Source organism: Chelmon rostratus, chromosome 12, assembly GCF_017976325.1.
Source record: "Chelmon rostratus isolate fCheRos1 chromosome 12, fCheRos1.pri, whole genome shotgun sequence".
Lineage (NCBI taxonomy): Eukaryota > Metazoa > Chordata > Actinopteri > Chaetodontiformes > Chaetodontidae > Chelmon > Chelmon rostratus.
The window spans coordinates 12002692-12142108 of record NC_055669.1 but is presented as its reverse complement, the minus strand read 5'-3'; the positions used below and the strand labels follow the sequence as shown (position 1 = coordinate 12142108).

At 43.8% G+C, this 139417-nt stretch overlaps 7 protein-coding genes across 13 annotated transcripts in view; 6 read left to right on the top strand and 1 right to left on the bottom strand.

Annotated features, from left to right (window-relative positions):
• The first annotated feature begins 1234 nt into the window (after positions 1 to 1234).
• Positions 1235 to 2185, top strand: ccl20a.3 (chemokine (C-C motif) ligand 20a, duplicate 3). Its single transcript, XM_041949807.1, has 4 exons — positions 1235 to 1375; positions 1519 to 1627; positions 1743 to 1817; positions 1932 to 2185. Exons 1-4 carry the CDS (start codon positions 1300 to 1302, stop codon positions 1978 to 1980), a joined length of 309 nt encoding a protein of 102 aa, XP_041805741.1. The 5' UTR covers positions 1235 to 1299; the 3' UTR covers positions 1981 to 2185.
• A 23216-nt stretch (positions 2186 to 25401) lies between these two features.
• On the top strand, positions 25402 to 28549 carry ticam1 (toll-like receptor adaptor molecule 1). Of its 2 annotated transcripts, none has more exons than XM_041949226.1 (2): positions 25402 to 25462; positions 25895 to 28549. In XM_041949226.1, the coding sequence occupies exon 2, from the start codon at positions 26026 to 26028 to the stop codon at positions 27823 to 27825; it is 1800 nt and encodes a 599-aa protein (XP_041805160.1). In that variant the 5' UTR covers positions 25402 to 25462; positions 25895 to 26025; the 3' UTR covers positions 27826 to 28549. The 2 variants fall into 2 exon arrangements, with proteins under 2 accessions (XP_041805160.1, XP_041805159.1); XM_041949225.1 differs by having other exon boundaries at positions 25427 to 25679.
• A 2119-nt stretch (positions 28550 to 30668) lies between these two features.
• camsap2b (calmodulin regulated spectrin-associated protein family, member 2b) lies at positions 30669 to 65446 on the top strand. Of its 2 annotated transcripts, XM_041948676.1 has the most exons (22): positions 30669 to 30863; positions 36588 to 36847; positions 43677 to 43856; positions 44918 to 45004; positions 49909 to 49941; positions 51257 to 51398; positions 52609 to 52748; positions 54349 to 54439; positions 54585 to 54689; positions 55395 to 55464; positions 55580 to 55861; positions 56879 to 57608; positions 57710 to 57856; positions 57945 to 58176; positions 58344 to 58527; positions 58618 to 59335; positions 60619 to 60755; positions 60886 to 61100; positions 61204 to 61303; positions 63023 to 63138; positions 63224 to 63342; positions 63430 to 65446. In XM_041948676.1, the coding sequence occupies exons 1-22, from the start codon at positions 30725 to 30727 to the stop codon at positions 63727 to 63729; spliced, it is 4527 nt and encodes a 1508-aa protein (XP_041804610.1). In that variant the 5' UTR covers positions 30669 to 30724; the 3' UTR covers positions 63730 to 65446. The 2 variants fall into 2 exon arrangements, with proteins under 2 accessions (XP_041804610.1, XP_041804611.1); XM_041948677.1 differs by lacking the exon at positions 49909 to 49941.
• Positions 65447 to 66910: 1464 nt separating this feature from the next.
• On the top strand, positions 66911 to 81071 carry wdr47a (WD repeat domain 47a). 4 transcript variants are annotated; one of them, XM_041948765.1, is made up of 18 exons: positions 66928 to 67044; positions 67152 to 67210; positions 68665 to 68834; positions 69222 to 69305; positions 69424 to 69508; positions 71425 to 71556; positions 71840 to 72016; positions 72143 to 72654; positions 72750 to 72867; positions 74166 to 74347; positions 75178 to 75420; positions 75512 to 75578; positions 75931 to 76088; positions 77452 to 77621; positions 77747 to 77917; positions 78022 to 78153; positions 78337 to 78555; positions 79510 to 81071. In XM_041948765.1, exons 3-18 carry the CDS (start codon positions 68677 to 68679, stop codon positions 79650 to 79652), a joined length of 2751 nt encoding a protein of 916 aa, XP_041804699.1. In that variant the 5' UTR covers positions 66928 to 67044; positions 67152 to 67210; positions 68665 to 68676; the 3' UTR covers positions 79653 to 81071. The 4 variants fall into 4 exon arrangements, with proteins under 4 accessions (XP_041804701.1, XP_041804698.1, XP_041804699.1 ...); XM_041948767.1 differs by lacking the exon at positions 67152 to 67210 and having other exon boundaries at positions 66911 to 67044; positions 75515 to 75578; XM_041948764.1 differs by lacking the exon at positions 67152 to 67210 and having other exon boundaries at positions 66911 to 67044.
• gpsm2 (G protein signaling modulator 2) lies at positions 80723 to 92026 on the bottom strand. Of its 2 annotated transcripts, XM_041948769.1 has the most exons (16): positions 91808 to 91907; positions 90948 to 90986; positions 88465 to 88841; positions 85841 to 86062; positions 85622 to 85757; positions 85360 to 85499; positions 85122 to 85245; positions 84870 to 84985; positions 84243 to 84398; positions 84045 to 84153; positions 83750 to 83879; positions 83595 to 83671; positions 83272 to 83460; positions 82987 to 83146; positions 82259 to 82452; positions 80723 to 81974 (listed from the first exon to the last, which is right to left on the bottom strand). In XM_041948769.1, exons 3-16 carry the CDS (start codon positions 88527 to 88529, stop codon positions 81792 to 81794), a joined length of 2001 nt encoding a protein of 666 aa, XP_041804703.1. In that variant the 5' UTR covers positions 88530 to 88841; positions 90948 to 90986; positions 91808 to 91907; the 3' UTR covers positions 80723 to 81791. The 2 variants fall into 2 exon arrangements, with proteins under 2 accessions (XP_041804703.1, XP_041804702.1); XM_041948768.1 differs by lacking the exon at positions 88465 to 88841 and having other exon boundaries at positions 91808 to 92026.
• A 1136-nt stretch (positions 92027 to 93162) lies between these two features.
• On the top strand, positions 93163 to 102386 carry LOC121614873. Its single transcript, XM_041948962.1, has 21 exons — positions 93163 to 93367; positions 94132 to 95309; positions 95411 to 95485; positions 95567 to 95684; positions 96075 to 96223; positions 96299 to 96358; positions 96510 to 96643; positions 96737 to 96929; positions 98452 to 98558; positions 98907 to 99059; positions 99366 to 99525; positions 99626 to 99714; positions 99823 to 100022; positions 100120 to 100234; positions 100348 to 100530; positions 100778 to 100884; positions 101033 to 101155; positions 101276 to 101353; positions 101671 to 101785; positions 101900 to 102068; positions 102216 to 102386. The coding sequence occupies exons 1-21, from the start codon at positions 93163 to 93165 to the stop codon at positions 102384 to 102386; spliced, it is 3882 nt and encodes a 1293-aa protein (XP_041804896.1).
• A 35857-nt stretch (positions 102387 to 138243) lies between these two features.
• LOC121614871 (fibronectin type III domain-containing protein 7-like) overlaps positions 138244 to 139417 on the top strand; it is a 3481-nt gene continuing 2307 nt past the window's right edge. The window contains exons 1-3 of the mRNA XM_041948961.1: positions 138244 to 138454; positions 138537 to 138800; positions 138943 to 139212. Of these exons, the coding sequence (XP_041804895.1) occupies positions 138244 to 138454; positions 138537 to 138800; positions 138943 to 139212 (745 nt within the window). The remainder of the gene's footprint in view (positions 138455 to 138536; positions 138801 to 138942; positions 139213 to 139417) is intronic.

The following is a 139417-nucleotide window of genomic DNA, read 5'->3' as shown; positions in this document are numbered from 1 at the left end:
TGTATGTTCTCAGCTCCGCTCGCTGGTTTGGAGTGGGCTGTGAAAAAGTTCTACTGAAACAGAGTCTAAACCCCCTTCTTCTGTCTGTGATCTTTGAGGAGGCATCATTTGATGTCTCGTTCTCACACCCACCTGATTCCCTAATACATCCCTCCCATTAAAGGATGGAAGTTATTCTGCTGATATTAATCACATCGTATAAACTTAAGCAGCTAAAAGAGGAAGTGGAGAGTGTTGTCTCGCTGTTGAGGCACAACAGAGTGAATGAAGTAACATTGATTACAATAAAGCTCTGAAGTTGCGATCTAATATGAAAATGCATTTTGCAGAGAATCAGTGAAGAGTGATACAGTTTAAAGAAGTGTGGTTTTGGTCGAAAGTTCATGAAGTGCGCAGACATTAATTGTATCATGACCTATTTCAGTGCTTGCATGTACTTTTTTCCTTTGATGCATGGTTCTTGAGTGTTAAATAAGTGTTCCTCTGACCTAGAAAATTACCTCTGTACAACCTCAAAGCCACCTGCTTGTTGCAGCCCACGGAAAGTCAGCAAAACTTCATCCTCTCTACACTCTTTCAAATAGTTTGTTATGTTTATGTGGCGTGAACAGTGTTATGTGCATGGTGAGAGTCCAGAATAAAGGAGCCGCACCTTTGTAACTTCCCATGTTGCACTGGCTTTACTGGACTCTTTGTTAAATCGAGGCGTGGTGATACAAAGATCTAACGTATGTGACCCAACACACTACTGGATTAGTTCGTAATTAGATGTTCAACTCCTCTTTTTTATGTCCTATTTTTAGATTTGGTCACCATGCCAAATGACACACTGAGTTCCTGTTTTATTCTATTTTGTTCTGTTCATATTCGTTATGCTACTGTGCTGAACTTTGATTCAGAGATATAATCTCATTGATTCTGAGAGTAAATCCTCTGATGTGACAGTGTGATCTCTAAAAGCATTCCCACATACTTGGGTTTTTTCAAATCAACACCGTCTGTTTAATAATAAGGACATGCACACACGAATAATCAGCATTTCATCTTATTCACAACACGACTATTGTGCGCCACATGTCTTCCCCCTCACCTCCCCCTTTTGGGGGAAAGTGAGGGGGGTTTTCTGTGCTGGTGTAATACTTCCATCTCACACTTCCTGAGTGGAAATTTCCTGTTTCTCTGAGGAATATAAAAGGTTGCAGTCATCAGCAGCTTGTCACCACAAGTCTCTAACTCCACCTGAGGACAGGCGAGACGACAGCTCAGCTCAGAGTCACTGCTGCCAACACCGAGCAAGACATGGTGTCAATCAAAGCAACAGCGATGGCGATCTCGCTCCTCACCTTCTGCCTGCTGGCTGCAAACACATCTGCAGGTACGTGCCGAGCTGGTTCTCCCCTCTTGAGTAAATAATTTTTTTTTTTTGTTTGTTTGTTTCATTTCATGCATTCACACAAATCTAGATTTATTCTCTGTCTTTACTTTTCTTTTCTAATCATCTTTCCTCTTGTTTTACAGCCTTTCATGGATGCTGTCGAAGTTACATGAAAACCCAATTACGATTTTCGGCAATCAGGGGGTACTCAGTCCAGACTATCACACAGTTGTGTCCCATCAATGCTATCATGTGAGTATCAATAACATGACGCTAATGTCCTCCTTCTCAAGCAGAGAATAGATGACACATAACAGTGTTTATCATGAGTCTATAAATGATTTGTCCCTTTCTGTTTAATCTATAGTTTCCACACAAAGAAGGGCAAAGCATGCAGCAATCCTGCTCTGGACTGGGTGATGGACTACGTCAACCGGTTGAGGTGAGACTTTCAGAGAAGACTTCTTCTGTTAAACAGAACTAACAAACAGAGTAAATTTGTGGGTTGTGAAATGTATTTTCACGAGATTGATGACTCGATTGCTTCTGATTGCAGGAATAAAGCACAAATTGTTCACATCAAATCCTCGCAAGCACAGAAGTAGAGTTGTTCGGCTTTCTGGAAAGAGACGGACGTTGGAGCTCGGCTGCAGCCGACAAACTGTGTTTTATCTCAGCTTCGCCACTTATGCAACCAACAATGTTTCACAGAGCACTGCAGAATGTTGCTTTTTATATTTTGTGTCCTTTGTTTATGTATATATTTGTACATGCTCTATACTCTATATAGAAGAATTAAAGTTTTGCTAAAAAAAGAACATATTGTCCAATGAATTATTCTTCTCATAGTAAAAGTCTCTTGATAAAAGCCACAAACTGAACTGAATTACTACACACATGCATTCTCTGACAGCATGCCTGTAGTTGTTGTTTTTTTTTAATCTTATCTATTAACTTCCTTGTTTATGCTCTCACGGTGAAAACTTCCAGCCCTGGAAGTTTTGTGTCCTGTGATCAAAACCTGGTAAATAATTACAGAACAAATAGTGCGAATCCTGTGACATCAGCAGGAGGAAGTCACAGGTGAGCTGTTTATTCGAGGCACGCAGCACGACAGGTATTTCCCTGTCCACACACAGCTGACATCAGCTGTAATGAAGTTTGTTTACTTTTGAGGTCATGGTGTGATGATGTTATACAGGAACTACAGGACTAGAACAATAATAGGGTTTAAAGTAACCCCCAAACACTCAACTACAACTTCACATTCAAAATATATCATTTATCTGCTTGTTACAATACATCACTGAAGGTACCAAATATGATACTCACTGATTTAAAAATTCTAATTCTAGGTGTCATGTTATTGGTTGCATCATTAGATCAAATGGATTTTTTAAAAGATGTTTTGTGCATTATTTAAGCACATTTCCCATCGTCCCACGTGACGTATTTGATCAATGACGACTTGTTCTTTAAGCTTGATGTTGGGCCGCTGTAGCCACATGTGAGGGGATTCTGGTAAATAATACAACAATGACAATAACAGAAAATAAAAGAGGAACGAGCAGAGAAGAGCCCTAAAGTCAGCAGACTCACTCTCAAGTGTCGCACAGTAATATCTGTTTAAAGTTAGCTAATGTTAGCTGCTGTAGCTATACCAGAACAAATGAGTCAGGAGCATCAAAGCCTGTGAGTGGATGACACACAGAAGCAGATAGAAGAAGCTGAGCAGCCGAGTCTTTCACTCCTCTCGTCTCTGCACTGAAAGCTTTCTATTTGCAGATGAGACGGGAAGCAGTCGCATCAATCGTCTCTGTCTGTCCGAGTGCTATTGATTACAAGTAAAATGTTTATATTGACGAGTTATGCAGCTTGTCAGTAGAAGTTCAGCTTCTTAAATGTAAATTGTGGAAAAAAAAACAAAACACAAAAATGTCATGCTTTGTAGCCTTGTTAGAGACTTTAATGAGCACTTCGAATAAAAACAAAGATCAATGGCAGGCAGGATGTAACGATAAATTGTTTTTATGAAATCTGTCCTGTTTTTCTGGCCTTTTGTCTATTAATGATCACATTCTGTCTCTATCCACCTTTTGTTCTCCACTAACTTTGTCATGACAAATTGATAGTACATCTTTAAATAAGTAAAACTTAATCTATCCAAAACCAGGGAAAGAATGAAAGCAAGCTAAATAAAATAAGTAATAAAATAAATCAGGCTGCTTACTGTGACTTGCTCGATGTGAACTGTTTTATTTCATTTCGAGAACAGCCACAGAATGAATGATCCTCTTTGCGCACGAGGGCTGTGAACAACTGTGAACACTAGGTGGCGGTAGATCGCTTCAAGGAGGTGTTGGGAAATAACGCTTCAGCAACACTCTGAGTTTTGCTGTTTCAGTGTTACTTGTAAGTGAAAAGGAGTCATCACACAGCATATTAATGCTGAAAGATGGCGCTGACGTGGGCTTTTAGCTGCGTCTCCACAATATTTCTTTCTATCTTCTTTGAACAGCTTCCGCACATGGTGAAAAAAATTGACTTTCTGAATTTAAGCTGCTGAAAATGATACTTTCATCATGGATGTGCCTCATCGGCAATCCCCGGTCATCAGCTGTGGCTGTGGGCAACACCAACAAAGCTGAACAAATGAACAAATGAGTGTTTTTCTCCTGTCGCATGAATCTATCCCAAATGACAGTCTGGAGCCACGCTCGCAGCCACTGTTACATCACCTCCACTGTTCTGCACCACCGTACAGAGTGCTTTTCTATGAATAATACAGAGAGACTGGGGAGAGAGGGACATGGACATGGGGCTTGGTTACTAAATGACAGAGGGAGTACATGCTGTTGGAGAGGAGCGAGAGACTGGAGAGACGGGAGCTGGGAGGATGTCCTGGGGTGAAACAGTGAATGAGAGTTATACGTGGAAGACGCAGAGTAAATAAGCACATCAGACACTAACGCACAGATTTTGATTTAACTTTATTGAATCAATGAATCAGCTGTAAAAAAAAGTTCACGAAAGCATGAAACACATTCCTGCATGTAGATCGCGGTGCGAGCTGTGTGTGTTCACAGATACAGGACACAGTGTCACAGTGTCACAGAGACGCTACATGCGGGTGCAATGAGAAATTGCAGCAGGCTGGCCGGTCCCAGACTGTCTGAAGGAAGACAAGGTTATAGACTGTGTTTTCCCACGAGGGAGCTGGCTGCTTTAGTATAGGAAGAAAATAACATATTGCTCTCTGACATCAGCAGACAGGTCCTCTGTCATAGCACACACACACACACACACACACAAACACACACAGAGGCAGGCAGGAAACCAGACAGTCTCTCATGAAACTCAAACACAGATAATGAGACACGCTCAGCCTGAAAGGTGAAAACAATCGTCTCTCTGCATTTGAAAATTGCTCATATCCCGGCCCACTCGCCACACCACCAGGAGGAATACTGAGCTATACTAAAAACTAGATAATAATTTTGCCGGTGCTGTAATCTTTCCACCTTTTTTTATCGTCTCCCCTGTCCTCCCTCTCTTTGTCGCTCCTTCATTCTCACCAGCGCAGTTAACACGGAGTTAACTGGGCTCGGTATATAATTAGACAAACAAAAAAGAGAGGGATGAAACATCTAAAGGAGAAGAGACTCCAAATGATTACACATTCACTCCGCTTCCTTCCCCCTTGCTGCACACATAACCACCAATTAGAGGAGAAAAGAGGAGGATGAGGACAAGCAAGCAGCCAGAAGTCTATTTGTGTCTCTCTCTCTCTCTCTCTCTTCCCCCTGAAGACTCCCAGTGCCAGGGAGGGAGGAAGAGAGGAGAAAATAGAAGTGAAAAACAAGAAGTATATAAATAAAGAAATCAGAGTGTTTCGCATCCGGTCGGCTGATTGGCTGAGACACGAGTCAGGCAGATCTGGGCCACAGTTGCACTCATTGTTCAGTGAGCTTTTCTACACAGTCCAACCCAGCGACAGCAATGAATGTTGATTGTGACCTTTGGTCTTTGGGTACAGTGGAAACAGAGTGTCACTTTTGTGTGTGTGTGTGTGTGTGTGTCTTCGTCTCGGAGATTTGCATGCGCCCACTTGCCCTTTTGTTCGTTTTTGCTCATTCCTGACGTCGCCGGAGCAAGCCGCGGGGCACAGTCAACGGTCGATGGTTTTTATGTGATCCATACCAAACTCACCGACAGCGTTGAATGTTCACCGAGGCGAGCGGGACAGGGGCTGTGAGCGTGAGCCGAGCTGACAGACGAGGCGGGAGGAGGAGGAGGGGAGGAGGAGGGGGACAGACAAGCTGGGGGGGGGGGACGGGGACAGAGCCGAGGACGTCGCTCAAACCACGGAGGTCAGGTCGAATGGGAACCGGACAGTGGCAGAATGAGCCCACCGTGGTCATGCTACACAGGATCATGTGGTGCGTTTAGGTTGGAACATAAACGGGGAGGGTCTGCTCTACTGTGTTACCACCACCTGGTTCATCAGAGGAACTCCAGCTCTATCATCCTCAGCTCAGTTTGGCCGCAACAGCATCTGAAACACAGACGAAGAGGAAGTTGTTAGCAGCGATATTGTCTTTTCAGGATCAGTTCACCTAGAATTAACACACTTCTCCATTTCTCTTTGGAGAATCGGACCGTGCAGCCTCTGAGTTTAACAGAGGTGAAGGGAACGTGTTGTGGTCACAGCATCCAGACACTTTTAAAATATTCAGCAGCCAGAAAGCCCCACTCTAAATAATCCACAGCGCAGTTTTCATGGGGGAAAAGTAGCTGCACAGATGAAATTCCAATCACTTCCATTGTTTTAGGGTGAAGGGAGACAAATGAAAACAAAAATACTTGCACGCGCACACAACACTAGAATTTAGAGGGAGGATGTTTTTGCAATTTGAGCAAACTGACCCTTCAATCAGATTACAAGACAAATGCTTTAAATAAATAAAATACACTGCTGCTCAGGACGATATTAGAGGACTATCATGAAGCCTGCCACGGCTCTTATGGACATCCAGTCCAGAGAACAATGCTGCGATGTCCCGCTGTGCAGCCAAGCTTTTTATACCCCAGCCATTGGCCGGCCACAGGCTGAGAGCTCCCATTGTCAGAAGCAGGCCATAGCCAGGGAACAACCGCTGACAGTGTTGCTGCGCGGACCGGGGGCTGACGTCAGGACGGCGAACGCTGATCTCTGGTCATCCATCGCCCCGTTTCGTCGGCTTAGGACGCTGACGTCATCGGGCAGGCTAGACCCGCATCCATTACCCTGCTGTGGGAGGCCGACGTCAGGCTAGCATGATAACACACTGGCTACAATGGATGAGTAATGCGTCACGTTATTGCAGCTATAATTCAGAAGGTCATAAAACAGACAATTTGGTTTTTGTCTCGCGAGTATGCTGGGTATTTGAATTATAGCCTCCGCATTCATTCATGGCATGCTTTCTTTTATGAATATGCAAAAACGTACAAATTAATTCGCATAATCACAGGGCAAGAAATATGGTAGCCAGGTTGGTAGTCAAATAACGTAGTATAATATTTACAGCCACTTAGTAAATAAGATAAAACACTATAAACTGCCTGCATCATAAAATAAGGAGCTTTTAGAGCTTTTTCTGCTTGCTTTTTTTTCTGGTGTCTGAAGTCTCTCTTTTCTGAAGCAAACCAGTTCAGATAAGAGACGAAACTCATGAGCCATATTACATCTTCCCAACTCCATCACACACACTTACAACTCACCCCACAAAGAGACCGAAAATGAAAAATAGTCGGAGGGTCGAGGGAGAGGAGAAAAAGGGGGCTTTGTCATGGCAACCCCTGTGTCAGCCAGCCATTTCTCCTTAATCCCCCCCAGTTCAATGTCGCGCCCTCTCAGGGACCCCCTCTCTACAGCTGAATATTTCTTTTGTGTTGAGAGACTCTGTGTGTGTGTGTGTGTGTGTGTGTGTGTGTGTGTGTGTGTGTGTGTGTGTGAGAGCGAGAGAGAGAGGGAGGGATCACGGAAGGGGGAGGGACTGGGGTTAGAGGGGGGAGATCATAGCTAACCCAGCTTAAATGGGGGGCCAACCTGCAGGCCACAGAGTCTCAACATTACACCGGGGGTACAAACCAGAGATCAAATCACTCACAGACACACACACACACACACACACACACATACACATATACACATTTAAACGCTATATTGATGGAGGGAGATAATCTTTTGAAATAGCAGATAATTACATCATATGGCAAACAGCCGGGCCTTTCCCCCCCTCTGAGCCTATCAACTACAGGCCCCACACTTTATTTTTTCTTCTTTTATGAAACTCTCATGGTCGCTCGCGCTCTTGCCTGAGCAGGCCTCCCTACATTACTGACAAAAGCGGTTTTGGAGGAGTGGGTGGAGAGAGGCGTCAGCTGCTAGACAAAATTAAAAGGCTTCTATTTGTTCCCGACAATAAACGTCCCCATCTTTGGAGCTCCTCCACAGCTGCAGCCAGATAGGCTTTCGTTTTCTCGCTGTGGACTAATAGAGAGCAATGTCTCCTTCCTCTACTGTAAGCCGATTTAGTGCGCAGGATCAAATTCAGGAGGTTTACAGTCATCTCTCTGTGATGCTACTCCACCAAGAAAGGGGACAAAAGAATGTGGCACATGGTAAATATTCAGTAATAGAAGAGCTATGGATTTTATGAGGATGCTTTAATGATGATGTGTAGTATACCTGATGGAAACAATCTCCGTGGAGTCACAGCGTCAGGGGGAACAGTGGGAACACCTACAGACAGGAGACAAAAGCAGACATAAACGCAAAACAGTTAGAGGCACAGAGCGATTTTTACAGAAAGCACCACTTTTCTGGGAACCTGACCATCTATCATATACATTCACAATTCATGTGATTTTCACTGGAAAGGTTCCTAATCAACAGATGATTAATGTCCAGTGCATTCTCCGGAAATCCCAAAACGCGCTTCCCCCAAGGCTGAGCGACGGAGGCGGGTGGAGGAAGTGCCAGTGGTGTGTCTCTGGGGTGGTCTGATGTGGCCGTGGGCGAGGCTTTAATGTAGCTGCATGTCCACTCCAGTGTATACTGTACATTGCACTAATGACTAACAGACCTGCAGTTTGCCTGCGAGGGCCTCACACGCCACTCCATGCCTACACATGCATATGCTCCACTTTAATGGCAGCCTTCAGACTTCATTTGAAGTGTGCTGTGGTGTTCACTAAAAAAACTGAACCCAGATTTTTCATAAGGGAAGAAAAATATGGATTTGAGGACCTGCAGTGCCCTCAGACTAATATTTGACCCTTGTGGGTTGGTTATATAAAGTGGCCATTTAAATCAAAATACAGATAATTGCATCTTGGCTGCTTTGTGGTGGTTCTTTGTCTAACATATATAGATCTGGGCTTGCCAAACATCTGGCTGGGACATTATATGTGATATAGGCTGCAGATGTAATTTTAAAAAAGTATATCGTCAGGAAAATAATCTGACTGAACTTGCATGTCTTTGCAGCTTTTAGAAAATCTATTTTCATCTCCTGTGTTGCACAAGTTTCTCTTAAAATGATACAATTAAAGAATAAAAATATAATCTCCCATCCCCACTGTGCAACCTGGCTTACACTGTGTAAAACATAAAGAAAAGCAAAATGCAATCATTTGCAAAGGAGCAGTTTTACAAAGTGTTCCTGAGCCCATGTAGTAAAATCCTTTATACAATCATGTGTTCACAAAGAGGTGAACCTCGCTCCAGCCTCGCTTGAGCCTTTCCAGGATGCTCCTTTCATACCCAATCATGATACTATCACCTGTCACCAATCAACCTGTTGACCTGTGGAATGATCCAAACAGGTGTTTTTGGAACGTTCCACAACTTTCTCAGTTTTTTGTTGCTCCTGTCCCGACTTGTTTGAAACATGTTGCTGCATCAAATTCAGAATAAGCAGATATTTACAAAGAGCAATGAAGCTGATGAGGTCAAACATTAAATGTGTTGTCTTTGTACTGTTTTCAGTCAACTTTATGTCAAAAAGAATCAGCAAATGATCACATTCTGTTTCATTTATGTGTTTTCTGGAATCAGGGTTGTAGATTTAAGCTATGGATACCCGAGCCAAAACAAGCATTATGAAGCAGTGAAAGTGCTCCGTGCCAATGTAGTCTATTAGAGAGCAAAGGGCAGATTGTAACACAAGGTGCAGAGTCTGCTCAACAAGTGCGTCGACATAAACCAAAAACAAAAGGCACAGAGTTAGTGCCTCAGGACTGATTGGCAGGGTGGGGTCGCTGGGTGACCCTTGACCTTTCTAACCCCAAGGAATGTTGTCGTGCTGGTGCCTGTATTGTTCCAGCCTCCCTGAGGAGCCCCAGCCAAGCATCAGATGAATGCTGAGCGCTGAATGTTCCTGAGGGCTTCTCCTTTCCCCTCGAAAAAAAACCTCCTCTTTCTCGCCTTAATCCATTTCTTTTCATCCTCAGACTTCAACAAACAAAAGGTATCAACAGGTCTGAGAGCCAGCCGCCGCTGTCGGTCTGAAGTGCAGCTGCATGCGGAAAGGCCGCCGACGAGGGTGCCAGGATAACTCTCCTCGCCGACCTAAATGACCAACAAGGATGCAGTGAAAGGAACCACATGCCACACTCAAGGAAAACCTTCTTTGCCCTATCACTCAGAAATAAACTACTGTTTTTTATTGGTCCATCGTCCAGATCTAAGGGATCTGAGAGTCTTCAGGCAGTCTGGTCAGTCTGGCTCTGGAGGAAGTCAACAGCAGTGGAAGGAGACTGACGGATGAGAGGGCCAGACAGACAATTACTGGCCAGGTATGTCCTTTATACCCACCTAGGGCTGGTCAGAGGAAATGGAGGAATTTATGATGTCATAAAAAAGTGCCAGAAGAGAAGTGCCTGAGAACAGGTTGTCTCTGGAGCTGCAGCCATAAAAGACTCCTGTGGCTTCCGCTCCCTCCCCCTGACTGCCACCCGAGATGATAACAGCAGAGCGAGCGCCAGTGGCTGAGAGCAGACAGAGCTATGCAGCACAGACACACAACATGCAAGTGCATGCGTATAACCCACCTCATCTGTAAACATGGAATCATGTTTGAATGAACAATGGGACTGAAAAATGCTTCAGAAAACTCGAGGCGGAGGTATTTGGATTTTTGAGATACCGAGAACTTTAATGTAAAAATTTCTTCTTGTCCTCCACAACATTACAGCAGAAAGCATTTGACTTTTCAGATTTTTTAAGAGTAATTCTCGCTCTTACTCAAGAATTGTAACGCTTAAAACCGTAGCATTGCCACTAATACACAGCGCTTGAACGCTTTATAATCAATAACTTCATCACTAACGCTGTCCAATAAAATTACTTTTGGCCCGCTTGATGAGACTGGACCGCTCCAGAGTCATTTCCATCTTTAAAAGCTTTCTTTTATCCTTCCCTCCCTCGATTTATAACCATCTCTACAGTTAAAAAAAAAACCTTAATACAGGAAGCATCTTTAACAAGAGAAGCACCATCTGTCAGCTCAAACTGAGCAGGTGTAAGGAGGAGAAAGCTGAAAAACGCTGTATGCAGACATAAAGGATGCCAATTCCTCTTTGCACGCACACGCAAACTCACATCTGTATGTATACACACAGCGCTACCACAACAAGATAGAGACACACTGTCACAGTCTCAGCGCTTGTTAAAAAAAGGAAGAGAGAAGATGGTTATTTGCTCTACAACCTAACTAAGGAGGTTTCCCATTGTAAAAAGGAGTGGCTGCACAGCCCCGTTTCCTTTCATCCCTCTCCTTGTGGCACGCTGCCTTTGTCTCACAGAGGACAGAACAGCCAGCCTCCCGGCTACACTACACTGGTCAAATACCTGGGAACTACCACCGGCCTGGTGGGAAAAACAACAAGAGGAGGAGGAGGAGGAAGAGAGACAGAAAGAGAGAGGAGTGGGGGGGTAAGGTGTGAGTGTTAATCTGAGGCCCGGCGAGACTGACCAGCTAAGACACAAGAGCCTGTTAAATAAAACCTGTTATTAAATCTCAAAGGGAAGGGTGGGGGAAGTTGTACAAAGCAGTAGAGAACTATGAACACCTGGTACCAAACTACACTTAAAAAAGATGTCAGGGCCGTCGACGCTGAAAAAAATGTTCCACATGATTTTAGAGACTCAAGTCATGACCACCTGTTTTTACTTTTCTTCCAGTTTTCAGTCGGCGCTCCTCTTTCTTCCTTATTCCTTAAAGCAACTGTACGTGTGCAATTAAGAACTCTGAGGTGAAGGAAGGCAGGTTATTTTTTTTTCTTTCCTTTTTTCCCCCCTCCTTCCAAATTCTGCACTTTCATGCCAGCTCAGCAGAACGAAGGCAGTTCCTGTATGCAAGGTACTGTACGGGGGTGAAGTGAGTTTAAGTCCTCCCTAAACCCGGCCGCAGCCGGCTGAATGCAGAAGCTTTACGTTCCAGTCTGCGCGGCCTGCGTCGGCAACCAGACTCCGCTGTCACACCTCATAAAGCAGAGCTCGAGCAGCAGGGCTGTGTTTAAAAGCCAGGGGGAGAGATAAGGCAAAATAAGGACAAATGCGGAGGAAAATAAGAATGCGCCCATTCAGGGAACTGTGGAGAAAAGAGTGAAAAGCCCCACACAAAAGCTCTTTAGCTGAAACTCTGATGGCATGTCTCCAGTACACTGAATAAGAAAATATACTTTCGGGACAAATTGCAGCAGGAAAGGTGAGAAAGTGAAAATGCCATTCAGGGATTGTTAAGACCATAATCCTCTCTTCTTATTCCTAGTTTTTGCTTAGCTGTCGAGAGGGAAGCGAGAACCCACAAGTTTATTTTCAAATAGTCCACAAAGAATGCCTGTCATTTCCTGGCGTTCCCCACTTCCATATGAAAGCCCCATTTTCCTTTAGGAACAATGGGAAAGATTCCAAAATTTCCACGGGGAGTTTCTTGCGTGGCGACACAATAGCGAGCATGTTGTGACAGGGCTGTTTCTCTCAGCTGCGACACGATCGGGACTAATGCAGTGTTTCTGCCTCACAGCGACCGTACTTGACGATTAAAGCGGCCACACAACAGCTGTAACGTCTCACGAACGAGCTGAGAGTGAGGCCTGAGTCTGTCTTTGACAACTCACTGGAATATCTGCCAATTCTCATATGGAGGATGTTGCAAAATCTCCGGTGTGAGCTTGTAGATAAAAGGAGCTTCTGAAGCACCAAACTGTTTGGACATTAAGCACAGAGGAGGACTAAACGCTCATTATTTCAGCAGATGTTGTGAGTTTTAACAAGCTCCCCTTACCTCCTGATTAGCATTTTCTAATCTTTGACTTTACCTTAAGTACAGATAACACACACACACACAGTCACACACAAGCTGCAAGAGTGCCTTAATTAACCAAAAGAACCCGTTTGGTCCTGAAGTGGAGAGAGTTCAAGTGTCATGTGCTCCTAAGTGGGCCGACAGGCTCTTGAAAGCCACCTGGCTTGACCCGAGCAGACCTGGGCCTTTGGCTAGACAAGAGGTCGGAGGTCATCCACTCATCTAGACAGGCAGTACGCCGCGGTGCCTGAGGCAGGGCGCACTGCCTAACCTTTCCATTTACCCAACACTGCACACACAGAGAAGCACAAACATGCACACATACGGATGCAGGTCCCTGCTGCTGTGAACTCACTCAAGCCTTAACTTCATGAGCGCATGGTGCTGCTTCGGATCCGTAGATGCACAGTGAAGCCTGAGGTGGAGCACTCGGGGCTAATTTATTCCATGAATTTACTGCATGTCTTCAAGATGATGAAATAATTAATTAAACATGTGCATATTGTATTTTAATGACTGGAAAGAATGAAGCGCGAGTGGAAGCATCTTTCTCCCTCCTCGCTCGTGCGTTCAATGTTTGATGGCAGCAGGGAGAGAAGTGGGCGTCTGCTGGGAGTCCTGTGATGGTGGGAGAAGCCGCCACCGGATGCCAACGACATGACTTTTTCACCAACAGAAACTTGAAGGAGGTTATATTCTTTTTCATTTGGATTGCCCTCTGAACGCCGTTGAGAGAGAGATGATGTGTAACAATGGAGGAACCACAGCGATCTGTGGTGGAGAGCCTCTTCCGCTGTGATAGCAGGTTGCTTCTCGACATAATTGCCGGGTGCAGCTGATGAAACTCATCCCGTGTGATAACGAGCTGTGCAGGAATGATGATCATAGTTCCGGCAGGAGATAAGACAGGCCAACATCCAACCACCCTTCTGCCTACACAACAGCGGCAGGAAGACAGCGGCTTTGCCACACTCACTCCATCCTGATAGCTCTCTGAGCGCAGCTCCAAACTGAATTAAAAGCCCCACAAGAGATACTCAGCCTGACATGCGTTGCTCTTTGCTGTGAGGTCGCTGCTCTGTCTCCTCATGGGGGACAAAGTGAATTATGTGTAACTCAGCCTTGAGAGGGACGGAAGTGAGGCTACCACAGCACATCCGCACCTATCAGCACTGTTCATTCACTGTGCATCTCTCTATTTGCAACTCCTGACACTGATTTTTTTTTATTCCCCTCTCTGGATTGTGTACAAGAAATGCAAGCACAAGCAGTTAAATGACAGTTAGGTAAATATTTGTTTTTCAATAAAGAGCCTGTTTTTTTTTTTTTTTCTTAATTAAAGCACTCTGTGTATACAATCCATAGCCAGTAAAATGTAGTGCTGCACTAAGCGTCTAGTCCCACTATATCCAAATGGCAGGAGAATTTATGGAGACTGCCTCATTAACCTTAAGGCATATTAGTGCTTGGCAGACTAAGCACGGCAGCTTCTCCTTAAAGAAAGCCTGTCTCAGCTGCACTAAACCACCTGGAGGGTCAAACCACCGAGTGGCACGTTGGTGCCCCAAAAGTGAGCACGAAAGACTCGCGATGGAGCGTGTTTATTTGGTCAGCGTGCATCCTCTCAGAGTGCCCACCCTGAAAATGGCAGTCTGGCTGTTTTTGCCATGTGCTGGAGGCCCAGATTCCGGGAGGAAGTCAGATGCGCAAAGACTGTTTCCGAGAATTGAGGATGCGCAAAGCCATGGCTGTATAGTCTACTCGCACTAAAAAAAAAGAAGAAGAAGAAGAAGAGGAAGAAAAAAGAAAAAGCAAACATCCACGCGTGCACTGCGTTGCGCCGCACCTCGCCACGAAACACTGAATATTTCACCCGCACGCGGTTCGCTCGGGTGCCGATTTGTTTTCTGGCAGCGTTGCGCACACGTCCGCACGCACGGATCACATCATGAGTCACGGCTTGGCGAGAGACGGGTGGCGGCTCTGGATGATCGCTGTCTGTTCCCCGCTCTTCAGGTGTCTCACTCGGATCGCTCGGGGCAGGGGGGGGGGGGGGGGGGGCGCGCTGTAATGTCTATACAATGACAGATGGCCCGCACAAAGCCGGTGCGCACTGCTCAGCCGAAAAATAATAGCCACCATTTATCAGCGTGCGGGCCCAACAGAAACAGGAGACTGTCTGGTGAGTGAAATGAATCAAAGTTATATTGTTTGGGGGGCTCCCACCAGGATTCCTCTGGGCTGCTCTGGCTGTTTAAACGCATCGTTAAAACTTTCCGAGCGACGGAAACAGCATTTGTCTGTACACGGTGTACCGTCGATGCGCCTTGCGGTGCAATAAAAGTTGAAGTGTGCATTGAAAGGCTGCACGGACCGATCGGAAATCCAGTTTTCCTCTCGAGTCACACGGATGCGCTCATGAAACGAGCAATGAAAGGTTTTTTTTCTATCCACTGGCATGTTTTACAACATGCGCTGGATTTAGAGACGCGAAGCCGCCTTACTGGCACCAAGCGCCCACCCATCGCATCATGTCAGGGTTAAACAGTCATTCCGTGATCAGCGGAACATCCACACTTTCATCAAATGAATGAATGTCTCAAAAGAAGCATCATCTCCGCCCTAAAACATCAGTTTGCACAGATTCTGCTGGATTGAGCAAAACGCCGCGTCTCTGTTTTTAGGTTATAGTTTATGCATTTTACATGATGGCATACTCACATGTTCCCCGCCACCTCCTGCGCGCAAAACATCAGGATACACTGTCCTGGCGAGGTGGACTGATGCGGTTTCTTCAAGTCTGCCACGGTGGGTGTTTTCACTCTCATCACTTCCGTCCGAGACCAAGTCTCCACCGACTGAGCGCCCGCTGCCGCTCTGATCCACAGATTACGTCTGTTTGAGAGGCAGGAGGGAGGGCATCCGGTTTACAGGGATCACCGGGAGGACCGGGATTGGCTCAGAGGAGATAGCTTGATAGAAAGCGCGCCTGCCATTGGACGGCCCGGCAAGCGGGGTGGAGGCGCGGAGGGGGCCGTCGTGTATTATTCAGGAGAAACCGGGTGGGGAGCGGAGGGGGAGGAGGAGGATACTCGGGGCAAAGCGGCATATGCAGACAATGCCCTGTGTCTCAGAAATTCACATTTCATTGGTGGACTCATGCGCCACAGTTTATGGCTTCCAATAATCTCTTCATATGGACTAACAGTCAAATTGGAGCACTTATGTTAACCCCAGGAGTGTCTGTGGTAGCTGTTAGTGTTTATAATGACCCCAGAGTGCTTAATATAGGCTCTGGGATCACTGTAATAACCCCATAATAGCAGTTTCCTACAGGAAAAAAAATTATGTGACACAGAGAAAACCCTTAAATTTCCACCATTACTGCAATATAATTCTCTTTTTAGCTTTTCTGTCAATGTTTGTCCTATTTTAAGATTAAAACTGGACAAAAATAAAATATGCTGGACTAACCAGATGGAAGGGAACAACTATAAATAAATCAAACAGCCATTATTTTGCAACATCAAATCTCAAGAAAGTGTGTGTGTGCGTGTGACTTTCTGTACGTGTGCATCTGTGTCAGAGTGTGTGTGCGCTCCTCTGTGTGTGTGTGTGTGTGTGTGTGTGTGTTTCTGCTGTATGTAGGCTACGGGAAAGCTGGAACTGCAGAATTCTCCACACAGGAGTAGGGGGGGAAATGGTGCATGGATAATTCTCGCTTCAGATCCTCTGGTACTCGCTCAGAGAGTACTCGGCTGAATCAATACTGCTCAAAGCTTTCTCATGTTCCCCTTCTCACGTCAGTGCTGCCGTTGGGAGGCCGGGCCGGTCCACTTTAGGTGTTTTCTAGAGATGATGCTCTGAATTAAAAACTCCACCCCTCCTTCTGTGGAGGGGTAATTACAACAGTAAATCACCCTTGACCTACAGGCCCCGTGAAGGCACACAGATTCGCATCCACAATACTAACCTGCATACTGAGCCGGTGTGTGAGCAGACAGAGAAATCCTAATAACCACAGCGGGGGCTCTGCTCTGACCGGTAGCCATGGTGATTGAACACATTTCTCCACGCAGCAGAAAGGCGGTCTGTCTGTGCTGCACCACACAGGCCTTTATTAGGCCCAGACCCTTGGACTGGAAGGAAGGAAGCACCAAGTGGAGGATCACACCCCACCTCATTGTGACTACAATTTTACGACAGTCAAGAGGCCGCCGTCCACAAACTGGCTCTTTTTGGCAAGGCGTTCTGCTCCTGTCTCCGTCGGGCCGATAAAATGGCATGCTCAAATCTCAACAAAGCGGCACATCATCTGATTATTGTGTGGATTTGAAGGCTCATTTGCATAACTGGTGGGAATGATGCTCTCAGAAGTACGGCACCTAGAGTTCTGCAGCATTCAGTCTAATTTCAAACATCCAAATGAGAGCAACAGCCTTGGCTTGATTTCCTTTAAGCTTCTAATCTCTCTTTCCTCTTAATTTAGCTGCAGCTTCAATCACAGCTCTTTCACAAATCTAACCGTGTGGGAGTTTATGTGTGTGACTGCTATCATGTGAAAACCTTATAATTCCAGATTCGGTGCTTTAATTCTAATTGAGGGGTCATTCGATTCTCCTTCACTTTAAAGGTTTTTGGCACAACTTTCTGAAAAGGCAGCTGTTATAACTCATCTCTAAGTTGTAACATTTAGATGGCGAGTAAATCATTTATGAACAGCGGGAATTATAAGACAGGAATAAGAATAGCCTACTTTTTGGTTACGAGGTTCTGAAAAAGCCCTATGGCCGGTGTTTAATATTCAATGGACCACTTATGCTGCTTAATGATGCAGAGGATCCATTTCTTAACCACTTCTGAACAAGAAAGTGAAGAACCAACAAGCATTTATTCATGAATTGCTAACATTTATAAATGCATTATTACAAACAAGAAAGGATGAACAGTAGCCAAGGGGAATTTTCACAAACTGTCAATATGTTTAGTTCATTTGCAATAAAACACCCTCGTTAACTAGTTTTGCTGCTGCAGCCTTGCTTTGTAGCCTACGGTGGCCAATGTTAGCCAATGCTAACCCAGTGGCCTTGGTGTTAGTCAGCAGATTTTGGTACGAAAACTATTGTTGAGAGCGTTTTGACTTTTCACCTTCCTGCCTGGTACAATCACCTTCACTGCAGCTCTGAGAATATGCGCTCCAGGATTGCATCAGTGGCAAGCAACATAGCAGGCAAACCCCAAAAGCCCCTGACTCCCATCCTCTCTCCAGCCAGCTTGAGCCTTTGAGCTCCTGGAGGCGCTATACAGACCCTCTGGCAGCGAAAATTTGCTGAAGAAGCCCCTCATCCCACCAACATTCTTCACTCTACAAAATGACTGATGAGATTTAAATCACAGACATCGCCATGAACTGTTTCATGTGTAATGTGACCTTGTCTGTGTGTTTGGTTTGCTAACTGCTCTTTTTTTTTCTTTTTCTTTTTTTTTTTTTTGTAGCTGTTTCTTATGTTCTGATGAGCCGAAGACAAATTACAACCCTGGTGGCCAAGAAAGATCTATTCTATTCTATTCTATTCTATTCTATTCTATTCAGCTCTTGTTGTGAAAGTGATATTAATAATAATCATAATTATATAATAGAATAATTATCTGCTTTAGCAAATAAAATTCTCTCCAAACTAATCTGATAAACTCCAATGTGTGTTTTCATCAATCTGAAAACATTTCTGTCTGCTTGGTTCATGAAAAGTTGATATTTTTTGCATAAGGCCCTTGTGCAGCTGTGCCTGTGTAAGCTGGACTGATGTGCATGTTTCCTCTTATGCCCATGTGTGTGTGTGTGTGTGTGCGTGTGTGTGATCCAGCATTGAGCCAGCCCTGGACTCCGCACAAATGGAAAGTGTCCGATGTGCTACTGTTGATTTCCATGACAACGTGCTAAGCTGAGGCTTAAAGCCATGGCTGTGCCATACTGTGCCTAGTAAGAGTGACATCTCCAACTGCTTCAGTAATGAGCTGTCTAACATGCTGTCATCCTCTACAGACGGACTGCAGTGGGTCACTCAACACTCTCGAGAATTATCCGAAACGTTTTTTAAGGAACACTTTGACATTTTAGGAAATATGCTTTTTCACTCTCTTGTTGTTAGACAGCTCTGATGTTTGCGCAGTAAATATGAAGCTACTGCCAGAAGCCGGTTAGCTTAGCTTAGCATAAAGGCTGGAGACAATTGGGAACAGCTAACCCGTCCAAAAGGTATCGAAACTCACCTACGAACACCTCTAAAGCGCATTAATTAACACGGTATGACTTGTGTGGTTAATCCCTGGAAAAAAATACATTTAGCGGATTTAGCTGTTTCCCCTGTTTCCTTTATGCTAAGCTAAGCTAAACTGCTGCTGGCTGAAGTTTCACGTTTACTGTACAGACATGAGAGTGGAAAAGAAAGCAAGTAAACATGTTCAGCATCTTCAGCAGTTTAACCGTACACATGAGACACATTTCTCTACAAGATAAAGTACTGTGCACCTGCCCAGCATACAGGCCTATAGTGCTTTGGGTGATTTGGGAATCCAGATATCAAACACTTCCAAATAAGAACGGAGGATTGTAGCAATTGTGATCACCACCAACCACTTTTCTTTTTTGCCTCCAAACGTAAGTGGCTATAAAATCTGGATTATCATTAGACACACACAGGTTTTGTTTATTTGATGGGTCAGAAAATCTTGATATAGCCGCTGTCTGGAAACCGTTCTCATACGGCTAATTGCGAGCCACAGTGTGAGCGCCTTATCTCACACCATCAACAGTATGGCACAGTCCCTGGCAACACCAGACCACCTCCACCAACCCTGCGTACAGCTCTGCCATCATGGATGCCTCCTGTCGGGTCTCATTCTTGCTCGATGCCAGGAGCAAATTCTCCATCTCAATTAATCACTGAGTTTCTAATGGAATGCTTCCCTTCAGGATGAGGCCCATCACAGAGGGGGCTGCAGTCAGTGCTGTCGGTGAAGCTGCTCTGATTGCCTGAATGCACTCCCAGCTTTGGAGTCACTGCAGATGTCTGCTAATTGTGGTGATTATGGCGAACGGAGGGGGGTAGGAATATGTAATGAATTTCCCATTGCTTTCATGCCTCACATCCTTTGGTTATGTGCATCTGCTATACAAGCGGAGCATCCGCAGGGTTTGGAGACGGACAAAAGTGACATGGGGGATTGGGCATGGGCTTTTGGATGGGCAGCTATTCTAACACCAAGTGCAGCCAGATTGGGTCCATTTATTCTTTCAGTTCTGTTCATTTCGGATGGAACGCTGGTTTTAATTCCTCTCCTCTCCTTTTTTGCTAGATGCTCTTGTTCTGTCACTTCTTTTCTAATCTATGAGTGGGTGGGTGACTTTAAAAACCTTTAGCAACCTTTCTCTCAGGCCAAAATGAGATCCAACTTACATTTATCAAGGCAAATCAAGTCAATTTTGTATTTATACAGCCCAGAGTCATAGATTGTCCAACCCTGTCTTCAGGCCATTGATTAAAACACCCACAAAAAAGGGTTTACTGTGGAAAAAAGGCAACAATCTGCAAACCAGTTGTTGTTGTGCATATATAAAGTAGAGAGAATATGGATAGACACACTTTCAATAATAACAGTTCAACATTTTGGGAAATAAGCTTATTCACTTTCTTGCCAACAGCCAGGTGAGAAGATTGATACCACTCTCAAGTTTGCACTGTAAATATGAAGCTACGGCCAGTTAGCTTACTGTATAACAGACGCAGCTAACCAGGCTCTGTCAGAAAAGTAGCAAAATCTGCCTACCAGTACCTCTAAAGTTCAGTAATTATCACACTATGTCTTGTTTGTTTAAAATGTACAACGAATGAAGAGTAAAAACGTCATGTTTTTTAGGAGGTTGTGTCTCAGACTGCAGAGCCGGGCCCGCTGTTCGCTCCTGCTTCCAGTCTTCACGCTAAGCTAAGCTAACCAGCTGTTGGCTGTAGGCTTATATTTAACGGACAGACACGAGAGTGGTGTCGATCTTCTCATCTGACTCTCTGCAAGAAAGCAAATAAATGTACTTCCCAAAGGATATAAGTTCTAGATATACAACGTTAAGTAAAGATTAAATGTAAAACCTTGCAGAGTTTTAATTACAGCGGTGATGAAGTGCTGTGACTTCTGACTCCAAAGGCAGAAAAAGAAAAGAGGAAAAAAACAAGAAAATGCCATCAACATGTGAGAAACACTGTGTAATTTGTATATTTTTTACAGGAGAAATAAAACTGGCGGTTGTGCTAATTTAAAAGCCATATGTAAATTGCTTGTGCGGCTTAACAACCTATTAAACTGAGAGGATTATACATGCAACCTGAATTTCTGCACATTCTTCTCTTTGTTGTTATCATGCCACCCTTGGACATGCTACTCTGGACGTTGAACTGGAACAAATCATATTCATACATTTAGCATATTAATGATGTTAAATATCAGACATTGTCTCCTCTGTTGCAAATGAAAACACGGCCGATTTATTGCGGCTGTGCTTTTGCGAGGCAAGAGTTAGCTAATTCCTTTGGGGCGAGTGCCCTCGCTGTCACACTGATCAAAGACTTTCTCTTGATATGAGCATAAACTGCTCCATGCCCCATCACCGTCAATGTCTGTGCATGCGTGTGAGTCTGTGCGTTTGTGCAAGTGGATCCCTATTTGTGTCTGTGTGTGTGTGTGTGTGTGTGAGGTGAGGTGGGGGTGTTGTGTGTGTGTGTGTGTGTGCATATGCATCCCCCATCACCAGAGGCTGTATTATGCATTGTTGTTGGCATGGCCTACATGCTCACCCAAGCATGGTTCAGTGTGGTACAGTACACACGTCTTCCCATCTACACTGCACTCCCCTGTCGTGTCCGCAGGCCCGCTTCATTTACCTTTGCTCCTGAATTAATGCTAGTTAACTGTCACATTAGCTCAGATCTGTTGGCCTGCTTTGTCAACAACATAAACTAGCCTCAGTATGTGATAGTCAGGGTTATTTTTTGCTTTGATACACAGCACACGCATGCACTGAGCTGGACTTTATGTATGTAGGCTACCTAAAGCTGCAACCAACCGTATATAACCTCTATCTTATCTGAACAAAATGCAACTGTTGCGTAAGAATTTAAAGCTACACATGCAGCTTTGTGTTTCTCTCAGCAAAACTGTGCAGCAAAATGCAAAACTTCTCGGAGGCTGAGTGCAGCCATGCAGGTGTTTCATTCAGCGTTTCAATAGAGGCCAAACCGTGGGCGTGGACGCCCGATTGAATGAGTGCATGGCCTTGTATGTGTGTATGTCTTCACATGTACATGTGTGTGGAGCATATATTTGCCAGCCAGAAGCGAGTGTGTTAAATTCTCTTAGCATGTGTGACGAATCAAGTGGCTGGGAAAGGAGCAGCGCGTTGCATGGCCTCTCTCTGCCTCTCACGAGCTAAATTCTAAAGAGGCTATCGATCTGTCAGGGTCTCGGTTCGTATTTTGCTATGCGCCTAACTCATTATCTTATCTATTTGGCTTTGTATCTTCATCTCTGCATCTTCCACAGTGTCTGTGTTTGTGTCTTCTGCTTTATTTCTTGCACATTTTGAATAGACATGATGCAGAATGTGGGAGAGAGATGCATCGAGCGTGTGAGATAGATAAAAAAGAGAGAGCATCCCCCACTCGTACGTCTTTCATCCTAATCCGTAGTCTCTGTCCAAGAAAGGGCCTCCTTTTCACTTGTCTGCCCTAAAGCCTCTTATATGTGACCCCTCTGTCTCTCCCTCAGGGCTCTCTCCCACGGCCAGAAACCACACTCTCAAACGCACACACATCTGTGCATTTCATTTTACGGTAGAGAGAGTTGCATGTGTTTGTTTTGAAACAACACAATATTTCAACCAAAAAAAATAAATAAATAACAAAAAAAAAACAAGCTGAGGTCAGAATGCATTTGCTCCAAACACCATTATTGAAGCTGTGCAAAGCCACAAACTGACAGAGCATCTTACTATATGTTTTGCCCGAAGGTGAAGGCAAATTTACCGCCAGGCTGACTAACACAGCTGCTGGGAGAGCGTGCCTCTCGTTAAAAGAACTGACCTCAATAAAGATGGACGTTTGGCAGCGCGTTATGTAACTGGCTGAGGATGATCCCGCGGCTGTGTGGATGCGTGTGTTGTTTTTTGTGTGTGAGAGTGCTTTCATGTGTGCATCTGCGTGCATGTGTGTGGGAGCGCTCATAAGGAAATTCATGTGCATATCAAGGCTAGTTAGGAACTGTAGGAAAATGACTGGGTTGGGGAGGGGTCTGGATTTTTTTTGTGTGTGTGTTATTTATATTCTCTTTGCACCATTTCTTTCACTTTAAAAAAAACAACTGAATTGGTACAACTTGTTTAATTGTGTCCCCAGATTAAAACCTCAATACCTTTATAGGACAATAATGCAACTAATGTAGAACACTAGAACTGGAAATTACCAGAATTATGGCAAACAGCACAAAATTCTGAATATTTTATGAGTGACACTAATGCACTCATTATTACTGCCACTGATGTGGGCACAGGAGGCAGGTCTGAGGGTCTTGTAGGACTGCAAGCTATGATGTGTTTCACCTGCCAGGATTGCAAAATACCTGGATTTCAAGCCATGTGTCTTTGGTGTATTTCTGACACTACAGGCATTGGAAAAACCTGGTGACGTATACCAGCAGGTGTTAACTCAACACAGTTGTTAACTGACTGAAACTGGCAGACCGCTGTAACTAAAATATGTGAATACATCTCACCAAAGTCTATGAAAACAACTGACAAGTATTTGGAGGGCGCAAGCTGAGGAAAGATATGTCACTTTGCTGATGTATTCATTTACCATCCATCATGTTAAAACCTTTCAAGCATTTTTTTTTGGTTGAAAAGGATGAGTGCTCCTCCTCACCTGACCGCTGGTGTTGCACCATATACTGGGACCCATCACGTCCTGTGACTCGTAGCGGTGCAACAGCCATTTCGCCTTCAGGCAACATTCAGGGCACCGTGCTTGCAGAAAACCCTGAGACATTATTTGTCGATTTTTGCTGGTCGAGGAAGTAGAATTTACATTATTTCCAGTGTCTCCATTGTTTTAATTTTCTTCTGCAGCTGTAGCCCAGGCCCCCAGTGAGGAGTAAGCAGTGTTTTTTCCTCGCGGCAAAAAGAGAAATATGTTAGGAGAGGTTCACTGAAAGTCACAGAGCAGTGATAAAATATGTGGTGAAAGCCCAGCACTCTGTCAGCACAGCAGAATATCTGTGGAACAGGTGTTATACTGAATGAAAGACAAACTGGATTCCAAGCAAGTCGGGACGCTGTGTAAACGTAAATAAATACAGAATGAAATCACTTGCAAAGAACTGTGTTTATCGGCCCCTTTCAAACCCAATCATGATACTATCACCTGTTACCAAGCAACCTGTTTACCTGTGGAATGTTCCAAACAGGTGTTTTGTTGCTCCTGTCCCAACCTGTTTGAAACATGTTTATGGCGGCAAATTCAGTATAAGCAGATATTTACAAAAATCAGTGAAGCTGATGATGTAAAACTAAACATGTTGTCTCTGTACGGTTTCCAAGTGAGTGTGTGTCAAAAAGGATCAGCAAAGTACCACATTCTGTTTTCTTGATGTTTCGCACAGCATCCCAACATTTTTGGAATCAGAGTTGTTATAACAAAACATGTTCTTTTAAACAAGCTGCATAAAAAGATTAAAACAGGAATTCAAACTGATTCATATTCAGTGAAAGCCTCTTAAACCCCATCCCTTGTCATAAAGTGACTAGTGCAATGCCGGAGTCCAAACCCTAACAACTATATCCTTCGATATAGTCATGTATATATTAACTCTATAAAGGGCTAAAGTAAAAAAAAATAAAGACCACAAACTACCCTCCTTTTAGTCAAAAGAAAACATACAATTCTTCTCTCTTTTCTAAGATAATTTTCATACGGTCCCTTAGTCAGGGTTGTGTTGGCTCTGGTTGGCTTTACGCTTAAAGCAACAGAGCTGTGGTCTTGTGGCATGTGCTATACAGCTCAACTGCATGATGATACTTTATTCTGTGAAGGCACGTATACATACCGATGCTACAATAGGCACAGAAACCACCAGCTTCTTATAGGGGTACTGTAATCCCTCAGAAGTGGTCATACAGTAAACACACAGTGCGCTCAGCACTAAGAACAGAGAGGCTCTCTGTCGGCTCTGTATTGAGGGATTTGATGCTGGCTTGCACTCTGCCTGCTGTGACCCCACCCCTGGTAAATACAGGGTTGGAGGTTTCCTCCGTGGATAAAAATACACTTGCCTCTCAGCAGAGAGGGAGAAAAGCCAGAATTCTTCTCTCCTCTGTGCCTATTGTGCACGAGGAGGTAAACACTCCCACACTCATCCCAAGTTTTGCTTTCTTTTTTCTGGCAGATTTGCAATGTTGTGGGAAATTTAGAGTCACGAAGAACGTGAAAGAGGTGTACAGCCCTGCCTAATGTTATCATCATGCATAGCATCTGTTAACTTATTCTGTAAAGTGGTTTTACTGGTCACGAATGCTTCTTCCTGCCTTTGTCTTTTGTCCCTTGTGGGCTCCAGTACTTCTCAGCCTGTGACATCATCACTATGCTGTGCAAAAGTGTTTCAGGCTGGCTGAGGCCTACAGCTGACACAGGTACGGTTACTTCTGAAGTTTATACCAAAGTTTAGACAAGACTCAGTGCAACCAGTGGCGCTCTGTCAATCTCAAGTGTGCAATAATAACTTTCTGTTGAGAGGAAAGAGTTTTCTGCTGGTTGTACTGAGCTGGAAAAGAGACTCTGAGTGACTTCCTTCTTTGAGCTGGACGCACACCGTCTAATTCATGTTATGGCGCCTAGCACTCCATGCTGGTGAGTTACAGTCATCAAGTTTATTGTTGTTTTCAATCAGTTTAAAGGTCAGATGGTTCTCGGTGGAACAAGCACACCAAGTTTGATCTGTTTTATGTCAATTGGGCTGCTTATGCTCACAAATGTACAACTTTTTTAAAGAACAAAAAGTCCATTGTGTCATGACTGTACCTTCTGGCTACATAACCTCTGATGCTGATTTAACCTCTTCACAGGAACAAGAATGTCCAGGAAATGTTGTGCCTCTGTCTTCAACAACTCGAGCTTTTGAAGAAATGAAAAATATGTTGGGAAATCACATGTGATCAGCTTTTGTCATTGGCTGGAAGTTGAGTTGCGAGTAAAAATGAGTCACGGAGGACAAGAAAATCAGGGGACGGGGCTGAGAGACGTCTTTGACATACTAGTTAAAGCACCTCCGGAGCGACTGCTGAGCCTGACGTTCCAGCTGGGTGAGTCTCCTGAAGATAATATCATACACGCCTTGTGTCTGATCGTTCTCCAGAGGGAGGCGCAGGCCCTGGACAAACTCCAGACGCTGAGGGACAACTACCTCGCTAAACATCTGGCTGAAAAGTGGCAGATGAGCGGAGGTAAATTAGAGGATTTTGCCATTCATTGCGGCCATTTCCAAGAGTTTACACGGGAATCTTTGGCAGAGCTGGCTCGCATTTTCAAATTCTTATCAGAGCACAGGCTGTGTGATCCACTTCTGAGAAATCTGGCCTATAAGAGAGCCGTTTCCAGTGACGACCAAAACAGGAGCAGTTGTGAGTATCTGGAGTACGATCCACTCAGAGAGGAAGCTAAAGTTGTCTGTGGGCCTCACTTTGAAGAGAGCATGTGCTCGCCGGCAGACCCCAGGTCAGCGTGTTCCTGTGATCCTCATGGCAGCCTGGATGAGAGAAGCACAACTTTAAAAGTGGGGCTGTCCCACGATCAGTCAGAGAGAGCTCGCAGTCTGCCCACCCCACTGCAGGCGAGTTCCTCAATGCCCTCATACCCCACTCATCTAGAGATAAGTATGCCTCCAACAGCCTCATTTCACGAAGACAAAAGCACCACAGAAACATCAGATATATCCAAGCTAAACACTCCCGCCGCACTTGTTAGTGGATTTGAATCAAAAAATGCACCTGAGCCATCTCAGACATGTGAGGAGCCTGAGCTTAAACCCAATGAACCTCTGATGTCTGGAGCAAAGACACACTCAAGGATGGAGGGAACATTTCCCAGCTTTAAGTTGGACAGTCTTATCGCTCCAACCCAAACCACCAAACCAACCGCTGAGCCAAATTTTGCGCTGCCTACTGCAGCAAACATTGTTCTACCCAAGATGCCTGCTGCAAACAAAATGCATGAAAGCAACGGTGCTGAAGAGGAAGACGAGGCGATATTCTATGCATTCGTCATCTTGCATGCGCCGGAGGATGCAGATATGGCCGAGAGCATGAGGGAAAAGCTGGAAACGGTCATTAGTAGCGAAGGTGCAACTTTCTCAGAGGACTTTGCCACCCCTGGAAAGAGCACTCTGAGGTGTGTGGAAGATGCTATCAACAACACAGCCTTTACTCTTCTGCTGCTCACCCGCAACTTCAACACTCGCATGCTGGAGATGAAGACAAACTCTGCCCTCATCAACTCCATAAACAAGAAGCACAAGTACAACACTGTCATCCCTCTGCTGCCACGAGAGAATTGTATGCCCAGACAGAGCATCCCTATAGTTTTGCAGACAATAGTTCCGCTCGTCGAAAACAACAGCTTTGAGAGAAAAATACAAAAGTCACTGTCTCCAGCAAGGATTAAGAGACAGAAGAAAATCTGGACTGAAGAGCAGATGGTGAAAATGCAGATAGAGAGACAGGAGAGACTAAAGCAATTAAACCAGCATCAAAAGCAGCTGATGAAAGAGTGTGCATCAGCAGAGATGGAGCACCTCCGGCTTTTAATGACACAAAACCTTTTTCTTGGTTCCACCGTGCCTCCAGAGCAGGTTGGCGGTGACAACAGGGCTCTCTGGCCACGAAACATTCATATTGAAAATGCCAAGTACATTATGATTGGCAATGACTCTCAGATGACCGTGGATTTGGGTGGAGGCGCAGACAAAGACGATTCAGTTTGCGGAGAGGAGGAGCTATAAGCTTAAAGGTGAAAATGTGATGTTGTATGATAATGTGGTGGGAACGAGGCGGCATGCATTTGTCGAGCCAGAGAGAAATTATGTTTTTCTGAACACTAAAATGTAAGAACCACTGTGGGGTATTCATTGTTTCACTGTATTTAAACCTGCTGGGCAAAGACAATTCAATAAAACTGTCATAAGAGCAGTTAAGGGCCATCTTTGTGATGTGAGAGGATTCTGTAAAGAGAGTCTGCTAAAGAGAACCAGCGTTTCAGGTGAATATTTAGCAGAAGACTGCCATCTACTGACAGATATGTGGTATATACTTCCTGATCTCATGAGCTGCATGAACCCACTGTAGGCACTAGGGAGCAATGCTGTTTCACTCTCCTCATTGCCCTTCACAGGATCTTGGGTGTGCACTGTCATCCAGTAACACCCCTGCTCTGGTGTCCTATCTCATTTCTCTATTTTCCACATTGTTACAAATGTGTTATTCCTGTCAGGCTGCCTATAATACTTCGGGCTGAAAATGAGGACAGACAGTGGCACAAGCAACCTGGGGAGCAGGGACAGGTAAAAACCCCTTCAATGACACTTCATTTCCTGTAGTTTTTTCTTGTATCGTTAGTATCTGTTCATTTTTGTTTAGGTTTTTTTTTCCTCATGCGTGGTTTTCTGATGCACTTTGTAACCTTGTATGTGAAAGAGCTTCATGAATAAATGTTTTGTCTAATTCTCACTATAGTCTTCTCCACATGGAAGACGTGTGCAGTCTCTTCATGGCTGTTGCTGTTTGACCTGTATGTGTACACTTGTTTTCTCCTCCTCTGTAACTGCTTATCATCATGCCTTTTAACCTGTGGTTGAAGAAGAATTCAAGTAGGTGTAGTAATACCACAATGGAAGATACTCAGTTCAGACATCCTGCATTCAAACTGTCTTAAGCACTAAAATTAAATGAAATAATTGACTAGATAATGTAAGGGATTAGTTTGTGTTTTAATGTGCTTATGGTTCAGGTGAAGCCAGATTTGGCTGGTTGTGAATCTAAAGAAACGTGTCATATTGTCACTGTCAGGTGAGAATCCTGCACGGTACCACCAGGATATGCATGACATGGGTGATCAGGTTATTTCTGTGCTCTAATAGGACACTCATGCCTTATCTTTGCTCTGATCTCACATCAGAGGAGCACATGAGCCGCTGAGGCTCATTCTGGTGTGGCATGGGGGCAAATAACGAAGTTTCTGCATTAGGAGACACATCAACGTCACAAAAACAAGGTGGCTATTTTTCTACCATAGTGGCATCCTTTTCACTCATTCTTGCTTCTACATGTACATCAGCCAGGTAATCCCCCCATCTGACTCTGGTTTGTCGTTTATTTGTGTGTGGGACCTAATTCAGCCAGAACTATTTCAGTATGTTCTCTGACAAACCAGGTGAGGTCCTGCTGTTCCCTCATCATTTTGTCCCCTGGTCTCTTTCAATAACACAAGAAACATGTTATCCTTTCTAAGACTCACACATATTGTAAAATTTCAACATAATGAAGCAAAAACAAGTTGTCTTTTTCCTGGAATGGAGACAGTTTGGACGTGCAAGACCCCTACCAGAAAAGAGCAGTAACTGGTTACAGCCGTCAGATAAAAGTGTTGTGAAAGTCTAAAATCTTACAAAATACAAACATTCAGTGCACCTGAAGCAGTTGTGCTTACGTTTGACATCTCTTTTATAATTTAAACATGTTTAAAGGGAATCAGTGTACAACAATTAGTGATATCATCAAAATCAATCGCTAATTTTTATGTTTCTTAACAGAGCACCGAATAGATAAATAACACACTTTATGGCACTTCCTCTGTGTTTCAGACATTTCTTGATTTATTTTGTTGCTTATTAAGAAATCCTCATAATAAAGTCATACAAAACAAAAATAATCTGAAGTTTGGGGAACATTTAGGAAGTTTTTTTCTTTTTCTATTTGTACAGTTTGTCTTAATAGTAACCTATAATCAAACCAGTCATTTCTGTGAAAGTAGGCAACAGTACCTACCCACCTAGGCCTGAATATTCTTTTCAACCTCTCTGGTGAAAATCAAAGAAAATGGAATAAGTGTGTTTTCTGGCTGTTTTCAGAGTCAGTGCCAGTCATCCAGGCACAGTTCACACATATTTGTGAGGAATTATAAAGAAGTGCTTTTCTTTCTCCGCTTCTCCATGGAAACAACATCTGGGAGTTAGTCAGAAACCCTCCTGCCAGCTAACTCCACCTTAGTTTGTATTACATTGTGGTGACTCCAGTCAGCACTGAACGGACTGGGTGGGTGGAGCGCGCATGCGCACTGCGCTCTATCCTCCGATCGGTGCGGCAGGAAAGGCGCAGAGGAGACGCGGCGGAGAGATAGAGAGAGAGAGGAAAACAGTTAGACAAGAAAAGGGGGAGCAACATGGACACGAACAGCGTCTTCAGCTGACGTGTGGAGCTTCTCCCCGGTGTCGGACTGTGGCCTCCCTCCTCTGCCGCACAGCTGCTCCGTTATGTCGGACAACCTGAGGATAATAATGTCAGGGAATGGAGGAAATCTGGAGAGATCCTGCTCCTAAACTGCGCCGCGCTGTCAGGCTTTAAGGGTATTACTCAGAGCTAAAATCTTGAGGATGGTGCTCATGTAAGCGAGGGGCGTCCTTTTTGTATCCCACTCGTCGTGATCTCCAGCAATCCAGGCCACGCGCAAAGTTTTTTTCCCCCCGTTTTTCGGGAGAAGGGGGGATTTTTTTTTTTTTTTTTTTTTTTTTTTGCTGCATTGAATTCCTCCGGACGAGATGTCATCCGCAGTCAGGAGGAGTTCCTCAGGCTGACTGATCCTCCAGCTGCAGCGTGAACAGCGCCGTCGTGAGAGAGAGAGAGAAGATGGGAGATGCGGCAGATGACAGAGGGATGAGACGGACCTTCATCGTCCCTGCCATCAAGAGCTTCGACCACTACGACTTCGCCAGGGCCAAGATATCATGCAGCCTGACGTGGCTGGTGGCCAAGGCTTTCGGCTCGGGTAGGTGGCGTCTCCTCATCCTCTTCATCTCTGGATTAGATTAGTGGAAAACGATGTTGCGATGAATCATCCAACGTGTGTAATAATGTGGACTGCTGTTGACTTGGAAGCAGGTAAACAACGTCCTGCAATCACACCTGCAACTACTTACTTGAGTGTCCCTCCTTTATTATTATAAATAGAAACTTTCTATTCTATTAAATAACAGCAGTTGGGATAAAAGCTGATCACCGATCAGTCCATACAGTGAGTGTTATCAACGTGATGTAACCTGCGAGGTATTTTAGTGTTAAGGAGCGCACGCCTGTGTCTGTGTACACTGCAGTGTTCTTCATATGGCAGCCTTAACCTGGAGTTCAAATCCTCTACATCACTGCTCATGTCACAGTGTCATTGATTTAACCTGTTGCATGCCTGATGCTAATTATCCCCCTCTGCAGAAGTCAGGCCAAACCTATTATGTAACCCTCTGACTACAGATCTGGACTGCCAGCCTTCACAGCGTGATGGCTGATCAACACGTGCAAGGACTTCACTTCTGCTGAAGTTCAGGGCTGCAGCTGACACCACTCTGTCCTCAGTCCTCAGTCTCTCCTTAGTTATAATTGTCAGGAAGTTCAATGCATTTTGAGGCAAGCAGGTTTGCAAACACAGGACACGCAAACAGTCATTCACACCCGTGAAAACGATCTAGAAATACAAACTATTGTAAAGCGGGAAGAGTGTTGAAATACACAGCTGATGGCAGGGGCCAATCTGTAGCTGCCTGACAGTGTCACCACAAAGACGATCAACGAGTGCAGATGCATTGGTTGTTCTATAAACACAGTGAACTGATCATGTCTTGTTCTGTGGCTCCTTCGAAGTTTAATGACTTCCTTCTATTTGTTTTACTTAGGGAATCTAAATGTTCTGAAATATCCGATCAAAAACGTTGATAAATGCACATCACACTTTCCTAATGCTCCTCGTGTAAATGTTAAAATGTCCAAACAACAGTCCAAAGATAAAACATATTTAATGTATGATCACATGAGACAAAAGAGAAGCAAATCAAGAGAAAACTGAGACGCTGCAAACGGAATATTTGCCATATTTGCTTAAAAAATGATTTAAACAATCAGTGTTCTGCTGTATACAAATGTCAGAATGTAGTGAATAATGACTATCACGTCCTAAAACCCATGGCAGCATCTTAAACTGTCTGGTTTTGTCCAGACATCTTCAGTTTACTATCACACAAGACAAAGAAAAACAGCAAATCTTCACAACCCAAAAGCTGGAAACAGGGAATATAAGCACATTAGCTTGAAACTGACTTAAATAGTTTATCTTTTGCTCTATAAATGTCTGTATGGAGTGAATAATGCCATTGCACGTTGCCTAAACCCGAGCTGATGTTTTAAAGAGTGTTATTTTGTCTGATGGAAAGTCTGAAACCCAAAGATAATCAGTTTACTGTGTGCAGACGAAGAAAAGAACAGCAAATCTTCACAATTGAGAAGCTGGAATCAGGGAATTTTCTGTGGTTTTGCTTGTATTGACTGACAAATAGCTTCAGCTGTGTTTAAGCTACTCCTTTGTAAGCACAGTTTAATAGCTGGACACAGTGAAACAGCTAACATGCGGTCGACTGTTGCCTTTCCTGACTGTAACACTGGCCGTGGTTTCATATGGATGTGTGTGTCGGTAGTTACTCTTCATACGTGCCTGCATGTATGCGAGCGCTGGCCTGTCTGCTGTCCTCAGTGTGGTCTGGAAGCAGCTCTGGCGGCCTGCCCTCATAAAGAGTAATTCCAGCCCGCTCTCAGCCCAGAGGTTTACCCCAGCTCCTAATGAATGCTTTTAACAGCTGCTCCTCCATGTACAGCACCCGGAGCCTCTGCCGCACAGTCGGACAGACAAACCTAGAAAGAGACGGATCAAAAGACAGACTTCTGGATCACACCCGTTGATGCAACAGTGAGGGCCGGACGGGGCTGCACACGCTCTCAGAGAGCATGAAATGGTGGAGGCATGTACAAGGTGGAGGAAGGCAACATGGGAGAAAGCTGCACAAGACCTGCGGCTGTTGGCGTTTTTTTTCCCATCCCTTCAGTGACACAGTTTCAGCGTCGCCGAGGTCTGTGGCCCAGTTCATAACCAGTCCTCTGAGCCCCGCGTGGCCTAGTTTGGACGGGCGAGCGATGGCTTGAATGTGCTCAGATGGAAACTTTTCTCATCAGCAGAATGTTTGTACAGAAACTTAACATAAAGCGTTGTAGCAAGCAAGGAAGTAACAGTATTCACAGGAGAAGTTACAAAGTGGTTTATGGAAAGAAGAAGAATAAGGGAAGAGGGAGATAAGAGAGAGGACGAGTTCTTATAACAAGCAGAACTAAGTGAAAGATATGAAATCAAAGGAGCAGGAACAAGAGGAAAACACCTTCGTGAGTGGAGGAGAGCTTCAAGAATCAATGTGTGAACAGCACTGATTGAAGTTCCCTCATGGCTGATGTAGCTGGTGGTTACTGGTCACTGTCTGCCATTTGTTTACCTCAGTGTCAATTGCGCTCAACTGCAAATTAGTGGTTTTAAATCGAACACACAGCAAAAGCTCAGCTCTCAAAACAAACAAAAAAAGCGACAAAAGGGGGTAATATTGCTTAAAATAAGCAAAATCGTCTGCCAGCAGAAAAGGAAAATTTAAAACATGTAAAAATATCTAGTCTGCAGTTGTGCAGCCAGACTAATAACAAGCACATTTTTCTGGATGCATGAAATTCTGACTTGGACAAAGCGCTTCTGTAACCGATCAAACAGCTTTATGGTTCTGGAAATTCTCATTTCAAGCATGAAGTAACTCAGAACCAATAATGAAATCTCTGTGAGGAGCTGTAATATCTCATTAAGATAATGCGGGACAAAAAGCTTGGAACACGTGAATACATCTCCTTCAGCGTCACTTATAGACGAAGATGACCACGGAGAGCCAAGAGGGCGTCCTCTGCAGCGATGATGGAGCAGAGGTTGCTTTGCTTCTCGAGCTATGAGTGAAGAGATCAGTGAAAGCAGGTGATGTGAGCGATCGGTTTGACTTAAAATATTCATTGGGACTGACAGCTGTGCAGTGATTTTCAGTTCTTTGTGCTCTCTCGTATGTCTCACATGTTACAGGGCTTTGGATCGAGAAGCTAGCTCATGTTGCCAATTAGCTTACTTGGCATGCAGTGCAGGAGAAACATAAATATTGGATATCCAGTACATTTAATAATTTGCCACCAGGCATCATGTAGGAATGTGATCCTGTAGTTCAGATGGCACGGAGGGTTGGCTGTTAATTGTAGGGTTTGCGGTTTGATCCCAGCCTCTCCGGTTCATGTGTCACTGAACAAGACAGAAACCTAAAATTACTCCCAATGTGTATGCATAGGGAAACCATGCGAGTTGTACTGGACACATCACAGCTATCATGTGCTGTATAACCTCGATCCCAGAGAAGTTGGGACGCTGTGTGAAACATCAGTAAAGCAGGGTCGAGGTTCTACAGATAGTCCACCCAAAGGGAATTCATCATTCATTCATTCATCGCCAGACTCAGCAGTTTTAGCGTCTTTCAGCTCATTGTTTTGATTTTACGGCTCGTAAATGTGCTGTTTCTGTTCGCTCTCACTGAGTCGCTTTTATCTGCGGCAGTTTTCAAAAAGAGCCGACTGCACGCTACCTGCCCAGCACCAGACGACACGTCCACACAGTTAGCGACTAGCTGGTGAATGCAGTGGAGCATTAAGCAGCTAAAGAGCCAGAGATTTCCCTCAGGAGAGTAAATTCTGGTCTTACATTCATCAGGTGGCCAGAAGAAATACTCCAGGTGGATGATGATGTTGCTGCAACTGTTATATGCCATATTATCTTAAAAGGTGATAATATGTCTGTGTTATCTTCAAGGATTGTTCCCAAGAAGCCAAAAATAATCAGTCATTGCAGGTTTAAAGTCGTTTTTTATTATCTAGTCTATCATGTGATAGTAATGTGTATAAAGTTGGAGGCCAGTGTAATGACCTAATACTCTAATCTCTGTAAAAACTTTAGAAATCACTACCAGTTGGTAGTAGGTTTTTTAGCACAGAGCAGCGCCGCTGAGCATGATGTCGTGCATGCCGAGCCGTGATCCGGGGGGTCTCCAGGGGAGCAGTCTTCTCCATGCCTGCACTTCCTGTGGCAGCTACTTCCTGTCTGTTTCCTCTTTGATGGCCAACACAAAGGAGAGGCTTTTTACTTGACGAGGCAGATTTTCATGAACTGAAAATCTCTCTGCCGTATTGTCGCCTGCTGTTCTTTTTAATGACTTTATCAACCTTAAAGGTCGTCTCTGTGAATAGCGTCTGATTGTATACATCACACACGTCGCTTTAGCTGGTTGATTAGTATTCTATTAAGTGCAGCTTCATTAATCAGCTTTATAGACATTCTGACAAAAGCTGGATCAATTTAAAAGCTGTGACTAGACTTGTTATGAAGATGTCTGTGTAGTTTAACATCTGCCTGTTGCTTTAAATATCTCTTTTTCATCACCCAGCGCCGGGTTATGGGGGGGCTGTAGTAACCACAGCCACTGGAAACTGCCGAGGTTTGATCACACGCTTAATTGGCTTTTTTTTTTCCTGGACTGAGCTTTAAACGTTATGTTGTTCTGTTTTGTGGAGCTCTTTTGCCTCTGCGGCGTCGTTGTTTAGGATTGAGGAACAGAAAGCTGTACCTTTAAGATGGATTCCTTTAGTGTCCTTTGTTTCCTTCGATGTGATTCAGAGGCAGGCAGAAAGGAAATGACCCCACACACCAGGAATACATGCTCATACTGGAGCGTGCATGCCAAACACAAACACACACACACACACACACACTCCTATAAAAGAATCTGTGTGACACACAGAGGATAGTGGTGCACAGAGTTTGTATGTCATTCAATGACAGATTGATGACTGGTGTATTATAACTTTGAGTCACAACATGTGGTTAACAACGTAGTTCGGTGAGGAGAGGAGTGAATGACTCTTAGTGTAGCTGTGTGTATGTGTTTGTGTGTTTGTGTGTGTGTGTGTGTGTGTGTGTGTGTGTGTGTGTGTGTGTCCAGCTATTTTCTTCAAATCAGATTTACGAGGTGAGGTAACAAGATTAGAAGGCTCTCCGTGCTTTGTAACGTGATCTTCTACCTAAACACAGACAGACGACAGTATACTTGACACACACACACACACACACACAAACACACACACACACACACACACTGTGGCTTTGTTCTCACAAGATGTCTTGTGTGGATCTTCAGTAAGATAAGCAGATATACACGTGACATTGTCGTGCTTTTTGTTGTGATGGTGAAAAGTTTCTCTCTCTGCATGAAAACCACCTTTTCACCACTAACTGACCTTCCGGCTTATGAAAACATGCTTTTCAGTGTTGATGTTCAGGAAGTTTCATGGTGGACACTTCCTTTCTAGGTGTGTACAACAAGCTTTGAGCTGGTTGTGGCCATGAAGGCGAGGCTCTGAGCTACAGTGTACTGTAGTGAAGCCATAGAAACAACAACAAAGGCAGTAAAACCCAGACAGAATAGCCGCGCAGCTTTTTTTTATTGCCTCCATGCATTCACTGTTTGCTTCTCTGTCGATGGTTGTGTCTCAGCAGAGATGCAGCTCCAAGCGCTGTATCCTCTCCCTCATGTGTGTCTTTCTCTCTGCACAGACGCAGTACCAGAGGAGCTGGCTGAGCCTTTATACACAGACCAGTACAACCAGGAGCACCTGAAGCCTCCGGTGGCCTGCCTGCTCCAGTCTGCGGAGCTCTACTGCCGGGCGGGAAGCTTGATCCTCCGCAGCGATGCCGTTAAACCTTTACTGGGACACAACGCTGTCATCCAGGCCCTGGCCCAGAAGGGCCTGTACGTCACAGACCAGGACCGACTGGTCACTGAGAGGGATCTGACCAGCACGCCTATACACATGGTGAGTGGACATGCACCTAACATCCTGCTTTTACTGTTTTTCAGCTTTTTTATATATATATATTCTGTATCTACATGAAAAAAAATGCATCTATGTTGGTGACTGAGGAGATATGATGCATGATATGGGATCTCTTGATTTCATACATATGCTCAAGTACATAAGCGTATAAACCAGCATACATCTAAGGAATTGTTTCCATTAGTTGTCCATTAAATGTCAAAACTGTCCATCACAATTTCCCAGAGCCCAATATTATGTTTTCACAATGCTTAATTTGACTAACTAGCAATCCAAACCCAAACATGCACAATTTACAACGATCTAAAAGGACGAAAGGGGGAAATCCACACATTTGAGAGGCTGGAGCCAGCGAACGCTCGATAAATGGCTTAAATCGATTCGCATTCGCTGTCACGCGACTCATTGATGAATCCACTAATCGTTTCAGGACTATTAGAACAGTGCATGTTACTGTGTGCTTTCCCCTCGTGGGGAATAAGTGAGTTATATGATAGTGTCTTTGTGTGTACCGCTCCATGTGTCCTGCCGTCCTCCAAGATCTGTCCTGTTGAGAGAAAAACAACCACTAATGACGGGTTTCCTATAGCAACCCATTATTCACTGTTCGGTTTCCGTGTCATTAGACAGCACTGGGCAAACATGCCTTAGCGCACGCTACAGAGAGATATTCCAGTAGCATGTCGTCAGTACTGTGTGCAGCACTGGGTGCAAGAGGAGGCTGCAACATGCCATTATTAGTGATTTATATTCATCTGAATTTTATTTTTTATCGAAAGATTAGTCAGTCAATCACAAGTCGAGTAAACCCATGTAATGTTTTAACATTGCTGTTTTTATTAGACTAACAGTCCAAATCCTCACACCTGAAATGCTGGAACAAGCTTATTTGGCATATTTTCGATTGAGAAATGACCCAAACAAGTACTCTAACTGTCGGTAATAATTAATTATTCATTGTTTCAGCCCTATAACGCAGTACCATCACCTTTTGCTGGATGTGAGTAGAGTGGAACAAGTCGAAGCCCCATGACTGTTCGTTTATGCCGTTTTAGTTATGAAAGGAAGACGAGTCTGTGGCAGCTTGATCCAGACACACCGCTCGCTCACACATGCATGGCTGGAGACCGGGCACTTCTGCTGACGCCCAAAGGTGTCTGCATTGCAGTGCGCGCTCTCTCCCTCCCTCTCCTGCTTTCACTCTTGTCTTGCAGCTTCTTTCCTCAACTCTCTCTCTTCCTGTCACCGTCTCTTTTTTAGCCTTTTCCAGCCCTCCCTCCCTCTCGTCCCAGCTCTTATCTCTGTGGATGAAATGAGGCCGGGACACTGTTATCTCCTGAATATTTAATTGAAGGTTAAGCATATTTCATTAAGCCCACCAGCGCCCACACATCTTCCTCTAACTCAGGTTTTGTTATTTTTTTGTTATTTCTTTTTGCCCTCTGCTTGTTCTCTACCGTTTTACAGCTCTGGAGGAAAATCCAAAGTCACAAGTGAAGGACACTTTTGCGTTAGGTGCTTGTGCTCAAGATGAAACTCAGTGATTGAGGATGTCATGAGGGTGGGCATGGCGGGCGGTGATTAGGAGCAACGCTTAATGATCCCATGTCCTTCCACACCTGTAAAAGTAAATGTGCAGTCTCACTCTTTGTCTCTGTGATTCTGTGTGTATGGCAGGTAATTTAGTGGCAGCAAGAAGAGAAATGGAGCCTATAGCCCCTCGACTCCCTATGGCTATTGACCTTCATTTGTGTAACACACAGCCAGGCAATTTGTTATTCTGTCCATCCTTATTGTTGCTCTGTGCTCCTCTGAATTTATTAGATTGGTTCTGCAAAGTAGAGGAACTGTGTGTGTGTGTGTGTGTGTGTGTGTGTGTGTGTGTGTGTGTTGTGGACTCAGCAGGATAATTTCAGTCACGCTAAAGTAAGGGCTTTTCATTTTGGGTTATGGTATATCTGCAGAGAAAATGATGACCTCATGGTTTTCCAAATACTGTGCAACAGAGGAATAACTCATGTCAGGGAGGCGGAGGAGGAGGAGGAGGAGCGTGGCAGTCTGTCAGAGGGCGAATGGATGTAGACAGAAAGGGAGGGAAAGGGGGGAGGAGATGGAGTTTAGGGGCTGCCATTTGGTTGCGATCCAGCAGGAAGCAGGAAAGTAGAGCAGGAGGAGAGAAGGAAAGGGTGAGTGTGGAAGTCTCCGAGAGGACGAATGGAAAGGGAAAGATAGAGAGGAGAGGAGGAGAAGGGTAAGGTATTGCCTTTTTGGCGGTCAGGATGACATGTGTGTGCCAGAGAAGGGAGTGGAAAAGGCCTACTGTTAGTATGGCCATCTGGAAAGAGGGGAGAGGAGGGGGGAAAAAAAGGGGAGATGACGGGGGAGGAGAGGAGCGGAGTACACGGAGAGCAGGGAGGGTTGAGGAGACGAGAGGAGCAAGACGTGATGTGCACCACTGCAGCACTGTGGAGGGTGGGGTCTCGCAGTGAGTCAAAGCACGTCTGGTGCACAAATGAGAGTCCCCCACTCCCCCATTACACACTCTTCAAACACACACACACGCACACACACAAAACACACACCTCCAAAAAGCTCCTTCAGCAGGGTGCACATGACCTGTGTGTCCTTTTCTAACTCTACCTTCCTGTCTCTTCTGGCCTTTTTTTCAGTCTCGCACATGCTGAGAGAGAGAGAGAGAGAGAGAGAGAGAGAGACGTAGCGGTAGTTGAATTTTCCTGCAGAGGGGCGTGTACCTTCGCCTAAAACGCTGAAAGATTTGCAGGATTTCATGCATGTCTGTGTGAGAGAGATAGCGGACATTATTTTTACTGGCAGTTTGGACAATTGCACCTCAGCTGTCGGCAAACACGCACATCTGAATAGGGTCAGACAAGTAGGTGTAAACTTGTACAATAAAAACACTTGTGTGGCTCAGATGTAGGCCATTTCTGAGTGTGTACCTCTGATGAATGGACACTTGGGTTGTTTGTGCAGAAAGAGGTTACTTTGATTATCTGTTTGCTCAGCTGTATTGTGCTTTCCTATAGATCCCTTTGATCAAGGGCACACACACTCACACACACACACACACACACATGCTCGTGCAGCCATGCGACGGCAGTGAGGATGAATACTGATGCTCCTGTTAGATCGTGTGCATGAGTGCACTGCAGCTCTTTACTGCTCAATATGACCAGTGTGTGCCATTTCCACAGCCTTATAAGGCGTGTCTGTCACCGTGAGTGGTTTAGACTCGTCCATACACACACACACACACACACACACACACACACCCCAAAGGCCTTTGTGACGGGATAATACACAGCACATGGCTTTTAAATCCATGCTGTAGTGTCAACAGTAGTGAATGCCAGAACAGTCTGTAGATATGTAAGCAGCGGCTCCATATACTGTCTGTCTGTCTTCTATTCTGGCTCTTGTGCACACACTTTTATGCGCATCCACCCTTTTCACTTAGGGACTGTATGGAAATTATTGATGTGTGGAGAGGTGCTGAATGTCATGTGTCACTTTAAAAAAAAAACAAGGTTAGATTAGACAACTGATGCCACTCATGTCTGTGTTTTAATTAGAGAGCTAGCTTAGCTTTAGTAAATGTGAATGACCTGCCACTGTCCCTAGTTTAAAAATGTAAAGGTGCCTAGTAGCAGTTTTGTCAGGTGAGAGCCAAACTGTATTTCCCTGTATGTAATGTAAGCATACAAAAATTGTGGTGTGTTTCTGTAATTAAATGTTTTAATTGTTTGAATGCAGACAAAAGCCCTAATGAAGCACAAATGAACACAAGTGATTTGCCGTCACCATTTAAATTCATGGCCCCTCTCCACCCAGTGCTCTGAACACACGTACACACACAGAAGCCTGCGCGCACACACCTGCGCAAGCTTCTTAACGACGTTAAAGATTTAGGGGTTTTATGTAAATGAGTTCAGAAAAGCTTCAATCACAGAAAAAGCTCAGCGGGTTTTCATGAAGATCATGTTTTCTGGACCTCCAGCTCCAGTCTAAGCTGCTTGGCCCGTCTCTCCCTCCGTGTGTCTCTCTGTCAGTCAGTCCAGCTGTCGCCCAGACTGGCTGCTGTGCCTCTGGAGGAGAATGCGCGCAATGCCAAATATTTGGTAATATCCTGAAGATGCAGGAATTCAAAGCAGCGTCTGCAGACTTTTCATAGACAGTTCACTACTGCCACTTTAGCCATGTAATACAATACAGCTGTAGCATTCTGTGTAGCATACTGTATGTCCACCAGCATCTTTATAAGACAAATGTCTCTTGTTTGTTGTGTTTTTCTTTTTAATTGAATCTAATAAAATTAAATGATAAACGACCAATAAATGACATATTGAGTCCGGTTTATTTCATATCTCTGTGCTTATTTCCGTGAGGAGTTCTATGTCTAACGGCCGTATTTGTCCTGCACACGCTGTCTGTTTGGACTGGCAGAAGAACATGTGGTGCTGACGCTGAGCACCGGCAGCAGCACGGAGTCGTAGTTGATCAGTTGATGGTTTCTTGGGGAAACATTTGGTCACACTGGCTGTTACATGAGGCTCCGTGGTCATGAATAGAGGCCTGTGCCTGACAGTTCAGGCTCCAGGGGGACGAGGTCTCGCTGCTTATTTGTGTCTGCTGGTTTGATCCTCCTGGATCGCGAAGCACCTGACTTTAGGCATTTCAGTTCGGTTGGAGTCGCACATAGATGCTGAGGTAAGCAGCAAGCACACATAAGCACACACACACACACACGCACACAGAGCGTAGTGTTTTTAAGCAGACCTGTGGTGTGACAGGAAAGGGAAGGGGAGGTCTGTTGGTCTGGAATGGGATTAGAAAAGGCCAGGAGAATGTCAAGCTTTGTGTAGGTGTTGATGGCCAAACCACTCGCACAAAGTGAATGACTCAAAATTAGGTCATGTGTGCGCTATAAAAGTGGCTCTTCATGTACACACATTTCAGAGCGTGGAGTGGTTTCAGGCATGAGGGGTTGAACAGATGGATATTTGATTCTCAGCAGCTTCCTGGTGTCCACAAAACTTCCTCAGATGACATCACAAAACAGAGCAGGTTTGATGCCTGATGGATTCACTGTGGGTTTAGTGACCTGGACCTGCTGCATACTGTGCACTGAGCAAAGAAAAGCGTGTGTGGCACAAGCAAGCGCCTTGCTTACATTCTAGACAACTGCACAGTGGTTTTATTGATGTCTTGCTGAAGCTAAACTGGCAATAGACATGTGTTGTTGCTTTAACTTCTCATTATGAAGTAAATGTTGATTGCACAATGTAACAGCTATAGAATAATGACCTCATCAGTGTTGAGACTGGTTCCCTATAAGCCTCGCTTTCACTACGCAGTTCTGTCTGCAACCAGGTGCGATCACCTGGGAAAACGAATGCTCAATTTGCAGCAAAGTCATCCTGACCTGCTTTCATGTCTTCGTTATAGAATAAATCAATGAATGACCTCATGCTTTTTCTCCTGATGTTTTCCTTTACTCTCCCCTCCACCCCGCTTCCACCTCCTGCCGTAGTTACTGCTGCACAAAGCAATACAATATGTTACTCCTTGGTATGAAATGATGACAATGTCACTTTACCTATTCAGTGAACATGCTTCTTTCGTCTCTTTTATTTCCAAAGCGGTGTTGATGTTTGATTCATGGAAATTTGGAAGCGAAGGCAGTGTGTCCTGTGCTGCTGGTAGTTGCTGGGCTCTGAGGAAAACAGAGAGCCATCCAGTTGTCTTTGCGAGAGCGACGCCAACAATAATACCACATGGAAACACTTAAGGGGGGGTGTTGAAAAGTTGTCTAGCAAAGTCAGTGTAATGTGAAAAATAAAAAGCCAGCATGGAGGAATACATGCTTTCATAAGATATAGTTTTATATTTTATTGTGGTGGGCGATACAGATGAAATCCTCTATTGTGACATATGTAATCTTATATATATTGATATATGTTGTGACACCAGAAAATCTAGTCAAGATCAGTTGAAAATTTGCTAACATTGAACAGGGGCTTCAGCTGCAGACCATGAACCACCACGTCCCCAGTTCGAGCTCAGCTGGATGCCTTTGTTGCATATTGCCCCTCTCTTTCTCTCTCGGCTTATTTCCTGTCAACTCGCTAATTTAGAAAAATAGACAGATTTATATTGCCTCATAGTACATAACGTCACATTTCCAAACTCTAATCCTTCAGGTGAAAATTCTCAACTCTTCCACCAGCGCACCAGGAATGTGTTTTCACAGGAAATGACCTCCTCATTATTTGCTACCCAGTGTTTTTCTTTTAGAAGCCGTACTTGAAATGTGTAATGGAGCAGCTCGCGTTGATGCATTTGAAAGGTGGTTTTTGCCCATCACTTGTAGGTTTGCATGAAAATGAGGGGGATGCATGGTGACATATTTTAGAGGAGAGCAGATGTAACATTTATTCAATGACTGCTCTCTGATCGTGATTGCGGCCCTGTAGGCGCTGTTTCAGATGGCTTTCAGAGCTGTTATTAAAGGGTTAACACTTGCACATCTTCTCTCTATCAAGAGAAGAATCTTTCAGATCATTTTAGTGTTTTTTTCTGAATGAAAACATCTGTTTCAACAGATTTTGGCAACTTTGTACTTCAAAAATACCCATACAATGTTGACCTACAGTCAATGTGATGTGCAGAAGCACAGAGAAGCACCAACATGAAAATATAAAGTTAGGTCTTTCTTGTCAGTTTGCTGCTTTTTCAGAAGTCAGAGAGTAAAAGGCAATCCTGACGATGCTGCTGCATGTCTCTACAGAGTTCCCACCTGGCGCTCATAGACACCCTGATGATGGCGTATACTGTGGAGATGGTGAGCGTGGAGAGGGTGATGTCCTGCATCAACAGGTACTCCTCCGCTGAACCTTCACACAGTGACGGACACATCCAGGAGCTGCCTTATGACACCGAGGATGCAATCATCACCTGGATCAACAAGGTACACACAGCAGCACGTTCATGTACACACAAAAGGACGCACAAGGACATGTGTTTTCTCTTCACAGGGGATAACAACTGCACACATCCTGGAGCCCTTTACAGCGTAGGACACACACGTCTTTGTTTTACTCTGGATATAGAAGACACAAGTGTGTTAGTGCTCAATTCCTCCACTGCTGGTTCAAAATCTGATGTATTTGCAAGAAAACTAGATGAAGACGTGGCACCAACCGCTTGTAATCGTGTCAGAGAGATTACCGAGACATAGCTGATTCAACCTAACCTCCTCTGGTCTGTTAAAGCAGGATTGGGAGTGTGAAGTCAGACCTCGAGAGGGCTGTAAGCTTTAGGAGGGCAGTAGTCAATTCTCCGTGATTGCATCTTTAGTTTAATTCACCATCTTACAGATTATTTAGAATTACTGTTACTGTCCTTGCAGGCGAATTTTAACTGCAACCTCATTTTACTTTGTTTGAAGTAATGAAACAAGCCCCAGTGTGGCATGAATTAATCAATTAAATGCACAGTGTTCACTGACATTTGCTGCTTCCTTTTCCAGCCCAAAGGCAGGAGGATGCACATGTAGGATTTATTTACAGACACACATTAAAAAAACAGGTGTCTCTCTGTGCAGCTCTGAGACACAGCACGCCATGGTCGGGACTGGCCGATGCAGCCGTGTGCATCCTCAGGCCAAAATGTTGCATCGCTGTCTGTACAGACCCTTTCAAGACAGAAAAGCAGCAACTGTAACAAGACAAGACTTTTCAAGACAAAAATACTATAATAGTGATCTTTAAAGTTCTTTCTACACTGTGCTTCAGTCGGAGGTCAGCTGAGCGCCGTATATTAGGTTACAAAAATATTTAGCATTGGTGGCTAATGGACAGACGTGGTGGTGACAAGTTTCCCCATGATGTGTGGAGCCTCTTGTTCTCAAGTTCAAGTTTCTTCTTTCCCCAATACAGACTCACCATTCAGTCCGTCAGTGTGCACAAACTGTTTGTTTGAAATTTGACCTTCATCTCTCTCTCTCTCTCTCTCTCTCTCTCTCTCCAGGTGAATGAACACCTGAGGGACATCCTTGTCGAAGAGCAAAAGCTGAGAGAGGCTTCCTTCCAGGAGTCAAATGCAACAACACAAAAAGTAAGAACACACACAAACTCAAACCCTCATTCCTCAGCTGTCCAAGTAACTGGGTTTGGAAGACATAATTCAACATTTTGTCTCAGTTTTAAATACAGGGCTAACTTAGCATAAAGACTGGAAACAAGGGGTAACTGCTAGCGTGGTTCTGTTCAAAGTCCGAAAATATCTCCAGTTGATATGTAACTTGACAAGTTGTGGTTTTAGAGGGGGTTTGTGGGCAGTCTCTGTGCCACGCTGTTGTACGCCAACAGATGGTTACAGTACGTAACTCCCTCAAAAACCACAAGCTGTGGTTTTGAAATCACTGTTAATTCTTCCACTATTTACTTACGTCCCTGACAAGAGTTAGGCGAGAAGATTGATACCAATCTCGTAATTGTGTGTTTCATACAGAGTGAGAGCCAGGAGAAGGTTAGCCTAGCTTAGCATAAAGAAAGGGAGCAGGGGGAAACAGTTAGCATGGCTCTGTCCAATCTTTTGAAGTTCACTGACTGACAGATCAAACCTCTCATAATCTGTGCTCTGTTCAGGAGCAATGTTCAAACAGCGGGCCCATTGACTTCCCTGAGTCTTGTCATCACCAGGGGGTTGCCAGGCAACCATCAGAGATGCTACACAGAAATGCTGGGCAGATGGAAGATCTGTTGTTTGTCAGTAAATAGTTAACACCAAGTAACTCCCACAAAAAACTCAAATTGTTGTTTGTTTGTTTTGGTTTGTGTGCGAATTAAAAAAATAGAGATACAGTGTGTTAATTAGTGAGCTTCTAAAGAGTTGGTAGGTGTATTTTTGAACTTTGGAGACAGCCAGAATCGCTGTTAGCCCCTAAAATAACATAATCTGGTGGCTAACATTTTGGGAAGCGTACTTGTTTGCTTTCTTGCCAAGAGTTAGATGAGGAGAGTGATACTCGCATATATATAGTTTCCAAAATGTTGAGCTATTCCTTTAAAGAACAGCAAGGACAACAAAAGCAAAACAAGGCTTTTTTTTTAAATGTCTTCATCAAATTTGCTTTCATTTTGAGCTGTATTCTCTGCTTCTCACGCGTTCTTTTGTCTCCTATCTGTTATTAGATTTGAAATCTTCCCCACCCATAGGCATTAGCACATTTACATCCACACAAAGCACATGCAGACTCACATGATACGTACGCACACATACAGCACAGCGCACAGAGCTCTGTAAATCAGAGGAACAGATGAGCTCAGTCTCAGACCAGCTGCAGAGAAGTGTTGGCAAGAGTCGCAACACTGCTGTTAGAGGAGACAAAGAAATGTGCGGGGCGGAGGAAGAGAGACAGGGCGACGCACAGAGAGAGAAGAAAAGTGAGGAGGGATAATCAGAGAGAGGGGAACGAGAGAAACGACACCAGGGTGGTGGACGCGGAGAGAGACACTCAGGAACTTTGTCAGCTGTAGCAAAGAGAGTCTGTGACAGACAGAGACAGTGTTGTCATCCTGCAGGCCTCGGAGTTATGTAAGGTCCATGTGACACAATGAGTCCGTCCACTGGGACAACCACACAGCAGTCAGCCACCGTCCTCTTCCACTCGCTTAACCATGAAGCTCGAGCTGGCGCCTTATCAAGTCGCAACCTTCGTCTCAGGTCGCTGCTCTTTGATGGCAACAGTGACAAGAGGGTAAAAGTTAAAAAATGGAAAAGCAAATATTATGGTACTCATTTCAACTGTGGCAAATGGGACTCAGTAGGTCAGCTTCCTGCAATTCAATGCCAAGTCAAAGAGGTAACCCAAAATCATTGCACGTTCACTTTTTGTGCTTAATTTAAAGTATGTTTGACATATACTTTTGAAAAGTGTACTTTTAAATAGACATCATATTAAATTCTAGTTAAATGTATTAAAAACAATTTCTGCAGAACTTAATGTGGTATTTCAGAGTACTTCTGAAAAGTGTACTTTATTCTAAGTGTGTAAAAAGTCTACTAAATTAAAAATACTTTAAAAAGCTTACGAAAACTACTTATTTTCAAGTCTTTTGACAAGTTGTGGTTTGGGGGGGGTTCGTGGGCAGTCTGGGCAGATGGGTGACAGTACGTAACTCCCTCTAAAACTGCCTCTAAAACCACAAACTGTGGTTTTAAAATCACTGTTAATTCTTCCACTACTTACTTACGTCCCTGACAAAATTACTTGGTAAACAGACCAACAAATACTTAAAGATACTTTAAAAAAAAAAAACTTATGAAAACTACTTATTTTTCATAAAAATACTTATTTTCAAGTCCTTTGTAATACACTTTTGGCATGCTTAATTAAAGTGTACTTAAATTTCACTTCATCAAGTATATTTTAAACACAGTGGTGATATAATACAATTGTACTGCAAGCGTGTTTTGAAGGCTCATGAATCCTGATTTTCGCTGGTGTACTTCAGCACACTTAAAGTTTGTAAAAAGTTGTGCCAATTAAGCAACTATTTACACTTCAAGTATACTCATGTATTACTCAAGTGGTACTCAAGGACTGCTTGAGTACACTTAAGTATACTTTGAAGGTGACAAAAAGTATCCTTTAAATATGATATTTTTTCACCTGGAAAGGACTGATTGAAGCTCTTAATATGTATAATGGCATTGCTGCTGTGGAGCAAACCTACTGAAAAAACAGATGAAACCTCTGAGGATCACCAAAGTTATTAAGAATCATCTTGAGGTGAACATGAATGTCTGCACTAAATGACGCGTGTCACTCAAAACCACAAATGTTATGGCACTATAGGAAAAGTGAGGGGCTCAGCAAAGGAAGTAGGATTAATCCTCTGGGCACCATCAATGTCTGTCTGAATGGCAATCCATCAGATAGTTATTGAGAGTGGTGGACAGGCTGACATTGCCATCCATGAAGGCAGAACACTTGTTATCATGTTTTCATACGACAGGATGTATGGTGTCACATGGTGAGTGTCCCTGTTCTCTCAGCGACATTACCTTTCTCTTCAAAGAGCTGCAGGACGCCTTCAGTGGCTCAATCAGTGTAGAAGGAGCTGCTATCTGCTGGGGGAGTTTCTTGCCAAATTTTCTCGCGCTCATTGTCTTTTTTTGTGTCGATATGGTGACAGTGATCACTGCCTCGCTCTAATTGCGCTGTAAGCTGATAATACACGTGGGATGTGTGACCTATCCCAGGCTCACTCACATAGACACTAGGGCGTTGTCAAAGGCAACAAGTTACAATGAGGGAAGAAGAAGAGGGTCCTTTAAAAAGTGCGAGGAATACTCTGTACACTCAGTGTCAGTCAGCTGCTTCTGCTCCATCACACAGCTCCCTCTCTGCAGTATCAGCTTCAACAGGAGTCTATTCACTGAGTAGGACAAACTCAGAGGAGATCATTTCACACGCACCCACACACACATATGCCTGCGCGAACACACACACTAATGGATAAGCACGAGACACTTCTCAGTAAGTCTTGTCTATTCTGGGACGGTGTGAAAAATCTTTGACTGTGGTCTTATGACTAAGTGCTTAGCATTTTTGTGTTCGTGCATAACGTTCACTTTCTGAGACTGAGCGAGAAGTCAGAGCGACGAACGAGTTGGATCACGATATGCATCCACAGTCACGAAGATCTGTTTGCAACATATCTCAGAAACATTTCAACAGATTTCAATAAAATGCAGTGGAATGTGAGGACAGAGGCCAAGAAATGAGCGATTAGCTTTTGGTCCAGATCCACATTCGTTGAAGGGCTTCCTAACAGTACAAGATTTTTAAAGCATTCTTACTATTTTACTGCACCTAACTACTGCACAACAAAAACCTGGCCGGGGAACAGACTTGTGAACTTGTGTGATCACTAGAAAATGCTAGTGTTAGATTGGAACATTTTACATGGACGTCCTTGAACTAGTGTAGGATTCATTTGTTTTTAGCCGTGACAGCAGCGTAGCTCCATGGATAGCGATGTCGGTCTGTCAGTCCACTACTTTGCTCCGAGCAGAAATACCTCAATTGGATCGACTGCTATGAAATTTTGTGCAGATATTTTTATGGTACCAAATAACTATAAACTGTTCTGCTAATTAGCAAAGGTTAGCTTGCTAACGAGCTAAACTAAGATGGCGAACATGGTAAGCGTTATACCTTGTTGTTGAGCTCATGTTAGCATGTTAGCATGTTGATATTAGCTTTTAGCTAATAGCATTGCTGCTGCAAAGAACAGCCTCATAGAGATGCTAGCATGGCCTCTTAGTGTTGGTTATATTCCAAAACAGATTATAATTTTATATTTATAGCCCCAGGTCCTCTTTATACAGTAATTAAATATGGTGGAATTGTAGTGTTGACCCTTATCAGGAGAAAAACTTGACCTGAAGATCACTGTGTGTACACTTCTACTACCGTTAGCTATAGAAACAGGTAAGTTAATGGACTCCCTAAATAGACTGAAGAAAAAACCTCTTTAATTCCTCTTCGAAAGATGATTCCAGGGCAGTATTTTATAGTAAAACAGCCTTCATTTCCAGAGATTTTTATGATATGGTATGGTCGATTATAAAAGTCCTGAGCTGTGTTTAAGGAAAAGCACCTCTTTGCAGCAGACTTTATTTGAGGTGCATGGGAGGGGGAGACGATGCTCTTCATTCACAATGTAATGTTAAACTGTGTAAGAAGTTCAGGTCTTTTCTGACAAATGTGGGCTGGGAAACTGTAGGTGCATGACACAACTAAACAACTACTACTTTGGCAGATGCACCGTTTATTTTGATATAGATCTAGTTTCATATTACAAATGTTTCTTTGGAGGTATTTCTAGTGTTAAGAGAGGGTTTGTCCCTGAGTCTCAGCTGTAGTAGCAAAGCTGATTTTGCCTGCTGTCAGCCTAACACCTCTCCTACTCTTTCCTGTTGTTGTCCAATCATCATCCACCATCAAGTCTCCTAGCAAATGGTACTGGAGATTAGTACCTGTAAGTCCATCCATTCTGAAGACCTCCTCTTTACCCACCACCACCATCTACCACCTTTCTATCTGATCCCAAACCTGCAAGGATACACCCATTCATATTCTCACCTCAAAGTCATTGCATGTGGCCCTGAGCCCCACCTGCCTCTCTCCCCCACCCCAGGTCCGTCTCCACATTCCCAGCTACCTGATTGACTGATATAGTAACCAGTTGAACTGGCATCACTATCAGAGTTGGAAACTTTACCTTAAAGAGCAAGTACGTTCCTATAGCCTGATGAAATTGATACAAAGAATTATCAAGACAGTCCACTTAAAACACAAAGTGGAAACTAGTACCACTACCTTGGTATTGTTAGCTATGTATTTTCTTGTTTGATTGTCTGTTGTCTGTGTTGTGCATTGAAACAAGTTATTTTTTTCTTCTGGTCTATGGCTTTAATTTAGAGATGCAATAATTCACTTCTTTTCTTTTCTGGATATTTCGAGAATAAAATATCTCTAAAGTTAAGGACATGTTGAGTCAAAGGGGTAGTTGAGGCTTAAAATTGCATTATTACATATTTATAATTACCAGATGATATGGTATCTGGATCAAATAAAACCAAATACAACACGGACAGCATTTTGTTCCTCAGAGCTGGATGCACAGAGAGCCTGTCAGAGAGTCAGAGCCGCTCTGATTAAAGCTTCCATCCTGTTGCTTGTAAAATGCATTTGTGACACCACTCTTGTGTGTTAATGGGCAAACTGGGAATACTGGTGTCCTCGAGACATATGTAGCAGGATTGTAGTTGTAGAAGTATTGATCTTTAGAGGCCTAGAGAGACAATCAGAGAAGGACGGATGTGCTTAAGTAGATAATTATTAACCTTTAAATCACATGCATTGTCTGCTACCCCCCGCCCCCACCAGATGTACAACGCTAATAACAATTCATCTGCTACATGCATTTTGTTCCCCTCCTCCTTCTAGACAACTAACCACTCCTCACAAGCAATCAAAGCGAGCAAAGTAGTGCTGAAGTATTGTGATTGCAGCTTTTTTATCCATTTAAATGTAAGATGGCTCTGTACTCCTAGCCGTTCTGTCTGATTATTTGCATGATCAAGTTAATCTGCATTATTTGAGTTGAGCCTGAAGCCCACCCTGTGCTTGAAATCCCTCAAATTAGCACCTGTTTGTCTGTGAGTGGGTGTGATTGAGTTGTGTGCGCGCACTGGTGCATGCAGATAAAAGTGTGTCTGCACCAACAACTGTACGTATCCACCCAGATGACACATATAGGTGATGTCTTTGTGCCGTTGCCATGGTTTCAGGCTCGCTACAGGAAGGAGCTTGCTCAGCAGAGGAACGCTCCGTCGCTCCCCCTGGTGGAGAACCTGCTGAAGGACAACACAGACGGCTGTGCCCTGACCACCCTGCTGCACTTCTACTGCTCACAGGCCATCAGACTGGAAGGTGGGACCAGTCCCTCAATCTGTAGCCACACCCACCTGACATCACTAGCTACACCCTCTTTTATTGCAATTATTCCGGCAAGTAAACAGAGAGACTAAAGTAAGTTCACTTATACAATTAGAAACAGGAAAGAAATGGCATACAATGAGCAGACCACAATGATTTTCAATCACAGCTGGACAGCACAAAGACGATCTTTTCTAAATACAAAAAAACATACAGGGCTTCAAACAAAGAGCATTTTCATCATCAATTTGCCTTTGTTTTCTGGAGGCTTTTTTTCTTAGAAATCTATAAAGAAGTAAGTAAATTCAAAGAAAACAAGTAATGATAGTGTAGTAGCCTTTTGCAGGAAATGTTTTATAGTTTTCAGTGGCCTAAACTCTAATCTAAATCTCAAAGAACAACACAATCAAGAGATTGAGGACCCTGTCTTGACTTTTGTTGTTACATTTAATGATATATATGCAGGATATTGTTCAGGTTACTGAGCCAAGGAAGACAGCGAGTTTTCAGAGAGGGCTCAGGACAGACATGGAGAAGAATTTCAGTCAAAAAGAAACAAAGACTTGTTTCCTCTCGACTCGCCTGCGCTCTCATTTCTAAAAATGCCCTGGGTTGGGTTGTGATTGGTCACAAGGGGTATGTGACGGAGAACCGTTAGAGGAGTAGCTGGCTGCTATTTCAAAGATAAACAACTCTTGTGCCGGCGCTCTGAGACTCTCGGGATTGAATGTAGTTTGCAGGGAGCTGAGACACATGTGGACCAGATGTGGACGCGAGTTAAACTTCATTTAGGTCTGCGTGCTGGGAGCTTGATTTACTCTAAAAACAATGGAGAAGTACAGTAAAGCACAGAATGACGTCACCCGTGGCTGATGTGCTTCCTCTCGTCAGACATTATACACATGCATGGGCCGGCCCTTACAGTAACGTCATGGGAGAAAAATCCTGATGATTCATCCAGAGGGAGTTGAGGACAGTTTGAAAACTTGTATCATGAATCGTTGCGAGGATTTTGATTGATTAAAATCAGCTTCTGCTACCGGGAAAAATACTACTGGGAAAAGTCGGGTAATTTTCCTCTCATCTGTTCCTCTTTTAAACATAAACAATGCCTTATCTTTTCCTCGCCTTCCTGCTCGGCCTTTGCTATCACCCCCCTCCTTTGTGTGTGTTTGCGTGCCTGACCCCTCCCCTGGCTGAGCAGATATCTGCCTCAAGGAGACCATGTCTTTGGCCGACAGTCTGTACAACCTCCAGCTGGTGCAGGAGTTCTGCAGGAACAACCTCAACCACTGCTGCCACTTCAGCCTGGAGGACATGCTCTACGCGCATGCATCCATAAAGGTAAAGAGCCGGGAATTTGAATGCTGGAACGCATAAAAAAATGCATGTGGAGGATGTGAAAAGTGCTGTTTTTTATAATGTGGACTAACTTGAGGAAAAAGAGAACAGAAAAGTGCTTTGGGGAGGAAGGGGAGTCAGGGCTAGAAATTACAAATGGGCAAAATGAGTCATGCAAGGAAAAAGTTTGATAATGTCTTGCTTCTGACAGGGTTTGTTAGTGTGTATGTGTGTGTGTGTGTGTTCGTGTTCGTGTGTTTAAACAGGGACATAAAGATCATTTTGTCACAATGAGTATTGCTTTGCTGCCAGATTGAATGAATATGATAAATGTGTGTGTGTGTGTGAGCGAGTGAGTGTGTGTGCTGGTGCTTTTTCAGTACCCCCCCCATCCCTTCTCAGACAGAGCACAGATTCTGCTCCGAGGAGATTCACAATCCTGACCCGTCTCTGCCTGCCTCCCTTGTTCTCTCCCCCTGCACATCCCCTCTGTTTTTATCAAACAACAAAATCTGTGAACTTTGGAGATAACACAACTGCTGATTCACTCTGCCCTCAGGCTTAGATCTCCCCATTTCACACACATTTGTTTCTGATTAATGAAAGGCTTAGTGTGCAGCACTAGGAGCATCTCTGTGCCATCCATTAGAAGCAGCAGAGCCAGTGTGGGTAAATAGTATGCGCAGAGCGTGGGTAGAAACATTCGGATTCAAGTCACGGTCTGAGCTGACCGGGACTTTCCATTCTTCAAGACAACACAGCAGACGGCTTTCACACTTATGCACTCTTTGCTCTGTATTTCTCAGTCAATACATTGTTCATAGTGAGTGCTACTGTTGTACAAGCAGGCAAATGGGGGAGGAGACGGGGGGAAATGGTCAGTTACACAGGCTGGCTCACTGCCCACTGAATCTTAACTAGTGTGTGTGTGGATTCATTTGATATATAAACAGAAAGAGATGTTGTTTATGGCATTGAGCAGTTCACTTTGCTTTATCAACACATTTAGCACCAGTTTATAATATATATATAGCTTTTTTGTGTGTTTTTGTCTTTCTATCTCATCTTGAAAGTCACCTAAGTGTGTGTGTGTTGACCAAAAGATTTCCTAAGGATGAAATCTTTGTATAGACCTCCAGAGACTTTCTGTTTATAACATGAGTGCATTTATCATTGATGTGGGTTACTTGCTCGCTGCTCTGTGCACCCATCTGTGCATATGTGACACATTTAAACTAAACTCCAGATGGTGTTTTTGGCACTTTTCATGAGGCGCACGGGTCTGACATTAAACCACTTACACAATGAAACATGTACTAATATTCAACTATACACACACACACGCACACACACACACACAAACACCTAAACCTGTTACCTAGCAACAGTTGGCAGGCCGTGACCTCACTGATCTGTCAAAATGATGTGACTCATCTAACGTCTTAACAAAGACATGGGGAGAGGGAGCTATGACAACAAAGATACAAATGTTGTGCTCATAACATTAATGAATGAATACATATATGACTGCAACGTTAACCACAAAGGTGTGTGTGTGTCCATGGGTGTGTGTCTGTGTGTGAATGTGTGTGTGTTCTTGCAGAGTAACTACCTGGTGTTTATGGCTGAGCTTTTCTGGTGGTTTGAAGTGGTTAAACCTTCCTTTGTACAGCCCAGAGTCTTCGATCCAAACGGTACAGTACAGCCTCACAGTAACGTCAGCGTGCTGTTGTTAACTGATGACAATTTTACCGTCTCATGCATGTAAATTAACTAACTAAGTAATTAACTCAAGGGCGTGTTGAAAATTGAGTATTTTTCTTGTGTGTCCCTCTGCAGCCTGTGAGCCTGTGTCATCCTGTAGAAAAATGGCTCCTGTGTCCAGTCCAGTCAAACAGAGCTATGCAGTCAGACCTGACAGCCCAGAGAGCATCCCTGCAGAGGGTAAAATATCTGTCATCAACTGAGAACGTGCACAAGTGCACGTGTACATGTACTATGTACTACTGAGTGGTGGTCCAAATACATATCCATACAGTTTGTGTTTGCAAAGACAAATGCATAGTAAGGATAAAAATCATAATGGTCCATTATAAGGTGCATAATTTAGTGATCATGTGTGCAGAGAGTCACAGTGCTAGTGTGGATTGCTTCTTTGGTCTTGTTATTCTTTTCAACACAGCATTCAGAGAACACGTTTGTCCTCTATTTTCTACAATTTGCCCATACTGTACATACTTTTGTAGTGCTTTAAAAAAAGAAAAACAGTATCACTACTATAAGGAGTGACCCGGGGCATGAATACAGAGCAGTGGAGGAATGTGTGGATGTGTTTTGTTTTGAAACCAGAGGCCCTCTAGTGGCTGATTTACAGCCACGCAGCAGCTCTCCTATTGCATTTGAACCATATACTTAAACATTTAGCTATTATACAGTATATATGCATAAGAGACCCAATACAGTAGATATGCAAATTAGAGTCAAATTTAGCTCAGATCAGATGGCTCAGATCTCCAGACTAGCTTGAAAAAAATGAGCTGGGTTCTCTCACTTGAGTTAAACAGCTTTTTGTATGTAAGCTGCTGTCACACTCGTTGACTTGTGAAATCCAGTAAGAAACTCAAACACACTACTCTGTGTCTGCAACAGGTGTGATGAAGAGATCTACCTCCATGTCCTACGTGGATGGCTGTGTTGGGACATGGCCCAAAGAAAAGCGGTTGGTACCTAACCTCTGCAGCTGCCCAACAGGAGCAGGTTACATTCACTGACCTGCAAACGTGAAGCGGACTGTTTGGACATTAAACTAACTGTACATCTACTCCCTCCCTCAGCTCCTCCTCTCGAGGAATTTCCTTTGAGATTCCTCTGGACGGAGACCCCACTGTGCCGCCCTGTGAAGCGCCGCCCCTCCGCGGGATGACCCGCTCCGCCAGCAGTGACGGTCTTGGGTTCAAAGTTCACTTTGCGTCTCGAGGGGGCATGAAGCGCCACCTCTCCCTCATGCCCGTCTCTGTAAATGGCCAGAGCAGACACATACCAGAGGAGGACGAGGACTTCACCTCCCACAAACCCCTGGGGAGGAACAACACATTCTCAGTCAAGAACCAAAGCAGGTACAGCAGAGGGATGTGTGAGGTTATGATTTTTAAATAAAAGCATCCTCTAAATTATCAAAAGGGGGTCCCTTACTGTGAGTGGTACTTCCAAAATAGAGTGGCCCAATGTCAGCTGATCAATATAAGTGTCAATACAACACAATATAAACCATTAAAAACAAACCAAATTGTGAGAGAGTTTTGTTTGTTTAGTGAAATAAGGGTTGTTTTAGTCACCCCTTTGGAAAAATAAGAAGGTGGATAGTGTATTAGTAATCCAGTGTGTAAGATTTAGGTCGATCTATTGGCAAAATATGGCATAGATGGAATATAATATTCATTATTATGTTTTCATTGGAGTATGATCACCTGGAAATAAGGTTTGTGTTACCTTAGAATGAGCTCTTTATATGCACAGAGGGAACATGTCCTCTTCCACAGAGTCCGCCATGTTGCACCACCATGTTCCTACAGTAGCCTAGAACAGACAAATCAAACACTGGCTCTAGAGAGAGACATGTTTTTCAGGAGTTTTGCAGGGAGGGATGAGACGACAGGCATTCTTTTGGTTGCAATCTGCAACCTCACTGCTAGATGACACTAAATCCTGCACACTGGTCCTTTAATTATCCTGTACTGTATTTATAGTTGCAGCCATGCTAGCGCCTGCAGCACCAGCTGTTCGTTCACTGTCTGTTGCTTTTTTTTAACAGTTCAACATGCATTTATACTTAATAGTATGGATAACAAAAAATAATTAGCTTAGCTTTGAAACCCCAAGACACCTCATTTTCTGCACAGTGCTTATCTTAGCCTTGATCAGGTGAACTCATCTGCTGTTTAGTAAATCATTCTAAACAAAGCTAACATTACAGTTGAAAATATGTTTGTTCAAACTGCATGAAGAGACACGAAGAGAGGGATCCAGCAGTTTATCTGAGTCTGGCTAAGTAGGAGAAATAGTAAAGCCCCCTCCCCCAAAGCTCGCTGTTGCTTCAAACAACCATCAGTTAATTTGCCCAAACCTGTCCCTAGGTACTCCAATGGAGTCCTTCCAGACAGCAACCACAGCCCCAGCGATCACCATGGCAACCACAGTGGCCACATCAGCCCATCAACTCCTCCAAGCATTGAGGAGGCCCTGAAGATTATCCACGACACTGAAAGGCCCCACTCTAGCCTGGGCGTGGGGGATGGAGACAATGGCTTCTTTCTCCACGGTGCGGAGTCCTCAGACCCTCCAGGGGCACAAGGTCAAGGAGACGACCCGGGCTCAGCTAAGGCTCGGCTGAATGACCACGACCCTAACTCCGTGTCCACTGATGAAGTTGACACGGGCATCCATGTGAGGACAGAGGACATCCAGAGCTTGGATGAGGACTCCTCCTCTCTGAGAGACTATTCCGATATAGACCCAGACTGCGAGGCCACGACCCGGTCGTGCCCCCTGACTGACCGGCCTGAGAGGGAGAGAAGCAGGGAAGGGGGACGGAAAGGGTTGGCTGATGCTAACCCTGAGGGTGAGAGCGGGGATGGAGGTGACAGGAGCAGCCCCTGTCCCAGCTCGGCACCCACACTCCCCAGATCCCACACAGCCAGCCCCGCCTCGTCCTCCGGAGGCTCTGGAGGCGCCATGGTCCGCATGACAAGCTTTGCAGAGCAGAAGTTCAGGAAGCTGGAGGGACGGAGTAGTGGAGGAACCACGCCAGAGAGTTCGGATCTCAATGTGCCGTACACACACCCGCCAAAAAATATTTCCTCTCAGGTTTGTGTCATATTGTGTGTCGCTCACTTTTTCCCTCTTATTTCATCTACCTTGGGGGTTCGAATGGAATTAATGTGAATGATCTTTGCACTTATTTCTAGATCTCTACACCCCCTTTGCCAATCACATCTCCATCTCCAGTATCGCCTTCCCCCAGAGACCCCTCCCACCTGATAGCTTCAGAGATGATTCAGCTGAGGATGAAGCTGGAAGAGAAACGGAGAGCCATCGAAGCCCAGAAGAAGAAGGTAAACAGATATAGACAAAGAAACGCTGCAGATAGTATAGCTTTAAATATAAATATTGAAACCATCCTCCTCTTCTCACATTTTCTAGGTGGAAGCAGCTTTCACCCGCCACCGTCAGAAGATGGGCAGGACGGCCTTTTTGAATGTCGTGAGGAGAAAAGGAGTCACTGCTCCTCCCAGCCCCACCTCCGGCAGTGTGGAAACACCTTCTCCAGAGCCGCTCACATCCACGAAGGAAAGCAGCCATGGCAGCATGGAGCGGGCGGAGAGATGCAAGCCAGACGGAGCAGCTCCTAAATCGCCCTGTGAGGACAGTGGAGGTGGGTAACCGCTGAAGTTCACTTTCACAAACTCCAAAGTAGGACACATGGAGTAGCAGCGCAGACAGCGATGATGCTGTTTCTTTGGGGGCTATTTTCTGTTGTGAAAGATTCTGGTCAAACTGGTGATTGAATGACTGACCCGCGTATTCGATGTGGTGATGCAGGTGCGACTCCAGGAGAAATCGACCTTGCAGATTACACTCGCTCCATTGAGAGGCTGAACACGTCGTTGGGATTCCTGCAGACAGAGATGCAGCGTTTGGCCCAGCAGCAGGAGAAGATCATGGCCATGAGAGAGCAGCAGCAACAAGCCTGGGTTATTCCTCCTCCTGCTCCATCTCCACACAGGTATCACTTTATGATAGATGTTAATAATTTTACTGGAAAAAAAAGAATCTGCAAAGACTTACAGGACCTTGAGTGTTTTTTTCCCCACAGGCAGCTCCGTGAGTTGCGCAGCAGCAGTGTAACCGGCCGGGGATCTGGCCGAGGCTCCGTCGGGTCTTTGTCTCCCATCCTTTCTTCTTCGGGCTCTCCCCACGCTCCCAATCGTTCCCCTGCTGGCATTAAGCGGCGGCCAGCCTCCTTCCATGCCAGGACGCCTCGGACTCCACGACCAAACGATCTGAAAGTCACACCTTTTAGTCGAATGCTCAACACCCCGACCTCAGTGGACAGCCTACCCAGACTGAGGCGGTTCACCCCCAGCCAAACCCAGCTCAGCTCGTTTGCTTACCTGGGTCACGATGACAGGCCAGGGGGAAGCAAGGACCAAGAGGCCAAGGAAGACAAAGAAAACACTCAGGACAAAGATGAGACAGCGGCAAAGATGAGTGCTGGCACTCCTCAGCCTTCTGCTAAAGAAGCAGCCAAAGAGAATGAAGATGAGAGAGAGGATCAGTCGAAGGGCGAAGTCAAACAAACAAGGTCATCAGAGGTGTTGTGTCAACCAGTGTCTGAGACCCAAGGGCCCACAGGCGGCCGGGTCAAGGGAGACGCCAAGGACAGAAAGGACCTGGTGGAGGTGCCTCTGTCAGGGGTGAAACCCCCAGGAGAACCGCCCGGCGGTCAGGAGGTGATGGGAGAAGTGGAGGGCGAGGCAGGAGGAGACACTTACGGAGATGACCAAAAGATGTGCTGTGGATTCTTCTTCAAGGTGAGCTGGAGCTGCAGAATACAGGATAATATGTATAGTCACACAGAAACATGATCTCAAATTATCAATGTTACAGGTAATATTTCTGTAAATATTACCTGTAACACACCTTTAGGCTCAAGAGGACACAGGTTTAGCCATAAACTAAACAGGTTGCTTTCTGTTGCCGTATTTTATTACCTCCACACTGCTTGTAATGACTTTTATTGTGGAGTCTGAGGCAGAGGCCTTTCTGCCAGAAAGCATATTTCCCAAAATGTTGAACTGCTGCTTTAAACGTTGCCAGAATGTCAGAGTTCACACACACACGACACAAAGCTGAAGATACATGAACAAATTAAAGGTACTTTCAGGTTGTGTGTAAGCCAGAGCACACGGACAGCTTAATCTGCGTAACCTGGCCCACTTTTAATGTCTGCTTTCACAGCAGGACAACCGACCACCGACAAGCTCGCACATCACTTCACTGTCATCGTATCACTCCACCAGTCTTAACCATCTCTAACATTACAGGCAAAGTGCAACATACAGTTCCATATCTAAATTAAGTAAGAGAATACAATACATAGACCAATTCTCTCAATCACCCTGAGAAAAATAAGGTCATCTACACAACAAATCACAGAAATACATCTCATCTTACAATATACCCCTACAGTTATTGCAGTACAATGCAGCAATAAATAATGTTATTGGTTGAACTTGTGGTTGACAGGGCAAAATGTCTGCTGTGAAAAAGAGCTCCACATTTCCCCCCGGTCGCACCCTCCCTTAGTTTTGGGAATCACTGCAGTAAAAGTAATAACAGTTGATATACATATTAATTAACTTCTCATTAATAATACAGTCACCTTATGGTGCTGTATGCAGAAAGCAGCAACAGGAAGGATCTCATGCTGTGTGAGCCTGGCACAACATGTGCAGCGTTGAGCCTGCTGAGCCATGAGCTGATCAAAAACAATGCACGAATGAATGTAGGCCAGAAAAAACCCAGTCAGAACAGACGCATGGTCAACCATCACACTAATGCCACTTGAAATACCGAATACTACCATCATTATTAAGAATCCGAATCTTCCCTTTCATAGCAGGGATTTGTGAGGGTTGAGATGACAAAACAACAACAAGCATTTTTGTCATAATAACTTAATTTACGATACAAATAATTAATCAACATAGTAAATGATTAAATGAAAAATATGCCTGCTTGCTCATCATGAAAGAAATAAGGATGCATTCTGCATATTTCTGCACATATTTCTGATGTATATTTTGCACACCAGGATGATGTGAAAGGGGAAGAGGACATGGCGGCAAAGAAAGCAGCTCTGCTGGAGAAGAGGCTGAGGAGGGAGAAGGAGGCTCAGGAGAGGAAGCATCAGCAGGAGCTGGACCAGGAGCAGAGGAAGGAAGCAGCACGGTCTGTCTGACTTTCTCTCTGTTTGCCAGCTTCTGCAATGTCCCCGGGTTTTTAGCATCAGTACATACGTGCCTTTTGAACTCGAGCGGGCAGTCACGCAAATCAATCTTCATCTCGTCTCCTCCTCCAGGTTGAAAGCCGAAGAGGAGCAGCAGAAGAAGGATGACGAGAAGGCGAGGAGGGACTACATCAGGAATGAATATCTGAGGAAGAAGCAGCTCAAGCTGATGGTGGACATGGATGAGGTCATCAAGCCCCGGTCTGGAAGTCTCAAGAAGAAACCGCGGCCCAAGTCCATCCACAGGGACGTCATGGAGTCCTCCACTCCCCCCGTGAGAGCAACAGGTGAGCGACACAGGTCACACACACAAAACACACACTATGGCCGTACGACAGCCGCCGGTCCACGCTCGACCCGTCCTGAGCGCTCCCTGTGGTTGTGTTGCAGGGGTGCGTCCTCGAGGCTTCTCGGTATCAAGTGTCTCTTTGGCGTCACTCAATCTGGCTGACAACGACAGAGACCAGCCAAATAACAGGAAGAACAACAGGTAAGACCCCCACTCTGCCTGTAGCCTGGAATTCAAGAAAAACAAATATTCTACCTGCACGTCTTGTCGGTAAAACCCTGTTAGCCCAGACTGTTGAATTAGCTGGAAATATAACAATAAAGTATGAATCGTCTTTTTACGAGCCCACAGATAAACGATCACGTTCAACGATGCACTTTTGCACTACAGTTTCTAGATGATGTGCACACACAGGTGAAGCTTGCGGCTACCACGCTCTCCAGTTTCAAAGGAGGCTCAATGATAGGATGTGTGCTGGTTTGCTAACCTTGAACTCTTCTGGTGGGTTGGTCGTGGCTGATCATTATAATCATCTTGTTCTCTGGTTGAGTCTGTAAAAAAAAAAATAAAGCAACCTCAGTTCTGTCATCTTCTGCCTTCTTACCAGAGTTCAGTATTACGAGCTCACTTCACTTTTCACATGCATCTCATTTTTGTGCACCTCTTCAAGCTCCTTGCAGTGGTATAGTTAATATTCAAACATCACATGAGCATGTATGTATGAAGAGGTGGACCGATCCACTTTTTTCAGTACTACTAGATATCTTTGTAGAACTGATTAATTAGTTGTTAATTAATTAATTTGTGTAGAATTTGAGTGTAATTTGGTATCCGGATCAGTATGTGGATCGGTGACGTCAGTCCGACACTGATGAGTGAATTACATCAGTTTGGGCCCCCGAGACCAATGCTGGATTGGATCGTTCCAACTCTAATGTTTATTATGTTTATTTCAGAATCCATTTTTCAGATACTCCATGTGGTTCATGTAGTTGACCATTCGTTCATTTATTACCCCCACTGTGATGTGCACTCCCACAGTTAAACCTTTATAACTTCATACCTCACACCCCATATTTCATTAGTGCCACCCAGACATCAAATACTCTGCTGTGAGTTGAACTTCATGGGGTGTTCTGATGATGAGGTTATTTTTTTGCTTCCACCCTGCCCTTTGATGGTCTTGTATCCCTCTCTCCTTTCTCTTTGTTTTGCCTGCATCACCTCAGAGGCAATAAAGTAGCCTCTGCCCACGTCCCGTTCTTTCTAAGCTCTCCCAAAGAAAGAAAGGGAAGGTTAGTAATGCTCCGAAAAAAGTGGTGCTTCAGCAGATGTGGCTCCATGTACAAACAGCTCCATTTAGCCTGCATATCATTAGACATCCTTCCGACACAGACTAGACGGTGAAATCATTTAACGTATTCCGTCACCTCGGTTTTTGCTTCTGCATTAAGGCACATGGGCGCTGCTTGGCTGAGACGTTTCCGCCTCAGTTCTCCTCTTCTTTGTCCCTTCTCTGTCTTTTGCAGTATGGCTCTCAGGCTTGTTTGCTCTCTTCTTTATGCTGGCTGCTCTGCGCTTCACCTCTGTGTTTGCACTCGAGCTCATCTCTCGCAGTAGCCATAAAGGCGGCACTGAGACTTTGCTTTGCTTGGCTGAACAACCTTTCTGTCCCTCGCTGCACAGCGTCGTCGAAGTATGTACAGTGTGATGTAATGCGGGACAACAGGCAGGGTTTGAAGAATTGTGTCATAGCGTCTGACCTTGTTTTGCTACATCTCTCTGTGTATGTGTGCATGTCTGTTTGTGCACTTATGCTTTTATACCTCCTACATGCTTACGTGCATCGACCTGTACGTGTTTGTTGGGTTTTTGTCACGTCTGTGTGTCATTTGTCGGTTTGTGTGTGATCGCCTCCAGGCCGGACTCTGCAGAAGGCTTTTCCTCTTGTCCTTCGACTGGTAGTCGAAACGGAGAGAAGGACTGGGAAAATGATTCTACCACCTCATCCACGCCCTCCAACGCTGAGTACACAGGTACCTCGACATTTACGCAGCCACTCAGCATAGCATGCCATTTGGTTTTTTTTTGCGATCTCATGCCTGTGCTTTCCTCCCACAGGACCTAAACTATACAAGGAGCCGAGTGCCAAGTCCAACAAGCACATCATCCAGAATGCCCTGGCTCACTGCTGCCTGGCTGGCAAGGTCAACGAAGGGCAGAAAAACAAGATACTTGATGTATGTTTTGCAACTACATGCCTGTGTCTTTCTGCATTAAATAACATTCTGCTCTAAACAATGACTTTTCTCTGTGATTCTCTGCAGGAAATGGAGAAATCCGAAGCCAATAACTTCCTGGTTTTGTTCCGTGACGCCGGGTGCCAGTTCAGGTCTGTGTACACCTACTGTCCCGAGACTGAAGAGATCACCAAACTGGCCGGCATCGGGCCGAGGAGCATCACGACCAAGATGATCGAGGGCCTGTACAAGTACAACTCTGACAGGAAGCAGTTCAGCCAGATCCCAGCCAAAACCATGTCCGCCAGCGTGGACGCCATCACCATCGCCAGTCACCTGTGGCAAACCAAAAAGCAGGGGACGCCCAAAAAACTGCACCCTAAGTAGCGTCAGACTGGGCAAGAATCAGACACACCTCTCTGGAGCGAACACAGACCAATTTGTGGATTTTACTGTATCGTTAAAAGGACACACTGTCCCACTGTAAGACATCACAACTGGAATGTAGAACACAAACGGGCCTCACAGACGTTGTTGTTGCAGTTCAGAGTTGACTGTCGCGCTGCTTCAACGGGGCACGAGTGTGTCCTCGTCAGCATGTGTATCAATGTTCTCGTTTGCCAAAAAAAGAGAAGAAAATAATAGGCGGACCAATGCCTTACCTAGTTGAACCACTGAAGCAGTGAATGTCACCGCCTCTGAGAGAGGCAGTTTGGTTTCTATAAGTTGATCATGTGTGGCCTTATGCTTGTTTTGTGTCACATGGATGCGCTGTGAGTATTGGTGTCATTTCGTCAGCGCCTGTTGAAAAAGTCTGTTGGTGATGCAGGAGAGTTTGTGTGTACTCACAGGTCCGGGATCAGATTACACCCGCCCCTGAAGCCCAGGTTGTTGAGAGGGCGGCCTGCCTGATCTGTGATCAGGTGGAGGCAGCATTTTTGACGAGAGTTTTGCTGCTACACAGGCATGTGTTGTTGTTTTTTTTTTTTTTTTTTACATGTGACTGAAACACTTATAAACATTTCAAATTTGTGTATGTGTGTGTATAGTGAAGTGCCAAGAAGAGTGAGGAAAATACCTCAGTTGGTGATTGCAATTACTTTCCAAAAGTGTGAAATGATGAGACTATCAAGCGTATGGAGCACCATCAAACAATTCTGGAAAGCACCTGCAATAGACTCTTAATTTATTTCATTTGATAATGCTTTGAAGATATTTTAAAAGGCGTCTTAGATTTTATCCAGAGAAACATAATATACTATACGTATATAAGTTAAAATTAATTTGTATATGACGGCAGATCCATTCAAAATGAACAAGTCCGCTTGTAGTAGCTGTTGAGTAGCGTTTATAATTTATCATGTACGTGTATCGGTATGTTGTCGTTTGGGGCCTTTTATTGTGCTACAAATGCAAAGTGTGTGATCACTCAACAGTGTCACTGATAAGACGATCATCAGTAGTAGAATAGATGGAAATCCCACACTATGTCAGTCTATATCAGTCTGTGCAATTTCAGAGTCACTTAAGTAATCACCATTGATCCTGTTGCAGTTGGAACTAACAAATACTTAAAGTGCCACTTTTATTGTGGATATCTTCTTAACTATTAGATCTCGATGCCCTTGAAGTAGTCCACAATTGTAAATAAATGAATTCACCTATGATAGCACTTCAAGACCCTGCCCACTGTCGCTGAGTCGTTTCCACTTCAGGACTGTCATACTCCTTTCTTTACTTTCACGTTACTGTTCCTTTTTTTTTTAAATCATGTGTTCCTTCAGTACGTGTTGACACTGTACAGATATATTTTGGCATATAGAAGTATTTTTTGTAATGACATTTACCTGTTGGGTCTGTGCGCTAAGGAAGCAGCACAGTTGTTGAAGGAAGTGTGTTGAAAGCGAAGTTAGGCAAGGTTTATAAAGCCTTCATGAGGCTTTATATTGTATGAAATCCATTAAGTATACTGAGAAAATCATAGTATTTTTCCCAACTCAGAATTCATTTTCTTTTCAATTTACTAAATATGCTCAACTGTTCATGGATTTTTGTTGTTTTTCTATTCCTTTGAGCTTTATTAAAATGCCAGCTATCAACAGTATTCACGGTGTCTCATTTTGATTCAAGTGTCATGACGATAATAGCCTCATTTAAACTGATATTAATGCTGCTTGACATGCTGTCTGACATAATATCACTCCACCACTCGTCCTTGTCTTTGCAAAGACCTAAATAAATAACATAAGTAAGTATCATCGTCATTACCGTGCCGTGTGGGCTGTGCAAACCTTCAGAAGACAGAAAGTCCAGCAACTCTGCAACACCAGACATGCTTTTGTCTTCATTGTCACCATCATAGCCACTATCTGCATTATCCAGGCTAATGAGGCTTTACTGTGGCAGACGCTGAATACCACTCCCCACCACATCCTTATATTGTTCTTAGAGCTAGATGGATAAATCAGCTGCACCCACACATCAGCCAATATAGTCTTATTGCAGATATATCAGTGTTGGTATTCACAGCTGCTGACAGACATGCCATAGATATGTTTGTGGTTTTTCATAAAGTGTTTTAAATACATCATTTGAAATGAAGAAACAGTTTATTCCTTTGTTATTGTTACTTTTCAATTATAAAATGTCCACTCACATATCAGGGTGACAATTCCCTAATAAATATAATTAAGGGATTTAAGGGAATGTTTGTTTACACTGGAAATAGACATGGAAAATGGATTTCAGCTCATATATTGTCAGCAATTTTTAGTACATATATCAAGTACATATCAGTATCTCCCTCAAAAAATGTGTTTGTTCAGGCATTAAATGTTTTGCTGCTTGTTATATTATACTATATTATATTATATTATATGATGTTTTTTTCCAAATTGACCACTTATGAAAGCTGCCAAAATTACTATAAAGGACAAATATGATATTGTTAGAAACATCACATTAAATTCCCATATATGATTTTTTAGACAGGCCTATAAATAATTCACAGGAAATAATGCATTTCATTGTGCAATCAAACCAGTGTTTGTGCTCACAAACATTAACAGGGGCAGGGGATAAAAACTGAACACCTGCCTGGTCTTTGGCTGTCATAGAGGTTTGCACTGAGGGGCTGCAGAGGGTCATTGCTAATGAAGAGAGGCACCAGGATCTAACATCTTACACAAGTTTCTTCCAATTTTATATCATTAAGGCCAGATGATAGCTACTTCAGCAAATGAGTGAAAAAATTAAGACTGTTTTGCACATTAGGGGGAAAAAAGGCCCCCATTCAGCCTCTGTGAACGCCACTGTTTCATGACACTCTTTATATATAACGTTTTAATACCTCCCGATATCTTCCCTTGCAATATTTATCTTTTCATAGTCGTATCCCTCCTGCCTCATACTGTATTCTCTGTCGCGGATCGTGTGAAGTTAGTTTGAGGAGTGTCTGGAGGATGGATGGAGGCGGTGCTCCTGCAGGCGGCGGGGAGGCAGCGGGCAGGGCTGGGCAGCGGCGGAGCGCTGCGGAGCGACACAGAAAGATCCAGCAAGGAGGGGACACAGTCAGACAGGGAGGAGGGACGGGAAGGCGAGACAAACAGCCCCGACCATACCGAGCGGTGCCGTCGTGACAGCGTGTGTCAACAGCGCGGAGACGTTAAGGAGAGCTGCGTTTTCATGCATTTTTAGAAACAGGTGAGCATTAATCGCGGGCAGATTTGTGTTGTTGTTGGGAAAGCTGTCAGTGCGCACCCCGCCCGCCCAGCTAACTAGCGGATGATGCCTCTCTCCCCCTCGGCTAGCTAGTCGGTGTCCCCCTCCAACCGCCGGTAAACCAGCCAGCTTTGTATGAGCCCTAACGGTAACTAGCTATTTGTTGGTTTTGCTGTAATCCGCTACATTTAGTAGCCACATAAAGCTAACAAGTAGGCTAAGCTTCTTACACTGTTTGACTTGTGGCTCAGTGCCCGTGTTATTAGCTAACCATCTCTCATGCTAGCTTAGCCGGACTGCAGTGTTTGTGTGCTCGTCTTTGGTTATTTGTAAGATAGCCAGAATCGCTTTCTTGCTAGTTTTGCGGCCGCTAATATCTAACTTAATTGTTGAAGCTCACACACCCAGATAGATTACCATGAATGTATTATAATCGAGGCTTCTTACTGTCATGACAGTAATATGAGATTATTCCCTCCTCTGTAAACACATGTGGAGGATTGTGCATCCAGCTAAGTGAACATTACATGCAGCAGTTCCTGCCTTGATTCATCATCCTCTCTGTAAAATCATATGTTTCTGAGGGACTAATATGCTGCAGACACTGGCCTTTCTATTCCCTGATCGCCTTGTAAGTAAAGCTGGACTCTTTTTAAAATGAAATAAGCACTTATATGATGTTGAATATAAGTTAAATCAAAATCTGAAGAGTATTTGAATGTCTCCTAAGCAGAGTCTCATGCTCAGTCCATCTCCATTACACCAGCAGTGTGCTTGAATATGTATGGCCTAAAGATAAAGTGAACATGCAAACAAGGGTTTGTTGCAAATCATAACAGATTTCAGGTTAGACACCTTTAATCTGCAAAAGTTCAACTTTACAGAGGAGCAGAAGTAATGTGAGACTTGTGATCATGCATTTTGGTTTAATACGTTGTTGGTGTTGGCATGATTTTCCTGCATGTTGGATGAAATTTAATCAGACCGTGGACAAGGGTGAAAATTTGTACATTTGAGTTCGTAAGGCCTTTTGTTGTTCATCCTGCAGAATGAGGCACTATTCATTTCAGATGCACAAATTTCCACACATGCATATTTTAGGAGCTTTGCAGTCTGCTGCAGCCCTCCAGTCATTGCCACTGACCAGCTTCACTTAAGCATCTTTATTTTACTGGTGATGTTTGCAAAACCCCATGTGAGGAATCAAGCAATTAACTGTGCCTCACTCTCATGCGTTATTTAGGACCGAACTTATATGTGTAGAACAAAAGAACTGATTTTGGTAGTTGTTAATAAAGCTAGCTTGTAATTATTACTTTGGACAACAGATTTGGAGAACAATAACTAAGATCATAACCTTACAATATGGTTCTGCTGATCGTTGATAAGAGATGATATTGAATTATGTCCCTGTCCTACTTGCCACCCACATTTTCTCATTCTGGTCACAAGTCTACGTCAACCACCTCAGGGTTTTGTTCTGCCTGTAGCATGAAATAACATAGAAAATGTTCTGTTCTGTTTTTATGTATGTGTGTGTGTGCCTGCATGTGTATTATTAATAGTATTAGTATTTTGCTTCATTACTCTCGCCATTGGCAGCCCGTCGTCACCATGACAGCGGAAGAAACCATAAATGTGAAGGAGGTTGAGATCATCAAGGCGATCCTGGACTTTCTCAACTCCAGGAAGTTGCACATCAGCATGCTGGCGCTGGAGAAGGAGAGCGGAGTCATCAATGGGCTCTACTCAGACGACATGCTCTTCCTCAGGTACATGAGCAGCAGCCACACCTGTGCAGTCTGGATACAGTCATCTCAGGGCGCAGCTCCAAAACGTTGCGTACTATGAGGCAGAAACAGCAGGCAACTGCTCCGGTCTTCAGTTTTTCTGATTGTGTCCTTTACATTGGACATTAAGTAACACTGCACCACTGCTGTAGATGTGAGCACTTCTTTGAAAGTCCTCATACAGTGTGTAATTATTCTCAGCCTGAGTATTAAATACATTTAGGTCTCATCTTGTCTTGGTACACCTTTATTACAAAATATTTTGCTCTTCTTTTGTAATTTAAGTTCATGTATTTGTTGGATATTTAAAAGTAAGGACCTGATTCCATGTGTTACCTGTGTATTAAAGATGAGCTGTGTTTGTTTCAGGCAACTGGTGCTCGATGGCCAGTGGGATGAGGTCTTGCAGTTCATTCAGCCTTTGGAGTGCATGGATAAGTTTGACAGAAAAAGGTGTGTTCATGGTGCGAGTCACCGTCAGTATGTGGATTCCTAGAGGCATCACCGGCATCAACCCTTAAATCACCTGTTTTTGTAACAGGATTTCTAATGCCAGCTGTCGTGTCCACAGGTTCCGTTACATCATCCTCAAGCAGAAGTTTCTCGAGGCTCTCTGTGTGAATAACGCCATGTCTGCAGAAGATGAGCCACAGCATGTAAGTCAATAAACTTAGGAAATGTACTGATTACCAGTATGTTTTTAATGTTCTCTAAGCCTCCCAAGTGACACAGCCTTGAATTCTTATCCTTAATGAATAGACTTTGTAACAACGCTGCTTTGTCTTCCCACTGACTGTCACTGGTCGTCATGGCAGTAAACAGGAAGGCTGAATCTCAAAGACACAAAGAGACTCAAACTGTTTTTTAAATACATGTAGCCTAAAACTGCAACTCTGCACGTCATGTGAACAAATGTCACACTTCTTCTGTTTAAAGAGAGGAGAAGGCAGGTTATGTTTGTGTGTGCTCACCACATTTGCATGCAAGGAGTGATGTGGCTATTGGCCACACTGCGGCCAAGGATTTATCTGGATTAAGCTGTCCCTGTGTACCCCTGGTACTTCATGATTGGCTTTCCTGAGAATAATCCATTTTACAGAATATATCTGATCACCTGTGATGTCCCACCCACAGATGAAACGGTCCAAAAAAAAAAAAAAAGTGCGGCCATCTGCTGCCCCCTTCCTTTTCACCTCTTTTAAGACAGTGGGGAGAAAGAACAGCCCATTAGCAGCAATTATAGTAAGCAATGGATACCAAGATGCTTTTACTCAACACCAACATGTACTCATATTGCAAGGCATGCATGAATATGCACAGTAATCAGTTTAATTATGGGAATAAGCAAGTTGCCCCTTAACTCATGATGAGAGGGTTAGCTTTTTTGAGTTGTAGCTCAGTTACGATTTGATTCAATCCAAAATCTTCTCTGAGGAACACATATATGTAAATGTTGCCATTTAAAGATGAGGATGTGGTACCACTCGCCTTAAAAACAGTAACTGATGAAATGCACCTGAATGAAGTTGCCAACAGCTTCAACACAACATGATGAATCTGACGAATCTCTCACTTTTGTGCAATTTCTCAATGAATTGCAGAAATGTCACCAGAACAAATGCATTATGAACTATTAACAGTGATGCTGGTGGTAACCTTTTCATAAACAACCCTGAATCAAATCCTAATTTGTACTAAATGACTCAGCAGATCAATGAATCTGGCACACAGTGTTTCAATGACACATGCAGAGGTCGTTATATTCACAACTCTGCTCTTAAACTAGGCTAACTGTGGGCCGACTGTAGGGCCCTATGAAATCCGTTTTACAATTTAAGCACAAATCATCAGAAAGAGTGTCTAATCAGGTGGTGGATAGATATGATTGCAACAGTTCAATAAGAAAATATTCCAATTTTAATGAATATCTAGGAATTAGATATTGCACTTTTTTTTATCACATGGCTCCTCTGTAGGAAGCTCCGACATGCTGCTCAAACACACCTGGTAAGTGGGTCTGACGGAGGCTACTCTAATGTTTGGAACGGAATATCTGACTGTGCATACAGCCACAAAGTCTCCTACAAACTCGCATCTTACATCTGCAATATTGCTGCACACCTGAGAGGTTGTTGAATTTGCATCTACATTTCAGCAATTTCTCAGATTATTATCAGATTCCGTGATTCCGTCTGCATTTTCTGCATGGTGGAAATCATAGGGCCCTACTACTGTCACATGGCAGAGCTGTGAATGCCGCCTGTGACACTGTGCCAAAACTATCATGTCCTATTAACTGCATCAGGTCAGACTTATTAGGACATCTGTGGGTATAATGTAGTGGTGTGCATGCTCACTGGTAAGGATGTTGCAGGACAGCGCTTCAGGAATAAGAATAAAGAGTTGTCTTCTGCGTGTTAGCCTCAAAGCTGGTCTTGTGTTTTTCTTTTTTCAGTCTCACTGACATTTAAAAGTCATCTGTGCCTCCGGTTTGCTGCTATCTCTGTTGTTCAGAGCGAAACTTCCACTCGGTAATTTGTGACCGCCAGAAATATATTTCATGTCTTTTCAGTTGGAGTTCACCATGCAGGAGGCAGTCAAGTGTCTCCACGCTCTGGAGGAGTTCTGTCCCTCTAAAGATGACTACAGCAAACTGTGTCTGCTCCTCACGCTGCCTCGCCTCACAAACCATGCAGAGTTTAAGGCAAGACATCTTAAATTGGACTGAACCAGCAATATTCCAGTAGTACAGAATATATACTTACATATATGCTATAAAGAATGTATACTTTTTATACTTTGTTTTTTGCAATTTGCCAAGACTGGAAGCATGTTCGTTTTATTCTATTGTGCACTGTTCTGCAAGTTAAAATGACGATTTCACAAATTTAATTCATTTCATTAACCAACAATGATGCGTTTTGTTGGAACTTTTTATTTCCACGTGTTGATCATATGTTGATTATTTCTGTTCTGGCGTCCCTCAGGATTGGAACCCGAGCACGGCCAGGGTGCAGTGTTTTGAGGAGGCGTGCACCATGGTAGCAGAGTTCATCCCTGCTGACAGGAAGCTGAGTGAGGCTGGATTCAAGGCCAGTAGAGATCGACTCTTCCAGCTGCTCCTCAAGGGAGTCCTCTATGAATGCTGTGTGGAGTTCTGCCAGGTTTGAAACGCTAAAAGCAAACAAATACTGTGGTCCAAACTAGTTTGTGCCTCTGAAGTGCTGAACCAGCGTAGAGTGGTTGGTATGATGGTTAAACTTGAATGTGTTGGATGATTTTGTGTGCAGAGCAAGGCGACAGGTGAGGAGATCACAGAGAGCGAGGTCCTCCTGGGCGTGGACATGCTGTGCGGTAACGGCTGTGATGACCTGGACCTGTCCCTGCTCTCCTGGATGCAGAACCTCTCCCACAGCGTCTTCTCCTGCGCCTTCGAACAGAAGCAGCTCAACATCCACGTGGACCGCTTGGTCAAGCCCGCAAAGACCGGCTACGCTGACCTCCTCACCCCGCTCATCAGCAAACTATCTCCATACCCCTCCTCCCCCCTGCGCCGCCCCCAGTCTGCTGATACCTACATGTCACGCTCCTTGAACCCGGCGTTGGACGGGTTGTCCTACGGGCTGTCTGGCCAGGATAAGAGAGCGAGTGGCGGGGAGGTGGCGCCGGGTAAAGGGGTCTCTCCCATGTCCCACTCATTTGCCAACTTCCACTACCCTGGAGTGGGAGGGCAGAGCCTGAGCAGGAGTCTCATGATGGAGAGCTCTGACTGCCACAGCATCTTTGAGGAATCCCCTGAAACGTAAGTTTTCGTCTAGAAGCACAATCGCTTTGACACTTTGTTTTTGTGGTGTCAGATGTCTTAGATAATCTGTTGCTGTTGTCTTCTCTGTGAAGTTCAAGAACCGACACGCCTGTTGATAAGATGATGAGTTCGGGTGGAGCTCAGAACCTGCGACCCGCCTCAGCTCCGGGCGAGGATGCACCATCAGCTGGCTCCGCCGACAGGAATGAGGTACACATCGCTCACCTTTGCTTTTTAACTCTTTAGACCTGCTGTATTTTGCTACGTCCCCCCGTCGTTTTCTTTCCTTCATGGGTGTTGCCTGCAGTGAAGGTCTGTAGGCCAGTTCTGATGAAGCGTTCTCTGATTATCTGAGTCATCCTCCTCCTGCAAGTGTGAACTACATCTAGTCTCTATCAAGGCTGACATGGCTGCTGAGAGTGCTGTATTGGCTCACTCAGTCCGTTCAGGCTCTGTTGTCCCAGGCCTGGATGAGCAGCTGTTTTCTAAAGGAAGCGGCCCTTGCAGCATAAATTCTGATATTAATAATGGAAAGGTGTTGCTTCTGGTCCTGAATGATTTAAGATGTTTTTTATTACATAGTGATTATTATGAGACACAGTGCAGCTCTAGCTGTTTTAATCATCTGTCCAGTAACAAAGGAGACTGAACAGGACAGAAACAGGGGAAAAAAAGCCCACGTGGATTTGGTCTTAGGTCAGCAGGGATACATGGCTCAAGAACCTAGGAGCTTAACCACAAAAAATGAGTCATTTCTGTCCTCATGTTGCCTGTAAACACAGTGTTAACACAGTATCCATCTCTGTCTGTCTCATGCTTTCTATTCTGGGCCCCTTGTGCTTTGCTCTGCCTTCCCCGTCACCCTGGAGACACATAAAGAGGCCAGAAAAAGAAGCAGACTCTGGGGCCTCTGAGATCTCACTGTCACACCCCTATGCTCTCTTTCTTGTTTTCCTCGCTGCCCTCCATCCCTTCTCCAGAACTGGCACATTGCCAGCCCCCCCTGCCCCCCGCCCTCCTCTAACTAGACTGTAGAGCCGTTCCCTCATGATTGTCCGGACAGGAAGCAGAGGACAGAGAAGGGAAGTGACCTGTCCTCAGCTCTCAGTCTCGCCCTCCTTCCTCCTCTAGTACCTGAACTGACAGAAGATCAGGGTGGAGGGGGGTTCATCTGGGTACAGTGCTGCCTTTGAATAGTGTTTATAGGAGTTAGCAGCTGCTTAACATGCTTCACCATGTGCCATGAGTGTGTGAATATTATGCTCTGTTTGTGCTAAATTGTCTCTGTGTATCCTTGTTCATATCTTTTCCATTGAACAGTTTTTTCTCATCCGGAGTGACTTATTCTGCTCTCCAGAATGAATCACCCAACAACAGCTTAAATTCATAAATGCGGAAAACAACCAATAGGACTTACTGAACAACACGAGAGGGGAGTTACAGGGAATTTGTCATCAGATGAGATGTTCCATGTTTTTTTTATGAATGGCGTCGTGTTCGATCCGCAGCTTCGTGACTCAACAGAGAAGTATGAGGAGTACTACCGGCAGCGTCTTCGCGTGCAGCAGCACCTGGAGCAGAAGCAGCAGCAGAGGCAGATGTACCAGCAGATGTTGCTGGAGGGTGGGGTCCAGCAGGAGCCCCCACCCAGCGACATGCAGCACAGCCTCACGGAGAAGTTCCTCAACAGGTACAGACGTGGCAAGAGATACCCAAAATGTTCCCCCTGTCAGACAGTTAGTGTACATGTAGACACGTGTCACTGTCATATGGCAAACTTCAGCTGCAGCATGCTAATGACGGTACTGCTTTTAATATCTCCAAACAATAGGGGAGCAGCTGTCAGACAAGCACAAGTAGACATGTTAAGGCCCTTGATAATTATGAAGCCCAGGTGGCTTCTCCTAGCATGACACACACCTCCCCCAAAACCCGCCTCCAGTCCACACTGCACCATCTGTGGTGATCAGCTACATCACGTCACATGGGACCATCGCCTTGTGTGTGTTAGTTATACACAATATTAAACCAGACTCCGCTCAAAAATAGCACCCGTCTTAAATATGTCCCCTGTCCGCTTTAGCATGCTCCCAAAAAGCCATAAGAGTGTGTTTACTTTGGGTCTGCGACAAAAATGACATGAGATTTGTTAAAGTTTGCTCTGTCACCAGGACAAAGGCCCTTTGATTTGTCCCCTGAGAGTTCCTCCGGTCCTCCCGTTCCCCTGCCTCTGTATCCTCCTGCATTATTCACAAGGGTAGTTGTGCATAATGACATCATTATCTCAGTTTTCTTTTGTCCTCTGCTCCTAGTTTTAGCTAAATTTAACTTGACTCAGTCAGCATATGGACAGCCTGCTGGAAAAAGTAAAAGTACCTTTTCCAAATGGTTAATACAAGAAAACCATATGAGAAGAGAGAGGAAGAAAGGGAAAGGCTAAAAGAAAGTACATACATAGAGAAAATGAGGATTTGTGGAGGCAGTTAATGAGTGTGTTGTGTGTGTGTGTGCACTCCCCAGGTCCATCCAGAAGCTGGAGGAGCTCAACGTGGGGATGGATAATATAGGGGAGGTGAAGTCTCTGGCCCAGCAGTGTAATGGCAACGGGAACACGGCTGCCTCCGAGGACAATAACAACCCTCCATCTGTGACCCCAGGGCGGAACCAGACCCAAGGGGGAGGGGTGCTCAGCAGCACCCCACAACACACCGCGGGGGGCCGTGTAGTCCCGCCTCCAGATGAGTCCCCTGTCGTCACCCAGAGGTGCTGTAGTAGGTTTCTGTAGTTTTTATACTGCTGTTTGTTGCGGGTTGAATTTGGTGATTACTGTGTTTTGTGTGGTTTTTTTTTTTAGCAGCGAGCAGAAACACAAAGGAGGCGAAGAAGAAGGCTCTCCAGTCTCCTTGTCACGAAGTAAAGAGGTAAATATGCACACAGACATGAAGTCAATTACTAAAAGTAACATTCAACCAATTCAGTAAATAACTTAAACCTCAACAATCACCTCGCAGTGCTGAATAGTGAACTTGAAACACTCTCTGTACGTCTCTGATCTGATTTTAAAGTTGAGCACACTCCCTCCATCATAGTATAAGGCGATACAGTCTAATGCTAATTTGACTAAGAAGATTATAACAGTTTTCAGCATTGATGTCATGCCGGCATCATGACAGTATGGATGTCATAGGGTGGAGAAGATCAAAGCTGATTAGACTGCTTATTACATGTCTGTGTGCTCATTGGTTTTTACAATGTGTCTGCGTTTTTTTTTAGGGCGACAAGAAAAAAAGCCTGTTTGTGCCTGTACACACTCTGGAAGATACTCAGGCTGTTCGAGCTGTTGCCTTTCACCCGTCAGGAGCGCTCTACGCCGTGGGATCCAACTCCAAAACTCTACGAGTCTGCGCTTACCCAGAAACATTAGACCCAAGGTAACCTGGACAGACACCTCCAGAACATAGCTTCAAACAGATGTCCAACCATTTTTCTTCAAGAAGTCCTGTGTTAGTGACCTAAACTTTTAATTAAGGTAATCTAATTAGGAAGACTAAATGGAACCTATGAGAAAAAAGTTCACCTTTTTACATTAGAAGTTCTGTTGCTTCAGCGCTCTGACGAAGGTTTGTGTGACCCAAAGCTGACACAGAAAACAGGTGAGGTTGGAGGCTCATTCTTGACCATGGTAGCAGCAGTTGACAGAAATAATCTCACCACAAACTCCACTCAGTAACTACTCTGGAGCTTTTGATCAAGTCACATGATTGTTCCTCAGCAGACAGAGATGACAACTGGTCTTGGAATTGCAGGAGTTAAATGTCTATTTTTGGGGAGTCGTGGGGGAATTAAGTTTAGAACATTAAAAAAAAGTAATATTATCTAGAGAATATGAAGAAGTAACAGTTCTGACTGTTAGTCAAAAATGGTTGTGTTGCAGTGATATATGTAAGGGATAATGCCCGACGGTTCACGCCTCCGCGTTCTCCATTCATTTCTGATAAGTCGACAGATATTTTCCTAAATTGTTTTTATTGCAAGAAATAGCCTCACTCTGATCATTAAATGGGTATCAAGCAAGTAAGTCAATTGTTTTTATAAATATATTAAAAAGCATTACTGCCCTTGAACACAGTGTCGCCAATGATTTTGACGTTTCTTAAGTGTCGATTAATGCCGGCTCTCAAACTCCTAAAACTGGCAACACTGTATTCTCCTCCTTCCTTAGTCCACTGGACAGACACATAAAACAGTCGCAAAATGTCATTGAGAGTAGTGGCAGTGTAGCTCTCAAAGTTGATGTCCGTATGTTCTGAGTTTCTGTTGCCACGGTTACCAACTAGCGTTTGAGCCAGCGCAATAATTTAGAACAATCAGGCTGTTTGACCGGAACTTCTTTTATAGGTGTCCTATAACACTTTTTAACGGACACCCTGCAGCCAATCAGAATCGAGTATTCACCCAGACCATGGTATAAACTGTAATACCACCTTGTAGCTTAAGAGGTGACAAAAAAAGATATACGTTATATATATATTTTTTTTTTTACTCACAAAATGTGAAGAAAGAAATTTTTCTTAAACCTGTTTTCATTATTCTCTTATAACAAAAAAATACAACCATAAACCTTTTGAATTCAAGATTTTCTCTTTAACTGAACTAAAAAGATCTTAACTCCAGTGTCGTAAAACACGCCATTTTTTTAGTCAGTGTGTAGTCGACTACATTGTTTGAACGTCTACCAGTTAATTTGTTGTCTCTCCTGTCTTTTTTTCACATCTGCACTCTTCCTCTCCTCAGTGGTTCAAGTCCTATCAAGCAGCCGGCCGTCCGCTTCAAGAGGAACAAACACCACAAAGGCTCCATCTACTGTGTGGCCTGGAGCCACTGTGGGCAGCTGCTGGCAACAGGCTCCAACGACAAATATGTCAAAGTCCTGCCTTTTAGTGCAGAGACATGCAACGCCACAGGTGGGCGTCCTCTGCACACGGCAGTGCTGATTTATTGCATCAGCACATATAAGTATAGACAGACATTTACCTGTTGTTGTTATTAGCATGACATTCTCATTTTTTCTTCTTTTTTTGTGTCTTAGGTCCAGACCTGGAGTTCAGCATGCATGACGGCACCATCAGAGACCTGGCCTTCATGGAGGGTCCAGAGAGTGGAGGAGCCATCTTGATCAGCGCCGGAGCTGGAGACTGTAACATCTACACCACCGACTGCCAGAGAGGCCAGGGTCTGCACGCCCTCAGTGGACACACAGGTACACGCCATCCACCTGTCCTTCTGAACATGAGGTGAAGAGTCAAAGAGAGAGCAGCGATGTAAGTGTGCAACACTTTGTCATTTTTTTGTGTCGCTGTTCAGGTCACATTCTGTCTCTGTATACGTGGGGAGGCTGGATGATTGCCTCTGGCTCTCAAGACAAGACGGTGCGTTTCTGGGACCTCAGGGTGCCCAGCTGTGTCCGAGTAGTGGGAACTGCTTTCCATGGTTCAGGTACGAGTTTCACATCCACCTTTGGATCAAATAACTCAATCTGTGACACAAGAAATAGCCACTTATCCACAATGGGTACTGAGGAAAATAATGATTCTCTTAGTAACCGTAGAATGATTTTGCTGGTAATCATGTACAGCTACCACCTTTAAAAAATAATAATAATAAAAAATTACTCCACAGGCAGTCCTGTTGCCTCAGTAGCAGTGGATCCTAGTGGCCGTCTCCTAGCAACAGGACAGGAAGACAGTGCATGCATGCTGTATGACATCAGAGGAGGACGAATCGTCCAGGTGTACCGGCCACACACCAGCGATGTGCGATCTGTCAGATTCTCCCCCGGAGCACACTACCTGCTCACTGGCTCCTACGACACAAAGGTCATGGTCACAAACCTCCAAGGTACAAAACCTCTCATCTGCTGACGTATGAACAAAACAACAAACTGGCAATATATCATGCAGGTTTTCATCTCTGCACGCAGAATCAGAGATACATTTAGGCTGACAGTAGTGCAGATCTTTTATTGGAGGATGTGCTCTACGTAGTTGATTTCTTTTACCCACCATTATCTTCTTCATGTGGGGCCTACTGTTTTTCTATGAGCACGAGTTTAAAGGAGTTCTTTGAATTGGTCTGTTTTATGTAACTGTAAAGTGGAAAACGACCTGTTGTGGTGTTTGGTGCAGTTTACGTGTCAAACTATTCATTGGCTGATAGACGTGACTTCCCTGAGTCTCTGCTGGTTGGCAGTTGGCAGCCTGGCTATGATAACAAAGTTCAAGGAAGTCACTGCTCCCAGCTGAGAAACGGCCACGTAAACCCACCCTCAAACCACAATGTGTCGTTTTTAACACTTTTTATACGGATTAAACAAACAAGATATGATGTGGTAATTAGTGAGCTATAGAGGTGCTGGACAGAGCCAGCAGCAGCTACATATTTACCGTACAGACATGAGTGATATCACTGTTCTCATCGAATTGTCTGCAAGAGCGCAGGTAAGCGTAATAAGTGCTTGTTATTCTGTACCTTTGATGAAGGGACACTCTACTTACAGTGTGTTTTCCCCAGCTTGTAAAGTCTCAGAATAAAAAGCAAAAGAAAGTGATGGAAAGCAGACTCTGCTTAAACCACTTACTTGTCTTGATTTTAATAACCTCCTCTACCCTCACTTGCCTGAATATATAGTACATGGTCTTCATGTGAGCTCAGGAATGATCCTGGAAAAACGGTTTCTTATCTGATGTGAGACATGTTTTTGTCTTCTAGTGTGTCATGTTCTTAAATCTGCCCGTCTGAACTCCATTTCCGGTGTGTGTGTGTGTGTGTGTGTGTGTGTGTGTGTGTTTGTAGGTGACCTGACCAAGCAGTTGCCTCTGACCGTGGTGGGAGAGCACGGCGACAAGGTGATTCAGTGTCGATGGCACACACAAGACCTGTCCTTCCTCTCATCCTCTGCTGACCGCACTGTCACACTCTGGACACACAACCCATAACACACACGCACACACACAGACAACCAGTCGCTATAATCTAAAAGACACACATTCCCCTAAAACAACACTGTCACACCCTTAACACTTACAGCCTGAAAACACACACACACACATTAACACACAAACAGCGGAATGAGCCTTTCACTCCTGTCTGTAGGAAACCAAATGGAATCAAACCTGTGACACATCAAAAGCACACATGTTGTTCTTTTTCTTTTCATCTCTCACGCTGCATTCGTCGCACCGGTTGTTGATGTCTTGGGAGGTAAAATGGCAACATCATACATTATTCTCACTATCGCTTGGTCCCTTCACGTGGTCCCATCCTACATCTTCACCCCTTACACACACACACACACACACACACACCGGTCAGTTGCTGCACGTCCTTTTCACTGAGGAGTTGTTGAGGTTAGACAGGACAGAGTGCTTTGTCCATGATGGTGCCTTCCTTGAGTTCTCGGTTTCCATAACAACAATGTAAAAAAAGATAATTTCATTTTTCAAGATCAAATTTTGTTAAGTCATTTTGAGAAATCCTACATTCCTTCTCCTCGTGTGTATCATTTTCTAACAGCTGGTGTTATGCTGCTATTGTTTGGGAAAACAAGAGTTGACTTCATGGTGTAAAATGTAATTTTTCAGTGTGTCAGTAGTGAGCTTTTCCCATCAGGAGGCTGAATCTGTGGAAGTCATACTATCTGTTGATCAGTCAGCTTCCCTGTGGGACGATGTGTAACGTTACTGTATCCGCTGTATTACTACAACTCAAAATGTGTAAATTAGCTTGTGCATTTGTTTTAAATTGAAAAATCAGTGTTTCCGCGCTGAAGCTGTTACAGTGTCTTGCGATGGCTTGCTTGCAATGGAAGATTGTTATTATGCTGACGTCAAAGGGAAATACAAAGAGTAATTTGTGCCGTTCTAGCGTCCCGTTTAGGATTTTTCAGTGTTCAAAAGCTTTGGTTCGTCTACTGCTGTAATAATATAACAACAGTAGGTGGCAGTCTTTGCCCATAACGAGTGTCTAACCATATGCACAAAGAAATCTGAATGGACGAACGGGTGTTTTGATATTTATTTAGTATCAGTATTTGGGGCATATGCATTGTATTCTTTTCTTGTATTTTACATGCGCACTTTGTCAATTAACATTGTCCTCTAATATTGATTTACTTACAGAGATGCATATTTAAGTTTTTATGTTCATGTATAGTATATATTGTTTTAACAAATAAGGCCAAACTAATACGTACATAGATGTATTTATTTCAGTTGTGTTTAATATGTATGTACAGTTATTAGTATGTTTTTGAAATGCTAGTGGCTCTTGCATTAAGCCTTTCTAATTCTTGTTTTTAAAAGTGACTTAAATTAATCCCAAGTCTGACTGCTGGTACGTTCAATAAAGTGTCTTTTACACAAGCTGCATCTGCTTTTGTGCTTTGTTAAAATGAACAGTTTACACTGAGCATTTTAAAGTCAAAGCAAGATGGTTACACAAATGAGGCTTTATTCCTCCGACCTCACTGAAACATTTAGTACAAAAAAGCATAAAGGCTGTACACAGGTTAAATTCATTCTTTTATCAGTTAGCTTAAAATACCTTTCCCTTTGCCTAATGAAACTTTTAACCCCCGCCCGCCCCCAAAAAGCCTCACATATAAACAAAACACATGAAAAGAGTGCTGTACCTCTGTGTCCACACTGACTCACATCAACCACATCACTTCAGAGTGGTGGGACGGCAGTTATCAGAATCAGAACAACCATAAAAAGGACAATAAATACAAACATAACTGCAGTTGTGTATTTAAAAACACACATAAGGTGAAATGAAATTTGTAGGAGGACAGAATAATGACAAACAAGGATTAAAAAAGAAAACAACACTTTTGTCCCTGATACTACTGACAGTTTGTCTGTGTTTTACAAAACAAGTCCGGGCTAATTTGAGATTTTTTTTCCATAAAGTATACTACATACAATGCTGACAGTGCTTTGTTTTGTCCAAAAGGACTAATGTAAAGAGACATGAGGCTTTCCTCTGAGTGACCACTCACTGGTCAGTTATAATGCTGTCCACACCTTCATGAGATAGAAGACAAACAAAACCTGGCTGTCCCTTAAGTACTTCGTTCAGTTGGAGCCGGCGCTGGGTCTGGCTGTACTGTTTGTTGCAGAAGGCAGGGTGACGCGTTGCTCGTCCATTCGTTTGGCCTGAGAGCGCATGATGAGGCTGAAGAAGTCCTCGTCTGGTACAGTCGGGCCTCGGACCGGAGGAGGGGGAGGGGCGCAGCGCTGGTCATCCAAGCGGGACCCCTGGCAGAGTCGGCGGAAGGAAAAGAGTGTCAGCTTGAGAATTGTTTCTGGACATTATAACTTGTTTTGTATTAAATGTAAAAAAACAAGGTGAGCTGTAATTTATGAGTAAACACTAAAATAATGTGGAGAATTAAGTAGAATTAAAATGGTGGAATAAGAAATAACAGTGAAAAAAGGGTCATGTATTCTTTCAAATTTTCAAAAGAGAAATATAAGCCGCCGGTTCCCGACACAGTTTAACTGTAATTCTGTGGAAAACACTTTTTGTTCATATGAAGTACCTGGCACTTGACAAGCATATCGAAGAAGTCGTCGTCAGGCTCGGCATTGTCAGCGTTGGCCATCAGGTGGCTGAGCACGGCCTGGTTGCTGTTCTGATGCAGCCTGAGGCCGGGGAGGCTTCCTCCTGCTGCTGCTGACGACTCCTCTAACCGGCGGCCGTGGACGCCCGAGACGTTGCCAGACTCTGACACAGCTACAGAGAGAATCAGTGAAGTGACAGTTTTACTTCAGTGTGACAAGGAAGTTATACAAAGGGATCATTCAAAATGTTGAAAGTTTGGAAAATACTTCAAGACTGGGAATATACTTGAATTCAAATGCACCCCTTGAAAAATGCTTGATTTTCCAATATAATCTGGTGTTTCTTTGACATAACCACTCATGTATTTGAAATAAAACAATCCCATCTTCACATTTGTTTGTTGTCTCGTGGCGTCGAAATTAGCAAACATTAATTATCTTGATCAAAACAAAGGTAACATGAATATCTGGTAAAATAAAGTGACAACAGACACTGACTGCTGTGGGTATAAAGAAATTCTGTGAACTTCATTTTTCACAATTGCATTTATACTAACAATTTAGATGTGACGATAAAGGCTCCAAGAGTCTGGAAATTTTTGGATTAGGTACCTTGAAAGTGCTTGAATTTTACTCTTACAAAGCTGTACGAACCCTGTACACTGTGGGAAGTGTGGGACTTTTGAGTGTGAATACATGGACTTACATTTCCTGATGGCTCTAGGAGGCGACTCTGGACCACTGTTCAGTGATAACCTGCTGCCCTTATCCTGAATTGAACAGCGCTGGTCATCCATACGGTTGCTTTGGAAACGGCTCAGCAGGTCAAAGAAGCCCTCGTCTCCGAGCATGTCAGGACTGAGGCGCTAAGTACAAAAACAGGAGCGTGAAAGCTCGGCCGAACAAGCCTTGTTTGATGATAGATGTAGGAGACCACATGAGGTCTGTGTGTGTGTGTGATTATCAGCTGAGTGCATCCTGTACTGTGTACCTTCTGTGGTCCCTGTGCAGGCACCTGGCTGGTGTCCAGGGTGTTGCTGGTGTCCTGGAGGACCTTACTGGAGCCACCAGCCTTGTACTTTTTCCCACGCAGACGGCTGACAAAGAACAGCTTGGAGGAGCTCTTAGCGAGGGACGGTTTGGACTGTTTAGTCAGGATGTCACTGTTCCACTTCTGACCCTTCAATCGAAAGGAATGGACGATAAGAAGACGATAAGAGGAAACACGAAGCTTGGAGAGGATACATCATCCAGTTATCTGTGGTTCAAACTTAAAAAAACATCTGGTTCATGGGACAGGAGAGAGGTTCTTACATTCATCTTGTCTGGAGTGAGTTTCATCAGTTCCAGGTTCTCCATGCTGTGTCTTCTGCTCATCCTGGGCCTCGCTCCTAAAACACATAAACAAAGTGAACAGCTGGAATACCAACTACACTGTTAAAATGAGACATATAACTTAACTGACATACCATGCAAGTTGTAATCTATCTCCTTGTTCTCTGATAGGGTGGAGTTATTTGTGCTATAACTCAGACCCAGAACCATCTGGAGATCAGAGACGTTCATACGAGCCGTCAGCTCCCCGCTCCGGTCTCCAGTCTAGAAAAACAAAACAACAACATGCATGCACAAACGAAGGTTAATTTCATTACTGAAGGATTTTTTTTACATTTGTTAAGTACTGATTAGAATTTTTCTTAATGTAAAGAAGAAGGCAAGGACAGAAAAATGCTGCAAAGGAAAAATGACACCTCGTTGATTTACCTCTTTGCAGATCCCCAGATGTTTCTCAGCAAAGTGCATGGCTTGGTCATGGTTCCCAAGTGCAGTGTGAGCATTTCCAAGACTCCAGCATGCACGTCCCTCCCCAATCCTGCATTTCAAAACATGTGTGGGGACAAAGTTAAAATAAAGCAAACATCAGCACGAATTCTACGTGAATATGTTTGTCTGTGTGTGTACCTGTCGTTGAGGTCCTGGGCTATGATGAGGTGTTTGAGGTGGTAGTCTATCGCTCTCTCATAATCCTGGAGAAGCGTGTAGGTGTTGCCCAGACTGTAGCAGGCCTGGGCCTCCACGGCTCGGTCCTTCAACTGCCTCGCCAGCTGCAGTGTCCTCCTGACAAACACGCAGACATGCTGGTTCAAAACACTGCAGAGAGGCCTCAATGTTTGCCTGTGGCTTCCTACATGACACAGGCTTACTTTCCCAGAGGAAGCACAGTCTGGGAACAAGTCGTTTTTAAGATGCTCGTGGAAGATAGAAAAACCAAAGCTTTATTTATGCTTGGTGGTGCAAGACTCTTGAAAATGGTCTTTCAACAGAGGTGATGACAGTATGGTACACCACACCCCATGTTTATATCTTGGTGGCAGTATGTAGAAAGAGTTAGAAATTCTAGCAAGATCACAACTTATATCTGTTTTAATCAAAAGTGACAGCATTTTTTTCACTTATTCTGCCATCCTTGTTGAAAAATGTACTTTACCATGACAGTGCCTATCCAGTATGCTGTGTAACTTTCCTTTAATTCTGATTCTAATACAGACAATGATTAAAAAAAAGATTCATGTGTGGGTTGTGGCTTACTTGTAATGTTCAGCTGCCACTTCAAATTCCCCCAAAAAGATATAGGCGTTCCCCAGGTTGCAGTAAGCTCGTCTCTCTGCTGAGCGGTCGCCAAATTCCCTCGCTATGAACAAGCGCTGCATAGAAGAGACAGAGAAGCATATTTTATTATTTCTATTAGATTAACTTTAATTACAGATGCAACTGAGTCACGTTCATAAAGCTTGTCTGGGTCGTGTGGAGACTTCGACATTAAAAGGGTTTACACCACACCTGCTCGTGAGAAGCTACAGCTTTGCGAAAGTTTCCCAACAAGTAGTGTGTGTTGCCGAGGTTGCCGCAGGTTCGACCCTGAGCAGCACGATCCCCAAGCTCCTTCACTAACGACAAGTTTGCCCTGAAAATACACATACAGTCAAATGCAATATGACCAGATAACAGCAGAGACGCACTGTGTCATTAAAATGTCACCCACACATATTGAGCAGCACAATACTGTACGGCCACTTACTCATAGTACTCTGCTGCCTTCCTCAGTGCCATCATGACCTCCTCTGGGAAATCTCCAGGCTCAGCTCCACTCCAGCAGATACTTTTGCCTTTGGCATGGTACACGTTCCCAAAGTTATACAGAGCTCGCGCCTGACCCACCTAACAGGAAATGTATGGCAGGTCAGTGGTGAAGATTGATGTCTTCTGAATCCGCCCATACACTACAGAATATTTCACTGAAAAAATGACCACTACTGTGCTTGAATATCTTGCAGCCTCACCTTGTCACTAATGTCTCTTGCTATGTCCAAGTGCCTCTGACAGCAAACCACAGCCTCGTCAAACCGCCCCAGCACCTTTAATGTGTTGCCAAGGTTCCCACTGGCTTTAGCTTCTCCAAGCAGGTCACCAATTGTTCTACACAACACATATTATGTCAGTAATCATAAATGTAGTAATGATCTGTCAGCAGTGTCGTCGGGTTCTTCTGCAGGTCTAACCTGGTCAAGGTGAGATCATGCCGGTGGAACTCCAGGGCCTTAGCGTAGTCATGCAGGTGGAAGTAGGCATTGCCCAGCTGGCTGTAGATGGCACTGAGCACCTGCAGGTCCTCCGTGCCCACCTGGATGGCAGCTTCAAAGAAGGAGACGCCTGCTCTGTAGTCGCCCACCTTACAAAGGCGCTCACCCTCCAATGCAAGCTCCAGGCAGGAGACCTCCATCCTACAGCAGACAGAAGCAGAGTCAGTCCGTCAGGTGTCCAACAAGGATCTGGCCTGTTGAAATGAGCAGCACCAAAGTATCTAGAATCACAACTGTTAAATGCCAGTGACGAAGCTGTGAAAAAACAGATCTTTCCTGGCTGAAACCTACAGCCAACTGAGCGTACTCCACTCAGATCCAGGGAAGAAATCCTCTTTCTAAGCAAAAGTCTCTCAACAGGGAACGCTGTTTAGCTACTTCCTTCCACCTACAGAGAACAATAGCTCAAACTGGGGTTTGTTTGTTATGGTAGATCTCACATCCTTTAGACATGCCTCAGAAAGTTAAGTGGGTTCCTTTTATAGTCACGTGCAGCAAAGAGCAAGCAGAAATGACCTTCATTTCCCTGTTTATCAGCTTTCCTTTAGAATTACAAATAGTTAAAATATTTTGGGTTGTGCCTAAAAAGTAGTATGTTATAGTCCACTGACTACAAGTTGAACATGCTTTACAGGGTGTTACTTCCTGCCAATTTCAATAACACCGAAGGTTTTGAGATTCATTCCTTTTATGCAGGCATTGGTTTCCACGTGCACACTGGCATGAACTGAGCTCACAGATGAGCTTTTTTCTTTTTAAGGAAAGAAACAATCAAATTCGCATTATTCTGAATTTCACTTGTGAAAGCAATATATACAGATTGTTGGTTACTTTTCATAACACACTGTAATCAAACGAATTGTAGTGTATGCAACTAAGACTTGTGGAGTTACAAATGAGGTTAGACTCTGTTTATAGGCCAGATGAAAGGAGTGTCAGACAATGGCTGGTGGCTTATCTGCACATGGATTATCTTTAGATTAAGCGGCATATTTGCACAAAGCAAAAATTGTTGGTCTGCCAACTTTTGTTTTTCAGGAAACTGTATTGTTGGGAAATGATCGGCTCTACGCACAGTATGTTTATCTCTAACCTTCCTCCTGTACCCACCCAAGGTTTGTCTTAAAGCTCTCAAAAACGAACCCAACAGCACTGATTTAAAGACACAGTGTAGTCTGGATTCCTCACTTTAAGTCATATTTTATAGTCTATGATGTGCTATTAAAAGGACACAAAAACATCCACCAAAGTAGCTTGTTTCCTAATACGGTCAGGCTATAAATTGTGGCAAACAAAACAAAACAATGGCAAACATGATGTTCTGAGTAGTCAATAAAGCTCATGTAATCAGCAGTCTTCCGACTCCAATTAGAAAATCCCACTTTTCTGTTTACTATAAAGGTAACAACATACTTTTCCCACACTGTCGCCTACCTGCTTTCTTTTTGTGTCTTACAACAACAACAGCACATGTAACATCTGAGAGGCATCTACCAAGGTTTCCACTAGAAAAACTTCCAGGCCGCAGCTCCTTCTCTTTGTCTGAAGCATGGAGATATCAACTCCTCCCAATTTAGTAGTTTGTAGTAAAAGAAGGTGAAGAGCAGTTGAACAAAAAAAAGGGTTAAAAAATAGCATTCCTGTCCTGTGATATCAAAACCACAGGTCATCTGACGTCACAGAGATATTTTAGGAGCACACATTGGAAAACTTTCAAGGAGACGATGTTGTCACAGTATTAACTTCCAATGCATGGCAGCAAGGAAACTGCTCATTCAGCATTTTCTAAGATAATCTGCTTTTCTTTCTTTCAAGCTCTCTCTCTCTTCTGACCTGGTCACCCGAGATTACGGCTCTAGCGTGTGCACCCGACAGATTACAGCACTGGTGATTCAGTGTTAAGTAGCTTTATTAGACGTGTCTGACACATGTAGACTCTGTGGTGAAGTCTAATGGAATCAAGTAATTAGCGATAACCATCTCAATAGTAGTGTCCATTTAAAAAACATCTTAAAGCAGATGCCTACTGTATCCAAAATAATTGGACACGTGTGGCAAGAAACAAAGCAAGCAGTGATGAATTTTTCAGGGCTTGTTAAATATTGAAGCTAACTGGAGCGGCTCTGTCTGTGTTTGGCAGGTCACACCTGCTGCAGGAGCTCTTTACTTGGGTATGTAGGGACAGCTGGGTGATGCCTTTTTGGGAAAACTCACCTGCCTTTAGTCAACAAAACTCACAGAAAGCACTGTGAAAAGGGCCCACCACTCCATTATATAACTTAAGCCTCTATTTTCAATTCATTATAGTTCTTCAACAAGGTTGACGCCAAATAAATAAATAACTTATGATCCGTGGCACATCTTATGTTGCAAGCATTCAAATAATATCAAAAATTAAGAGATTTTTCTTCTCTTAACCACCAATGTCATTTACAGTCCCTTCTAAAGCTAACAACAGGAAAGCAAAATGTTAAAGAGGTAAAAGCAGAGCCAGGCAATCTACTCTACAACCATACCTTAGTTGAGAGACTAGAGATTCCTACCTGTAGCGGACATGAAAGGACTGCTCCTCAGCTTGCGTGCTAACCAGTGAGCCACTGGTATCCATTGACGTGCATAATATGAGGGAAAATCCCAGCCTCGTTCCCGAAAAAATGGTTGCGTTTAAAAACAAGAGCCAACAAGACAGAAAACAAAAAAAACCTTTGGTTGAAGGGAGTTGGGCGCGAGGAGGTAAACCAAGCAAAAAAAGTCACCCAACGTGGTCAAGTCTGCAACTGTCCGTCTGCTGAATGCTGACAAGGGAAGGTAACCTCATGAGTGTTAGACAGAGATGCAGAGTCCTGAGTGGTAGTCCACACGGCTGCTTTCGTATACTGTGTGTTTTGCGTCACCGCACCTCAATCTCGTCAGCTGCCCTCTGTGAAGAGAACACAAGATGCTGTATGTGAAGCCTCATTCTGGCCACACGGTGCCATGGCAACACCAACCAAACAGCAGCGTGCACAAGTGGGGCAGGCAGGAAGTGAGAGAGCAGGGTGGGAATGAATGGATGGGGTCAACAACACAGGCAAGCTGTCAGTCTAAGATGGTGACTCAATTCATCCAGGCTTGGAGGTGAGCGTGTCTGCTCTAAAGCTGCTACAAGGTGAGCAAGCAATGGACGCAGAGAACGCAACCTATGCAAGCAGAAAAACATCATCTCCAGAGTGTGTAAATGCAAATTAGAGGAAGTCACTGAAAAGGAAAAGCGACCAGCAACCTTTTGCATGATTTCTCAAAAAAAAAAACAAAAAACAGAAAGGTCACTAAATTAAAAAAGAAGGGCTAAAAAAAAAATTGCAAAACAGATTAACCTGAGGGTATGCAACTTCCACCAAAGGAAAGGACAGTGATAAGCAAGCTGCATGGATAAGATAGACTGTGCTGAGTAAAAACCAGAGCCGACCGTTACCTCATTTCTCCATGAGGTCATACAAGCCACACCCATTTGTCCCCCAAGTCTAACCCAGCAGCCTCTTCTCCCACACTCACACACAATATGGGAAATGGGGCAGACCAGTTATTTGCAAACTGGGTTAATTCTTTATGTTAAAAGACAGCAAAGACATGGCATACAAGCAGTGTGTGTATTTGAAAACCTTTCAGAGACAGTTACAGCACATGGCACTGCCACATAAATTGTACTGTATTTTATATACTGGGCATTGTAAACGACAACCACTATGTTCTTTTTCTAGCAATCTAAATATACTCAGCCCTATGTTACATATAGGTGCTATGCTATGCTAAATTGTGCTAATTTCTGTTTTACAAAACACACTCCCATTAATGAATTCTATATGTAAAAATATGAGAAACACTTTGGTTGTTAAAGTCGTGTATGTGACTGTCAATTAGGAATTTTTACTTACTTGAACATTACTTAAAATCCCAAATTTTGTCAGATATGTACTGTATTCATTAATCCAGACCCACTTCTACCTACTGCCAATAAAAAGGAGGCCAGTGTCCATAAAGCACCTTGGATTAGGATGTTTGATCTACAATAGGCTTGCTGAGCAGTTATTTTTTATTTTTGACAAGCACTAGATCAGCACTGAGCTCATACTTTGAGCGCAAAAAAACTGATGACAAACAAAAAATTAGGACTTGCAACAAGTTAATCATGAGTGTTGAGGTCTGAATCTGTTGTTCAACTAAGGCTGGTAAATTTCTCTCAATGAAAAGACTCAACACAGTTTGAGTGGCAGAAGGATCCATGACTAAACTTGAGGGGACATTCAGTTCAGGGCCTGCTAAAAAATACACAGATAGGGACTTGTTTGGGTTTATGAAACGAAAACAAGTGGCAATATAAGAGTAGCCATGCTGCTGGCATAGCAAATTTATAAAGAAGAGGTTTTTATCTTGACATAATCCATGCATTAACTAACAAAAAACGTCTATGGCAATTTGCAGTATTTGTATAAATAGTCCATATATGACGACTACTTGTGTTTTTCAGCCTGTTCTTCCCACTGCTGTGTGAATGTGAACAGTTTTAACAAACTAAAGCCCAGGGCTTTGGGAGTCTGTGAAGTACATGTTCCGGCACATTATTATAATCACCGATTGATGTGTGCCAGTGTTCGTGCAGCCTTTTCCACCATTGTGTGCCAACTGGGTGTGTTTGAGAGAGACCTTCTCAGCTCACAAAGCTACAGTGAGCCTGAACAAGTGTGTAAGTGCAAGAAGTGATTCATGACTAAGGGCACATCAAAGGAAACAAGAGGTTGTTTTTTAATGACTTCGCAGGAGGTAATCGGTGACTCTTTGAGTCACAAACATGACATGATTTCATCTTAAACACACAGCAGATGTGATCTATTTTCTTTGTGCTTACAGCCCATTGATGCACTAAAAGGACAACCGCCACTGAGAGCAAAATCTAAATATGGAATCACCACTCAGCATTGCACCATGAGTAAGCAAAAACCTGCACCAAAACAAAAGAAAGAAACTACACAAGTACTGGGATACTGACCGGTAGCTCTTCCTCACAGGAACAGGATATCTGGAAAGCCTGCAAGGAAAAGTGTTGTGATCATAAATAAGTTTACATTTGAATAAACAAGGCTTAGAGTAAAATATACATACCTAAAAGATAACATTAACAATGAGGCAAGACTAAATATTATAAGCACTTCCCAGTATATCGCAATACATTTCAACAGCACCTCAAACTACAGCCCCCAAAATGACCATACGTTTGAATCAAGTGTGTGTGTGTGTGTGTGTGTGTGTGTGTGTATATATATATATATATATATATATATATATATATATATGTGTGTGTGTGTGTGTGTGTGTGTGTCTGTGTGTGTCTGTGTCTGTGTGTGGTGTGCCTGTATAACTGTGAATTACTAAAGTGGCATGAATAATAAAAAGTATATGAAATATATGAATGTCGCCATAATCATGTAGGACAAATACATTTAAACAATTACTCAAATTATATGTAGTACTTCAATTACATTCATTTAGTAAGCTTGAAAATACTACAACATGTGTTTGTGTTTCAAGCAGGTATTTCACACTGGCGCAAGCAAGCAGTAACACCATCGATTATGTGAATTCTGAATGATCAGTAACAGATAACGTTAGTTTGTACTTTGCACACTCCTGTAAGTATGAGCTCCATTCAGACCTCGGCTTCTATGAGGAAGCTTGAAAGAGAGGATTGTAAACACCACACTTTGATGATGGGAACTACTGTTAGTTAGACTACTGTCACCAGCTTGAAGCCACAAATTCGGGCACTGAATGAATCTCTCTCTGTTTACACCGTATTACATCCAGCTAAGATTTACGCTAGCTAGTTAGCATGCTAGCTTTTAAACTTACGTTAGACGATCCAGTTCGAACAATGGTGACTTCTCCTCTTCTTTTTGTTTTTTTACTCTCTCAAAAAATAAAAACATATGTCCGTCTAAAAGAAAATAAGGGAACGTCCGTAATTTAGAGACGACAGGTACTGTGCCTAGCTTAACACTACATTACCCTTTAACTTTTATAAAACTTCGATTTAACTTCGGGGAGAAAGAAGAAAATCCATACGGCTACACTAGCGTATGTGTTTTCGCCAAGTAGCCAATCAGATCACGACATTCAAAGTTAGCCACGCCCATAATAACAGTCATTGGACCAATGGATTTGAATAGAAAACAGATGACGTAGAGATGGAGATGAAGTGTAGCTGTCAGTACCTGATTTTGTCAACTATGAATTTTGACAGCCATGCAAAGTGAGCACTAAGAGCCGTTTTCCCGCTGTGTCTGTCGTTAAGGGAAGTGAGGGGCAAAGTCACCCTTACTCAGACCTCTTAAAAGATAAACACGTGAAATCTTTAAAACACGTGAGGTACTGAAGTTGTCCAAAACTGTCCCAACTTGCTAACGCCAACTTCTTCGGTAGTCCTTTTGGTGGAGGCTTCACCACCGTTACCTAGCAACCAGACTCTGCCTGTACAGCTGCCAGACGTTCAGCGCTGCCGTGTAGACCAGCTAACTACATTATTAATGATGCTACCGAAACTAAACCTGTCCGAGAAGCCATATGTCAAGAAAGAAAGAGACAGAAATACTGTAGCTAGTGACAAGATGACACCAGGAGTAAGAACATGGCTGTGGATCGGATCGACTTAAAACTAATGTGGCGCTGCTGCTGAAGGACCCCTTCAAAACCCGAGTAAGTTACCACCACAACACCTCAAAATGAGACTGAACATTTAATACAGAGTAGAGGTGCAGACACTGAAATATGAAGGTGCTTTTTTGACACTCTGACAACAGTAAAGTGGCCTAGGTTGCTTTATAATGCCAGCGATTTCACAATACACACACACACACACACTACATTAAAATTGATGCATAATTGTACTCTGATTATATCATTTATATAATGATATATCTGACAGCGACCATTATGCTGCAGAATTTGTGCTTTTACTTTGATAGATGCTGAAAACACTTTTTACTTCAGTAAGATTTCAAATGCAGGACTTTTCTTGGAATCATCATTCACACTTGCCCACACAATGGATGTATTGTTAAATAACTGACAGCTTTACACTTTCTGATCCAATGTTGTCAGCTCATAAGTGGCGTTGCTAAGTGATGAACAGGTGCTCCATCCTCCTTTCTTACCCCCAGTCCTAACACAGGTGCAGAGAGGTTAGCATTTTCTGTGACAAAGTGTCCATGGAGGCAGAACTGGAGGAATCAGATGAGGATGTTCAGGGAGAGGACAAGCCCACCGTGCTCTGGGAGAAGTGCATTCAGCAGAGCATCTTTGTTGACCTAAGTGAGGATGAAAGTCTTCACTTGAGTGATTTGGAGAGTTCTTTAGCCTTACGTCTGTCCCAGGCAGAGTCTGCTGCCTCCGAGGCCAGCATCCATCTCAGCGGTGAGTCCTGGAGTCAAAACCATTTCATTTGTTTATTCTTTGTTGGATGTTAAAATTGGCTTGTTGTGTCTGCCCTGAGCAATACACCACGCTGTCTGAATAATTCTGTGTAGTGTTATAACACATATCAGAATCAGCTCTATTGGTCAAGCATGTGCACACATACAAGGACTCGTTTGTTTGCTCCTCTCAATGTCACACACAGCTTCAATGGAAATTGAGACAGAAATAGCCATACAGCTAGAACAAGATCAACAAAGCGGAACAAACATAGGTAAAAATAAGCATAAAGTTGGTCAAAAAAGGTGTATATAGAAAGAAACATAAAAAGCAACATATGAAGGGTATATACAAGTCAAGTGCTTCTATGAATTCTAAACAAATACATATAGTGCACAGAAATAAATGGTGAATGGATATACATGAAGTAGTTGGTTATGTACAGTGTATGCATCTATCCATGTGGCAAAGTTTGTGTTTAAGAACAAGCTACCATTTTTTGTAAAAAACAAAAAAACAGATCATAAGTGGTGATTGATGGCTTGGGCATAAATTTAAATTAAAACAAAGGACTTTTTTAGTTAGTCAGTTAAAGTGCGACATGTAATGATGACATGCTGTATGTTGGCAGTGTCACAGGGTAATTTGGAGCTGTCATTGTTAATGGTGGGTCTCTAAAAAAAAAGTATATGCAAAGTCTAAGGCTTAAATCCGTGCAACCCTCTAATTTGGTATTTATGTTGCTAATTTTTTGTAATTAACAGGGAGCGCAGAGATGTCAGCATTAGATGTCACCTCCTCAGAGTCCAGTAATGTCAGCAGTCAAAGTGAGAGGGTGGAAGAGAGAAAGAGCAGCATATTGCATGTGTCTGCCAAAAGACCAAACACCATGCAAGATGAGCCTCCTTTAAACCATGGCCATGAAGACCCAGGGCAGAATACTAGTGATGAGGATCAGGACGACCTACCTTATGATGGTGACCTTGGAAGCGCCTATTTCAACCAGACAGTTAACTCTGAAGGGAGCACGAGCTCTGATGGAAGAGAAACTGCTCATGGAAGTCCTGATGTTCCTGGTTGGCTTGAATGTAAGACAAGAGATGATGTTGAGTGCTTGGTTTCTGTTGAGCGTAATGCTGAGAAACCAGCAACTTTGTCACAAAAGGATGCCAACACCAAGCAAGACACCTTTTTTGCCACTTCCAAGCCAAATGATGTAGCCGCATCGTGCCCCTGTCCTGTAGACATTAACCAGCTGTTGCTGCGACACTTCTCCAAGGAGGAGCTGCTGCAGTCAGGCAGGCTGATCGAGGCAGAGACCCTGCCCGAGGTGTCCCTGCTGGAGAGCGTGGATGACACTGTTTTTAGCCGGGCTCCAACTCACAACAGCGGACCAATTAATAGTAAACACCCAGAGAGCCTTGCTTGTAATTCTGAGATTAACCAGAGTTGCTGCTCTGATTGGACATCCAAAATTTCAAGTGTAGAGGAAGATGCAGAAAGGAAGTTTGATAACGTCACCACTGTTGCTACCGACAGCATTACATCCAGCTCCGAAAGCATGGACTCGAAGCAAGGCAGTGGTGATGAAAGTCCCGTAGATGTAGCGACGCAGGGAAAGGCAGAAGAGGATGATCAGATTCAGAGAGTCTCACTTGTGCGCACCAGGTCCTTCACCGAGATGAAGTATGGCCAAGGCCAAGTCCATTACCCACTCCCCGACTTTTCCAAGGTTGCCCCCAAGGTAAAAATCCCCAAAGCTCCAAGTGGACCAGCCAGACCTGTTCCTCAGAGCCCCAGCACCATGCACAGAGCCCAGTCCTCTCCAGGGATGTTAGAGGTGATCAGCAGAGTGCTGGAGGATTCAGTCCAGCTACCAGAGAAGCCCTACGTCTTCAAAGATGAGAGCACAACTCCTCCAGCTCTGGTGCATCACCTGCAGGTAGAAAACATTGAGAATTTACTTTTCACAATGCATCTGTATCTGTATGCATTTTGGCTTGGACCTAGGACTAACATTTGTCTCATTCCATATTTCTTTAGGCTGAATACGATAAATTATTAACCAAATATGCTGAGGCAGAGAACCTTATTGATCAAATGAGACTAGGAACTAACGTAAGTAAAGAGCTGCTGCTTCGTTTGGTTATAAATTTAAAGTCATTTTCAAGCCACAAACATGTGGATTTCTTTTCACAGGCTCAGCCCTCCTCAGAACCGATGCTTTATTTAGAGTATGACGATGATCATCAGGGAAACTTACCTGCAGTTGAGGGAAGCCATCTTGGATCCTCGGCTCCTCAGCTTCCCCCATCAGGTACGTTTCTGCGTCTGACATTTGATATTATGGCAGGGCAGTGCTTTGCTTCGCTACCTGCAAATTAGGCAGTGAAGTGCAACCGGTTTCCATAGAGGCAGATGGGGTCCGATGACACTATTCTAGCTACACAAACATCTTGGAGCACTTTAATTTTGGGAAAACAATGGCTGTGAACTGGGGAATCGAACCACAATAAAATATTTCACTTTTGATTTCTATCCAATATGTTTAAATCCTAAAATCGTCATAACCTTAAAAATCATCATGCAATTTTTCATCAATAAATTCTTTGCATGCAGCTTATCAAAGACTCAATATCAAGGACATGTTGCTCAAAATCTGCCGGCCTACATACAGCGTATCACTCCTGTCTTGCTTTGTTTTCAGAAAACTTTGTTGAAAAAGGTCTAACAACTCCCCAGAGCTGCATAAAAGAGGCGAACACAGCTTCCTCCAGCCAGCGTGCAGAGGGTCCCAGCGATGGCGAAAGAATGACTGCTGAGCTGAGAGACATCATCAGCCAGTTCATGCAGAAGGTACGTCTGAAGATGTGCCAGGACATAGCTATCATAAAGGCATCTAGTACAATTTATAAACCTTTTTCTGTTCAGGTGGAAGAGTTCAAATTGAATGTGAGGAACATGTCAGTGAGCACAGCAGAACAGCAAATGGTAAGTATTGTTTACCTCCTTTAGAGTGTGTAGCTCATTATTTAATGCATAGAATATGCAAATGTGGAACACTGCAATTAAAATGTTTGAGAGCAGTAGTTCCCCTTTCTTCTTCTGTGTGTGCAGAAATGTAAAATGTGTCCATTGTCAGATGCTGAGGAGCATTATGGAGGCTCAGGACCAACTGGAAAGAAACTACATCAGTAAGAAGGAGGAGCACAGAGCTCTGGAGATGCAAAACTACATGGGCCTGTCCAGGAACACCGGCACCTTCGACCCAAACAGGTTAAAGAAACCACGCTACTGCATCTGTGTGAATGTGCCATTGTAAGCATCGTGTTAATGCATCCATTTGTGTGTGTGTTAAAACCTGTGCAGGCTGGTGGAGGGAGACATATTCAGGATAGGGATGTACCTCGAGGACATAAAGGAGATGATAGACATGAACGTGTGTGAGCAGATTTCTCCACCCCACTCATCCTCCACTCCCACACCCATGAAGGACAGATTGCATGTGAAGCCCAGTCCTGTCAGCATGCACACACCCTCACCTCCATCATCCCTGCATGAGGTAACCAACTCACTGACACACCCATATAATATTATACTGATGTGAAATAAGAAGAATATCATAACCTCACATTTGAGTAGCTCCAACAAAAGGTATCTTACATCAGGTGATAAATTAATTAATTCTATAAAAATAACTTTGGATCAAACTGTTGTATTTTGTCTCAAACAGCTGTTCCTGTTGGGTGGACACTGTGGTGCCATTTATATTGTACTTTTGAGTAAAAGCACCAAAAGAATAAAGGGTAAAAATGTTCAGTTGGCAGGTCTTGTCAAGGTCTTGGCAGTGGATCATGCATTTCCTTCTGGGTACTTTAAGCACACTTTGCGTTTCTCCATTTTCTGGCAAAGTGCCTCACCTTGTTTGGCCTCGGCCTCGGCCCTCCGATCCCTCCGATCCCTCCGATCCCTCCGATCCCTCTCTATCTTGAGCTGGTGGTTGAGCTCCATAATGTTTTGAGGGAGAACTTCTTTTACTTCATTTTCGAACACAGTGGCAAGCATCTGGCATTGAGCCGACCTGCTTGACGTCCATGTTTTTGACCAGGCTTTCCCAGGGGTCTCTGCTGTGAGCTTGTTTTTGAGGGACGGGTTTATCTCTGCACCCTGCAGCTGGAGGGCGTTGTTGTTACTGCAAAGGACCCTCATTCTCATACTACTCAAAGCAGTCCACGACATTCTTGTGACTCCTTAGTTTCTCAATTTTTCTTATATTTTCAGTTCTGTCAGTCAAAATATCAGAAAATGCTGCAAGGGGGCTGAAGTTTGTTTCCACTTAAAGAATTCTAGAATATTGTAAACTATCGTTAAATATCATCATATCATAAGAAATGTTAGAATATTACAGATTATATATCATGTACAATTCTAGAACATTGCACATTAAATGTCATGATATCATTAAGAATCCTAGAATATTACACATTATAAATCATTCTAGAATACTACATGTTATATATCATACCAATAATCATTCTCAGGTATTACACATTAAATATCATGATATCATTAAGAATTGTGGAACATTACACATTATGTGTCATGATATCATTCAGAAGTCTAGAACATTGCACATTACATATTATGATAGCTTTAACATTTCTAGAACATGATACATTGCATGTTATATCATTAAAAATTCTAGAACTCTGCACGTTACATATTATCAGATAAAGAATTCTCGAACATTACATGTTATATACTGTATCATATCATTAAGAATTCTGTAACATTGCACTTTATATATCATATCATTAAGTTATATTACTAAGAATTCTAGAACAATACACATTATGCATTGTATGATTTTGAATTTTTGAATTTATATATCATGGTAGTGTAATAATTCCAAAACATTGCACCTTATATTAAATGATATCATTAGAAATTGTGTGTGTGTGTGTGTGTGTGTGTGTGTGTGTGTGTGTGTGTGTGTGTGTGTGTGTGTGTGTGTGTGTGTGTGATTGTGTGTGTGAGTAACATTACCCTAACCTCAAATTATCTGACTGGGTCTCATGTTTCAGGGACCAAGTGCAGAATTTTCCACTGTGGGTTACAAGAGGGAAGAAAAAGAGGAGGAAAAGGAGGGGGTCAGCGAGGTCCATGGAGATGATAGATCACAGCATTCCAGGTACTTGTTAAAATACTTTAAAAGCTCCAATAATATTTCTCTTTTTATTGTATATTTAGTAATGGAGTCAAACAGGTGCCGGTGTTAATTCTGTCCAGAAAAATAAAAGTAGCTATAATGGCAAGGGTACATAAATATAATACAGCACTGTTGTGCATGTTTCCCTGTCACTGTTGTGTCTAGCTATTGATGCTCTTAGTGGTGCTTGTGTGTGTGTTTGTGTTGCAAAAATTGGCATGTTCTCATCCTCCCCATGCAGCAGATAGTGTTTCAGGTGCGGCGCTGGTGTTAGGTTCCTCTGAACGTTTAAGTCTCTGTGTGCAGGTTTTCCTCTCTGTCCTGTTTCAGGAGCTCACAGTGCTCTCTGGAGGTGCTACACATCCAGACAGCTGAAGAGGAGAGGAGCCCCGTCCTATCAGAGGTGATAGATCACAGTAGCATCTTAGCACACTTGAGTGGAACCAGTTCATCCTCAAGACGGAGGCAGCACACACCTGACAGGTCAGTCTGTATAAAAGAGCCAACTGTGACTTGACTGATTCTGTGTTGTGGTTTCTCCATACTGGTTTGCTCTTAAATGATGCATGGCTCATACAAGTGATCAGGCTTGTAATCCTGTCACAGTGTAAGTGAGCTACTTTTACATGCTGCATGCATTGTCTGTCCAGAAATAGAAAGCATGCACTGCACCAAGAGGATTTAGCTTTATCGTGCTATGCTTTACCTGCTATGCTGTTAAAGATGCCACTTTAACTCCTCTCGTCTGCACGCCACAGCCCCTAAATATCTCACTTGTTGTTGCTGTAGTTGTAGCACCTTGGATAGTGCCGTGAACGCAGTGGGTGAATGTGATCTGGGCGACTGTGTGAGTCTGGCCGTGGAGGTCTCCTCTTCCTCTGTTGCACCCAGAGACTCAGGCACCCACAGCCTCTCAGAGCCTCCTCTCAACACCTCATCTGTATCACAGGTCAGTCACAGACAATGGTTGGTTTGTTTGCCGTTCAAGTTACAGTGGTGTCTAGGGTGCTACTTTATTCGTACTGATGTGTGCTTTTTCTGGGGAACAGAGGATTGTGAGCCCAGAGACAGACAGTGGATTTGGGAGTTCTTACTTGAATCAGTCAGCTTCTGGACAACCACATCTGCTCCCAGAAAGGTACAAATCTGTATAAACAGCAACAAAGAAATACTTTCAGTAGCAGGGACTGATTGGGAACATGGGTCTAACATGAGAATAACTCAAGTTTTATCCTTCCATCTACAGTGCACAGTCCCAGAATGATGCTTTAAATAGTTCGGACAGTGAGGGCTCCTGCTCCAACCTGCAGACAGCCATCCATTCAGTGAGCCTGACCGGCCAGCGGTGGGCCAGTCCCCACCTATCTATTCAAACGCAGTCCAGTGGTGCAGCAGTAGAACGGTGGGTGGAAAGCACCACTAAGGAGCCTTCAGTCAGGCTGCAGGGTGAGCAAATCCCTCCTCATAAAAAAGTTGTCTTTTCATTTGTTCATATCTGACCAATACTGAAATGATAAACGCTTCTCCACCACAGACCGAACAGGATCTGAACACAGCCCGCCCGCCCGGCTCCATCACCACGTATCTGAACCTGTACTCAGCACCACTATGGATACAGAAGAGAGAAGCAGCCCACTGTACTCCTGCTCTTGTAATAGGTCAGGCTGCACTGTTGAAAACTAGAACTTTAAGCAGTTTTTTCACCAATGTAGATAAAGATTTAACCATCTCCTTCTTTCAGTCATCATCTGAATATCTGTGTGTGTGGTAGTGAGGCTATCCTGGCCTTGCAGTCAGAGGTATCCAGATTGAAGAAAGACCTGGAGGACGGCTTGGTCCAGCTGCCTCACCTAGCACAGAGGATGGACTATCTCACCTCTAAATACAGACAGGAGCGGCAGGAGCTCCGGTCTAAAACCAGACCTCGGAGCTACCACAGGTCAGCTTGCAGCAGGTGGGGATCTGATCCTGCTGGCCAGTATTAGTGCAGGAATAGATGCTGGGCATTGTTGGGATGTACTGGTGTGAAATTTGGTTGACATTTACCTATTTATAACATCATAAAATTATCGTATCCAGAAAAGCTTGCATGAGTAATACAGACACTTTCATCGAAAAGTCCAGGACAAGCATTCAAATTTCTGTCATGTTCTTATCATTTAATTATGAAGCAGTCGTTATATTTTTATTCCAACCTGTAGTGTGTGGAAGCCATCAAGTAGCAGACAAAATGTGAACAGTCTCAGTTCCAGTCAGGTGAAGATAGAGGACTGGATCTCTTCAGACATGGACCCCAGTAAGAGCAAAGGTACCCTACCACCACCACCAAAACAAGCTAAAAAGCTAACTGTAGCAAAAGACTCACATGTCTCAAAGGGTTTCTCTACATGTTTACCTGTATGTGTGCATGATTTTCCTCCATTGTCTGCTATGGTTTGTGATTATTTGCTCTTCAGGTACTGACAGTGGGGACACAGCTGGCTCTGAGATCATGTTGCAGTTCCACAATTCACCCGTAGAGAGCAGGAGAGCACCTGACTTTCAGTATAAACCTCAAGTGGCACTACAATCCAGCAGAGGTCAGAGCCACACCTGTTTTTCACAGTAAAGTCTACACCTAATCATCTAATCTGAATTTATTTTTACATATATCATTTACATGTTGTATCCACAATGGGGCTTTGTTTATTTTCCATCAGGGTCAGAGGGAAATGGCTCAGTGAAAACCTCTGGTCTGCTGGAGGCTCCTGACAGCCATGCCAAGCCGAGAAGGCAAAGTAAGTGATTTAATCATCTAATGTATATAACATCAGCATTTTGGTGTCATTGTGATCGATGAAACAATGTCAGCTGTCTAGTGCACATTGGCAGATTTCAACCTCATTTTACCATAACAGACAAATGGGAGCATATACAGAGCGTATACAAGAAAAAGCACAAGAGTAGCAGCCTCAGTCATCAGCACTGTATCATCACCATCATCATAAAACACCCTTATTTGTAACTTAAGAACATGAACGGGGGCTGTAAATATGAGCAGTATTGTGTTTTATCAGTGAATGTACTGTAGTGCTTCTCATGTTTCTGCGGTCAGCAGCCGTCACAGAGAGTTTTTACTCCAAGGAGAGATGGTCTCTTTTCTCCTCTCCATCTCTTCAGAAGCCACTTCTTCAGGTCAGCTACGGCTCCTCCAGCAGCCTGCCTGCAAGGTAAACGCAGCATCATTGAAAACAGGCACATATTCAGCAGCAAATTCCAAATTATACAGTTCTGTTGAAGTGGAATCATTCTCCTTCTTTCTTGCTGTCGGTCATCAACTCCAGCTATAAAGTCAGGGAGCCGCCTCTGCAGCCCACACACCATCACAGAGAGTGCTCCACCCAGTCAGATACAGCACTCCTGCCCAGCAATGTGTACTTCCAGCAGACACTGTCCCCAGTATCAGTGCCCTCAAAGACTAGCAGCAGGACAGGCAGACGCAGAGGGAGCAAGGTGAGATCTTTCCACCTGCACCTCTGCTCACTATTGTGACATTTTGAAGAACATCGGCCGTGCGTCTCAAAAAAGAGGCAACTATTTGCCGTTACTGTAACATTTTTTCATGGTTGGCTCATTGGGAAGTTTGCTACTGTTTTCTAGGAGGAAGAAATGAACAGGACTCTAGACCAGGCTATTGAGGTGGCTCGTCGCATGAAGAGGACCACGGACCGAATGGCCAAGAGACTGTCAGCCGACTTGGCCAAGGCTCAACTACACAGGAAACTGCACAGCATTCAGCCACTAGGGGGCAGGAAACACCATGCATTATAACAGGCAGGCAGCAGTCATCCAGTCTCTGAGATACCTGATGCCCATATAGAATATATTTTTTTGTTGGATGACGAGGATAATAATATTGGAATAAGATTTCAGGGTTATTAAAATTATTTATGTTATACATGATGTTTTCAGGTTTTGGGACGATGTTTTCAGTGTTTTTTAAAAGAAAATTGATATTTAAATTGATGGACAGCATTTCATTTAGATTCAGAGTTTTTACATTTTGATTTGTGTCCCTGGAACCAAACAATACCTTATACCCACTGTCATGGGCAAAATGTGTTTCTGACATATTTGATATAAGGCCAATATTACATCACTACAGTTCAGTATATTGCTATATTACATTATTTTTTCAGTTATAGATACTCTACTGACAACGCACAAGGAGGAACAACATGATCCAGCTGTGAAGTTTAGTTCGGGGGCATCATCAGTCACAAAGTGCAGTGTCACTCAGCAATAAATCAATAAACATGAACTTTATCTTTTCACAATGTTCCGTGTCAGTACACTCTGTCACATAATCCTTTTGTCCGTTTTTATTTCACCTGCCTCCCAACTATTAGCTACTGAATACACACAAGCAGCCACAGGGTGAGGAGATGAAGTTAAATCTAATTAAAACTAGGTCAGATTGGTATTATTGTATTTCAGGAAAATCCCTCTCTGCCTTTAGATCGAATGAGTATCAACTTTTGTCCTTTTAGCCAATATGCTCATTTGACGCCTCTAATGTCGATCCTGCTGGCCTGTGGGTGCTGACGACACAGTGTCTTCTTACTGAGTTTCTGTTGTGTGGCTTTGTCGCCGTCGTAGCCTGCTGGTGCCGGCCTGTGCTCAGTTTTTGTTGCGGGGTATCGACTTTCACTGTTGTTCTGGGGGGGGATAAGTCCAAACAACATTCCTGAGCCCCTCTGATTGTTCAAAGAACAGATGAGGTTCTCGGTGTTCTAACCTTTAGGCCATCAGCAGGACAGACTGGTGACAGTGAGGCACCACTGTTGAAAAGCTAAGATACTGTGCAGTCAAATACTACAAGTTATCAGCAGTGCTATTTATGGAAAATGATTATTCTTTAGCCTTTGTGTAACCTCACTGCGCACCAAAGAAGCTTGCTGTAGATAGATGCACCTCATATCAGCTGTGTGCAAAATGTGTGCACCACACTGGTGTGAACCGGGAGCTTTAATGATCCCTCAGGGGTGTATGGAAGATATTTGGTCATCATATGCATGTGTATGTGAAAATGGCGTCCAAAATTCTGATCTATGGTTTCGCCCCACCATATGAGAAAACACTGGTGTTAGAGGAGGTGCAAATAAACGTTGTGATTAGAAAAGTTGGAGCGCAGAAAGCAAGACATGTAGAAAACTGCTAGTATTTCACGTCTCTGTGATGATCAGATGATGTAGCATTTTCCTCTTGATGATATTCATCTCCTGATCTGAAGCAAAGGCATAAGGACTTGACTTGGATTACAAAGTCGCTTCCAGAGAAAAGCAGGACCCAAAAAGGCAGCTGTTCTTTTCTCATTGTTGTGGTCCCTCCCAAGATTTCTTTATTTCTCTCTATAGGAGTTTTTCCTTGTCTGTCTTGTCCTGTTTTAACAAAATATCTTTTGAGGATAAGAAATGATCATCCGACTTGTACACAGTCTTAACTTCGAGTTAAATATCATTCCTGAAACAATTATTTGTATAATTTACCACAGATTGAAGTACACTGCAGCATTATCTGTACACAAAACACTGGTGATTTGGGAAATCTGACACTGCTTTTTGTTCTTTAAACTTTTGGAAAGCGGAGATTATCTCATGTGAATTCAGTCTTTCAACCTTTTGGCCTTTATGCACAAAAGCGTTTGTCCATAGTTGGTCCTCAGGGATCCTCCCAGCTCTTCCTCATAATACACACCTGACGCAGATACTCGGCCACCGGGGAAAAGTAAAACCATTATTATGAGCTTACCTCGCCTTTGTTTGTTTGTACTGTACACTGCTGGACTATACATACAGTAAATTTCCCTGTAGTATAGCATGATGTATTACGTTACAATTATCCAAATGCATGTGGTGGTTACATAAGTCAGCTTGTTTCTGCTCCTTTGTTTATCAGTGCTGAAACCGACCTCAGATGATCTATACCAGAGGAAATGAAGTGTCCAGTACATCCTGAGCATCTATGAAACTGCCCTGCAGAAGCTATATTATGGCACATAATATCTATATTAACAGTAAACTGCCCTGGAAGTGTTGTCGATAGATTTGTGTTTCTTTAGAAACTGACAAATTGAGGGCAAAATGATAAATGGCCAAAAAAAAAAAAAGGTTTCAGCTATCACAAGATAAGAGGGAGGTGGACTCCAGGAGAAATCAAGTATTGTTAACCAGGCCATAAAACTTCCTCCCATACAGACCAGCAACAGAAATGGGTCATCACTTGCATCATGTTCTCTTTTTATATAAGGTGTGAGGCTGAAAATTTCTCAACTGGGACGTTACGGGGGTTTGGAGGGAACAAAACAAATACAAGACTACAAGACAGGAGACAATTTGTGTATTTTTAAGACTTGGTTGTAAAAACAAATAGTAAAAAAAAAGTTTGTAACACAGTTGATTTTATCTGCATCCTCATCTAACACAGGTGAGCTTCCTCCTCGCGCTGCGATAGGCCACCCAAACACCCCCGAGGGGGAGGAGTTACGGCCTTTGGGCTCTTTGGTATTTGCTGAAACAATAAAGGACCTGTCGTTTCATCTGAGAGGGAGAGAGGAAAAAAAGGTCAAATTTAAGCCTGAGCTGCTTCCCTGAAGTCATTTTGTGAAACAGCATCACACATCTCGCCTTCAGGCAGTGGCTCAGCAGGAAAACCCTGAAGACATGGGAACAAAACAGTTAAGGATGCTGAAACTTTTGCTTTTATTGGCCTTCACAGAGGTAAGAGATGATTCCCTCCTTGCACACTCATTCTCTCTTAAATATTTCAACAAAAACACACAACAAAGAACAATTTGTACACCACCAGTGTGCAGCACGTTTTCCTATCTTTGCTATAATGCATATTTTATACGTCCAGATAAATAATGGTAGTGTGTGGCCGGAGGACTTTTGAAATACATGAACACAGGCTCTTTTGAGTGTCATTGCTTTCAACAAGTGCGTGTGCCATGCCCAACCTTAGCTCAATAGGCAAATTCATTCCGAGCTGAAAGAAATACCTGCACTGACCAGTCCTGAAATCTGTGTTGAGTGAAGGTAATGTGCAGCCTGCTGCCTCTCATGCTCCGAGAATATGATACAGGACATACTTTGCCTCAGGATATAATGTGCAATACTAATAGCTCTCTACCCCTGGAATGATGTCTTAAATATGCTGTATTTCCTGTCATTTATCAGCAAGTTATTTCTTTGTTTCATCCATTAACTTTTTTTTTTGTCATTTTCAGATTTGTGCTGCTCAAAATGGTAAATGATCTTCTTTTATATTTGCCTAAAGATACTTTATGATGAACCCAAACTCAATTATTTTATAGTATTTGTTCATTTAATGAATGAAAAGTCCCCAAAAGAGATTCATGTTCTATAAATAAAGATTAACTCTTTTTCTGAAACAATACGAATGTGCACATTTTGTTGGCATCAGGACATTTTTTACTCAAAATATGAAAATACTCCATCCCATCGTTGTTTTCTTCTCCTTCTCCTCTAGACATCACTTTGTCAGTGTTCACGGTCACATCTAAGAGTATGACAGTGCAGTGGAGCGACCACACCGGTGCCAGCTCCTACAAGATCACGGCAACACCCAAGAACTCTCCAGAGCGATCCGTCTTCGCTCAGTTCAGTGGCAACGCCGTGATGGGATCCGTCAACTCCCTGTCGCCAAACACAGTGTACACCATGCAGCTGGAGGCCATGGACAATGCATTCAATGTCCTCAGCAGTGCAGAGACAGAGGAGACAACAGGTAAATAACAGCCACAAGGAGAGGTATAAAGTAGAAGTAATTGTTATAGAGCGAGAGAGGCCTCCATCACTGTCACTGAAATTCTAACTGATCGTTAATGTGCAAGTGCCCCCTATAGCCAGAGAAGCCCCACACACAGAGATCATCAAAGGATAAAAAGACAGTAAAGGCCAAAAGACTATATAAAGACTAATAAAGTGGTTCTTATTGGGGGAGGTGGGGGGTGGAGTGGGCATCATGAAAAGGCAGCCAATGAGCTGCTAGCAGTGTACAGGATTTCTTTTGAAAGATAAATCAGAATAAAATGTGCAACGACATTAATCCAGAGACACCCCAATAATACGTTCAGGTAAAAGTGCTGTACTGCTCCCAAATTCCTCAACTGAAAAACACCTGGAACATCATCCCATTAAATCACAAATCTTCCAATCACAATGTACACTATACAAGAATCCATACAATAAGAAAACTACGGAGAACTACGGCATTAATCATCTTTATATTTTCATACATCACTGGATTATGATTAGTGACGTATCAACATGGAAGCAGAATTTTAGTGTTTGAGCTGACTGAGGTCTTTTTAACCACTTTGCAATGCATCACACTTTCAGAGCTAAAACGATTAGGTGATCAACAGAGAATTGTTTTGATACTCGATTATTCATCATTTTCCAATGAAATGCCAGCTATCAACTCTGGCTCCAGCTTCTCCACCAAGGAGTTCCTGCTTTTCTCTGTTTATGTCATTATAAACTGAATATCTTTGGGTTTGGACTGCTGGTCAGACAAACCAAGACGTCTGCAGTCATCACCTTTCTGTGAGAAGCTGTTTGTGACAGTTTTCACTGTTCATAAAAGTTTAATATACCAAACAATTCATTAACAATTCATGAGATCTTGTCACATTTTGCATATAAAATTTTATACTGTAAAGAAACTCGTAGCCATAGCTTTCAAATAAATGCAGTGAGGTAAAAAAGCAGAAATGATAAAGCAGAAAGAAACAGACAAACAATCTTCAGTATAGTGATCCTCAGTCAACTTTCTCTATTTAAAAACATTTCATTTTGTCCTCTATGGAGCTGATTTGACTTCCATCATGTGTCCTCCAGCTCCTGAAGTCCCCAGCATTGAACAGGCCTACTCCAAACACAGCGACAGCATCACTGTGGAGTTCACAGAGGTTTCCGGGGCGAGCGGCTACATCCTGAGGGCGGAGACAGACGATTTCTTCTCTGAGACCGTGGTGAGCAGCTCCCCGGGCACCGTGGTGCAGCTCCAGCCCTACACAGACTACAGGCTGAGCGTCATGTCCGTCAACTCTGGGGGGAGGAGCCAGCCCTCGTACCCCATCCAGGCCGGGACAGGTACGGATGAAAAGTCCAAAATACATTTCACACTGTAGCTTCAGCATTTCAGACGGTGATAGAAGATTCAAAAACTGGTCTAATAAGACTTATCTAACACAGATTTATGAGTTTCACCATAAAGACTTACAATATTAGCACAAATGATCTAAAAAATGGAATTATAACAGACCTTTTCAGTCCACTTTCACTTCCAGACATCACACTTTAGAAAGCAGCGTAAGAAGAGTGAAACGCAGCCGGGCTGTTGTTCCGGCAGGACAATAACCTGTTATCTCACTCCGCCGGCCATATCGGCGTGTCATTTCACCGCCCATTGTCATACAGTCTCTGCTCTTTGCAGCCAACAGGGAGGGTGGAAACTGTATCCACGTCTCCTCACTATACCATTCTCACAATACGAAAAGCAAAACCATGAGAACTGGGCTGTCTGCCGAATGTAACATAATCACAGCGAAATCGTTTCCAGCTCACACCTCTCACAAAGAAAATGGCAGCGAGAAAGTAAAAAAGTAAGAAACCCATGTGTTTGCAGTTTTTCTCATTACCCCTTATTACTCTCTGCCTCCCCCTCCCTGTAGTGGTAATGGCGCCCAAGTTGAACACCTCCTCCCCGAACAACAGCACCATCCTTGTGACTTGGACCCCGGTGGAGCATGCGGTCCTCTACACGCTCTGCATCATCCGGGAGGGCTCCAGCTCCCGCCTGAAGCTGAACACCACTGACACCATGGTGACCTTTGATGACCTTGAAGCAGGGACCACCTACTGCATCAAGGGGACAGCCTGGGACTCTGAGGGTCGAGCTGGAGACGACCTCACTGTCTGCCAGATCACATGTAAGTCCGATGAACACATGGACAGAAACCTGCAATTATCACGCATAAAACACAACCCCATCAGAAAAGTTGGTGGCAACATGAATGCAGCAGATCATCTCACTCATTTCCTTCTGGTTTCACCTCCAGGTCCTCCAAGTCCAGATGTGACCGACGTCCAGATGACTCAGGGTCGGTCTTTTGAGGTTGCTGTGTTCTGGAGGCCAGTGCAGGGAGCTGACAGCTACATGGCCTGGACCTCTAATGGCCAAAACTGTACTTCATCAGCTCATCATTACTGTTTAATTGCTCCTGTGGATTGTGGCCAGAACCACTCTGTCTCTGTCACAGCCTTTAACCGAGCCGGTTCCAGCTTCCCCTCACAGCCAGCAGACTACATCACATGTGGGTACATCACATACGAACCCTACAGCTTTAAAGGACGAGTTTGACATTTTGAGACATGTGTTGATTTGCTTTCTTGCTGAGTGTTAGATAAGATTGATACCACTACCAAGCCTGTAGCAGTAGCAAGGAGACGGTTAGCTTAGCTTAGCATAAAGACTCACAAACTCACAAATGAACACTTTATATCTTGTTTAATCAGCAGAAAAGTGACTGTGCCTGGCCAAGAAATAGTTAAACTTACCATAAAACCCTAATGTGTCACTTTCACACACTTTTTGTTACTTTTGGACACAGCTTGGCTAGTTATTATGCTATGCTAAGCTAACTGTCCCCTAGCTGTAGCTTTATGTTTATGAATCAGAAATGATAGGCATATTCATTTTCATGTCTAACTCTCAGCAAAAACAGCAAGCAAACATATTTCCTTTATGTGTCCATTCTTATGTTTTTTCTTAACCTCTTCCCCTCCTCCTCCAACAGATCCATGTCCCCCAGAGAACATCTGGGTGGAGGAGCCTCAGGCGGGCAACTGCTCGGTGGTGTGGGATGAGGTGCTACTGGTGGAGTACTACATGACATTCATTAAGAGGGACGATGGGACGGAGAGCTCGTGCAACACCACTGAAACCACGTGCCCGTTTCCCTGCATGTGTGGCTACTCCTACCTCACTACCGTCTTCCCCTACAACCAGGCCGGCTCCAGCCCGCAAGCCCACGTCCGCAACTACACCACCAGTAGGACCTGAAGCACCCACATATATTGCACCACCACCAACACATGCTTTGTTATCAAGTGACAGGACAGTACGAGAGGTTTTGTATCTTTCAGCCCTTTAGCTTCACACTGTGTGTTCTTTCTACAACACAGTTCTCCAAAGTAACATTACACCACATGGTGCCACTGCCTGGCAAATAGTGCCATGTGTGCTAATCCGCTTGCAGACAGAGACTGTTTTAACCTGCTGGTGCAATTGAGGAAACTTCCATATCTAAAATACACCCAAATTCACATTAGTCTGGTTTTGGTCCGTCCTCTGGATTAGATTTTTTTGACGTCACACCTCATGACCGCAAGGCTTTTTGGCCGCTTACTCTGAATTTTCAAATGATGAAGCTTACCTGAAATCTCCACCACGGTATTTAAAAATGGGCCATATCCGCAGTAGATGGTTTCATATGCCGTGACAGGAAAAGTGGTGTAATGAATACCATTAAAAAGGATGTATTCTGTTTAGGTGTGCCACTCCTCTCACAATGACACGCCCCTGGTATAAGACACACTGGCATGGCTTTCTAGCTCACACAGAATGGCATCAGTGTTATTAGTTACACCTTTGGCCTTTCTGATATGACAAGGCAAAATATTTGCTCTAAAAGTAGAAGCTGCTCACAGTTGTTCACAACTAAAAGACGTGTAAAAACAGTGGCTGTCTGGAGGGTAGAAAAGAATTTTAGAACATGTAAAACATCAAAATGGTCCTTTACACAGTGTTGATCATTATTCTCATGTATTTGTGCATTTCTCCTTCCTCCTGTCCAGTTCCTTGCTGCCCACAGGGTGTTACCATAAACCTGGTCTCTACAGAGACCCTGGAGATCATGTGGCGCGTGGTCAAAGGGGCCGAGCTGTACGAGACGACGGCAGCACAGACCGACGACGTCATCCACTGTAACGACACTGTGCCAGTGTGCGCACTGTCGGATCTGAGGTGCAACACGGCTTATTCAGTGACTGTCACACCTTGCAGCGACCTGCGAGGATGCAACCGCACCTGCACGCCACACACACATGAGACAGGTATTGACGGGGCCGTTTTGGAACACATGAGGTTTGATGAAGGGTGACGTCTCACATCATAAACACACACTTGTCAACATACGCACAAGTGAGGGAAGGCAGGGAATTCTTTGATTCAGCCTGATGAGACATGACATCATAACACTGTACAACAAGTTCAACATTTTGGGAAATACACCTTTTTGTATTCTTGAGGTGAGTGAGATGAGAGGATTGATACCACTCTCAGGTCTGTATGATGAATCTGAAGCTACAGTCAGAAGCGGGTTAGCTTAGCTTAGCAAAAAGACTAGAAACAGGCTCTGTCCAAATGTAACCTAATCCAGCACCTATGTGCCATTTTTATGTATAATATTATAATAATATGATAAAATTTAATATAATATGTTCATCAATGAGCTTTAGAGGTGTTGGTAGATGGATTTTGTTACCTTTGGACAGAGCCAGGCTAGCTGTTTCCCCCTGTTTCCAGTCTTTGTGCAAAGCTAAGATAGCCAGCTGCTGGAGGTTGCTTCAGATTTACTGTCCAGATATGACCGCGGTATAAATCCTCTCACAAATGATTCATCACATTTCCCAAAATGTTCAACTACTACTTATTCATCACGGTCTGAAAACTCCTTTTCGTGTGTGTCCTGCTGCAGCTCCATGCGCTCCAGAGATCCTGAATATGACGCAGATCAACAACTCCACATACAGAGTCCTCTTCACTAACCCCAACACCCCCAACACAGACTACACCATCACTGCCATTGGACGCTATGACACACACACGTGCCAAGCGAGAAATAACTCGTGCGAGCTCCGGCAGCTGCCCTGCGGTGCAACCTATGAGGTCGTGGCAGTGGCCAACACAGCTGTGGGGAGAAGTCTGCCTGGATTCAGTAAAACTTTGGAGACAGGTATGATTGGTCAGCACTGGGACTGCATGTTAAGTCAAATGAATGGATAAGAAAGCGATCAAAATATTCTCATTACACATACTGTATTACACTACAGTATTGATCTTTGATGTGTGTTTCACTCCCTGAGGTCCCTGCTGCCCCACGTTTGTGAACGTGACCCAGGTCACCCAGGCGATGACCAACGTGACCTGGTCACCTGGCAGAGGCGCTCGCTCCTACATCACCACGCTGACGTCCTCACGCGGACACGCAAAGTGCCACACTCTGGACACCCACTGCCTGATGGGATGCATCACCTGTGGCACCAACTACAACGTCAACCTGGAGGCCATCAGCAGCACGGGACACAAGTCGGAGTGCAAATATCACGGCTTCTCATCCAGTGAGGACAAATACATACATGCACACACACAAACGTACACATACGGGTGCTTTAGAGTGTGGGGTGAGGGGTGAATGATAAGGTTGGCGTTTGAAGAGGAAAAAATGAGAAAGAAAAGAAAGGAAACCAACACATCAGACTACACTCACACATCCAAAACCACCAGCATGGTCTTCGACATGAGCACCACCGCAAACGCAGCCTCTCAAAACCTCATTCTCGTAGGCGCCTGTTGTCCAACAAGCCTGAAGCTGCATCGCAGGACCAACAACTCCCTCAGGGTGCAGTGGCGCGCCATGGGCCCTCAGATCCACAACCACACCGTAGACCTGTACGGGACAGGAGCCAACTACACCTGTATCGCAGGTGCCGGCAGCAGATACTGCGACATCCAGGAGGAAATGTGCGGGGACGTCTACACGGTGGTGGCGGCACCGGTGGGACAGAATGGGATCAAAGTCACCTTCTGTCAACCCAGGACGTACTCAGGTGAGTTATAGGGTAGAGGGAGTGTGTATACTCTGATTCATATCACACATTTTTACTTGTTCACATAATTTGTGCATTCATGTGTTCATTTTTGTCACATTCTCAGTTCTCTGCCCAGGAAGTAATGCTGGTATGGGTAAGTATGCACACTCTTTGATATCATTCTAGCTTTCTCCCCATTTGCAGTCTTTGTGTAAAGCTAAGCTAATTGGTTGCAAGATGTAGTTTCACATTTACCCTACAGACATGAAGGTGGCATTGCCTTGTCATGAAGAAGGCAAATATTTACCAAACTATTGAACAGTTTCTTTAAAATCTACTGTTGTTCAGTTGTGAGCTGTTTGAACCGCTACTGCACTGAAATCTGTTCTCTCTCTCCTTGTCAAGTGATCTCCCGAGGAAGACGAAGTGTGGATTAATTGTGGTAAGACTGTTGTTTCTTCAGCTCCTCCAGATAAGAACACAGTGTCTTCAGATGGACACCGAGTTATGTAACAAGCTGGGACTTTATATTACAGTGTTGTGATTTGATAAAAGCTGCTTCCACAGGACGCATCCTTTGTGTATGCTTAAGCTGACTGTGCCTATAGTACACTGGCACAACAATAGGGGTGAATATTTGAGGGGGGGCAGAGAGAACATATAGACAAGCACGGGCGAGGCTGATCTCTGTCTGTCTTTACCTCTGGGACTTCTCATAAAACATGGAAAGACGAACGAAGGGAACGTGACTCAGGTAAATGAAGATGGAGAGCTGCAGGAACGTGACACAGACTTCTCATTGTGTCTGGCTGTAAGATGATAGATGTTTAATAGCCCCTGACTCAGTGTGACAAAGCTGTATTCTGTTTTTTTCAGTTTCACAAAGAATATGAAGTTTGCACATCACTTAGTGAGCACGATGAATCAGTACTGAAGTTGTGTTGAGATATTAGCGAAAACCAGTTTTTCCACCAAGTCCAGGTTGAGCATTTCTCTCTCTCTCTCATCTTTCTCGCCCTGCAGTGAACAGCCCCTGTCACCACCAACCACCCAACATGGACACAGGACTGTGTTTACACCAACGGCAAATTGAAGATTCGATATACCCAGATGAAATATCACTCCTGTTTAGGAATATCTCTGAATGTTCTGTTGTTAGTGCTGTTTGCAAGAAGGGCTGAAAAACTGTTTCTGCTGAATGAATATGAAAAACAAAAGCTAAAACAATACATGAAAACAATAAAATACATATAAGAGGGCTTTTGAATAAATAAATTGATAAATAAATGGGGATTTAAATATAAAATTCAAATGTGTTTGAGAAATATTCTTGATTTTTTTATATAAAATCTGACTTTTTTATGCGACGTTCGTGTTGTTTTACTTTCTACTCTGCAATTCCTCGTTTAATCAGTTTTGTTGCCCTTTCATAATAAGATTTGATGTAACCTCAACATGTAATACCATCTAGTTAAAAAAGAAAAAGAGATTGAAGCTTTACAGTGAAACCTTGACCCAAACGTATCACAGCAATAGTCACTCAAAGACAAAATGGACTTAACAAAAAAGATCCTAGGATTTCTCCAAGTAGAGGACCTCCCCGAGGCGGCTGTGTGACATGTCTCTGGGTTGTAAAGCTGGACCCAGAAGGGGGTCACAGGTAAAAGTGGGGCAGCAGGTATACACCTCGTTAGCCTGGAGTCATGCATGGCAAGTCCAGTGGATGATACGTCTGATTGGATTGCTGGAGATACAGTCAATGTTACTTCTGCTTTCATTGGATTTTGTTTTCTCTCAGTTGACAGACAACAACAATAAAGCGCATCATTTTTTGCATCATGACACGGCGTGCTGTCAATCATGTTCTGTGGGTTTTCTTTATGGAGCAGAGATGTTTTGTTCAAGAGTGAGAGGTTGGATACATGAGCTGTTTTTAGTCATCCAAAAAATATTCCATCAGAGAAACTTCCTGTAATAGGTCTCTTATGGAATATCTCATGGGCTGACTTTCACTGACCTTAAAGTTATATAACTGATCGAAGTGTCTTTGCTTCAGCTTCCTGCACATGTGTCACACATCGATGATGAGGCTACTCTGTTTATTTGACTGACTGAGCAATGACAAAACTCTAAAGTAAATGAGAGAGTGTTTGACAGGCTTCTTGTTATTGAATTCTCTAAAATACCCATGAATGATTAGATCACTTCAACATTTTGAAGTTCAGTTGCACACTACGATACATTCACACAGAAAGGAACCAACTACTTCCAATCCTTCATCTTTCATAGAATATGAGGCTTATTCTCAGAGGAACACGGTAGAGCAGAATTGTACTTACTGCAGGGTCAGGTCAATTTGTGCCCATAACATTTGTACCCTCAGAAGTAAAGTTACAGTATGTTGCTCATGTCAGCAAATGTAAATTGGTGAAAAAAAAGAAATAAATAAAATCAGTGTTGTACAACTCACTACTGCTGCCAACAAATGAAGGGCTTTATTAGCGTCAGTATACACGGTACTAGTTATGCAGTAAAATGCTCCCTGTTATGATGGAGTTGGGGATCATCATGTTATTGATGTGGATAAATGTACATTAATGTGGATGTTGCATTTTACTGCTGTAGATATTTAAGGCTGAGATGAATTGTATACTGTTTAATCTACAGCAATGCATCATTTTCGATAAGTCCTGTGAGAACCACATATTTCTAAAAAGTTAACTTTTCTAGAGCTCAGAAAAACAGCCCTGTTCTCAGCTTTGCAACAATACATTTTCCAGACAGCCTCTAACAAGCTAAACATATGGTTCCACAGTGTCACAGTGCACAGTGGGAATCAAAAAACTTTTTACGCGTTGCTCTTGGAATCAAAGCTCGACCTTATTCAGCTGTGTTTTTGCTGCTGCTTTTTTCAGTTTTTTAGCAGAATAAAATCTCAGTTTTTTTTTCTTTTTTTGTCCAGTTCAGATAATTTGTATACTGTGTAATATCTGGTACAATATACAGTAGCTTAATCTTTTCCTGCTTGCATGTATATTCTGAAAGCTACTGAAAACAGAACACTGTGCTATTTTTATATGTGTGTGTCAACATACAGTATGGCCAAAAAAGTTGAGTCTGCTTCAGTATTATTTCTCACCAAAACAAACATGGTGGCCCCAAATCCCAGAGATGGACTTTGAAAAACAATTACTTGGCGGAATTCACAAAATGTGCACATATTCAAGAACATATTGTTGCTGCATGTGACAGATGTCAAGAAAGTAGAGATCTCCCTTTATTTCCCTGACATGCTTCAACTGCAAGTAAAGGACTTTATCATCCAGTCCAAATACACAATGAGCTCTGTTAAATGATGAGTTGTCAATAATGAAATGGAATCCAAAAAAATAAGAATGGTTAAGAATTGAAATGTGCTCAAGTGAGAAGTGTCTTAAACTGAGTTGAGCTAATATGATGTAACTCATAACTTTTGATGTGGAGACACACACAATGTTTCATTGCCGTGAAGTGAGAGCAAGGAAGTGCTGAGGGGCACACCAGGCACACCTAGGGCTCATGTTTTACAGAAGTCAACCAGAGGAGCCAGCATCAACCAGCACCTCCTTTACTTGCAGTTTTGGCATGTCAGGGAAAATGAGATCTCAATTTTCTTGACACAGACAGAAGCTACGCTGATGATGATTGCTGCTTGCTCACAATGGGACGCACAGTGCTGAAGACAAACTCAAGCAGCGGGCCAGAGTTTAGAGAGGATATAGAGGTGTGGACCTATTGTCCTCAGCTCTCTTTGTCACACGCTGAGGCACGCAACAAGCTATTATATTCATTTACGTAACACCCTCAGCAGAATACACCAAGTCGAGAATTGGGATACTGTACATGTTATGAGCAGGAACTAGTTGGTAATAAAGGCCTATTATGGTTAGGTTCAATATCCTGGGTCACAAAAAAAAATCTTTGTAAAGTATCTTTGCTTTGTTCCTCATATAAAGCAATCAAACTCCATTAATTAAGATTGTTTCAGACGTATAATCATGACTACATAATTTGGTGACCTACCTAAAGCTTTTGACAGGATTTGTGTTTGAAAACTATTGGTTTCACTTCTTCCTTACAGTATCTACTGGTGCGCCCCAGGGATCGATCATGGGATCATTATTATTCTCCTTTAAGCATCAAAATATGATATGTTGATGATGCTCTTAATTACATATCTTTTAGTTAAGGGAATCTGATGGACTCCTCATCTGTTTTTTACTATCCATGGTCAAAGCTGACTTTATGTTGATCTGAAAGGTTGCAATTGAGATGAAATAGTTGAGCTAACAAATACCTTTGACTTTCTGGGCCAGACAGAGACTTGTTTCAGCTACCTTTATGGCTGTACTTGACTGTCAGGACATACCTGCATGTTATATGCATGCATCTCCACAGTGCCTACATGCTTTGGACACAGTATATCATGGAGTATTGAGATTTGCAAAGACCTCACCCATTACTGTTCTGTGTATCATCTTCTTTAACCTGACATGCTCTTATCTGTAAAGCCATTTTTGATTTACTAGCAGCTTATTTAGGTGGATAGTGTGAAAGGCTGTCACCAATTCAGAGGAAATATTTCCGTTAATGGTCCTCAGTTCCCATTTAATCTTTGTACCTGAAAACTAAACATACTCTCAAGTGGCTGCTGGCATTGAAGTGCATAGAAGCACCTGGGTGTCTTCTCTGTTCTTCATCTTTCTCTTCTTTATCCTGAAAAGCATTTTGCGACTTCTGTTTTTAAAAGTGCTTCAAAACTAATAGCTTGCTTGCATATTAATGATTTATTGTTGAGAAGGATTTCTTTTACATATTTGTATTTATCATTTTACATGAGATTTTTCTGATCTTTTTATATGCATTTAGTGTTGTTACTGAAAAAGGCATTTTTAATCTCAGGGAGACTTAGCTGGTTAAAAAAGGTTTGATAAAAAATAGAGCACAAATACTTAATACAATAATAATAGGTACGCATGACATATTCTTGAACATGTCAAAGTCCTACAAGGACAGCGATTATACAACTATACATAACGACGAGGAAATGAGTGTTTCCAAGAAAAATGACATCAAACCAGGAAGGATGTAGCAGTTACTCTGTGGGTCATACAAAGGAGCTCATGTTACCTTCCAGCAAGCCAATCCTGTTTCTACACAAGAAAGGCAGCATTATTAAATAAATATAGACATTTAGTGTAAAATCTGTGCTACAACTTATGTCTGTGCCTTCAGATCTAAGCTGGTCCGCAACATCACATAGACTCCAGAGTCATGAGTTATAACAGGACTGAGATATTTCAGGACCACAGGGGAAGTGCAGTTTGACCATAATGGATTAGGGGACTGAAAGTGCCCCCACCTCCACCTAACAAGCCACATACTTAGTTTCTCTCTCATGATGACAGTGAGCCCACAGGCATCTACCTGTCCTCATTTAGGACGTCCTGATTGGTTCCCACGATGTTGATCTACAGTGCTCAGCCTGTAAAGAATTCAGATGAGTGCAGACCCACGTATGGATGTAACTTACTGAAACTCTGACAGTAACAATGGATAAGATGTGGACATTTTATCCATCAGTCATCCTATTGTCTGTCATACAGGTAATCATACTTATATTTATTCAGCTTTTTTGTTTTAATTTTATAATGTGATAGTCACTAACTAACTTGTTTTGTCTTTTTTAGATACAACATGTTTTGGCTACAGGTGAGTGTTCTGTGTTTCTGCGGATGCTATTCATGTGAAGAGACGTTTTTCAGTGATTTCTAGATGCTTTTATTTATTTTTCATAACTGACATGACAAGATAGATGGACAGTGATACTGACGTGAATGATTATATTTAAAAGGTTTTCCCCAAAATATTAGCACAATGAATTTTCATATCTTTACAGTTCATTTTTACTTAACAATGTTGGATAATGTGTAACATCTTATTGTCTTAACTGTGGCCATGGACATGGACAGACTGTAGGATAGGTTTAGGGCAGATATAATCCAAACGGACAGGTCAGAGAAAATACAATAGCAAATAAAGAAAAGCAGCTGCTTGCAGTTAATTGTTCTGGCAATTTCTGAATGCCAGTTAAAGAAACCCTCCGGTTGAGCTGTATATTGATAGGTGAGTATGTGGAAGTAAGCAGTCTTCAGTGGTTCACTTGCACCAGAAAGACACACAGCTGGTAACTGAAAGTCTTTCCATGACACGACATTAATTTACATTACATCACATTCAGATCTGAGGTAGATTTGACTGACTGATTAGATCAATTGAAAACAATAACAGCTGCTAGGGAGGTCTCCACCACCAGAGGGCCACCACCTCTATTAGTGCTACAATTTTCTTTCCTTCTTTCTTTCTTTCTTTCTTTCTTTCTTTCTTTCTTTCTTTCTTTCTTTCTTTCTTTCTTTATTTCTACAGAACAAAAAACTCTTGATGATACTGAAATTAATCTTTGGACTGATATTTGTGACTGATGAGACAATTTTTCCAGCACATTAACCCCGTCCATACCGAGATATTAGGAATTACTGTCACACAAGAAAGATAATTAATTAACTAATTCAATTAAAAAAAATTTAAATGTAACCTGGTCCATTCAAAAAAGACTAATTTTTCTTAAACCGTTGAACTGTTAGCTCAAAATTTAGGCATAAATATAATTCCATATTAGCTATTTTAATATTCTAGTTGTCCCATTATGCTTTAATGTTCCATACACAAACCAACACATTGTGTTGTAAATGCCTGTTGCTTGTTATTTCACTGCCTCATCTATCTTTTTTCAGGATGTAATATTGTGTCAGTGACATCTCCTTCAGCATCGACGCTGAATGTGGTCTGGAGCAGCTACAGCGGAGCTTCAGTTTACTTACTGGACTTGAGAGTCGTGAACTCCACCAGTATAGCCCCAGTGGTGGTGATGCAGTCAGCACCCAGCACACAGAGGCTCATTCAGGGCTTAAGACCTGGACATGACTATCAAGTCACACTGAAGGTCTTTCAGTTTTACACTGTCGTGTGCACAAACATGACAATAACCATGACAGGTAAAGACACAGTTTAAAAATGTAACCAGCTAAATAAAATAGAGGAATCCCTTTGTTGATTAATGCTGAATTCTTTATCTTACCTCCCCACAGTGCCTGCCACCTCTCAGATCACCTTTTCCAAAGCTATTTCAAGTACATCTATAAGGTTTGAGTGGTCCAGTGTGATAGGGGCGGACAGCTACATCTTGTTTGTGGAGAAGTTGTTTAGTTCTCCCCCAATGAAATACAACCAGACCTTCACATCACTGGGTGGACAAGTGGACGGCCTGACTCCCTCTACAACCTACAACTGTTATATTTACTCCTCCAACAGTGCCGGGAGAGGCGCCAAAAGTAATACAAAGACAATCATGACGTGTAAGTGCACATAAGATGGTGGTTTTGTCGTTTTATATTTAGATGGCATCATTTACGTAATACAGAATTAGAAGCTTGATACTCAGGAAACCGCTTACCTGCAAGATACTGTATGTGTGAACCAGTCCTTAAGGACACATGAAAGCAAGACATTAGATTAACACCTGTATTTTCTCTGGGAAGTGGTGCAGCCACCAACGGGTGTGACTCTTGTAAAAACGGGAAAGAGCACAGCCCGAGTGACGTGGAACTCCGTGAGCAAAGTCCTGCTTTATCAAGTGACGGTGCGCGACACAGACCTCAGCAATGGCGTGGTCATCAGGAACACTTCAGCCACATCCATGGATATCAGTAACCTGGAGCCCTGCTCCACCTACACAGTGGGAGTGTCATCAGTCAACGTCTTCTTGGTCCCTGGGGAGGCCTCTAACGTTTCACACACTACATCTAGTGAGTATTTCAGCAAAATAATGAATTTGTCAGATGAAATGCACTCTTACTTTAAGGCTCAATTCAGTATTGTTATGGCTCACACAGACCACCACTGCAGTATGTGTGAAAATAATAAACATAAAAGCAAAATGAACTAATACTCTAAATGTAACATAACCACCTGTTATTACACCAAATATTTTAGACGTTATTTGGGCTCTGTAGGAAGGAATACAATCATTTTATTTGCCTAAATTCACAGACAAAGTTTGGGGTCAGTCAGATGCCAAGTCCCTGTTAGAGAGCTCAGGGTTTCCAGAACATTACAATCAAGCTGAAGAAATATTCTTAAAATCTATATTATCTGTTTAAATGTTTAAAACGCTTTCCCTTCAGCCATAAACCCGGTGACGACCATCTCTGTGGACTACAGCTGCTCCAGCGGCATGGTGACAGTAACCTGGGATTTGGTGTTCGGGGCCAACTTGTACAGGGCCACGGCTGTCGACGGTACTGGCGAGTCCCTTAACTGCACATCAGCCTCCACCAGCTGCCAGATCACCATGCTGAAATGTGGTGAGAAGTACCTGGTCCACGTCACCGCCATCTCTGACGACTGTGAGAGCACCTCCAACACCTCCACCTTGTTCGAGACAGGTGAGCAGGGCACATGCTCATGAGGAACTGACAAATGTGGCTTGTGCTCGTCTGTCATCCCCTTTTTAATGGCTATATGTCTCCAAGCTTTCCTTTAGTCTCATCACCTGTCTGTATGTTTCCCACACGTGTAAACACACCTTCTCACTTTACCTCTGGCTGTCACACACACTCACACCTGTGGACACACTCTAAGCTCTTTATCACAAATCTTACCCATAAGTCGGTCCTGTGGGAAGCTGTTGAGGTTCTTCCCATGGTGTCCTATACACTTTCTCATGCTGAGCAGTGCAACACACCCTCTCATTTGCCACCAAGACCTGCCATCCAACACCAGTCAATCTAAAGCTCTTTACAGTCTATTGAAGGCGGAGAGCTATCTCAAAGGTCAACTATCGTATCAGTCTGGAAAGTGAAAAGATGAGGGACACACACACACACACACAGACACACAGTCCGCCTAGGGAAATGATCTCATGTCTAGCACACACACCAATGAAATGATGAACGCAACATTACAAAAGGAGTCAAATCTCAGGTTCCTTGGATGACATTTGTGAACTTTCAACAATAAAAGCTGAATTTGCCTGTGAATCTGCTGTAAACACACTTTTAAACACCTTTTTGTGATGCACGGCATTTTGTGATGCCGTACCAGTCAGTATAATCACTCCTTTCTCAATGCATAGCTGTTCTTCTTTACTTCTCATTGAGCCAGATTGTGGACACACTCCATGCCACTCTATGCTCCTATTTGCTCCCAGTTTATTGTGCATCAAAGCCTAATTCTCTGTGTTATTCCCCACAGTCCCCTGTGCTCCTGCTAATCCTCACACCATTCACGATTGCTCCAGCAATGTGATCGTCTTCAGCTGGCAGCCCACCAACAACACCTTCTACTACGTGGCGACAGCTGTGGACAACACCGGCAAAGTGACTGAGTGCAGAACGCCGGACAACACGTGTTACTTCACTAACACGGGCTGTGGTCAGTTCTACACATACACTGTGTACGCCGTCAGCTCTGAATGTAACAGCGAAGCGAGCCCACCTGAGTTCGTCCGGACTTGTAAGTAGGATTTGATTTGAACATAACGCAATAAAATAACGTCTTTGTTTTGATTTTTCAAGACTGTAATGTGTTCATTTTGGTGATATTCTGTATTTTTCTTAAGTCAGCAAGCTAACAATGAACTAGTATAAGTAGTACTATTAAAAATACATTGAATCACTGTCTTAGTAACTGCCATGTTCCTTCATGTCTATGAACATGGGTACTATAGTTTATTTTGCGTCAGTCCTGCATACCCTGTACTGCCTGCTGAATCTAATATAGCAAGTGTATATTAATCTGCTGCTGAAAATAGTCCCCAAATAAAGATATCAAACAGAATCAAATCCTGTTTGAGTGGCGATTGCTAAAAACTACAGTACCCAGCTGTTAAAGGACATTTAAAAAAAAAAAATTAAACCATATTTTTGTGACCAATTTTTGAAGATTTATATATTTAGTAGCAACAACTATACTCTTTCCAGATGTTTTGACTGATCGCAGTACAGACATACTTGAGAGAGTAAAGCCGCCCTTATTTATTTTCTTCTCTTCTCTTCTTCTTCTCAGCTCCTTGTCTGCCAACAAACATAAAGACAGCAGATGAGTGTCACTCTGACATGCTGATCACAACCTGGGACTCTGCTGCTGGAGCTCTGTCCTACACTGTGGAAGCACAAGGGAACACGGGAGAAACCTACAACTGCACCTCCTCCTCCAACAGCTGTGCAGTGACCGGGGTGCCATGCGGTGAACACCTCAGCGTGTGGATTGTGGCCTCCAATGACAACTGCTCCACTAACAAGGTGCTGGGAGAAGTTGCTCAGACTGGTACGTACTGGTGGTACTGGTCGTTATGGGATGCGAATGATCTGAAATCATTAACGCTCTGTTATTCTGACCTATTTAACTGGTCTCAAACACAAACCTTTCCCCTCTCTCCAGTCCCCTGTACTCCCATCAATGTTTCAGCATCTGTCGACTGCAGCCAAAATTCTGCAAGAGTTAACTGGACAACGAGCATCGGCGCTATATTTTATATTGCCGTTGTTCAGGATGCAAATGGGAACTCACACAGCTGTAATTCGATGGGCACCAACTGTGTGATTGAAGGCCTGAGATGTGGACAGAATTACACTGGCAGTGTTATCGGCACCAATCTAAAGTGCAACAGCACCTCCAGTAACGAGGTCACCTTTATGACAGGTAGGGTGTTATCACATGAAAACTGGATCTATATTGTAAATTCATGATTGTGTTATCAAGAAGAAAGTGTAACAGAAGATTTGTACTATCTGTAAAGTGACTGTTCAGCTCCTTGTTTTTATACATACATGGCTCCTTTCAAAATGTCAATCTTTTAAAGCCAGATCTGCTGTGCATGTAATCAACCAAATCCTCTGCCTCTCCATCAGCTCCTTGTCCTCCAAACAACATTGAGGCATTCAGAGACTGTGACGCCAACCATGCTCTGATAGTGTGGCAGAACCATCGGCCCACAGGCCTCTACACAGCATACATAGAGGATCAGAACGGGGCTCAACTCAACTGCACCAGCAACACAGTCAACAACTGTAAAATCCCCTCTCTGCCCTGTGGAAAGAGATACAACGTCACTGTCAGCTACTATGATGGAAACTGTCCATCCACCTCATCACCCATCACCATGGACTCAGGTAGTAAATCAAGAGGGGTGAACAGCTGCTGTCTGAATGTATAAACATTACAAATGAGTAACGCTGCCTCTTCTTTTAGTGCCATGCGGCCCTGAGGATGTGTTGGCCAGTGTGGCCTGCGCTACCGGTGAGCTGACGGTCACCTGGAACATCTCAGTTCCTGCAGAGAACTACACCACCATCATCTCCAGAGGAATGGGCCAGCCTCTGCACTGTAACTCCACTGAGACACAGTGCACCATGGGAGGCTTGTTGTGCGGAAGCTCCTACATGGTGGTCGTCCTGTCCGTCACCGGGATGTGCTTCAGTCTGCCGAGCACAGAGGTCACAGTGCAAACATGTGAGGAACGCAGATTCATCATCACTGAGGATGTAGACGGAGTGCTGGGATTTTCTTGAACGCAGTCTCAAACCTCCTAATTTTTATCTCCCTTCAGTGCCATGTCCTCCCACCAACGTCTCAGCTGTGGAGGTGTGTGCCCCCGATCCAGTTCCTGTATCATGGGTGGCCAGTGACAGCGCCATATACTACACCGCTGTCGCCGTGAGCGGTGGAGGTCACCGGTCAGAGTGCATGACCAATACAACTTCCTGCAGCCTCTCTGGACTCCAGTGTGGGGAGGTTTACACCATTGGTGTTTCAGGAGCTGATGACAACTGTACAGGTCGCCTGAGTGACACTGTCTCTCTGAACACAGGTAACACAACACTGATCAAAACCACCACTATTATGTCAATGGTAGTCTTATTAGTCATTCATAAAGACTTTGTTTGCTTCCCTCTCCAGAACCATGTTCTCCCTCTAATGTGTCCAGCCAGCTGATGTGCAGCTCTGGCACATCTCAGGTGATCTGGGCCCCCAGTGCAAATGCAGTGCGCTATGCTATGACAGCCACCAGCAATGGAGAGACCCTCACCTGCAGCAGCCCCAGCCCCAACTGCACACTGAGCAACCTGCGCTGTGGCCAGGCGTACGACATTCTTGTGACCGCCACTGACGGCACCTGTGTCAGCAACTACAGCGCCCCCTTCAGACAAGATGAAGGTACAGAGAGAGAGGTCAAACACATTTGAGCAGAGCTATCTCACAGCCTCTGTGACTGGAGTTTGCTCTGATGTTAAGAAACCCATCAGTATTTGAATCGAAGCAGGCTCAAATAAATACCAAAGGATTATTTAAAATATCACTTCTCACACACCATTTCTCACCAAGTCCTCGTACAGACTGCAACTGATTTAAGATCAGTGTTTAGATGTGATTCTTAGAAATTGCACACCAACATTTTCTCATACGAATATGCTGATTACTAGTGACGCTGACATAATATTTCACTTGCTGCTTGTGAGAACACTTTTGAGCAGTTTTTGTTTCATAAGACAATTGATCTGATTGGAAACAGTGGATTCTAAAGAGATATCATGAATCCATATCATAACATCAACAGCAAAGTGACAAATCAAATTGACAAAAAATTCGACATTTTAGGGCATGTGCTCATTCAATTTCCTGACATGCTAACATGCCTTGCCAAGATATAGTCCCCCACAAAAACCCCTGCAATACCATACCTCCATAATACACCCACAACTCATATTTCCCAAAATGTCTAACTATTCCTTTCGGAAAGCACAGCTTTCAATGAGAAATACCTTTTTTCTAATTCCCATAATGTTCTGCCTCTGTCAGTACCATGTCCTCCAGCGAACATCAGTACAGACCTGTCATGTGGCACCAATGACTTGATGGTCAGCTGGATCCCTTCTGCTGCGCTCCTCAACCACAGTGTCACTGCAGTGCCGCTGGCTGGAAATATTAGTTCGGTCACCTGCGACACTAGCCATGCCAACTGTAGTCTGCGTGCTCTTCAGTGTGGACAGACTTATAACGTCTCTGTCAAAGCTTCCTCCGGCAGCTGCAGTGGACCATACAGCCAACCACTGACTATTCAGACAGGTAATAAAGATGATGAGGATGAAAAGATAAGAATGTCCATCATCTGTATTTCGCGATGTATTTCATGGCCTGTGATGTTGTCCTCCAGCACCCTGCTCCCCTCAGAGCTTAACAGCAGTCACAGACTGTGGCACAAACTCTCTCCTGGCCTCCTGGAACGCCTCTCTTGGTGCTACCTCCTACACAGCGACAGTGACGGGCCCCAACAGCTTCTCTGAAAGCTGCTCCTCATCGAACCTCACATGTTCTGTCTCCGGCCTGCAGTGTGCCAGTCAGTACAGCATCAGCGTGACATCCCGGGACGGCCACTGCAACAGCTCCTCCAGTCAAACTGTTCTGACGACAGGTTGTATTTCCAGGTTTTGGTACATTTTACAGAAATCAAAAGCATTTTCTTAACCTGGAACACATCATGTGACATATATGTCACTACTTCTTCCACCAGGACCATGCGACCCTATCAACGTGACCAGCGTCCTCCAGTGTGGTTCAGACATGGCCACAGTGTCCTGGGACACTTCTGCCGGGGCCGTGGCCTACACTGTGCTCGCTCAAGAGGACGGCTCTCAGCATCATACTTCCTGCAGGAGCAATACGACTTCCTGTCAGCTGAACCAGCTGCAGTGCGGAAAAGTTTACTACCTGACTGTGATGGCTGAGGACGCCACCTGTAACAGCACTGGAAGCACCAGCACAATCCTGATGACAGGTAGAAGAGAGGAAAGCTGGCCAGACTTAAGCTTCAGTTAAAAGCGCAAAGAGAAACCTTAAATACTTCTGACCCTTCTCCCTGTCATCTCTCCCTCTCAGCTCCTTGCTCTCCCTCTATCCAGAACAGCAGCCTGATCTGCGGCACCAACTCTTCCTCTCTGTCGTGGATGCCAATGGCCAACGCTACAAGTTACGTAGTTAATGCAACAGCTTCAAATGGACACGCAGTTTCGTGCAGCTCAGCCACTGCTGCATGCACCCTAACAGATCTCCTGTGTAGTGAAACCTACACGACCACAATCACTGCGCGGGGAAGCCAGTGTGACAGCGCACCTAGCTCCGGCATCAACATTACCACAGGTGAGTGTGTGCAGCGCTGTGAGACAACATTAAGCATGTGTGTGTAAAAGAAGTTCCTGCTTCTCCCATCTGGTAAACTCACATCTATATTCTGTTTCTTCTGCTTTCTTTTCAGCCCCCTGTTCTCCAGCTATCATATCTAAGCAATATACGTGTGGCACCAACACTGCAGTGTTCAGCTGGACTGACCCTGTGGGACGCCTCAGCTTCCTGGCTCAGATAGCAGGAGAGGGGTATCAGGATAGCTGCCATACTGCAAATGCTAGCTGTGCGTTCCAAAATCTTCCTTGTGGCTTGGCTTTAAATTTAACAGTCCAGGCTCAGGGGGCGCAGTGCAACAGCATCCCAAGCGTCAGTGAATCCCTTGAAACAGGTAATCCTTCCACCAGTGTGCCGCTAATAAATGAGCCAAAAAAACCCAAAAAGATTGAGATATTTGAAAAAGATAGTTTTAAAGCAGTTTATTTCTTACCAAGAGTTAGATTAGAAGATTGATTCCATAGACCCACCACTCTCATGATGTATAGCGCTGTAGCCAGTAACCAGTTAGCTTAGCATAAACATTGGAAATGGGAAAACAGCTAGCCTGGATCTGTCCGAAGGCAACAAAATCCACCTGCCAAAATCTCAAAAACTCAACAATCAGCAGGTTATATGGCGGGTGATATAACCCCATGAAACTGCAACTTTACACTCTGGTTTTTGTGTGTATTAAACATGATATAATTTGTAGAGGTCTTATTATCTTTGGACAGAGCCAGGCTAGCTATTTCCCCCTGTTTCCAGTCTTTGTGCTAAGCTAAGCTAACCGGCTGCTTGCTTCACAGACATGTGAGTTGTATCAATCTCACCTAACTCTTTGAAAGAAATTAGATTAGCACATTTCCCAAAATGGCAAACTATTTGTTTAACTGAAGAAAAATGTTGATGAAAGTTGATCCATTGCATGTTAATGAGAACTTTGTCACCCTGTCTCTCCAGTCCCGTGTGCTCCTGAGAATGTCAGCGCCACTCTGGTCTGTCACAATCACTCAGCCCTGGTCTCATGGGTAGGGAGCCCCAGTGCTACAGCATACAATGTGACCCTCAGGGGCCAGGATGGACACACGCACCACCAGCAAACCAACTCTACCAGCTGTCAGCTGCCTGACATCCAGTGCGGTGAAACCTACAGCATCACGGTCACACCATACTCTGAGACCTGTGCAGGACACACAAGCGCTGTTTACATCTTTAGAGCAGGTGCAGAAAGTTACATATCCATATTCTGCTCATTCCAGCTCAGGAAGACAGCATTAAACCCTTTTTCTCGCCTTCTCTCCAGGTCTTTGCGCTCCCAGTGTCGTCACTGTGTCTCCAGCGTGTGAGGACAGCACTGTCTCTTGGTCTAACGTAACAGGGGCTGACATGTTCATAGCAACAGCGACTGCAGATGATGGCCACACTCACAATTGCAGCACAAACCATTCCAACTCATGCAACTTCACGGACCTCCACTGTGGGGAAACCTATGCCGTTACGGTTGTGACCGTGGACGGGGGCTGCCCGAGCGAGCCGAGCTCAGCCGTGGAACTGAGGACAGGTGAGAGGACAGTGTTTGAGTGAAACACAGACGTGCGTCATCATAGAGCAGTGAGTCACGTTTAAGTTTCCCTTTGTATCATCCTAGCTTTGTGTCCGGCTACTAACTTGACGGGCCAAGTCAGTTGTGATACCAACGCGCTGACCCTCACCTGGGACCAGAGTCCAGTGTCCGGGGCCAACTACACTTTACAAACTGAGAGGATAGGCGGCACACTTCCTGCTTCAGTGCACACGACCTCGAACACCTCACACACGCTGACCAACCTGCTGTGCGGGCAGCGGTATGCTTTCCGCGTCGCAGCACAGGATGGAAACTGCCGCAGCAGCTACAGTCCCTCCATAGAAATAAGCACAGGTAGGATGTGTTTCTATGGCAACAGCTTAAAGCAGTGGTGGAATTTATCTAAGTACATTTACTCAATTACTTAAATACAAATTTGAGATGCTTATGCTTTACTTGAGTAATTGTATTCAACTTCATTCTTCTAGTCCACTACATCTCAGAGGCAAATATTCTTTTACTCCACTTTATTTGTCTACATTTGACAGCTTAGTGACTAGTTGCTTTTCAGATTACAATTTTTCATACCCTCCTTGCCAAGTGCAAACCACGTATCTCCAGATTTGCTGATTTTGAATTTTCTTGATAAACTGAAGGTGTAAGTGTTGGTTTATAGGCCAAGAACATTTACTAATTCTTTAAAAATCCACTTGGATCAGCTGGAGAATGTATTGTCGCAACGCTGAAAACAGGGCTGCTTTTACATCTACACAACTACAACAGTAAAATGCAACACACACATTAATGCAGCTATAGTTTTAATCCAAAAACATCATATATGATAGTAAAACACTGACTGGGACTATTGTACTGTAGAATGAGTTCTTTTATTTTGGATTTTAGATACATTTTGCTTGAAATACTTGCATACATTTACTTGAGAAAGTTTTTGAATACAGGACTTTTACTTGCGGTGGAGTATTTTCACAGTTTGGTGTTGGTATTTTTACTTAAGTAAAGGGTCTGAATACTTCTTCCACAACTGCCTTTAACCGTTTTACCTGCTGCAGTTGAATTAAAAATGATTATGATCTAAACTCGGTTTTCCTCCAGTCCCATGTCCACCAACCAACTTCACCGCTCGTGTGGACTGTGGGACAAACAAAGGGAATTTCTCCTGGACTGAGACAAGTGAAGCAGGTTTCTACACTGTTGAGGTGACAGGAGAGCACGGCCACGTGGCATCCTGTTCCTCCAATGACACCTCATGTGCTACAAAACTTCACTGTGGCCGGTCATACTCTGCTACACTGGTGGCTTCCACAGAAAGCTGCAACAGCAGCAAACACGCTGACATTCATTTTGACTCAGGTGAGATATAAGGACAGACTTCTGCACATACAGATACAGGCCAATGAACGCAATCACAGACAACGCATATTTTCTTTTTCTTTTTTTTACATATTTTGTAATCACAATATCACCTTAACCTTTCTACGTATATATGCTGTAGATTATACTCTTGCCTGTAATCAAACTGTCTCCCACAGCTCCCTGTCTCCCAGAAGATGTCTTAGCTGAGCTACAATGTAACACCAATGAGATGAATGTGAGTTGGACGCAAACTCCAGGCTCAGACGATTACACCGCCTGGGCCATCAGCACTGACGGACACCGAGCCTCCTGCAACTCATCGTCCAACTTCTGCTCCATTCACGATCTGCAGTGTGGCAAGGTGTACGAGGTGGCCGTCACCTCCTCCTCCCTTCACTGCGAAATCATTGCTGGCTCCGACTACAAGGTTCAGTCTGGTCAGTGCAGCTCTGTCATGTAAACGTAAAATCACTGCCAAACAAAATGACGTTTGCTGAAGAACAAATGATCTGATCGTAATGGAAGGTTTGCTCTTCTTTCAACCTCCTCTAGCTCCCTGCAAACCTGAGAACACCTCTGTCGACCAGAACTGCAGCAGCAATGTCCTGACAGTAAAGTGGAACCAAAGCAGCACAACACAGAACTACACCGTTAAAGCCACGTCTGCTTCAGGTGTTAACTCCACCTGTGACTCCACTGGGAGCAGCTGCTCCTTCCTGGACCTGAGCTGTGGGCAGCTCTACACCTTCACTGTGATGGGACACACTAATGTGTGCATGAGCGAGATGAGCACCCCCATAGACAAGCTCACTGGTACACTGAATAAGTTTACTGTTTCTCAAAGGAATAGTTCAACATATTTGGAAATACACTTATTCACTTTTCTTGCCACGAGTTATCTGAGAAGATTGATGCCATTCTCATGCCTGTGAGCTAAATATAAAGCTACTGTTAGCTTAGCTTAGCATAAGGGCTGGAAACAGGGGGACACAGTTAGAAACCAGCAGAGATGCTGGTTACTGCCCCAGCCAAGCCATATCGTTTACGCTTACTCACTTCACCTGCTTCAGTGTTTGTATGGATTAAAAAAATTAGCTATGATGTGTTAATTTGTGATCTTTAGAGGAGACAGGCTAGCTGTTTCCCCCTGTTTCTAGTCTTTGTGCTAAGCTAAGCAAACCATATCTTGGCTGAGGCTTCATATTTAGCCTTCAGACAGGAGACTTGTGTCACTCTTCTCATTTAACTCTTAAAGGGAGAAAATAAGTGTATTTCCCTTTAGTGTATTTGCATGTTAGTGCTCCTCATTTTCACTCGTCTCTCCCACTCACCTGTATCTCCTGCCTTTCCCAGCCCCGTGTCCTCCCACCAATGTGTCAGCTGACCTGAACTGCACCACACGTAACGCTCTGGTCAGCTGGAATAACGCAGCCTCAGCTGCAGCCTACAGCGTCCAGGCAACCTCCATCGATGGACACAACTCCTCCTGCAGTGAGATGGGCACGTCCTGCAACCTCAACAACCTGGTCTGTGGACAGGAATACTCCGTCATTGTGGAGGCAATGCATACTGGCTGTCCTGGCCCTGCAAGTGCCCCTGCCACGCTCACAACAGGTGAGGATAGCTCAGACCTCGCAGTATTGAGACCATGGGGAAGTAACATTACCGAGTCAAAACACAGTGGCAGTAATCATGTACTCTGAATTAATAAAGAACAGAAAATGATGCCAGTGCTCCAGATGTTACTCATAATCTTAAGGAATGGGGACCAAATTATTGCTTTTGTAACCTTGAAACAAGACTGAAATGAAATGAGTTATGTTGTTTTAACATTTGGGAATGATGAAGATCATAATCATCAAGGTATTTCCCATGAACAAATCTAAAACTACAGTATGTTTTCCCCCTCCAGAGCCCTGTGCCCCCATGAATCTCTCTGTCAACTACAATGTGAGCAAAGCCCAGGTGACGTGGGGCGCAGCCAGAGGTGCCAGATCTTACTCTGTCCAGGCTGTGACTGACCAGGGCTTGACAGTCAGCTGTAACACCACCAACACCAGCTGCTTCCTGAACGGCCTGCAGTGCGGTCAGATCTACAATGTGACAGTGATGGCACACAACCAGGCCTGTGACAGTGTGATTTCTATAACCCATCGCCTATTGACAGGTTAGTGACCTGATGGGGAAAAGATATGTGTGAAAAAACTTACAGTCATGGCGCTGTATTAGTATGACTTTTTTAATTTTTAATTGTGTTATTACCTCATTCAGAACCCTGCCCACCCACCAACGTTCAAGCCAGTATGGAGTGTGAGCAACTTACAGCGACTGTGTCCTGGCAGCAGAGCGACCTCGCTGTGGGTTACGTCGCCTACTTTGACAACTGGAATGGACACGACGCTTTCTGTGTTGGCACAGACGCAGATACCCAGTGTGCTGTCTCAGGACTGATGTGTGGCACAGTGTACAGCGTCTGGGTCAAGGCACTGGGGCAGCAGTACAACAGTTCTGACAGCACAGTGACCACTCTTACATCAGGTAATATCAATTATTTTAGACATATATATATATGTGTGTGTGTGTGTGTGTGTGTGTGTGTGTGTGTGTGTGTGTGTATGTATTTTACAGGTGTTACATACATTAACAAAGTGTATTGTGAGGGGAGCTTCAGTAGATTTTATGGTAATCCATTCAATAATTGTAGAGACATTTCACTCAAAATGACAAATATCAGCCTCAGTGTGGCGCTGCTAGTGTGGCTAAGAAGAAATGTGCAGCTGGCAGCTGTTAGGTGTGGTGGCTGCTCTAATTCAGAGACTGTATCAGACCACTGTGGGAAATAAAGTGTTAGCAGCTACTTTGTTTAGTTTGACCCTCTAAAATTGAATTAAAGGCTTAAAAAAGTGAATATATATAGTATATTCCTAATTTAATTAGCTGGTGGAGCCTCATGCAGGTCCATGCATGCATGCTCATTCTTGACCTTTGGTGTTTGAGAGCAATATGTGTTGAAGAGAATGAAGCTCTGAATGAGTCATAATCCTCTTAACCCCACAGGAGCTTGCCATACTGGCAGCATTGAAGCCATTATGGACTGTGAGGCCGACTCTGCTACCGTATCCTGGCAGCCCAGTGTTGGAGCCGTGTCTTATGTAACTGAGCTTACAGCTTTATCAGGCCACACCACCAGCTGCACCACCAACCACACCAACTGTGAGCTGAGCTCCCTGCAGTGCGGAGAGGAATACAACGTCACTGTGAAGGCTCTGGGAGACACGTGTAACAACACGGCCCAAATGGCAGGATACCTCACCACAGGTACGGTGTGTTCACCTGCTTGTGGCACGTCGGCCATTGTGTTTGAGGGAGACCAACATACAGCCAAGGCTAGTGCCATATCACTGTTTGCATTTAATGTAACCACTTTCTCCCTCCAGAGCCCTGTGCCCCCATGAATCTCTCTGTCAACTACAATGTGAGCAAAGCCCAGGTGATGTGGGGCGCAGCCAGAGGTGCCAGATCTTACTCTGTCCAGGCTGTGACTGACCAGGGCTTGACAGTCAGCTGTAACACCACCAACACCAGCTGCTTCCTGAACGGTCTGCAGTGTGGTCAGATCTACAACGTGACAGTGATGGTGCACAACCAGGCCTGCAACAACACTGTGACTTCTGAAGCCTACCGCCTCATGACAGGTTTGTCATCTGATTGGAAAGAAGCACAAAGGATGTTTCAGGCTGCACAGACACAGCTCTGAATGTGCAGCATTCTTTCACCAATGTTTAAATGTGTTCGTCATCCCTTCATTCAGAACCCTGCCCGCCCACCAACGTTCAAGCCAGTATGGCGTGTGAACAACTTACAGCGACTGTGTCCTGGCAGCAGAGCGACCTCGCTGTGGGTTACATCGCCTACTTTGACAATCAGAACGGACACGACGCTTCCTGCGTGGGCACAGACGCAGATACCTTCTGTGCTGTGTCAGGACTCATGTGTGGCACAGTGTACAGCATCTGGGTCAAGGCACTGGGGCAGCAGTACAACAGTTCTGACAGCACAGTGGTGTCTCTTACATCAGGTAAAGACATGCTCAGTATAAAAGTATTTTTCTGTCCATTTTTGTTTTTTGCGTTCATTTATAAACGTGCTCATTCTCGTTCCTCAGCTCCATGTCTGCCCAGAGAGGTAGAGGTAGAGGTTGACTGCAGCTCTGATGGTGCTGCCGTTGTGTCCTGGAACGCCACTTATGGCACAGCAAACTTCTCCCTGACGGCCATTGTCAGCGGAGGTCTTCAGACCCTGTGTATAACTCAGCAGAACCGCTGTAATGTGACAGGATTAAGTTGTGGGGAAACCTACAATGTCAGCCTCATCGCCAGCAACGAGCAGTGCAGCCTCACAGCGCCGATGCACGCTAACCTCACCACACGTGAGCATTCGCAGTAAATCCTCATACGTGGCAGCTGTTTGTCTGCGTTGCATTTGATCAACGTTTAACCCTCATCCTTCAACACCTCTTCTCAGGTCCTTGTCCTCCTCGGCGCGTCGCTGTCGACCTGCAGTGTGGCTCCCGTGCTGCTGTCCTGTCCTGGGAGGAGAGGTCTGATGTTGAGCTGTACAAAGCAAATGCCATCAAGGCCTCAGGAGGGGACGTGCAGAAGTGTAACTCCACAGGCTCCACCTGTCAGTTTCCTGGGTTGGACTGTGGAGAGATGTACAACTTTACTGTCACAGCATACAGCATACAAGGCTGCTCCAGCCAGGCCAGCAGCACAGTGTTCATCCAAACAGGTATTGCAGAAGCTAAAGTTCATTGACGTTATTAAGTGACGTGAGTAAGTGTAACTAAGTACACTTACTCAAGTACTGTGCTGAAGTACTCTTCACTGATTTTTTTATTTTATACTGCTCAATATTTCTAAACTAAACTGATTGTCAGAATAGTTGCAGATGAACTGACTGATTAATCAACAGCTTGTTTTAGCTCGTGTAGTATTTCTACTGCTACTGAAGTAAAGGATCTGAGTACAACCACTTTTATCCTCTGCTCCTCTCAGAGCCTTGCCAGCCTGTGATTGTGTCTGCTCAGGCGCTCTGTCACAGTGTGGAGGTCCAGATCTCCTGGCACCAAGCAAGTGGTGTTGTGAATTACTTAGTAACAGCGACAGGGAGCCTCGGGTATGTGGAGATCCACAATACGACCCAGACCCTTCTGTCAGCTGCTTTGCCATGCGGACAGGACTACAACGTCACTGTACAGGGACAGGGCAGCGAGTGTGACAGCATCCCCAGCAGCCCTGCCTTCTTCAAAACTAGTATGATCTTACACCACATTTGCCTTAGTTTTCACTCCACCTGTGTATTTGGTTGCATTTTCACCTCCACCCTCTCTCCCCAGCTCCATGCATCCCCCGCGATGTCACAACCTACGTACAGTGTGAGTTCAACGTGGGCTCTGTCAGCTGGGGGCCCAGCGACGGCGCCGAAACATATGTTGCCGTAGCAACTGGGCTCGATGGCCACACGCACCCGTGTCTCACCAACACCACCTCCTGCACCTGGAACGACCTGCACTGCGGAGAGGAGTACACTGTCGTAGTGAGAGCAAAGGACGACAACTGCACCAGCCTGCCCAGCAACAGCACTGTCATCCACATGGGTATGTTATGTCCGGTTTGTTAAGACGGCAACAAGTTATTGTACTGGTCTGTCATTTTTTAGTCATATCTATGAAGTTTCCTGGAAAAATGTGTAATTTGGTACCAATTGTAGCAGAAATACAGAATGTTTTAGTACACTTCCAATTTATTGATCAATTGCTAGTGCATTGCTTTTAAGCAGGCACAAACATTTGTCAAGAATGTAATTAATTATATATGCAAAATAAAGGTTCTGATAATAAACTAATAATGAATAAATATTCTTCAGGTTTAAATAGAGCTTTCCCTTCGAAGTCATTCCTGCAGTGTTTTCCCTGTAATTAGAACCAAATTACATAGTTCTTTCCAGGAAACTTTCACAGGAAATTAATAGGAAATTGCAGACCCATGAAATAAAGTGTTAGCAAATAAATGTTTTATAAGCAGTTAAACCTGCAGAATAATTGAAATCAGCTGATGTTCTAAAGCCTAGATCTCTGTTATAACATATCCATCATCTTTTTCCAGATCCCTGCGTGCCCCAGAATTTGTCTGCCACTGTGAACTGCGATATGAAAGTGGTTTCTCTGAGCTGGGATGCCAGTAACGGGACAAAGTTGTACTTGGTATCAGCCGAGGCAGGAAACAACTCAGCTGGGCTCACCACTAATGTCACCACGGCCCACTTCTCTGACTTCACCTGCGGACAAACCTACAACCTCACAGTCACACCTCACAACCAGTACTGTCCTGGCATCTCCAGCGCACCAGCCTCCATACAGACATGTAGGTTATATATTCCTGACACGTCCTCACATCAAGGAGTCAGATGTAGTTTGGTTTTAAAGGCAGACAGATGAAGAAATTACTCAAATATAAAAGTAGACATGAGCTCAAACAGATCCGAAATGACTTGTGTGGCTTTGCTCTCAGGGCCGTGTCCGCCTGAGGGAGTCTCCAGCATGCAGGACTGTCTCTCAGGCATCGTCATGGTGACCTGGCAGCCCAGTAATGGGTCAGACTTCTACACAGCCACCATGCAGACGGACTCTGGGATGTCAAACATGTGCATGTCCGACTCTAATGAATGCAGCGTCCCTGGCCTGACCTGTGGGCACAACTTCTCTGTGTCCGTCACAGCCTCCAACCAGCAGTGTAACATCACCTCCAGTCAAACCACCAGTGTGCAGTCAGGTGAGGGTTTGAATGGCTGCTGGAAGGGCAAACATGCACTGTTCTTTGCAATGATGAGACTGTAGAATATTATTGGATGCTTGGATCCAAATGGATTTAAAGCATTCTGAATATTGATTTGAAAATATTGAGCCAATAACTCAACTCAAGGAAAAAAATCGCAATAGCCAGTTCTTTCTCTAAAAATTGCTTTTATCAGAGTGGGATCAACTGGACTGATAGATTTTAAGGTCTCATATATATAGGATATGGATTTTTCTCTCTATCTGATGAGAGCCAGAGGTATCTATTAAGACTGGAGCCTCTCTGTATTTACTATGACTTGAGGATATTGAAAAATAATGTATGGTTGAGTAAATCAATTCTTGCCACGTTTCATATAGAGTGCATAGGCCGACTATGAAATCTTCCCATATATTTTCAATATATTTACCACAGACAATATATTTCTGAATATAAAAGATGATACACTGCATGCACATTCTATTTTTCATTATGTTATTGGTAAGAAATAATGTGTTATATCTATCTTTTTAATTAAATTAGTATTTTTCAAGCAATATCAAGATTCCTACATTTTGTTAGAGGTGAATAATGGTGACATTAACAGTAAGGAAGATGAACATAGAAGAACATAATCAAGTTTCCAAGTTGTTGAGGTGACCGATTCCTTTACTTCCCTTGAAGACGTGTTAAATTGCAATTAACTGTATTACTATTACAATGATGCTCACATGAGTTGATTCTGTGCTTAAATTCTTCATCATGATGATCATGAAGTTTTTACCCATCATGCTCTTCCTGAATTTGGACTAACCCTTCACACTGTCTCCCTGCAGTGCCATGTGTTCCCACCAATGTCTCAGTGGTGACAGACTGTGTCAACAACACTGCTCTTGTGTCGTGGTCTGCCAGTCGGGGTGCTGTACAGTACTCAGTGACAGCCCACAGTAGTCATGGCAACGTCAGCTGCCAGACCTCTGGCCTCAACTGCAGCCTTGACGACCTCACATGTGGTAGCCGCTACACTGTTCAGGTAGTGGCCATGGATGACAACTGCTCTAGTATCTCCAGCCAGGCTCTGGTGTTCAACTCAGGTAAAATAGGAAACACCTACTGCACTGGTTCCCAACCTGGGGGTCCCGACCCCCACTAGGGGTCGGCAAAGCTTCATGTGGGGTCAAGAAAACATTTTTAAAAATATAATACAGACAGGGAATTACATAAAAACTCTTGCAATATTCCCAGGAATTCAAAATTTGCCCAAATTGCTCTTTTGCAATTATTGAGGTTACTATTTGGGCTAATTGTACAGTTTATCAGTTGTAATATACGGTTATATTCATGCATTGAAAATAAGGTGAAATCCATAAAAAAAAAATCCATATCCATAAAATATGTATTTTAGTCAGGGGTCATCAGTTTATCCTATGATAGAAAGAAAGCAAAAAGGGCACCTTAACGAAAAAGGTTGGGAACTGCAGCCTTAATACACATTTACAGTTTAATTATGCTTATGCTGTGCACAGCAAACATTTTCAACTAAAAATTTTTAGGTGAGTAATCAAAGTGAGTCTTCGTTCACAGCTCCCTGCCCGCCTCAGAACGTGAGTGCAGAGGTCGGCTGTTCGTCAAACGACATGGCGATTTCTTGGGACGCCGTCAGAGAAGCTGACCACTTCTTGGTTTCAGTAATTGCGGACAATGGAGGAAACGGGGAGTCATGCAATACGACAAACACTGAATGTTCCATCAGCAACGTGACCTGCGGAAACACATTCAGGGTTCAAGTCACCTCCGTCAGAGACACCTGCCGCAGCCAGCACAGTCAGACCCACAGCATCCTGTCAGGTGTGAAAACTTTAAAAGCCACCCATCCTTGCATTAATCCATCCATCTGGACTCACATTTAACATCTGTGTTTACCTTCTAGCTCCCTGCCAGCCCCAGGCAATCAGAGGCAACCTCGACTGTGTGACCAATTCTGCCTGGATTTCATGGGATGCTGCTCCAGGGGCCGACAGCTACTCTGTGTCAGCTGTAGGTGGAGAGGACTATACAGCCAACTGCACCACTTCCTCCAACACTACTTGTGAGGTGGAGGACCTGGCATGTGGCGTACTTTATAACTTCAGTGTTATTGCTAAAAACAGCAAGTGTGAGAGTCCGCCTAGTGCCACCATCGACTTGCAGACAGGTAACAGGTCTCTGATAGAAATATGCTGATGATACCTTATTCTACATCAATTCAGAATGAAGTCCGACCCTGCGTGAAACACATACTCAGATAATGAGTCAGATAATGAGCGTCAGATAATGAGATCCGTCTCTTCCCCCAGCACCCTGCACCCTCGCTGGTATCACAGCGGTCCCTCAGTGCCACAACTCCTCCATCCTTGTCACGTGGGATCTAATGGAGGGCAGCGAGGGAAACACTGTGTTCACTGCCACAGCAGAAGCCCGGGACCAGACCTTCCTATCCTGCAACAACACTGGCACTAGCTGCTACCTCCATGGGGCACGGTGTGACCTCCATTACACCATCATTGTATCTGCCTCATCAGACCAGTGCAGCAGTATGAGAAGTCCGCCATACAGAATAAGCATGGGTATGTCAATTTGTTTGTTTGTTTTCTCTCACACATTTAACATCTTATATAATACGAGTTTAATAGGGCAGTATGTGTGGGTGGGTGGTTCCTATTCCTGTCTGGCCAGCAATAATAGAGACTTAGATAAGTGCATCAGTACCACATTCATATCTGTCCAGTAAATGTAAAGGCTGTAAACGGGGGAAACAGTTAAGCTTGCTCT

Coding starts and splice junctions, on each gene's coding strand:
- ccl20a.3 (XM_041949807.1), top strand. CDS start 1,300: ATGGTGTCAATCAAAGCAACAGCGATGGCGATCTCGCTCCTCACCTTC. Junction 1,628..1,742: donor TGTCCCATCAATGCTATCAT/GTGAGTATCAAT, acceptor TTTAATCTATAG/TTTCCACACAAAGAAGGGCA. Junction 1,818..1,931: donor GACTACGTCAACCGGTTGAG/GTGAGACTTTCA, acceptor TTCTGATTGCAG/GAATAAAGCACAAATTGTTC.
- ticam1 (XM_041949226.1), top strand. CDS start 26,026: ATGAGTCACGGAGGACAAGAAAATCAGGGGACGGGGCTGAGAGACGTC.
- camsap2b (XM_041948676.1), top strand. CDS start 30,725: ATGGGAGATGCGGCAGATGACAGAGGGATGAGACGGACCTTCATCGTC. Junction 61,101..61,203: donor TCCCCCCGTGAGAGCAACAG/GTGAGCGACACA, acceptor GTTGTGTTGCAG/GGGTGCGTCCTCGAGGCTTC. Junction 63,343..63,429: donor AGAAAAACAAGATACTTGAT/GTATGTTTTGCA, acceptor GATTCTCTGCAG/GAAATGGAGAAATCCGAAGC.
- wdr47a (XM_041948764.1), top strand. CDS start 68,677: ATGACAGCGGAAGAAACCATAAATGTGAAGGAGGTTGAGATCATCAAG. Junction 68,835..69,221: donor GACGACATGCTCTTCCTCAG/GTACATGAGCAG, acceptor TGTTTGTTTCAG/GCAACTGGTGCTCGATGGCC. Junction 69,509..71,424: donor CAGAAGATGAGCCACAGCAT/GTAAGTCAATAA, acceptor ATGTCTTTTCAG/TTGGAGTTCACCATGCAGGA.
- gpsm2 (XM_041948768.1), bottom strand. CDS start 91,884: ATGTTTTTATTTTTTGAGAGAGTAAAAAAACAAAAAGAAGAGGAGAAG. Junction 86,063..90,947: donor CCTGTGAGGAAGAGCTACCG/GTCAGTATCCCA, acceptor TGTCTGCTGTAG/GATGGAGGTCTCCTGCCTGG. Junction 84,986..85,121: donor CTGTAGCTTCTCACGAGCAG/GTGTGGTGTAAA, acceptor TCTTCTATGCAG/CGCTTGTTCATAGCGAGGGA.
- LOC121614873 (XM_041948962.1), top strand. CDS start 93,163: ATGGAGGCAGAACTGGAGGAATCAGATGAGGATGTTCAGGGAGAGGAC. Junction 96,359..96,509: donor GCACAGCAGAACAGCAAATG/GTAAGTATTGTT, acceptor GTCCATTGTCAG/ATGCTGAGGAGCATTATGGA. Junction 99,526..99,625: donor ACACCTCATCTGTATCACAG/GTCAGTCACAGA, acceptor TCTGGGGAACAG/AGGATTGTGAGCCCAGAGAC.